Raw genomic sequence first — 144179 nt, 5'->3', positions numbered from 1 at the left:
AGAAGAAGAAGGAGAAGAAGAAGTAGTAGAAGAAGAAGAAGAAGGAGAAGAAGAAGGAGAAAGAGGAGAAGAAGAAGTAGAAGAAGGAGGAGGAGAAGAAGAAGAAGGAGGAGGAGGAGAAGGAGGAGAGGAGTAAAGAAGAAGTACTGTAGAATTAAGAGGAAGAGTAGGAGGGGGGATAAATGAAGAATAAGAGGAGATACAGAAGCTGAACTTCTGACACATTTTCCTGTTTGGCCTTTCTCTTAACCTGGTGCATTTACTTGACCCCTCATTTTGACCTGATTAAAATGAGTCTTTACAGGATTTATATTTTAAAGATATAATCCTATCTGTTCTAGGACAGGGAAATCCAAGATATAGACAGAACTGCAGGTCACATTTCCAGCCAAGTCCTGCCCGTAGTACTGTGTTTCTGTCGATTAATTTACTTATATCCTTTTGAGGCTGCATTTTAAAACTTTCCTTCCCATTTTTCAGCTATGTAAGTCATTCTGGATTTTTAGTAAGACTTAATTTATGCAGGGTTTGCCAAACAAATGACTTTGCAATTACTATGGCCTGTATTCTGAAGTCGGGTTTAACTTAGACTTAGGTTTAAAGTTGTGGTTTAAGTATGGGAAGCCAAAAGTGTCAAAATCTTTATTAAGTTGTAAGTTTCTTATGTTTACTTTGCTCTTCCCTGATGCATCAATGGTGAAGACAATCATCTATTTATACCTCCTAGACAACTATGAATGATTTGAGAGCCAAATGAGCTGAAATATGATATTGTTAGTGATTTATGTAACAATTGGCTGTCCATACTTAAACCACAACATTAATCCTGAGTTTAAGTTAAACCCGAGTTCAGAATACAGGCCTATATGTTTTATTTGCCTTCATGGGTACTATGGAAATCTTAGTTTTAATTTTATGTTGAGCTCCATTTTTATCACAATTTCCATAATGGCACGTTCATTGCAATTGATATTTCTTCATGACATGGGGCCCCTGAAAACCTAATCTTATAGAAACACTCGCTTTACTGTGAATAAATTTATGATACAAGGTAATAGTATTCTTTGGCCAGATGTTCATTTGTTCTAGCTGTTGGCATTAATATTCAAAGTGGCTCTGTTATCGCATCTTACATCGGCAACTTCCATGTAGGTGCGCCGGTATGATTTTATCATCATGCATGCAAGATGAAGGCGATAGCTTTCAGAGTTAAGATGCTGTACTGCCAAAAAGGAACTCAGAAAGGAACCTGAGGAAGATGTATTTTTAGGGTAGGCTTGGGAAGGAGGTTTAACTCAAGATATGCACCTTTACATGGACAGATATTTAAGGAGTATGTATGAATCTGTACACATCAAAGTGTATATGGAGTAAAGTGAGCGTTGTAAAAGAGAGAATGATCACTTGTCCCAAATGTAGTGCAGATGAAAACTATGGTATGAATTCAGATGTTGTATGGTCAGTACTATCATGAGATATTAACAAATTGGAATTGAGGGCATTCATGTATTTTACCCATTGGGAAGCTGCTCGCTATTGATGCAGTTAATAAGTTTGCTCACCAAATTTGATTCAATTTTTTGGTCATAACTTAGGAAAAGTCTCAACTACTTGTATGTCCTGTGCAGTCCTTTGTACGTGTAAGATTCTGCTACACAAAAGACCTTTTAAGTAGCAGTCTTTAAAAAAAAATGTGGAGCAAATTGCAATGCAATCCAATGAAAATTATATTCCCTGTTATGTCACAAATTCACAACTCCAACAATTCACTATATTCTTCTTGTGAATTTTCCATCAAACCTTCATTTTTTTTTCTCTAATATTTCTGATTTTATCTAAAAAGTTTATCATCAGGGTAATTATCTCCTTTAATATATGGGACAATTTTTTTCTGAAATGCTGCTTTTTACCAGTCCATTATCTTGTGTAGAGATATTTGTTTTTCTAGAGATACACTTTGAATGATTGTGCCATGCAGGGAGGGCTTATAAACTCAGTGAGGAAGAGGCTAATTCCAGAGATAACCAAATGTTCTTCTCATTTGGTACAATTTCTGCTACCGCAATTGAATTATCTTGGAAACATAGGGTAGACCGATATCTTAAAATAATCCTGTACCGCATATCTCTCTGCATGAACATGTTTGGTAATGAATGTCTGCCTGAGAATGCTGTGGGAATTGATTCTTGGGCGTGATGGTAGTGTAGTAGTGTCTGTGAATCGAATGGTTGATTGAGAGATTAAACTTCAGCGATAGTTATTTCTTTATTCAGCCATCATGGTGCAAGTACTATAGAAAGTATTTCTTGAGCTATGTAATGCCTTAACCCTATCTAGGCCGGGGGGGGGGGGGGTCTCGTAGGCCCCCCTCAACAATTTGCGCATTATTTTTGCCCTGCGAAATTTTTTGACCGCGCCGCTCCCTAACCTTTTACTTTTAAGTCTGGCGCAACTTTTGAGACCAATTTTGCATCACTCAGATTCGTGGTTCCGAAATTACGCAACATTATGTAAGTGCTTGTCAGACCAAAAATTGCTCAAAAACGTGATTTTGTGCACAAAGTCAATGCAAATTGTGTTTTCAACCAAAAATCATAAATGTATGATTATTTTTAGCTATGTTGGTCTAATTGTATTTATTTTATGCTTTTTATGATCTCAGAAGAGTCCCCACAAATTTCATTGAAAAAACAATGAAAAACGGCCATATGAACTCCCAAAATACCCCGGACTAGATAGGGTTAAGTGATTATTGATCAGAAACTTCACTTTTAACATTACTTAGTATTTTTTATTACTCTATTCATGTTTAAACCGGTTCAATTACAATTCCCCCCCTGGACAAAGGAGTTGTCATTCGCAATGTAAATAAGGTCCTCTCGGTCAGGACACTTATTTTGGGGACCACATCCAGGGGAGATACATTTTGCTACAAAAATAAATTCTAGAGGGGGGGGGGGCATTGTTATCCTTCTGGGGTAGTTGTGCTGTTATGATTTAAACAATATTTTCCAAATTTGTGTTTTCTTTTGTTTCATTAGAAAAGTCTTTCATTAGAATTAAAGTTTATTCCTTTATGCCACTCTGACTGGGGCAAGCATTTATTTTATATTTTTTTCAAATCATAGTAATACAAACTGTCTTTATATTCAACTTTCAGATGTTACTGTCAGATATTTTCTCAATTTGAACAAATTTGGGAAAATGAAAAGGATCCATATTCATGATATGAGTGATCTTTGGACTATCAACATTTTATGAGGGATGGGTCTTGAGTTTTTATTTAATAAAAAGTAGTCGAAAATCCTGGAAGTTAGATATTCATAGATTGGTCTACTTTCTATATCCGCCCTATATTGAATTAACTTTGTCTCGCTTTTAAGATTTTACATATCATTTTCACATTCTCTTACCTTTTCATAATCTCCACCTATATGTCTGGTGGTGCTCTAGCAGAATCTATTTTAGATCTTCATGTAGCATGAACATGACTCAGAAACTTCCGTGACTGTGTGGTGCTTTTTTATGAAAATAGCCGGCAACTGATCGATGACAGCGCCGAGTGACATATATGCCACTTCACATGGGAATTCTTTAAAGGAATATTATTCATGGTACTGGCAGAAAAATTATTAACTTAACCCTCAGTCACTGCTGTAATGAAAAAAAATTGAATGGGTTAGATATGGCTTATCGCATGAAATTTATATAAGGTTGCGAGCGAGTGAAGCGAGCAAGCAATTTCAACGATTTTTATCACAAAAATCAAATTTTGTGATCGATTTTGACGTGTTATTCAGAAAATGTCATATTTCACCAATTTTTTTCCCCCAATTTTTTTAACCTCAATGGTAACATCACTCAAGAGCCAATCAAATATTTTCATGAGAGTTTCTATTAGTTACTTTTTTGCAGCTGAAGCTAATATGCGAACTACATTTGAGTGGAATGTTCACTATTGTAGCATAGCAACGATACCATTGGTCAGTGGCTGATCTATTCAGGTGGACCACAATATTTTAGGGGACATTATTTGTAGTTTTTTTCACAATATTCATTCCCTGAAGACTATTGTGTCTAAACCGGCTGGATCCGCACCCGATTTGTGGCAGTTTTACATCAATGGTATAAGTTTTTAATGCATAGAACCTTGATTTTTACTAGCTTTCAGCGATGAAATTTTATGGTTAAGCATAACTGGTCTGTTTTGAAGCAGAGGAAAATCAGGGATGCATAGTTAAAGAGAAAGTTTTCAAGATGTTCTACATCACACTTGAATGAAAATTAAGCTGAATGATAGCAGGATGGTATTTCATAAAACTGTTCATGAGCTACACTTGACTTTACAAACAACTGAGTTATTGTGGGCTGTGAAAAGATGTAGCATCGAAAAGAAAATGACAAATAGCCTGCTTTAGACCTACAAAATTTTTTATGGTAAGCCAATAACATTTCCATTGGTTTTGATGGTTTGACTGTGCATTAACCCTTTGCGTGCTGATTCAACAATCCTAATAATTAGTTTTCTCCCCTACCTTCAAATTAGATATTAATAAGCTAATAAAAGGCAATAGTTGTTTGATAACATCTATATAATAATAATAAGTATCAATGGTGCAATATGGAAATCTTCAATTAAAGAAAATAACATGGAAACAAGTGTCATTATTATCCCCAAAAATTGACTCAATGTGCAGAGTTAATGATTACTTTTCTGTTATGAAATGGTAGAGCAAAGATCTAGACACGTTCCATTGGAAATGACAGGACGTACCTGGAAAGTAAGAGAGAGAGAGAGAGAAAGAGAGAGAGAGAGGGGAGATAGCAGGCTTAGCGGAGTGGTTTCATGGAGGTGGTTTTAGCGGGTGGATTCGGATTCGGCATCTTGCCAGGGCCAGGAGTCTTAACCACAGAAAATGGGAGGTTTTCTCAATGTATGCCAAGCATAATGGCAAATCAATTTTGAGGTTTAGTAGATGGGTATCTAGGATTGGTCCAGGGAGAGTTGGTGAGATACATGATAATCGGTCCGGGGGAAATGATGAGCGTGTCTCCGAGATGTAGTATCATCCCCTTTTCATATTAAAGTTGAAACTTGAAGCTTATGGTCGGTATTGCTGAATATTTCCAAACTTGGAAATATGTCATTGATATGTTATGTCAGAATTGATAACATGGATATTGTTTGTAGTCCTTTCGTGCCTGCTGATTTTTGCCAATATTCAAGTTGAAACTTAAGCTTTTCGGAAGGTATCGTTGAATGAAAATTGGAAAATGTCATGGATATTTTCTGTCAGAGTTGATAACTGTACATATTTTTCATACTCCTTTTTTGCCTACCTATTTGAAAAAAAAATGTTTGGGGCTATAAACATATCAAATGAGATTATTGTACTCTAAATTATATGGCAAACCTGAACGATTGATATTTGGACAGATATGAATATTGACATTTGCAAGGGGGGGGGGGGTTGTATTGACCATAGAGTTATGAAGATTGGAAAGCAATATGTAATCCCCTCATGAAATATTTTCTTTTAAAAACATTTTTTGTTCACACACATACTTTCTCTTTACTTTAAGAGAACACATGCATATTGAAAATAATGAGTCGTTCGGACAATACTTTTAATTTGTTCATTTTTTAATTAGTTTTCACTCTCTTTATCACATTCTTTGCATCAATATATACAATAAATTATATGATTGGAAATCTACAAAATGTGACAAGCAACTGATATCTCAATTGGTGTATATCATCAGACATATCCAGAAAAATAAAAAAAACTAATTCATATTATATTTTGATTTATCAAAACATTTCATAAAAGAGTAAACCTTTAAAGAGGTTAGCTGATGATCAAGAGTAAAATTTGTACTTTTACTTTTTAGTTTCAAAGAAATATGTTTTGAAGCCTGATTAGATCCATTTGCAAACAATTAAAAATGTTCATTTCCATATTGGTAATTTGATCATGAACATAACCTATTCCAAACTGACTGGTTATATATTATTTGAGATACGCAATGGTTTTGAATGTTCTGAAGTTTGTTGGACACTGCAGAATTATTATGCATCAAACAATGGAGCAACTACTTTCATTGCTTCGGACCCGGTCCTTTACTGATGTCATATTTTTCCTACTGCCCTGCAGCTGACAATATACCTGCATTTTCGGAGCAATACATAGCAAAGGTAGTATATAAAATGATAATCAGTTGCACATACATAATTTTGGCAAATTAGAAAGACTTCTGAACATTCTTTTGGAATATCTAACGTTTCTTAATACAAATATAATTTCATTATTAGTAGCCTACTCTTTGCACATTATCATTTAGCATTTCTATTGCACAAAAGCATGTAATAGCTACATGTACTTCATTCTCAACAATATGTTGGAGACTTGAGCCACTTGGCTGAATTGTAAATGTACATATTTACAATTTATACACTTAGGTAGAAAATGCTGTCATGTAAATTGTACTCTGTCATCACTATGATGTCATATTTCAGCTTGTCCTACTGAAACCTTGTTGGTCCAAGACCATGCTTAATCTTGAAAAGTTATGGATCTTCAGGCTATCAGCTGTAGGATTTAGTAGTTCTTGGTACTTCAGCTGCTAAAGATCCCCTTCAAGTAGGTACTGATGGGAATATGGTCTTTGAACCCCAATGGATTTCAAGAAGTTCCTTCATCAAATGTCCTGATCATTGCAGCATCCATCATGCTTTTTGTAAGAAGTGTGTTCTTGCCATGTCAAAGTCACTGGTCGCATCCTTGTCCCGGGCATTCTTGATGCGCATCATATGATTACTGACAGTCTTTGGGAGGGCACGAATGACACTTGATGGTGGATGGGTGGTTGTCTTTGCAGCTGTCATTGAGAATCCAGCCAGCTTTCGGGCCCCATACATGGAATGCTCGGTGTATTCAGAACTGGAGATGGAGTAGGAACGGGCATAGTAGCTCTGCTGCGTGGCATAGTCATTTGGCGTCCTTGCCGCTTTCTTAATGGCTTTCATGGCAATGTCATGTTCAGGTACTGTTGGCGGGATATCAATGATAAGAGGATCCGTAGCGGATGTGCTGTTTGCGTTGTTGGCATGGACGCATCGCTTTGCTACATGTGCCGTGGTGATGTCAGGTTTCCTGGCATGCTGCACAGGTATGACTGTCTTTTGGATCACTGCTTGTGTTCTTGGGCTCGGTGGAACCCTGTTGTTTGGGGACGCTATCTTTGGGAGCGCCCTTTCCTTGACAGGTGGCCCTGGCTTACTGTACTGATGTTCCTTCTTGGGAGAGTTGTTCCCTCCTGATAGGCGAGGTGTTAGTGGTGTCTTCGGATTCCCGTGGATTTCGCACATCTGTTGCTGGCGGACACGTCTGACCGTTGCTGCAGCACCGATGACTGCACGTCTTGTTTGCAGACACTTCCTCTGACAACACAACGCTAGTAACATGACCAGGATGAGAGCTACCACCACTCCACCAAGAATGATGGCCACCATTGTCACCGGGAGGCCGGTCTCGTTGAGTGACAGTGGTCTCGTTCTGACCTCCACGCACTGGTCCCGAAGCACGGCATTGGTCTGGGTGTGGTTGACTAGAATGGTGCTGACACAGACTGTGTACTGGGAATCTGGTTCCAGGTCCTGCAAAGACACAAGAAAATGCACCAAAGGTGTCATTAGGGCTCAGTGTATCTTGTGTTTTGATATTGTCTTGAAATAATTAAAAAGGGAACATGATTACAGGTAAACATTGCTGACTGGAAGACCCATTAGAAGTCAACAGCAATGATTTCCAATTATCCACTGGTTAATGTTCAAGATACCTTGATTGCTTCATGTGGTTTGTATTGATACAAATATTCATATTAAAACTAGTGTCCATACTATCAGAAATTTAATCTACTGATTTCTCAAGATAGGTGGTCCCTATCAAAAGGATCTCATTAGAGCTACCAATTTATTAGTAATCTCAGAACACAATACTACGAAGGTTTGCCTCACATGACTTCCAGACGTTTTTAGTTAATATCCTAAGCTTTAAGAACGAGCCAGTTATACTGGACTTAATCATTATCTTAGGATTGAAATCAATGTAGATTTATAAAATATATATACTTATTCTTTAATCTTATTAATTTTAATCCAACAATTATTATGAAGTACAGTACTTGTTGGCTCATTCTTAAGGATTGGGATAACAAAAGCAGTATGTCGGTCATGCGCTTGACCATGTGCACATAATCCTATTGCAGAATTCGTTTTTTGTTAAGATGTGTGATCAATCCATCTCTAGGATTAAGACAAAATCCCTGGAGTGCTTTAATCACCAACGATCTGTTTAGTTATAAAAACACAAAGATGAGGCCCCCATGGAAATCTCTTTTCATCTTCAAGAAGAAACGTTTCAGTTATTTTAAACTTGAGTGGAAATGATGAAGTGCATGACCGTGATTCACGGATCACATTACCGATTCTGACACTGGAGGGGATGGTGTCCATTATGAGACAGTTTGCAGTGATTGGTGGATAATGAGAATAAGTGATGCCAGAGGAAGCCAGTTAGGAAACCCAGAGAAAATGTGTTTGATCTTGGAAGCAGAAAGACTTAAATCCAAACTGGATGAACCATTAGGAGTTCACCTAGAGGTGTGGAGCTGTTGTTGGATAAGTCTGCAAACTTTGAAGTTTCAACCACAAACACCGGGGTTGAATTTCCTTCACAGATTGCCCTTGGTAGGGCATTTATCTGTATGTGCATTTGCCACTCTCCACCCAGGTTTTGATATTTTTAACGGGTAGGAAGTAATTCCTTGAATGCTTGAGCGCCTGAACAGGGTAGCCGTGCTAAAACTGTTATAACCTGCAGTGCTTAGAAAAATTGTTTTAAGCTTTATAAAACTGTTTCAACCAATTGCATTTCACTGGCAACCAAAAAATGTGGTTTCAACATTCTTTTTAAAAGGACTATCAGTTAGTTCCTATAGTCACCAGGATAATACATTGTTGTGTCTTCATTATTGCTGCCAAAAAACTAAAAGTTTAATGTGATGCAATACCTACAAAACATAATGGAGAATCCGGGCATCACACAACCAGTGTTCTCGCTACACCCATTTTCGTGGTGGTAGCTATTTCACGGCATAAGAAAGTTTTTTTTAGGCAGAGTTGGTGGTCTCAAAGTTAAAAGTGAAGGAAGATCAATGCAATGGCAATCTCGCAAATCTTTGAAAATAAACTAATGTTCATCAAATATAAGAATGTTTAATGCAAATTATGCAAATAAAATAAGATTAAAGATGGAAATGAATACGAGTGCAGTTCTTCTTTGCAAGGAGTTAGTTTTGGAACACTTTTCATTTGAAATTAACGGTGGACGGAAGCAGTGTTTTTTTTTCATGATGAGTTCTGGTCAGAAATCTTCTGTACCGTTTGCACCCGACCACTGCTGTCCATAGTTATAACACTGCACTCAACAATATGAACAATAAGAACTAACTGCTGATAGAAATATTCTCATACTGTATGACTTTTTAAATACATTCAATTTGATTTCAAACAGTCAGCCAGGTCATGTGTGAACCGACCTAATATGTTTCTGAGAGCTTCACATCCTCCTTGCTCTGAAAAGGGCAATGTTGAAACCTGTCATCAATTAACATGATAAGTTTCCATGGAAAATTTCCCCTCAGCCAATGAAATTTCAGTGGTTCCTGTAGCTTGTAACAAAACTATTGTAAATTGCTTGTATTTAGAATTTTGTGGAAATTGGCCCAATGCAATGATTATGATATAAGTAGTGGTTGAGTTTGAACTTGAATGGAATACAAGGGCAAGCTTCCCCAAAACATTATCATGGGATACAATGTGATGATCAAACATCCATGTGTTCATGATGAGGAAAAACTGAATACATGTGTGACTTTGATAGGCAACTTGACAAGTTTGAAGATACAATAAGGAAGAGGGATGCAAAGTAGTAATGACCTTTTCCTGGTGTACCATATGGTTTATGTAAATCAGTAATGAATAGACTTTCAGGGAACAGTGTTATTATCATTACAGTTATTGATATTGAGCATGTAGTTGGTTTTATTCAATTTCTTTGTGGATACGGACTATACGGTTCTCTATCTTCATTTCATTATTCATTCATTGACACATTCTTTATCATTTATTTATTCTATTCATTTATTATCATTTTCATTGAATTTGTATTCATATATCAACTATTTCTTAGTTTGTTATTTTCATAGTTTATAAAAAAAATAACTTGTATTTACTTTTTCATATCTCTCTAATCAGTTTGATGTTTGAAGTGTTTATTTTTATTGTATATTGTAATTATTTTTTTTTTCTTCAGAAAAATAATGATATGAGAACAATAGCTCCAGACATCCTCCATAGCAAATAATATTGTCTGGACCCTCATATTTTTATTTCCCAACACAATAACACTATCCCATGTGGCATTGTTTATAAGATCTATTGATAAAAAATCCTGTGCCAAAAATAACCAAACCATATGAATGATTTTGTAGTCCAACACATAGATTGCCCGTCCTGTGTTTATTTTAAGGAATGATCTCGCAGGGGACAAAGAAACAAAAGTTGTCCACACGTCATCTCGCCTGAAAATGACTTGTCCCGCGGAAGATTGAAAATGGCAACATTTCGCTGTGGGGTTCCGAAGAGGATGAGCTGTGTGGTCCCAAGCCGGCCTTTTTAGCGCTGTCAGAGGGTTCTATGTTCCGTTGTCATGGTAACGGGAAGTTGTTGCTCAGTCAGTTGCTACTGAACCTGTAACCTGTCTGCAAGCTTTAAAGGTCCCCTTTGTCATCTAATTGTCAAATTTGTTTTACCCTCCCGTGTTGTTGATTCTGACAAGGTTTTGAAAATGGTAACTCACATTTGTTGCAAATTGGTTAAGTCTTTTCTTGTTTGATAGAAAAAAAAGGAAAAAATGACCAAAAAAAGGGAAGAAAATTTGATAACCTGAACTACACATGCATGTATTTGTTACAAGTACTGAAAATGTTTAAAGGGATTTAGGCGCACATGCATGGGATTTGGAATATGCTCAGATGCTCGAGGCATTATGAAAGAAAAACTTGTTTAAACTTTCAAAACTTGATCACAATGTCATGAACTAGGAAAAAATTCTGAATTTAGGTTTAGTCAAGAGATCTTCTCTGCCTCTTTTAATAGAAGATCAAGATTTCTATGCGTGTGTATTATACAAGCAAATATCTCAAAGATTGATTCTATGTTTCATAAACTTTGTCTTCATATGTTCCCCCTTGTTATTTTTTCTTCCTTTATTAATAAACACACTCATTTTGGGGAGTTGGTTATATTTGCACTTCATTACTCTGTTGGTTTCACTTTCGGATCACCAATCTAGAGTATGAAGTGAAACACTTTTAGCGATGCAGGCGTGTATCCTCTCAAGGAAGTGCTCAACCGATTGACATTTACCAAATAAATCTGATCTTAGTCCCTTGTCCTTTGCATGCACTCGACCCTGTGAGAAATAGACCTACCCTTTTTTATCTCCAATGCTTTAAAGTGGATGCATTAAAAAAAAATTCAAATCATTTCACAAATTTTCACGTGCTTGCACGTTTTGCAAATTTACCCCAAAATATCATGGAAACAGTTTATTCATGAATTGCAGATTTGTAGTGATAAGAGTTCATTTCTAATATGAATGCCTCTTTTAGCTTCCACTGCCCTTTCACATTAGTCATTCATATTTCATATGCCTAGCAACAGATATGTTAAAAATAGTAGAGTAATATTTGAAAATAGATAGTGTTATGATAAGATTGATGGGTTGAATAACCCTCAGTTTTCCGAGCAGAATGTTTTTATTTTCCTCATAACACGTTCAAGTTCAAAGAGTCATCTTAAAGTGAACTTTTAATGAAGGATTCATGTTGATGACAACTGGAGATGCATTTTAGCCCACCCATGTGCACTTGCTATTTATGAAATGACTTGTAGCAAATGTTTGTGCTTATCGAATGTTGTATATCTGTTACCATGGAAACATTGAATTTCTCACAGAGCTTTGATTGATGATACCTTCTGATAAATATTTTTCCCCCACAGGAAAGTGTATTCTTTACTCTTTGAATTGGGATCCTACTTTCAGAAAGAATTTTTTCAAGATATTTTTTTATTCTAAATAAACAGCATGAATACCATCACCACTACCTTCATAAACATCTTAGCTATATACTATAAGCATTTTTTTATTTTCTTTTCCTATATTCTTTAATCCTGAGTAGGTTGTACGCTGTAGGTTGTTCCATGTTGTTCTGCAATGACATTTTAGAATTTTTCTGATAATATCTTTTGTTGTATCCCATTGCTATGCATTTTTGTATTCCGAACACACAAATGCCTTTTGAATATGCCTTTTGCAGAACTTCAAAATATCTCCTGCAATCTTCCAAAACTACTAATCAAATTTGCTAGGTAAATTATTCTTGATGTATGCCTTTGAACTGGAAGAAGCAATTAACAATTGACAGAATTCATCTCGCAAAGTGATTCATCCCTTTTTTCTGCGGATGGTCGTCTGGAATAAACGCTGACAAGCAAAATTAGATTGATAGATAAAAATAGAATGTCACGTTAATTTCATCCAAGGGTCGTATAAAAGCAAGAGGTCTGTGAGGAAACTTTGGAAACATTCGGGGATGTCGGTTTATGCCCCAGGGAATACCATTGACTTTCATGGATGTGGATATTTGCCCAAGAGAGTACTTGAGGACGCTATCATTTGCAAAATGCATATTTTGGTACAAGGGCAACAAATATAGATGAAGATGTTAAATATAGATGTTGCATCATACGTCAAAATTAATGCATATCCTGATTCATTATAGATTGACATTGGAGATAAATAAAATGAGATATTCAAATTTTCATAAAGAAGGCCAATATGTAAATCTTTTCATGAAGGTGGTGATCACAATGAAATGAATGAGTTTGGGCTCTTAATTTACTTTCAATGATTATAACTAGATGTTGTATGAAGGTTTGCATGGTGGCATGTACAGTTGCTGATGTGGTTTACGGTACACCATGTGGAGTGTTATAGAAACATTGGATAGAAGAAGAGAAGAAATGGATAGGCGAGAAAGTGGAGATTTGAGAGTAGAGTATTCTTTCTTGAAAGTAGTCCTGAAAAGTCAACCTGTCCGGAACGTCGAGTCTCTCTACTGCTCATCATCTCTACTCGCCGACTCAAGCCAGCATCTCCTCATCAGCTCTAATACTTAAGCTGTTCTCACTCAACATTCCTTTTGGTTACTGTCCTTTTCAGGACTACTTTCAAGAAAGAATACTCTCAGATCTCTACTTTGTCGCCTATCCATTTCCTCTCTTCTATCCACTGTTTCTATAACAGTCCACATGGTGTACCGTAAACCACATCAGCAATTAATGATAACTAATTATGCATGCAAATAATGATAAAAATCAATATTACTTTATCTAAAAATTTAAGCTAATCATGATATGTAATATAAAATTAAGATGCATCCAGGGTCCCATTACACAAGGTTTAGCAATTAATTGTATACTTGATTTTCACAATTGATCGTACATTGTAGTCAATGCAGTCAATCGTAGAAAAATGTTCTACGATCATTGCTAAGATTTGAGTTACGGGCCCCAGGTTCTCCAAAGTTAAGCATTGGATTTGATTACACCATGCCATAGGTAGCCATGAGAACATATATCTCTCAATCTAAAGAAGATGTAGACATAGCATGATGAAATAGTTCGGATATTGATTAAGTTACAATTTGCAATTTCTATGGACACTTCACTTGCTTCTGCATCCTTCTGGGTACCCATTTATCACCTGGGTGGAGAGTGGCAAATCACAGATTACTTCCTTGCCAAACGAGTCAGGATTCAATAATGGTGCATTAAACCATTTCCACTAAGACCAGTTAAATGAGTAATGAATACAAGAGCATTCTTTTAAATTCATTATGTTATTAGTACATGGATATGTATAGCCCATCCTTTACTAATACCATACACAATATCGGACAATTTGAGTCTGTGAAAACAATCTGTGTTCTGTTTCCAGATGACATCAAATTCTCAATTTCCATATAGCTGATTGAGACATTAAAGTAAATGCATTATGTATAACCAATATAGTGTTAACAATTTTCTTGAAAATGTCATGGATGACAAAGAATGACTGTGCAAAGAGGTACATTAAACAACCAAGGTGTTAATAGCAGTGTAGGGAAATGGGTTTATTTATATATTTATAAATATCATGATTTAATCCGGTATAATCCTTCTTTGACCCTTGGTATTTGATTGTCATCCCCTAGAACCCCATGTCTAGTGTTTGTTTTGCGGTGAGTTTGAGCTTGTGTCATTCACCGGGTATAAAACTGTAGCTGTGGTTTGGAATTATTTCCTTCCTTTCGCTCAACTGGCCCCCTCCTGGTCTATATCCATATAGGCCTTGAGTAAATACCTGATAGTGCTTATATGCTGTTGTATTGTGTTCCCTTTTTTATTATTATTATGCTGGTCAATTTCTTTGCAAGGTATTGCAATTCTGCAGGACTTGAATTTCAATATTTTTCAGGGCAATGCCACTTTAAAATATGAAAACGGTCACAGCAAATCTCCAAGGCCAAAAAGAGGAGCATTGAGGACAATCAATAGGCCTTCCACGGCCATGACCTTTGCTGACCTTGGATAAATTTAAGCTGTGATGCTCATTCCTGGCGTGAAGGCATCTGACTTTGCTTGTCATAGTTTCATTATTATGTTTCTTTATTTTTTTTTCTTCCCACAAATTATTGTTTATACCAAAGTTGATTCCCATTTAATTGAGTTTTGATTCAAAGGCATACAAACCGAAAGCCTTAATTCCTTAAAGGACAAGTCCACCCCAACAAAAACTTGATTTGAATAAAAAGAGAAAAAATCAACAAGCTTAACACTGAAAATTTCATCGAAATTGGATGTAAAATAAGAAAGTTATGGTATATTAAAGTTTCGCTTATTTTCAACAAAAATAGTTAAATGAACGAGCCAGTTACCTCCAAATGGGAGAGTTTATGACATCACTCACTCACTATTTCTTTTGTATTTTATTATATGAAATATTTTTATTTTCTTGTCATTGTCATGTGAAATGAAGTTTCATTCCTCCCTGAACACGTGGAATTCCATTATTTTAACATTTTGTGCTTCAGGCAAGGAGGTCCTAATCGTCAAATTAGTAAAAATTGAAATATTGTATAATTCAAACAATAAAAAACAAAAGAAATAGTGAGTGAGTGACATCATTGACTCTCTCATTTGGATGTAACTGGCTCGTTCATATAACTTTTTTGTTGAAAATAAGCGAAACTTTGAAATGTCATAACTTTCTTATTTTACATCCGATTTTGATGAAATTTTCAGCATTGTGCTTGTCTGATTTTTCTCTATTGATTCAAATCAACATTTTTCTGAGGTGGACTTGACCTTTAACAACTGATATCTGGCCAGGTTTCTGACCCATCATGCAACATTCTCAGTAGTGTAGTCGTATTGCCCCCCTGAATTATACAAAACCGTGTTGGTCACTTTACTCCCCCTTTATTAAAGTGTCCTTCTTCCATTTTAGATATATTTTTAACAGTTTGTTTTCAATTTTGGATTGTCATTCATTTGATAATCTTTCTGTTGTATGGCTTTGACATTTCATTTCAGCCATCTAACTGCATTCTGCATGTATTTCAAGAATGAAAATATGAAAAGGAAGTTTTGACATCTTACATTTAATTTCCATTCATAGGGAAATGAGAATTGCAACGTCACTCTGCCAAATTTGGAAGGACATAAGTACCTCGATCCTGGGCATGCCCAGCCAAAGATTTGCACTTCAATTTGTTATCCAATTTTCAAAGCCACCATAATCAGATTTGGATCCATGAGGGAAGAAGGGTGATTTCCGTCTACCTTTTGCAGAGTCCATCTGTCAGTGGTGCGCCAGAAATATGATACATGTGCCCGGGATTGTACTTCAGTGACAATAGGTCATTTTTAGATTGTACAGTAATCTAATTGAATGCAAGGGTCTTTGTGGAATGTGTGCATTGGACATGTCTACTTGGAATCCCCTTTCCATATCTTGGAAATAATACTGAAATGCTTTTGTAGCACACACAAGATGCCATTTCTTCCTCTTAGGTCACTACACAATTACTATCCAGTGGAGGGTCCCCTGCAGAAATTTAAGCGTGCCGCTTGCTAGTAACTAGCATGCGACTAGCAGGGCGCTCGCTTAATAAGCGAGTGCATGCTAGCGAACAGTCCCTGCTCGCTAAAAGATCGCTTAACTATTACTCTGCACGCATATCACACGCTTATTAAGCTAGCCGCATGCTAGTTACTAGCATGCCGCAAGCTTGCGCAAGCTAGTCGCACGCTTCCCGCAAGCTTGGAAATTTCTGTAGGGGGGTACAGGATGCCACTATGGTCAGGTTAAAAATAAGGTGCAGGGCCAGGTGGGTGTTTCATAAAGCTGTTCGTAAGATAAGAACGACTTTAAGAACGACTGGTGATCCTTTCTTTTGGTAAATGGTATACACCATAGGCGATGGTTTAGCGCGTAAGAAAGGATCACCAGTCGTTCTTAAAGTCACTCTTAACTTATGAACAGCTTTATGAAACGGCCCCCAGGTTGCATAAAAGTTACTATTATGGTCACTTTGCCATCCAATGGTAACTACCATGGTAACAATGCTAAGCAGCCAATCAGAATCAAGGATTCCATGAAAGATGCCAGTCGATGAAAAAGTTACCATAATTGTAACTTGTATTCAATAGGACCCAGATAAAGTTGACCCTACTCCATGCCACCCAATTGAATGTTAAATACATTTACAACCACTTGTCTGTACAAAGATTCTGTCCAGAAGAGATGGGACAAACATGAAAGGAGAGTAGTAGGAGAGAACTTACTGTTAATGTGAAATCAGCAACTGATGGATGAATGAATGGGCTGTAGAAAAAGGTATCAAATCCAAACTTGTTGTACTGCACGATAAATCCTGATATCTCCTCATCGATTGCGGGAGGCACCCTCCAAGAAATGGACGCCCTCGTCGTTGCAACGGTATCAATATTGATGTGCTGAGGAGGAGAGATGATGACCTCGCAACGTTCGCCGAGGTAGAGATGTCGGCACTCGCATTTGAATCCTGTATAAGGGTCGTTGGTGCATACACCTCTATTTTGGCATGGATTTTGAGCACAGGTCATGTAGGGCCTCGAAGGAGTGGGACCAGAATGTGGATGCCGAGGCATTGTCGGTCGTCTGTTAGGAGGGGTACCGGGCCGTCTGGGGGTTGTGACCCTTGGACGAATTGGGTCAATGACGACAGGTCCTTGTCCACGTCCAGGGGTGCTAACACCTGGTGTGGATGGCATGTTGGGGCGGTTGACACCAACATGAGGGGATCGTGGAGTTGCTGGTGGACGTGGTGTCTGAGGTGGGCGTTGTACAGGTGGTTGCACCGGTGGTCGCTGCACCGGTGGTTGCTGAACAGGTGGTCTGTTGACTGGTGGTCGTTGCACCGGTGGTTGCTGCACAGGCGGTCTGTTGACTGGTGGTTGTTGCACTGGAGGTTTAAAAGGGTTGATTGGTGCTCTTCCGGTGTTGCCTGTCCCTGTGTTGGGGTTGGTGCCTGGTACCACACCTGGTACCCCACCAGGTTGCACTCTTGCCCCCGGCTGACTCCCCACTCCTGGTCGGTTTGGTATCCAGGGGTTCCGTGGGGGCGCCTGAGGAGGAGGAGGAGGTGGAGGAGGATTCACTGGGTTGCCACGATTAGCAGGGTGCATTGGATCACCTGGCATAGGAAACCCTGGGAGTGGATAAAATCCGGGCATTCCTGGAACAGTAGGATACGTCATCCCCACTGATGCCCAAGGGTCCAGAGGGTCTATGGGTGGTTGTACGCCTTCAGACACAAACCCTCCATTAGGAGGAATGTCTCCTATGAACTGTGCAGCTACCTGTAAACAAAGGTGTGTCAAGGATACTGCCACAAGAACACTTGTCTCCATGGTTATGTACGTCTTGTACTAATACAGGCGGAACAATTTTTTTGAGGATGTGGATGTAGATCTGATGCTTCCGTTCAAATTGTTCCGAATCATTCAACAAAGAAGAATTCTTATCAAGATCACCTTCACTTTAAGCGAAGTCAATAAGTCATGGATGAATGCAGTGGGGTCCCTCACATCTGAATCATGGATGCAGGTACAGTCATCTAACTTCTGCAGCACTCCCAATTTAGCATGTACTCCTACCCCACTCTCGAGGAATCTTGATCATCTAACTTCCGCTCCTGAGTACTTCTCCAAGTCTGCCAAGGTACCTTAAACAGCTCAGCTAGAAAGACGGTACAGTTTGCACTGGCAACACCGCGATCTGATCCCAGTCTTTCACCAGACGTTTTCAAGCTCTCTCATCTTCCTAGCCGTAAATCCTTCAATGTCTCGTCTTGCTGGGGCTGTTTTCTCCCTCCCGGGATAAACCAAATCAAATTTCTGACTCAGACAAAGTTATAGTTCCACTGCGTTGATTCCTGATTGTCGCTCTTGTGCTTTCTCTTCCTTCCCTTGCACGGCAGCAGTCCTCCTATCGCAATCGTCGATCTTAGTCCCTGCTTGCTCGTCGAAAGTAGACGCTGCCTGCAAATGGTGTTTCCAATTAGAGGATAATCCAATTCTTTGTTGGGAGGTTTGGAAGTGGTGATAATGATCTTTAGTTGAACCTGTAAAGTGGATAGATAAAAATAGTGCATAAATTTCTTTGGATGCTTTGTGAAATTGAATTAGGTGTGAATTACAATTTAAGAATCGAACGTGTAACAGCACGTGAGAGAAGAAACTAAACTGCAGTCAACAGCTAATATTTCAAACTCGCTCTTAAATCTCAAATGATAGGATCATAGGCGGTGGAGCAGAGGAATATCTTTTGTGTTTGGGGGGGACGCGACGATAGATATGTATTGTTGCGTCCATTGATGGACCGTGACCTGGAGGAGACAAAGCATTGGAGGGGCACTGTATTGTTTGTGAACAATGCTGTGCCCCTCCAATGCTTTGTCTCCTTTGGTTCACGGTCTGCCACTGGCTCCGTCCCCCCCCCCCAAACACAAAAGAAAATCCTCTGCTCTGCCGCCAATGTATAGGATATCAATTTTCCAATGCAAGCCGAAACAAAACACCAATTAATGTTTCAAACTTTCAATAAAAAGATGGATTTCAAAATGATTTTTGGAAATACAATCAATTAAAGGTTTCTTGCAACATCCCCTGGTTTAAGAAATCATTTATCTGTGTTTGTTAACCCATTGCCTTTAGTAGCCAGGTAAATGCAATTATCATTTGCCTTATTGCGACATTAATGAATGACACTTCATTCAATAGTAATTTTTCTTTTATTGAACTTAATGTCTGGATTAGTGATCTCTTTATTGAGGCATTTAAAGACCTCCGCATAGCAATCATTAATTGGTGATATTATTTTTTTTACAACAATCACATTGTACGATTAAATAACAGTAGGCCACTACAAGGTGGACGTACAACACATACAGTGGTATTTATTATATATTTAATCAATATCTTATCATTTTATTCATCATTTATCAAATTATTAGTTTGGTTTTAATTCATTTATCATAGATTTAGTCACCATTCTAGCCTATAATGAAACAAACATGGTAAACCAAAAGAAAAATAATATTCCTTTCCATGCAGTCAGTTTTGGAAAAGCTGACTGATGTGGGATAAAGTACTGTAATGGAAATACAATTAATATTTTGCTTAATAAAATGAATCATAATTGCTCTCCAGAATTGTGAGATGAAATCAATCCTGCATTATTAAATTCAGTACCATTTTGAGGTTGGAAACTATTTCCCAATGGGTATTTACCACAGACTTTTTGGCAGTGATGGTTTGTACTCACGTGGCTTGCCAGAAACTCTGCTGAAGTTTGAAGACATCAATGATAATTTGTATTTCAAGTATGCAGTCTCAAGTTTCACTGCCCTTGTCTATATTATTTCAGTCACAGGGAGATACACATTTAAGTAGCTAAAGAAAGTTTTGGCAGTATCTCTAAAAATATTTGCTAATTCAGAGGAATTTTTAAATTAAATTTTTGCTTATATGAGGTCTATCTTTATGCAATATATTATGTTATATTTTTTTTTCAGTCAAATGTGTATAAATATATATTAAACTTTGTGTAACAAGATGAAAAAATTCCAAACTGAAAAAAAGGTGTGTAATGACGTTGAGGAAGTATTATTATTAAGGATTTAGTCATTCAGATCACTCTTTTTGTCATTACTGTTTTTGGAGTGTACTTCTTGATAGAGAATCAAACAAAAGATAGAATTGCTCTTACCTTAATTGAATTATTTCCTTTGTAACTGAATAGCTTTATCCTGTTTAATCTTCCTTCACAATGGGTAATTTAGTATCAATTTGAATTTTAAAAAAGAAATGAAGTTTTGCAATTCGATCAGCTCAGTTGAGAAGCTTTGGGATAAGTTGTGGGTACAGGTGCCAGTCCTTCGATCTTAAAACCAACGCAGTCACAGACTATCAGCTTGCTATTCTATGCGTACAGCTCATATCCCCTCCTCGAGATCTTGCGCCTTCACGGTATGCCTCCAACCGATCAAATGATCTCCCTGTCGCCTCGGCAAAGAACCTTACTTGACCCGCACCAGAGCTCCCCCTGCCTCTGCTTCCTGCCTATCGATACTCAACCCCCCTCCTGGAACATGGACAGACCGATCGTCTGCCCTGTCGGCGCATGCGTCACCATTGAAGGAAGTGCATCATTGGGTCGCTCCATGGTGTGTCTTTAGGGGAGGGTTGGCGTGTTCGAGGGGAGGGGATGTCATGTTTATTTAAAGGTGGGTGGAGTTGGGTAATGTTTTTATCGTGTCCACCTACGTGAGGATCATGTGGGAGGCTATAGGCGATGTCTTCTTGAGTGATGGGCCGAAGATAGTCCAGTGGCCTTGGAGGGGGTGAACTGTGATTGGTCAATAAAGGCTATTTTCGTTAATAGACACCTACTTGATATTTAATTTTACATTGATTTTTTCCCCTTTCCCCTCATTACCTACTTCATCCAGCTTTCTTTCTTAAAGGGCAAGTCCACCTTAACAAAAAGTTGATTTGAATAAAAAGAGGAAAAATCCAACAAGCATAATGCTGAAAATGTCATCAATATTGGATGTGAAATAAGAAAATGATGACATTTTAAAGTTTGCTTAATTAAAAAAAGACAGTTATATGCACATCCTGGTCAGTATGCAAGTGAGGAGACTGATGACGTCATCAACTCAATATTTGTTTTGTAGTTTATTATATGAAATAGGGAATATTCTTTTTTTCTCCTTATCGTCAAGTGAAACAACGATTAATTCTTCTCTGAAAAAGTGGAATGAACATTGTTTAATTTAAGTCAAGTTAGTCTTTATTGTTAAATCTAAAAAAATGAAATATTGTATAATTCAAACAATAAAAAAACACAAAGAAATAGAGAGTGAGGGACATCATCGACCATCTCATTTATTTGTGCATATCACTATTTTGTGAAAAATAAGCAAAACTTTCTTATTTTACATCCGATTTTGATGAAATTTTCAACGTTTTGCTGGTTTGATTTTTCTCTATTTATTCAAATCAACATTTTTCTGGGGTGGACTTGACCTTTAATGTAGTATTTACTTCCAATCCTGTTAAATATTTTTCATAAAATGTAAAGGATAATATGAATGAATCCCACTCATGTCTAAATGTGTCTTCAAACTTTGAAGACATATTTAGACATGAGTGGGATTCATTTTGGCCGTCTGCACTTTCATTCACCCTTGCGACGGTTTTGCTAATTAATCACCAGCTCATGAGATTAAATGTGGAACATGATAAGATATTTATGTACCATTTGCATTAATTGAATCGATTTCAATTCTCTGTTTACTTTCTCTCTTTCTCCGCTATCTCCGTTTCTCAATATTATTTTGCCATTGGCTTTCTTGATACTTTTGTCTATTTCTCTATATGTAGATGCCGGTACCATGTGCTTGAAATATCTTAATCCATTTTCAAATTAATACCAGAACCTGTCTTTGATGATTAGAGACTAAGCAAAGTTTAGAAAATAATACTCATGAGAAAAAAGCAAGATTTTGAAATTTCTTTCTTGTCATGGAATTCACATACATTGATTTGACACGAATTGATGATAGAAAATAATACTCTTTTAACAATACTTTTTTCAATTGGCAACTACTGCAGGTTTGGTACTAAACTGTCATTTTGTGTCACAACAAATTACTTGTAAAACATTTACAATGAATTTGCTCGTCACCCAAGCTATCTAGTCAGCAGGCATAGACCCTGATTGAAACTTTGATCAACAAGTGTGTCTCCACATAAAGACTAGCACATACAAAACTTGCTGCTTCAATTCTGGAGCAAGAGGGCCTTCAGTACACAAGGCATTAGTAGGCTGCACACTCAGACCCTTAACTCGATGGAAGAGTTTGCACTTCAGACTTCAAGCTATCAGTCCACATATTTGCATGACAACTCAACTTCACCATCAAAACTTGAGTCTTTCTAAGGAAATCAAATCTAGCATTTCAAACCTGGAATAATCGAAAGCGGAAGAACTGGCTCGCTTTCCTTGCCAGCATTTCTGCGATAAGACTTTCCTGAAGTCCTTTGTGTTTTCATGCGATATGGAATTGCCTTTTGTCTTCCTGAGAAGCATATTGGGTGCTGACTTTGACTTCCTGAGCTCAACAACCTGCTGCTTGCAAGAACCCTGCGGGCCTGTACAAAGTATATACAATTAAGAGAATCTGACAATTGTAGGTTTAAGCCATTGAGTCCTTGCTCTCCAATGTGAAATACAGTATGTGTAGTAAACCATATTGGATCATTGTGTCTACCTGGTCCAAAAGTCCAGCCACCAATCATTCCTACTAGTCCATTATTAAGATTTTCTTACAAATTGTGCAGTCGTATCTAATAGTATCCAAAATGTGCTTACTAGCAAGAAGCCTAAAACTTTAAAGGAAGAATAATTCTTAGTACACTTGTCTACATGACTGTATGATGCTTTAAAGGTTAAACCTCAAGTCAAAACAATATTTGAAAAGATGAAAAAATGTGATTTTCGCAAATTTCACCTCTCCTTTGTTTACATCTCTTTCCTAATTCTGCCAGTAGCCTTTCTATCACCCGTCAATGCAGGAAGCTTCCCATTCTAGTCCTTACGTTCTTCATTTATTATCTTAAAATATGATCTTTGATAGTGGTTTATTGATAAGCCAACAATGCTGCGATTGCTGAAATGAAAGAGTGGAGATAATAATGGCTTTATGATGATTGAAACGAACAGGATTATTGCCCCCTAGAGAATTGTGCCTGGAATTAGAAATGATGTCATTTCATGTACTCTGCATGTTGTGGGCAAGTAACAATATAAAAATAAACATTCTCTACTTCTACTTTTACATGCAAATTTGTCTGTCATTTTTTCATCAAAAATTTCACTTTTTGTGTCACTGTTAGTAGCTGTTTACATTTGGAGTGTTTCACCATGTTTCTTGGACATGTATCTTTCACTTGGTTATTTGTCATCGTGTTGTATTTTTCGTCGTTTCGAGTAAGTCGATGTAATTATGAACCGAGTACACCTACAATTCGATATGATCACCAGTTTATGCTTCACCTTGCCAACAAGCCGCTATCCAGGGTTCGACCAGCGAATATACCTGACTGGGTCCCGACAAGAGATCAACCCAATCAGGCGTCTTCACATCGTAGAGGTAAACGGGGAGGCGTCAGACAAAGGGTACGGATGAGGGGCCATCGTCCACCTTTACCAACGATCACCCTCAGTAATGTGAGATCGATTGTAAATAAGATGGACGAACTTCGTGCTAACGTCAGATATGATCACGAATATAGAAACTCTAGCTTGATTTGTGTAACAGAAACGTGGCTTAATAATGACATTCATTCCAACAATATTGATATAGCTGGTTTTGATGTAGAAAGGCTTGATCGTTCTTTTGAATTAACAAACAAAAAGAGAGGAGGTGGGATATGTGTATTTGTAAACAAACAGTGGTGCAACAACTATACTGTAAGATCGTCCACATGCTGTACTGATATTGAACTTTTGTCTCTCTCTTTTCGACCATTCTATCTCCCTCGAGAATTTCCACAAGTTCACGTTGTGTTGGTATATATCCCCCCTGATGCAAATAAAGTAACAGCTATTCAGATCATCGAAGATAAAGTGAGTGAACTTGAAACGCGATCCCCTGATTCCCCGGTTATTATTTTGGGAGACTTCAATCATTGTGAATTAGAGGATACCATGCCCCAATATCATCAGTTAGTTGATTTTGCTACACGGGGAAGAAATATTTTAGACAGATGTTACAGTTCGATACCAAATGCATACAAATCTCTTGTGAGACCGGGACTGGGAGCGTCCGATCATCACACCGTTCACATGTTACCAAAATACAAACAACGGATTAAGTCCAATCAGTGCGAAAAAAGGAACGTTCACGTTTGGAACAATACGTCAGTTGACTTACTGCAGACGGGATTTGATATTACGGATTGGGAACTGTTTTATGGTGCCTGCGACGACATACATGAACTCACAGATACAATTAACAATTATGTCATCTTCTGTGAGAATCTTCACATTCAGTCTAAATTGGTTACTATTTATCCGAACAATAAGCCTTGGTTCACGAAAGAAATGAAATTGATTTTGAAAGAAAGGAAAAGGGCATTTCATCTGAGGGACAGTGAACTTGTTAAAGACTTGACAAATAGGCTGAAACGGAAAATCAGTGAAGCAAAAAAAGATTATGGTGAAAAGCTCGAAGAAAACTTCCATACAAATAATCCCCGAGACGCGTGGAAATGTCTAGAGCACATGACAGATTATTCGAGTAGTCGGAAAGAAAACATGTTTGCAAATGAACCTAATCCACAACAAAGAGCTGACGAATTAAACGCATTCTTCGCCCGTTTCGAGAATGAAAACTTCCGTCATATCGCTGATGAACAAGTTGAACGGTTGCGCGCGTCGGATGACAACCCAATTGTCATTGAAGAGCACGAAGTTCGGAGACGTTTAAAGTTGATCAACCCGAGAAAAGCGACTGGGCCCGATGGTGTTAGTGGGCGTGTCCTACGGACATGCGCATCTGAACTCACTGCTCCGTACTGTATGTTATTTCAAAGGTCAATAAATGAGCATATCGTACCAAAATGCTGGAAAGCATCAGTCATTACACCAGTGCCTAAAAATAATCGTCCTAGGTTGAATAATGATTTTAGACCAGTAGCATTAAGTCCTGTTGTCATGAAATGTTTTGAAAGAATTATTTTGGAAAAAGTACTTGTATCAATCCGTCACAAAATTGATCTAAACCAATTTGCATATCAGTCTAAGAGGTCTGTCATAGATGCGGTACTCATGTTAACCCATTCACTCTACCAGCATTTAGATTCTGTTAGTTCTTATGCAAGGGCTACATTTGTGGATTTTTCCTCCGCATTTAATACCATCCAGCCATATAAGTTAATAGAAAAATTAAGCTTCTTGGATGTGAAACCGTCACTGGTTCTCTGGATCTATGACTTCTTACACGGTAGAACCCAGAGGGTTAAGGTTAATGATGTACTCTCCAACGTACTCACAACGAACACAGGGTCTCCTCAGGGGTGTGTTCTCTCACCTGTTCTCTATATATTATATACTAATGACTGTATTTCCAATATTCCGTCGGTTCGTATTTTGAAATATGCCGATGATACTGTCATTGTAGGCCTGATAAAAGAGAGTGAGTTAGAATATAGGGAGAGTATATCCTCTTTTGGTAGGTGGTGCACTGAAAACCATCTGGTGTTGAATTCTAACAAAACTAAAGAAATCATCTTTGACTTCAGGAAGAAGAAATCTTTTGATCCTGTAGAATTCCCTATTCACATCGATGGTCATCCAATTGAAATTGTCCATAGTTATAGGTATCTAGGCACTATTGTTGATGACAAACTTGATTGGTCCGAGCAGACTAAAACTACCACACTCAAGTGCAACCACAGATTGTTTTTTCTTCGGAAGATGAAACAATTTCATGTAAACGAGAAAATATTGTATTTGTTTTATACATCAGTTATTCAGAGTATCATCACCCATGACTGTGTTGCCTGGTATCACAGTGCCAGACAGAAGGATAAGGATAAATTGTATAGAGTCGTGAAACGGGCTAGTAGGATTACGAATTGTGTTGTGGATTTGGATAGGATATGTCAAGGAAAGGTAGTTGACAAAGCCCAAGCAATAGTCAGTGATCACTCCCATCCATTAAATAAGAAATACAAACTACTTCGTAGTGGAAGAAGGTGGGAATCAGTTAAGGCCAGAACGAGCCGTTACGGAAATTCTTTTATTCCTTTCTCAATTCGTCTTCTCAACCATTAAATAGAAAACAAGTCACCTTATTGCAGAATTACTCTTACCCTTCAATATTGCCATCTATTTCTCCTCTTTAATACAATACAAAACTGCAACAAATGTAAAGAGTAATGATAGTAGTACTAATAGTAATAATAGTAATGATAATAATGATAATAATAATAATAATAACTGCAACTATAATGATTACAATAAAAGTATCGACATCATGGTCAATGTAGAGTTGTGGATTTTTTATATGTGAATTATGCTTCAAGTAATAAATAAATAAATAAAATAAAATGACCCGATACTTTTACTTATTTAACAGTTTTAGAATGATGGTAATGATAATTACACCGAATATTCCTTCTTGTTGTTCGTATTTCAGCAATGATCTCGTTATACTCTTTTAATCGTCTTATGTATAAGAACGAATGTATTACGTGCATGCCAGTATTTTGTATTAATTTTGTCTCTCCGTGATTATGTATATTTGTAATTTGTATGTTTGCATGTAAACAAAATGAATTTCCATTAAGTTGGACAATAAAACATTATATATATTATATATAATATTGTTGGGAGGGCTGGGCCTCCCCCAAAAATTCCATGACAAAGAAAAAAATGACAAAAAATAGAAAAATTAAGTATAGGAAAGGACAAAGGTGCAGTTTGTTAATAACATTATATAATCTATCACAAAATTAGATTTTCATTCTAAAAAGGCCAATATTGCTTTCTCACTTTGCTTGCTCACAACTTTTCCGAAATTTTCCCGTATTATATCGTGCTCCTCAAAATTGTTGACTCACTATGCCACTGACTACTGCTTCTGCTATTGCTACACTTCTGATACTAGTACCACTACTTCAGTCCTATACTACTTCTTTTTCTACTACTGCTACTACTATTACAACTACTTGTACTACCGATACTACTACCACGTCTGGTACTACTTCTACTTCTACTACTACTACTACTACTACTACTACTACTACTACTACTACTACTATTTACTACTGCTACTACTACTAATACTACTACTACTTCTACTTCTACTATTACTACTACTACTACTACTTCTACCACTACTACCACGTCTACTACTACTTCTACTACTACTTCTACTACTACTATGACTATTACTACCATTACTACTACTACTTCTACCACTACTACCACGTCTACTACTACTTCTACTTCTACTACTACTATGACTATTACTACCATTACTACTACTACTACTACTTTTACTACTGTTGCTGCTACTACTGATAATAATGATAACAATACTGCTGCTGTGACTGCTGTTGCTGCTACTTCAACTGCTACATATTCACTTCGTTGACATACCCTGCACAAATGAATCCACCCTATGCACTGCTCTAACCAATTCTCTCCTTGTTTTGTCTAGAGACTTCACACTCTCTCATTGATAAAATCAAATTATCACACCAAGTCGTCTGACCACATTTAGCTATTCTTGACCGTTCTCCCTAAGGGTCACTTTAGGAAGTTTATGATTATACCAGGAACATGGACCTATTGTTAGCTTATTACTAATCATCTCGTCAATGAAATCTTTTGAATCAGAACTCCAAAAACCTCTTGCATTTCATTTCACCTCTCTACATGTTTTGTTGTCATTTCTTTTTAATTTCTGTTCCATTTTTTGATCTGTTCATCTATTCATATTACATCATGTGTTTGTTTGTAATATAGTATTTTATATTTTGGTATCAGGCATATTATTGATTTTTTTTAGAATTATTTCTTATATTAATTATTTATTTAATTTATTTTTATTTTAATTATGTAATTTGTTTTAATCTTGTGATTTTATAGTAGGCCCTTTAGAGTTGAGGAATGTCTATTTATGAACATTACTTATCATGCTTAATTAGTATGTTTTACACATATCCTTTGACAAAACTTATTGTCCATCTGATAACATATTCAAGTGTCATACAGGGACTTTCTATCTTCAGGAATATTAGGTTAATTATATCATCCTTTATTATCTTTATAACTGACAGGTATAGGCCCTAAATGGGAGCAGATAGACAATGTTCCTTTGCTTTGATCTTAGGAGGGAGTTATTCCATCTTTCCCCAACTGGACCCAAATAGGACAAAGTAGATTCTTGAATGGATGTTAAGTGATGTCCTATTTAGGAGCTGTATGTCATTGACGTTAATAACTGGCCAAGGCATTGCTAATTATATACAGAAAAAACTTTGAACAAGATACGTCACTCGTCACCAGAATGAACACATTAGCCAGTGACTCAATTCATGGTCTGCACGTCCTGCATGTATAGACCAATGCAATGTTTACTACGAGGGACTTTATGAATTAAATCTAGGGGTTTTCCCCAAGTTTTGAAAGTGGAAATGGGCTTATAACAGGCGAGGATACTGGAAATTAAAGGGGCAAAGCTTACCCCCATCTTCTTAACTAAAGGTCAGCCATGCTATATTTGTATTCAAAACTCCTGTGGGGGACTACCTTCAAATAGTGGCCACTTTGTATAACTTTTTTGACAGAGCTACCAAATTGCTGGATATTTATTTTGGTCTTATTACACTTTTCGTACTTGTACCTTTTTATTCGACATAACTTTCATGAAGAGAATATCGCCCAACTTGAAGCATTTTATTCAGATTAGGTTGTATCTTAACACTATGGGAATCCAGCCATGGCCATAAAATGTTGTGTTAGCCAGGAGAAAAATAGATTAAACAGAATGGTGAAAGTTTGAAAGAAATCAAACAAGCAATAAGAAAGTTATAGCTGCTTTAAAATTGAGATCACTAATACTATGTAGATTTCAAATTGGCAACTGAGTAAGTAAATTATGACAAGGGGCAAGGACAACTTTCTCATAGGCCATGTACTTTATCAGGGATTTGTGGTTTTCTCCTAAATACCCACTCCCCTGAGACAATGATCTAAATATAACACAGGTAGTATATTGTTTTATGTCCTCATGAAAGAAAAATATAATTTGAAATAAAACTTTTGGGAAAAATGACATTTTAGCCATAATATGTATTAGAGTACATAGAAGAGTAGTCCTTGCCTTACATCACTATGACATCCTATATGCAGCCAATTTGAAGTCTTTATGGGTATAGTGATTACCAATATTTACAACTTTTAAAAATTCATAACTTTCTTGTTGTTTGTCCAATATTGTTCAAACTTTCACCTATCAAATTGTCTGATTTTTCTTTTCCTCACAAAAACAAGTTTTTATTTGGGTTGGATTCCCCTTTAACACTATTTGCTTTCATATTAAGACTCCATCATGGTGTATTTTAACATCCAATGGTTTGGTCCTCCTAGAACACTGACTGGTATTGTTTTTTAACAAAACCATCATCTTTTCAGTGTATGTTAAAATTTTGAAATTACAACATAAGCTAAATAATGTTATCTAATGCTGATGTTGAAGTACTAATCAGTGGCGTACCTAGGATTTTCCAAGGGGGAAGCAAATTCGTCCACCAAAAATTTAGAAAATTTTGAAAAAAAGGTCTTCAACCAAAAATAAAGGATTTTGTACCAGAAAGAAATTTAACCCCCCCCCCAAAAAAAAAAGCTCTTCAACCAAAAATAAAGGATTTCGTACCAGAAAAATTTAACAAGCAAAAAAAAGGGTCTCCAGATTTCAAGTTCAAGGGAGCAGGCCACTTGTGGCTCATCAGGAATCAATTGTGACTCGGTGGGGGGCAGGGATACGTCCCTTGCATGGGTTGTGACTTGTCAGGGGGGCAGTCTGACCCCTCTACCCCCACCACCCCCCCCCCCTCCTAGGAATGCTAATGATACTAACCTTGTATACCTAACCTCAATATCTTGTGCTATTGCCAATGTGGTTCTATCAATAAATCTGTATTGCCAACTGGGCACCGTGTATGTAAATTACTACTAGTATTATAGTAAATTTGCCACATGCGATGGTAACTGCCATGGTTACAATGCTCAGTAGCCAATCAAAATCAAGAATTTGAAGGAGGTTACCAATTGTGGCAAAGTAACCACAATAGTTTCTTTTCTGCAACATAACTTTTGTAATATTTCTGTTGATATTTTGAAACAAACGCCTCTTTCATAGATCCTTTACGACTTCATCCTGCTGTGATGTAGATATAGCATCATTGTAATGCTTCACTCAAGATCCATCTCCTTGCTGCAGTCAGGAGGAGAATAATAACGTTGGAATTTTGCCTATTCTTTGCCTTCCACGACTTTTTGGGTCATGGACATAACTGAAAATTATGATCTCGGAAATCAAGGATTTATGATCAGATTCAGAGTGGCTTAATTCATACTTGTGCCTCAAAACCCAGGCTAAGACAAACTCTTGTTGTGCCCTTGTCAAGCACACAGTTGTTCACTCTCATCCACTCCTATAAGGGTACCTCACACTCCTCAGGTCAAAATAAGCTTGTATTTCTCCAGTTTATACTTCTCATGCTCTGGTATGACATAAATTGCCAAGCGTTCAAAACTATCATCAAATCAAGCAACAGATTTGAACTGTATTGCAGCCTTAGCCTTTGAATGTCGCTGCAATTGAGAGCAATATTGAATGGGCCTTTCTATATCCCCACATTTGAGAGGAACTGTTCCCATCCCCTCCCTCTTTGATATGGTCATTGGCTGGCTGTGAACTTGTATTAGATCCCATCAATCCGAAGCTTTCAGTATCTGGCTCCCCCAAACAGTAGCTTTTTGTACCTTATTCTACAGTAGCTATATACTTTCTTGTCACTGACTTTTTTTTTACATATTGATCATTTGAGCTTTGTCATCCTTGTCAGATGGCTTCAATGTGACCTTGCTGTATCCCTCTCCTGTTCTCTTCCTCTGGCTAAAATTAGACCGTGATGTCATCCCAAGACCATCCAAAGTAAAGCTCTTGCTCATTATAAGGCTCTGCAGATACGATTATCACAATGTTTTCAACTTTATTCGATTACAAGAGTATCTTACACTGAGAAAGCGTTCTTGTTTCCACTATCATAAAAAATTACCTGTTTTTGGTGGTAAGCTTTCGCTTCCTATATAGGCTGCAAGCTTCATCAGATCATCATCGTAGCTGTAGTAGCTGTTGTCTTTATGGCAGTATCTTACTCTGTATATTTCAAGGATTTGAATTAATCCTTATCGGCTGTGAATTGGGGCCAGTGAAACATTTTATTCATTTTGAATATTTTGGATTAAGTTTTAAATCTCAAAAGATTTACATTCAAATCTTATAGCTTTTTACTAGAATGTCCCACTTAAAAGGTTGAAATCTTTATCTACTATTCAACTGGTCCATATTCGCAGCTGATCTAGAATTACATGTATTTTAAATGCTTGAAATTTGGAGTGGCATACTTGATTTTCATGTTTGTTTTTGTCACTCCAAATAGAATGTCCCCCTTATTATCTCCATTTCTTCCAAGTAAGCATAAGTTGTTTCAATTTTATGGATCTCTTTCAAAGAGAAAACAAATGCTTGGTTTCACCAAACCTGTTGAAAATTCCCTTGTATACATGAATTGGTTTATATTCTTCATTTGTTAGACATGGAGTAATATTTCGAGAAATGTTTTCTATAACTGATAAAGTATAAAAATAATGTATTTATTGAGTATTCATAATAATTTAATGTCAATGTTAAAGAGTGCGATTGCTCTTTCAAAAGAATCTCAAGCAACAAAGAAGAACATTGCTGGCCTTCACCAAACCAGTTTAAGAATGTATTTGTTTACAAAATATTGCCTCATATTCTTCATTTTTCTGACATGGGAAAAATTCAGAATATTGTCTATGAATAGTGCAATATTAGTGTTAAAGAGTGATATTCCTCTCTCATGCATCTCTGAACAAAAACAGAAGAACATTGCTGGGCGTCACAAAACTAGTTCAAGACTTTATTTGTATACATTGCTTCATATTCTAAGAAAAGTTCCCAGGTTTGCCTTCCATGTAACAGGATAAAACCAGGTCACTACTGAGGCTAACCTATCACCCCTACGATCACCACACAGGAGCAAGCATCCGTGACGTTTAATTTTTACGAGTCAAAATTGTATTATGTCCTTCTGTAAGGCGATATTAGATATGAAAGGGGAAGTGTGAATTAAAGCATCTTACACTCTGATCAATTGAGTATATGAGAAGAAGAAGGGCATAACTCCATCAAAACAGTTAAATAGCTATGGAGTGAAATTTTGCGCATTTTGCTTTAAAGAAATACTTTTTTTGGTACTGCTAGTTGCTTTTGCTGGGGGAAAGAGGGGGAGGAGGGAGATGGATAAAACTTTTTATTGTTTTTTGTTTTCCTTTTAATTTCATATGGATTTTTAGGTGCCATACTCTGCTTCTTGTATCTGAAATCAACAATACTTTTAACAGGAACAAATGGTGCTCACATATTTTTTATTTCAAACTAAAAGAAAAGAAAATTACAAATATGTACATTTTTGCAGAACAATCTAGCTACCAATCAAAACAAAATATTTACTTCTAAGCCAAGCAGATATGATGCTAATCCATTCCTGGTTAAAACAATCACATGCTATGAATGGATGTCTTGGAGAAAAGTTTTTTTTTATCTTTATTATTTCATTATACATACACCATGTTGCACCTAAATAATTATTTAGGGGCAACATGGTGTGTTGTCGTCTTCAGGATAATCATGATGTCATCCAAACTTAATGTCTGATGACTCAAAATCTGTTTTGGTGGACTTTGGACCTTCTTCCTCCTAGCACCGTAAAGTGCTTGGAGTACCCATCAGTTGTCGGCGATCAAAGACGCATAGGGGCTAAGTCGCAGGAAGTTCAAACCCTGGCGAAGCCTGGACAATTGACGTAGGTTACCCTGCCCGTGATAGTGCATCTTGAGTCGCAGCGTATCGCCCCGGATTAAAGTCTCAAGAAAGATTGATATGAAAATAGCTCCATGACCGCTCCATTTGCGTAGGTGTGTGATTACATTGATCAGGCATCGGAGTTTGGGGTTTATTTTGACATACGAGTGACTCTCGACTTGACGTCTGGAGGATTTGAAGAAAGTTTGGAAGTGTCTTTGTCTTCTTGATCAGCTGGTGGTGATTGTTCCACCTGTCCATTGGCACAGATGGGTGACCTCTATGTGACCCTTTATTCTTACAGGTGTGAACTTGATCATGACCTGCGTCTTTGATATCGCTTGGTTATGACGAGTATTTACGTCATTTCAGTGCATTTCAATGAAGTGATCGTTGATTGCTCATTGATTTTATTGTGGGCTATATGATAGCACCATGGACACTGAACTTGAAATCACCCATTGTACGTAACTCTTTCATGTTGACAACCAAATAAATTCCATAAGTTGTTGCAGGCTGTAAAGTCCATGAAAAAGATATTGAGACCAGCTCTCTGAAAAAGCTCATATTTTGATTATGGCATAATTAATTAGCCTCTTAATTTTGCCTGAAGAAAATTCTCAACAGAAATATTTCTAAAATACAACTTTATCTGAGCTGCCCTTAAAGGACAAGTCCACCCCAACAAAAACTTGATTTGAATAAAAAGAGAAAAAATCAACAAGCATAACACTGAAAATTTCATCAAAATCGGATGTAAAATAAGAAAGTTATAGCATTTTAAAGTTTCGCTTATTTTCAACAAAATAGTTATATGAACGAGCCAGTTACATCCAAATGAGAGAGTTGATGACATCACTCACTATTTCTTTTGTATTTTATTATATGAAATATGAAATATTTTTATTTTCTCGTCATTGTCATGTGAAATGAAGTTTCATTCCTCCCTGAACAGGTGGAATTCCATTATTTTAACATTTTGTGCTTCAGGCAAGGAGGTCCTAATTGTCAAATTCGTAAAAATTGAAATATTGTATAATTCAAACAATAAAAAACAAAAGAAATAGTGAGTGAGTGACATCATCGACTCTCTCATTTGGATGTAACTGGCTCGTTCGTATAACTATTTTGTTGAAAATAAGCGAAACTTTGAAATGTCATAACTTTCTTATTTTACATCCGATTTTGATGAAATTTTCAGCATTGTGCTTGTCTGATTTTTCTCTATTGATTTACATCAACATTTTTCTGAGGTGGACTTGACCTTTAAACACAAAGCTTTAACAGTCCAATAATATACTGGTGAGGGGGGTTGATAGGCATAAAGTAATTAAGAAAATTGTAAATAATGTTAATGAATAATGATCCTTAACTCAGGGGTGTGAGAGTTCAGCTTTTAGCTGATTTCAGATTTTTTTTGGTTTTGATTTTCAGCTTAAAGGGGAATGAAACCTTTGGAACAAATAGGCTTGTGTAGAAAGAGAAAAATCAAAGAATAAGAATAAAGAAAGTTTGAGAAAAATTGGACAAATAATGAGAAAGTTATGAGCATTTTAATATTGCAATCACTAAAATTAAATGCTATGGAGATCCTCCCATTAGCAATGCGACAAGGATGTGTTATGTCACTGATGAACAACTTTCCCTTTGGTGGACTATAAAATACCCTCAAAATGTCTCTTTTTGCTTTTTCTTATGATGATACAAACTCTTTATCCATGATGTATTCTTAAAAATATGTATTACATGCCCTCATGTAGAAAGAACACATTATCTATGGATAGATGTGATAAAAGAGGCAATTCAAGTGAAATATATACTAAAGTAATGGGGAGAGTTGTTCACAAGTGACATCACACATCTTTGTCGCATTGCCAATTTGCTATCTCCATAGCATTAGTGATCGCAATATTCAAATGCTCATAACTTTCTCATTATTTGTCCGATTTTTCTCAAACTTTCGTTGAGCTGTTTCTTTGATTTTTCTGTTTTCACACAAGCTATCTTGTTCCAATGGTTTAATTCTCCTTTAATTTCAGCTTATTTTAGTTTTCCTCTACATAAACGGTTGGAGCTCTTTCTTTTTCAGCATTTTTTTCAACACCCTTCAACTTTTTTCAGATCTTTTAATTTGTGACCACTCGCACCCATGTTATCTATTGACCAAAATGAACAGTCTGGAATCTTTATCTAACTCTTTAATTATTGTTTTACATTTTCCATTGAGTTAAGGTCCCTCACCACTCATAGTCTGTCGTTGATTAATCATATAGTTATTATAATTTTACATCACTGCAGCATTCATGCTGAGTCAGACAGCAGAAGTAGTGCAATTTTACAACAGGCGGCAGTGACAAATTTCATCTTCATTGACTTGCCAAATTTTTGCATTTTTTCACTGCTATTCCTCCTAATCCTTCTGATACAGCTCTTATCCAGCCTTATCACAAATTATTTAGAAAATTCATTTGAAACTTATAATTGTGGAATTGAGCAATTGATTGTGATTGTTGGAATTATCGTTTTTATCTATTCGTAATAAGGAGGCAATGCCAAAGTGATAAGTCCCAATTCATTCAATCTTATTTGGGGGCATTTAGGGTCTGATGTGAGGTACAGTAGAGTGCCATTCCCATTAAAAAAACAGAGTTGATTTAATTTATTAACAAACTTCATTCATTTGGCATGAATATTTTGTTTTAAAATATACAATGATAACATAAACAAGCACATTCATAACCGTATGTCGTGTAAATCAGTAATACATTAATACATAGTTTTCCAATTATTATAAAGCTATACATCTATATAGAAAGAGAAATGACAAATTGAAATTTAACATAGAGAAGGTGTAGCATAATGCAATATACATAAGTTATCTAATTATCAAGTGCAAATCAGGAAATAAATAAATGTATAATGTTAGAGATATATCTTTGGCGATGGTGACTGAATACTTGACAATTAGGTTTTGATGAACAAAATATATTTTCTAGACTTTACAAAAAAATAACTTTAAAAATAATACGAACATTTTGTCACAAACTTTAAGGGTCACACTTAAAGGCATATTTATACACAATGTGATATTATTATTGTTTCTAGATTTATAATGTGACAGTTAAGTTATCAGTCATACATCATGCGCCAGTTTCACAAAGAATTACTCAATTTCACAAGAAGCATTTTGACGTCAAAACGTAGAGGAGGGATCATTAGTCACAGAGCCCTAACATACAGCTCATTCTTCATGTTCACATCAATTACCCTGTGAAGACGTATATTTATTAGATGCAATTTGGGTCGTCTTTTTTGGTGATGTTTGTTCCTCTGATGCATAATTCAATTTCTAGTATTCTGCTCCTTCATTCAATTATATTCTTATCAGTTCATATAGAGATTCAATGGCCCGTATTCTGAAGTCAGGTTTAACTTAGACCATAGTCTAACTCTGTGCTAAAATTATGGGAAGCCAAAAATATCAGAATTTTTTCTTAAAATTGTACATTTTTTTATGTTTACTGTGCTCTTTCCTGATTCTTTGATGGTTAAGACAATCACAGGCCTCGAAATAATCGACGGCCATCGACGTCGATGCCCCCATTACTGGCCGTCATGCCCTTCTTCTTTTTGCTAAAAGTTACGGCCACTAAAAATGTGCCCCTTTTGAAAGTCTGCACCTTTTTTTCTGAGCGAGGAAAACTTTTCTCCGATCTCAAAAAGTATTCAATACCTTAGCTTTACCAGCGACGTCCAGTGCATGTATGCAGTCTAGTCCGAAGCCGCGCCGAACGATGAGCTAGCTATACACAGCTGGCCGGCCGGCCGGCCGCTAGCGCGCTTTACATATGCTATGTAAGCTGCAGCATAAGAATGGACGAGCGCGAGCTCCGTATGTGTACTACACAAATGTCGCGCGCGCTGTACTGTCCTGGCGAGCGCGCACGATGCGTAAGTACAGTACTTTGAATGGGAGTGTTTCATAAAGCTGTTCGTCAGTTACGAACAACTTACGAACGACCGGTGATACTTTCTTGGGTGCTAATCAGATTCACATTTAATTACATGTAGCTCAAGAAGGTATCACCAGTCGTGCGTAAAGTCGTTCGTAACTTACGAACAGCTTTATGAAACACCCCCCCTCCCTCCGATATATCCGTACAAGTACATGTTTAGAATTGAGTGAGTAGCATGTAGCTGGTGCAATTTGATCGAAAGGCACGAGATGCGAGCAAAAAGATGTACAGCAATTACAAAATTTCTCCGAGTTGTGTTTTGATGTCGATCGTTGGAAGGTTAAATCTAAGCCACCCCCCACGCCGCGAAACTGTAACACCTACAAATAATTTATTACATGCCCCTTAAAAAGTGGCCTTGGTGCCCCTCTGTATGGCCTTGGTGCCCTCTGCTGCCTGGCCTCAGTGAAAAAGTGCCCCTCAAAAAAGTGGCCTTGCCCCCCCAAAGTCCTATTTCGAGGCCTGCAATCATCTATTCATACTTCCTAAACAATTATGAATGATTTGAGAGCCGAATGAGCTGATATATTGTATCTCTACTGTAAGTGATTTATGTAACAATTTGCTTTCCATACTTAACCACAAGGTTAAACCTGAGTTTAAGTTAAACCCGACTTCAGAATACAAGCCATTATGTCTGTGTTAAAAGGTGGGATATTACTAGTCTACAAATGTAGACCCACATCTGCAGTGTGTACCACAGCTGATTCAAGGAGTCTGCATAGCAGACTAGGTCTACTGAGGCTCACTTCGCTCGCCCTTTCAGGCTGGTTTGCGAATTTGCTTCGCAAACCAGTAGCAGATCCTACCTCACGAGCCATTCAGAGTCTGCATAGCAGACTAGGATATTACAATGATTTGTTTTCACACTGGCATATTAGGATGAATTTCCTAGGCAGAGGATTTCTTGGTCCCGTCTTACAAAGATTTGTGATTGATCCAATCAACTTCAACTATGGAAATCTATCAAATGAATGCCATAATTTTTCCTCCAGGAAATTTACAAAATGTCCTAAGTTGTAAACAAAGCGGAGCACATAAAAGAATGATGAGCGATGTCACAGAGCTGCCAAGTAGTACTGATTTTCAGTATTTAGTACTGAAAAGTGAGAAGAATACTGATAGTTTCATGTAAAATACTGATTTCTAAAGTTTCAGTTGTATGTGTGGTCCTATGGTATTTTTTTAAAATACTGATTTCCTCACCGAAATACTGATTTTCAGCTTTAAAAATTACTGAAATGTTCCTTTTCAGGTTAGCAGCTCTGCGATGAGCATGCATCATATCCAGAAAACATTTTGGACAAACATGCATTTTAGCTGTTTGCATTGCTGGCTTTCCATAGTTGTGGTGGATCTGATCAATTGCAGCTCTTTGTTAGACACGATCCTGGGGCCCGTTTCATAAAGGACTTGCAACTGTTGTAACTGCCATTATGGCAACTACCATGGAAACCCTGATTCTGATTGGCTGCTGAGCCCTGTTACCATTGCAGTTGCCGTTATGGCAAAGTTACAACAGCTGCAAGTCTTTTGTGAAGTGGGCCCCTATTATTCTTTGTTTTCAACTAAGTCTGAAAGAACCTACTGTAACTTTGGTTTGTAAAGTGGAGGCAAGTGTTCCATCTTACATCTTTGTCAAGAGAATACTTGCAGATTCTTTAAAGCTGTAAGAATTGACTTTTGAAGAGCATCCCATACACATCATTTGCATAATGAAAATGGTAATTTGTTTGCCCAAGACCATTTGCTCTCGTCCAAGAAATGAACAGAACTGAACTAGCCCTTCTCAAAGGCAGTTATTGACAAGATTTTCAAGTCAGATTAAAACCTCAGAAGCATCAATTTCAGTTTTCTGGATATCTGTATTTCATGGGTTCACACCAGTGATGGTGACTGTACATTATTTGTTTTATTTTTCCTTGCCGGCCATATCTGCTTACAGTGAAAAAGTGAAAACCAGCAATAGAATATTGAAACAATCAGAGACTAATGTGTGCTGTTTGACCTTCAATTAGAATGAATCAGCATGATTTGAAGTCCTATCCAAAGTCATATGAAGATACACCATATACCTCTTTTCTAATAATAGGTTTGTTTCCTGTGGTGAGGAAATAGCCATAAGATTTGGTCTGTATGGTCATTCACCTTTTATTAAACTTGACGTCATGCAAGGATAATCATTTTGTTGAAACTGTTAAGTTTATCCACCAAGCATAATGAGTAGAGGGAACATGAAACATCACAATAAAAATACAAAAATGTTTATAAATTCAGTATTTGATTCACCATCTGAATGGAGTACATGTATATCTATATAAAATAGATATCAGTCATAAAGAATGAAAATAAACAAAAGTGTACCCTGAATAGCTAATCTATCCACATTTAGCCTAGCTTTGCCTCATAGTCCCTCTTTATGAATCAGCAATTAATTCTTAACCAGGGATGACTTTGTTGACGTCTACAATGAGAGCGGTATGAAGGATCAAGTTCAATCCTTATCTCCGCCTTCCCCTTGGCGTAGCGATCGTCTTACAGGTGACTTCATCAGGGAATTGTTGCGATGATAGGTCCCTCGACCACAGGTGCATGGCGGTTTCTGATGGGTACGTCTTGTCCTTCTCCGAAAAAGGGAAGTACTTTCTATGCCCCTGGTTTGTCTTTGTAGAATGCATTTTAATTTGTGACCAGCCACCCCGAAGAAAATAAAAATTGCTTTTTTGCTGTTTTACACAGAACCTTCCCTGGCATCTTATTGTTGGTTTGGGGTGGCCTTTCACATCATGCACTTTTTGATGTTTGATTAATTTAAAAGGTGATCAAAAATGATCTCTTTGATGTTGGTTGAAGCCTTGTCAGTTTTGTCCAAGTATCTCTTTCCTGTCTTCAAGTCTTCATCTCTTAGAAAGGTTTCACTTTTTCAGATATGGCACTCTTGGTGCTCCATCATTGTTGCCCCCATCTATATCACCACCTCTATTAAGCTATTAAAGTATTTCAAGGAATGAATCTTGGAGGGATACCTATTGTTAGCTTCACCCGGGTAGAGTGTGGCAAATGAAGATCAGTGTCTTTCAAAAGGGAATAGCGCGATTACTGGATTTGTACATCTTACCCTGTTAAATGAATTCAAGAGAGTTGCCCACCAAAACATAATTTTATATAGCTGGAAAAAAATATGTGGGGGGGGGGGCTTGGGGGCAATTTCTCCCCCAAATTATCAACAGAGCCCTTGAAAATAAGGAGCCCCGATAGTGCTAAAGCTTATCCAATGTTGTGTTGGAAGCTCCTTGGTTGCAGATATACGTAAGTAGGTTGTGAAAAGTAGCCGGCAAAAAAAAAAAAAAAAATTGCCTGCTCTCCAGGGTTGCATAGGTTGTAATAGGTCCATGATAGGAGTGACCAATATTAGCCTACCCCTGTATTGTGATGTCATCAGTTTTTTTCGATAACATGTTTTGAAGCATCAATGTTACGAACTGGTTTGTGATGATGACACTTGGCTGAACTCCCACCAAAAGTGAGAACTATTAGACAATACGACCACAGAGGGGGCTTTATCAACACCGCATCACTGAACATTATAGAGAGCCACGACTCTCGGGACTTGGTAGGAGCTATCTTCCAGCCGTTGGTTGTTTCTTCTGCTTTATCTTAATTTCTGAGTTGTTTTAGGCGGGTAATCGGATGTTCCTCTGGACAAAGTTAGGATGTGAATGTGTGTTATCTTGGATGCCATGACCCTCTTTGAAAGTGGGGCTCGTACTTTGGGGTAGTTTCGCTTTTTCTGGAAGGTGTCGGATTTGACAGGTGAGGTGAGAAACTGGGCCGTCGGAGTGTTGTTTGCATTTCAGCTGGCAGGATTTAGGTAAGATGGAATAGTTGTCATGTTTGTGTTTTTTTTTCCTTTGAGGTTCGTTTGTTTTCAATGACGTACTTGCAAACTGTTGTAAATCAGCAATGACATAATGGCATGTTGATGAAGAGATTATGAATTTTCTTCAACTGCAGGTGGGAATGAAGATGAAAATGGTGATTAAATATTAATCTTCTCTCAGTAATAATGTTAAAGGTGATGTTCGTGCTGATGATGACGATGGTGAAAAAGATTTTTTAGAGTGATAGTTGTGTTGACAGTGCTGATGATGGTGATGATGATGATGGTGGTGATGATGATGATGGTGATGATGGTTATGATGATGATGATGGTGGTGGTGGTGATGATGGTGGTGGTGATGATGATGATGATGATGATGATGGTGATGATGATGATGATGGTGGTGGTGATGGTGGTGATGGTGGTGATGGTGGTGGTGGTGGTGGTGGTGATGATGATGATGATGTTGATGAAGATGATAACAATTGCAATGCAATGGTTATAATGATAATAGTGCAATGTAGTTTGGATTGATGATGTTAATTTTGATATGTGATAATGATGATGATGATGATGACAACGACTATGATGATGATGTTAATGACCATGATGATGAGGCTTAATATGTTGATGTTGGTGACGTATATTTTATGGCTCAGGCTACCCTCATAATCTTACAATAACATTTTCCATTCATTTTGATTTATTATTAAATGTTTTCTCTAATTATTTGGCAATCATTCCTTGCAAACTCCCAAATATATCTAACTGTATCCAAATTCGCATATAAACATACTATATTTGTACCGCTCCCTTTCCTTCCTGCCCCCCTTTTGAGGTGTGATCTTACCCCCATATGGATTCAATTAAATGCCTACTTATAATTTTAATTAGGGGGTGTGACAAATTTAGATAATTTCATCCCAGTGATTCAGAGAATGAGGGCCTGGATCAGGGGTATAATCAGGGATATGTAGCTAGGGTGTGCCAAAAATGAGGTTGAATAATCCCTTGTCTGCAGAAGGGGAGGTATGGGAGAGAGAGAGATAGGGAGAGGGGATGAGAAAACAGAGAGGGAGGGGGATGGAAGGAGCTAGATTCAAAGAGAGGGAGAGGCCTAAAGGAGAAGGGGGAGAGGGATGGAGAGACATCTGAGAGGGAGAGGGAGAGAGAAGGGGGTACATGTAGAGACAGAATGATGAGAGTATGAAAGGGAGAGGGGATGGAGATTGAGAGGAAGAGGAAGAGATGGAGAGAGAGAAGTGAAGAGAAGAGAAAGAGGGGAGAGGGAGGGAGGGGGAGCTATCATGGCCTCAGTATTTTTGTATGTTGAAAATAATTATCCTTGCCTATTAGGCTAAATATGCTTTGGCTATAATAAGCAAACTTCATAAAATCACTCTAACTTTTAGTTTAAAAGCCAAATTAAAATCGTTGCCTGAGATTTTTTTTCAATATTATATTCTGTATTAATCTTTGTTTTATTCATTTTCTTTTCCTTTCTGTAGGTTTTTGCATCAATTTACTTCTACATCGTCTTTTTCTTTGTTCATATGCTGACCTGCCTTGGACTCAGTGCACAAATCTACTTTATGGGCACCGTCAGAATTGGTAGGTATTCTATCAATTGTATGTACATTATACATTTCTTTTCAAGTTTAAGTTCAAGTGTATTTCTTTATCAACTCAATGATACAACATAGGAAATAATTACACAGATATAAAATGATAACCATACAAATCAATACAAATAAATATACATTGCAAGCAATATTACTGTACAAGAAAAGTGAGTGTTTATAGTAAACAGTAAATAAAATAAAATGATAATCATATTAACCAATAACAATATATACAATGGAAATAGAACAAACTAAACAATTCTTGATAAAACAATTTGCAAGGCTACCTTTATAACTCTTTTATTTACTTCAATAACTCCATACATCTACTTGATTTGCTAGTTCAGCCCTCTGGACTGCCATACCCGAAAAGAACTCCCAAGGATTTAAAAAGCGCGAGCGCGCCCTCTCCCGTTCAGGCTTACTACCCATGATCACCGCGCAATTAGCGTCCATCTTCCTCTTTTGCTTTTGGCAAGCCACCTGTCAAGACGTGCTCAGATAAGTCTCCTAAAGCTCAAATCTTTTTTGAGCTTTGGTATATTATTTTTGCTTATCTGTTGTGCATTTTCCCATTTGACTTCAATCTTTCCGTTTGTGTGTAAGATTGTGTTCAGAATTTACGCCTGGCGCGACTTTTTAGCGTGTTTTTGGTGACACTTAAATTGTTTTCCTAACGTTTGAGTTCTCGTCGCGCCGCATCGCTAGCGCGTTCGCGAGGCACCGGGCTTGGCCTGCCTACGTGGCAGCAAGCCTTCACCACCTGTCATGGTTATTGTTCTTCACGTTCAAAGTGTGGTGGCTTTTGGTGCCGTTTTTGAATTAAATTCTAGACAGCCTTTACACTTTGTTGTCGAGGGTGTTATTGTTATTTCTTTTTGCAGGTTGGGATCTCCAACTCTGTGCCTTCCTTGCTTTCTGGAATTGATTTATTAAGATTTTCGATTGATTATTGATTGATTAATTCTTCAATTCTCTTTCCTTTCTGTTCTGAATAAATTTCTTGATTGATATTTTATTCACAGGTGGATCTTAAAGCTCAATTCCTTTTCCTTCTGTTCTGAATAAATTTCTTGATTGATATTTTATTCACAGGCGGATCTTAAAGCTCAATTCCTTTTCCTTCTGTTCTGAATAAATTTCTTGATTGATATTTTATTCACAGGCGGATCTTAAAGCTCAATTCCTTTTCCTTTCTGTTCTGAATAAAATTCTTGATTAATATTTTATTCACAGACGCTTCGGGGATTGTTTAATTTGGCTTACGCAATTATACCTTGATTGATTGGTTATTCAATCCCCCCCAAAAAAAAAAAAAAAAAAAAAAATTTTTGTTCTTTACAGGTGGGGTCTCCTTCCTGTTAGAAATTTTTTTGGACCTTTCCCGGAATTGTTTTCTTCGTTCAATTCCCTCTTCCCTCCTAGTCTTATATATCTTTTACTTCGACAGGCGGGCTCTACGATTTCTTTTTGAGGATTTACTGTGTCGTTCTTCCTCTTGGAATCGTTACTAGAGACGTTCCTCCTTCCTCCTGTTCTGAATTTCTTTACCTTTCCACAGGAGGTTACATTTTTCCTCTTGGAAATTATCGTAAAATTTCTCTTATCTGGAATTGTTTGTCTCTCAATCCCCTTTCTTCCTGCTCTGAAATTCTTGTTTTTGTGTTTCTTCGCAGGTGGAAACTTCGTTCTCTTCTGAACTTGCATTCATTTTTGAATTTTTGTTTCGAATTTTTCCTTCGGGAACAAAAAAAAAAAAAAAAGAGAGAATATAGTAGGGGAACCTTGTAGGAGTTTCTTTTTTCAAAGTCTCCGACCTCCTTTCTATTTTCTTACAGGCAGATACCTAAACTATTCTTAGGTTCTTCTTCCTCCCTACCCCTCCCCTCTTGATTTGTTCTGTTTGCTCAAACAAATTCCTTATAGGAGGAGGGAAAGACCACTCCGGTCTCCACTTTTAATCTAAGCGAGATCTTTGTAAAAAAAAAAAAAAAAAAAAAATTCTTGTTTTTCTTTTTTCAGGGTAGAGAGAGGTATCGATGAATGGGACTAACACAGCCCCAGAGGACCTGGTGCCCTCCACGGGGACCGTCCCGATTGCAAGTTTACAGAAGTCGGCCGCCTCCAGGCGAGTAGGAGGGACGCCGCGGTGAGCGCCCGGCGGCGGTGAGTATGAGGGTGCGTCGATCAGCATTCCGAATTTGCGGTCGGATGCTAAGAGAAGGAAGGCCGAGACTGTGGTGCCACGGTCTCGGACAAAAAAAAAGTGGTAGCCAAGGCTTCCAAGCCTAAACTAGGTCCTGCCGCCGCAGCACCCATAGGGCTATGCGACCCACCGGCTACCGGGTCACCAGAAGTCCGGAGGGAGAGTGCGGTTCTCTCCCCCCGGCACAGGTCAGGATCTCTGCCGTATAAGTCGTCCTCCGTTGACAGCATCGGGAGAGATCGCCCAGCCCCTGACCGCGAGAGGCGTCACACATCAGACTGTGACCACAATCTGACCCCGTCAGATTCGGGTGAAGTTTCGTTGTTGGCGGCCGCCCTGCCAGGGGCGGCAAATCGTAAGAGATCACCCGTGCCTCTTGTGCCTTCTTCTGCTCCGGCCACGCCGGCGGAGCCCGCAAAATAAGAAGAAGAAGAAGAGGTCGAAGGAGAGGTCGGCCAGCCCTGTTGCCATGGGCGTTCCTCCTTCAGACCCTTGTATCGGTGGCCAGATGTTACAGTCATACATGTTATGCTGCTATATTCTGCTACCGCGAGAGGCGTCACACATCAGGCTGTGACCACAATCTGACCCCGTCAGATTCGGGTGAAGTTTCGTTGTCGGCGGCCGCCCTGCCAGGGGCGGCAAATCGTAAGAAATCACCCGTGCCTCTCATGCCTTCTTCTGCCCCGGCCACGCCGGCGGAGCCCGCAGAAAGAGAAGAAGAAGAAGAGGTCGAAGGAGAGGTTGGCCAGCCCTGCTGCCATGGGCGTTCCTCCTTCAGACCCTTGTGTCGGTGGTCAGATGTTACAGCTATTCATGCTGCTACATTCTGCTACCGCGAGAGGCGTCACACATCAGACTGTGACCACAATCTGACCCCGTCAGATTCGGGTGAAGTTTCGTTGTTGACGGCCGCCCTGCCAGGGGCGGCAAATCGTAAGAAATCACCCGTGCCTCTTGTGCCTTCTTCTGCCCCGGCCACGCCGGCGGAGGCCGCGAAGAAGAAGAGGTCGAAGGTGAGGTCGGCCAGCCCTGTTGCCATGGGCGTCCCTCCTTCAGACCCTTGTGTCGGTGGTCAGATGTCACAGCTATTCATGCTGCTACATTCTGCTTTCGAGTAGTGCGGGTTCACCCCACCCTCGACGTCTACTCACCCCGCTGATGCCCCTGAGCATCAAGCGAGACAAGTGGGCAATAACCACCAGACACCCGGGAAATCCTCGAGCGATTCTGTTAAATCGCCAGCCAGTGCACCGACTAACCGGGTGCCTCAAGATCGCGTGTGCTTTCCAGCATTTTCGTCGATCTCAGAGCACGTGTCCCAGCCGACACGCGGGGCCACCCCGGTGCTTACTGGACTCCCTTGTCTTCATGAGAGCCGGCCGAGAGGCCGTACGGCTCCTGCGGCTCTCGGAGCTCCTCCAGGGGAGGAAACTTGTCATGGGGACAACCTCCCGGTTCAGTCCATGGAGCGAGACTCCCTTTACGAGGAGTCTCTCGAAGGCGGCCAGTGCGAGGACAACCCCTATCCCGCGGCCGACCCTTCAGTAAGTGCTCAGGCGCTGCTTGACAAGTTTCTACCTCACATCTACCCTCCGAGCGGGGGTATTGATGAAGCAGGGGAGTCCTTATTTTTTTGCCCCGCCTCTTCAGGCGCTCCGAGCTCAATCGGCCGAATTGGGGCCTCGGAGAGTGACGGGGTCGCCCTAGACGAGGCGGCTCCTACGACGAGGAAGCCGCCAGCTCCGAGGGTGCAAACCCACCCCCGCTCTGCTGCTGCCCGGAAGCGCCAGGCTCCGGCACCGCCGTCTCGAAACTTTCAAGCCTCTCGAGGCTAGCGAGAAGGCAGAGGCAGGGGAAGGGGGGGGGGGGGCGAGTATTATGCAGGTACTCCCGAATTCGCCCTCTACGTCAAGCTCACATACGGCGACGACTCCTTCAGCGGTAACTCTCTCCATTCTTCCCCCTAAGCGGGCCCGTAGATTGGAGGTATGAATCTCTTACATACCGCATGCCACACTTCTCTCGTGAGAATGTTTGGCTGCTTTGAGAGGGCAACCTATCACGTCCGCGGACCGTCCGCCCAGGCGACGGGACCGTCGTTTTCTGGCCTGAACCTCACTTTCTATTCGAAAGTAAGGGTGCCCTGTCTTACTTAGCTCCTACCCTTGCAAGGCCAGAGTCAGGGCTAGTACAGACACCCGTTCTCCAGCGATCGCCGCTGAAGAGAGGGCGACTCTGATATGAGCACCATCACTGCTCAGCGGTATGTCTCACTATCTCATAGCTCTCCGTGCTTATGAGTATGTATATCGGATCTGAATGTCACGACGATTAAAAAGTCTCCTGTGCTTAATAACCGCTATGCCTTCACCACCCGGTGCATTATGGTTATGTTAACCTATTTGTCTCGTATTCGGGCGGCTCGTACGAGCCCTGCCCGAGCTGCCATCAACGGTCGTCCCCCCGGACACCGCCGGCAGCACCCGCACCGAATAAGTGGAAGGAATCAGCTTTTCATATGCTAGATATCCCTCCTGTTGACATTCACAGCTGTTCCCCGAGTCTTTCCCGGTTGGGTAAACATCATCTCGGAGGAAAGTAACCGCCGTACATCTCATGAGATTGTTGGCTATGTACTTGCGTTCAAGCTTGTTTAAAGCCCCAGGATTCTCTGTCGGCATTCCATGCCTACTTTCTGGGCACACCCACCGTACCGGGCCGGCGAGTTCACACCAAACGGTACACCGCCAGACCATCGGTCGAGCTCTGTCTATCTTATAGACTGCCCTCTATGTGGGTCAAACTTGCGGGCGTCTCCGCCGTTCCCTCCTTGTGCGGAGTGGTCTACGGTGGATGTCTTTACCGTACCCGCTTGTCGAATCGTCTTCTTACTTAGAAATTTTTTTTTTTTCACTCGGCACACTCGAGTCGCCTCGCATGCTGCTTTCATCCTCCTCCCATGCAATGCATGTGGCCAGGGTCACCGCGCGACCGAGGATGATGTAACCGTGGATGGATGTATGCTTATGCCTTACCAACCACGATCACTACGACCCGCCTTCTCTCGGGCCGACTGTGGATGAGTCTCTCCATGTAAGTGATTTACTTCACTGGAGTTCTTCTTTTAGAAACTTAGATTCTCATCCCCCGCTGCTTAGGGCGTCATTTTTGCCGCCCCCCGCAGCTTTTTGGAGCTCCTTATCTTACCGATATCGGACTGTTCCACGCTGCCGCAACCGGCGCCGGCGGTGCTTGCTCTTACGATCACCTGAGAAACAGGCCTTGTGACTGTTTTCATAAACAACTGGTTCTCACCGCAGACTGATGGAAATTTTGTGATTACTTCCTCAAGTCTCCTTCGCTTGTTTCTTCAAGCGAGGACTTCGACACTCTTAGCCAGTTTCCGTCCCTAACTTGATAGGACAGGGCCGTTGCTACCTCATTCGATTCCGTTGGGAATGTAACGGTTGAGGTATCATATCTGGCGATGTCTGTTCGTTTAGAGCATCTCTTGATGGTCGTTTACACGTAATATCGTGGCAGATTTTTTTTGCCAGCTCCCTCTGGCGTACACTTGCTGCTGCTAGGGATTCCCCCGCCCAGCGGACAGCCATCGCAGCCTAGCCTCACAGGCCCTCTCGGCGATGGTGGCTTGAGCCAAGCCACCTCTTCCACCGCGGGCACTGCACCCTCAGATGGGTGCTTCAACCAGTATGGGAGAAAGGGGATCCTGAGTTCTCTCTCGATCACTCGGTCTAACACGCTTTTGTCGTGATGTGTACCGCGCTGATTCCCTGACACGCCCGGTTGAGCTGTTTTGACCAGACTGCTCTACTCTACATAGGCAACAGGTCCGCGGCATTCCTTATTAACAGGATGGCACTCAGTCGCTTTCTCGACCCTTGACTGCCTTACGAGTGGTTTTCTTCTTAAATCCCTACTCTCCGTCATTCCTGGTCCCCTTCGGACCGCTAGTAACTTTTTGCCACAGCTCTCTATCAGAATTCTGCAGATTTTCTGCCCTCACGCATTTGAGACAGATATCAAATTCTGGGCGCTTTCTCCCACGCGGAGGCTTCTGAGATATCTCGCCTTCTCAGATTGTTCGATTGATCACTTACTGAGCCTTAAAAGCTTCAGTTTTCCGATCACGATTCTTGTTGAAATTTTCAACAAATTCTGATTCTTACGCTCTAGTCAGCAGGTGATGTTGTTCTCCTGACACTAGGCCGAGGGCCCATGATACTTAGTATTCCTGAGTATACAGGGCATTCCTCTCGAGGACATTTTGAGGGCCGCCTTTTGGCGCTCAACTAACTCCTTCACTCCTTTCTACTTGAAGGACATTCCGTCCAGCGAGGCGAGATTTGCTACTTCGGCGCTTAAAGCAGCTGCGGCTTTTTCCCCCTCTCCCTAAATTTCGTTGTTTTTGTTTTTTAAATTTTCTTAGGCTTACAATTGAAAACATGCCTCCCTACGGTTTGAGTCCGTGTTGGTCTAGCAAATCAAGTAGATGTATGGAGTTATTGAAGTAAATTATGAAAATACTTACCTGATTTTCTTATTTACGAGATAACTCATACATCTACTTGATACCCTCCCACCGACCCTCCGCCTTGCGTAGCAACATGTTTCAACGTATGGGCTTGCGAAAGTTGAGGAAGATGGACGCTAATTGCGCGGTGATCATGGGTAGTAAGCCTGAACGGGAGAGGGCGCGCTCGCGCTTTTTAAATCCTTGGGAGTTCTTTTCGGGTATGGCAGTCCAGAGGGCTGAACTAGCAAATCAAGTAGATGTATGAGTTATCTCGTAAATAAGAAAATCAGGTAAGTATTTTCATATTTTTGAATAGAATAAAGTTGAGTAAATGGAGAGATCCACTAAAAAGCAGGGCTTGTTGAGTGTGGATCCCTCAGAGAATCGATCAAAGATTTGTAGGTACAGGTATAAAACAAAAATGAGAATGAGATAAAAAAAAATTGAAACAAAAAAGTCCGAATAATCTGAATAAAAATCTACAGTCCAAAGACATATCCTCACTCTCAAAAAATCTATGCCGAAAGGTGCGTAGATTTTTTCTTTTCATAATTAGATCTTAATAACAGCATCACGGTTGAAATCAGTGCTAGCTTTTAAGAAAAGCTCAGTGTCAGTTATGTTTATTTCAAATGGCAACTGACTGTCAAAAGACTAGTTGATGGTAGATGCGAGCTCAGCTACAGAGCCTTTAGGAACCTGACTTGGATATGTTATGTTAACTATTCTTTTCGACTTGCGATTGCTAGTTGAGAGGTAGCCGCCTACAGCGAGCATATCCTTTGCATCAATGGACCCTGTAAAACAGAAGCAAAGTGTACCAGTCCAATGACATCAGCATTGACAATGCAAATTGGCGCATCAGCATGCTCATGAATAATTCATACATGCACATCTCCGCCAGAATCGGAAAGGCCTGAAGTCGCTCGATCGCACGTTCACCCACGTCTCGCCAACTCTCTTCTTCGACCGCTAGTCTCGTCTCAGCCGCTACTTGGCGAGGAATGAGTGCAAATAGTGTTATTTCTTTTGCAAATAGCAAGAAGTTCACTCTGTAGTTTTTTAAATAGCTCCTGCAAGGTGCGTGTGTGATTCTTCATTTAATTATCATGATTTTCACACTGATTCATTAACTTGAACCAGAGCCAAAACCCAATGACTGTGCTCTTGCACGAAATCTGGTCACATTTTATAAACAGATGGCCAGTTTCATTTACTAGTAATATTCTGATCTTTTCTGATTTTATCAATGTGAAATGGGTGCGCATTGGACGGAGTCACTGTTTCTCTTCACAGAGGAAGGAGGATTGCATTCATCCACAATCAGGAGGGTTTCGCCATACTACTTATCAGTAATATTTTGTTACAAGCTATTAAAATCCTTGCTTCTGATTGGCTGAGAGCAATGTATCATTGAAAAGATGCTTTGTGAAATGAACCCTGGCCCTTAAAACAAGCCAAGAACCTAGTGATTGCACATCTGCATGTAATTTAATCACACTACATCATAAATACCATCAGCCAAATGAATAGAGCTAACAACATTTGCCCTCAAACTTATCTACCCCCCCCCCCCATGTCTATAAGCCCATGGATGTATTTTTTTTGTTATCAATAAAAAATGTAATTTGGCATGGATAGGGGAAAATATCACCCCTCGAATTGAAAGTGTAATTAAAGTGTTTCAGTATGAGACATTTCATTTCATTTATTGATTCCACTTTTAAAACAAATATCATAATATACATAACAAATGTGTTAATAAACGTAGTGTATCAATGATAAAATTAAGTATCTAACATAAGTTTTTAAGCATAAGGTACACTACAAAATTTAAAAAAGTGAGGAGCCTAAATAAAAAGCAGAGTTTGTTGAAAATTAGGCTCCCAATGGGGAAAAAATATAAGTTGTTACTTTGAGCGAACAAATGTGGAAACGGAATACATATTTATTACATTATTCAGAATTGATGCTTGGATTATATTCTTGACGTGAAATGGGTCCAAACTCTGCATCAAAGGAAATTCCTCATAGTGTAGAGCGTTTCACATTGATACAACATGATGTTCATCCAAAGCCAAACACAACTAATTGTGCTTTAATTTGCACCAAATATGTGTGTATGACAACACAAGTGACACTAGTCCCACTTCCCATCAATTAACGGATGTGAACAGATCCCTATGGTGCGTGATTAACACTTAACATTTCATGAATGTTTCACATGTCAAGCTTTGAAATTGATTTGATATGGAGCCAAAAACAAGTGGTTTTGGTTATGATACTTTTTGCACGAAATGTGATTATGGTGAAACACATATGCCATCATTTTACCACACTCTCTGTCTCTGCACAAGTGTCAACGGGAATTTGCCACGTGGGATTTTAGATGTTGCAACTTGTTCCGATTGATCGTCTTGAAACAAGCGGTTTCAGTCTTAACAATTTCATCACTCTAGTATTTTAAACGATGAAATTCTGCATTGTGGGTTTGACCATAAATTTTTAAAACCTATCGCTGTTTTATATAATACGCCTATATATCATAAGTTTTTGTTCATGCTTGGTCATCACTCTGGAATTCCCCATCTAGACAGATATTTTATATCAAATCCCAGTCAATTTAAAGCATTTAAAGTAAAACTGAAGACTTATTTGATAGTGTTTTGTTTCTCTATTTTCACCTGTGCACCTTGAGAATTTTATTAAAATAGATTTGGCACCTTAGAAATCACATTTATTATAATTACCATGATCAATTTCTGTATTAAAAAGTATTGAAAATACAAAGAACGAGGTGATTATAATTATAACTCATCAATACAAAATCAACTGTTAACAATTGTTATCTATCATATTTGTATACAACTTTTAGTGGCAGAGGTTATTATTTTTTGAGAGTATGTATATGCAAAATACTTCAGGATATATTTTAGGATATCTTTTGTTTGCCTTAAGAAATTGGAGGCAGATGCGAGCTGAATTTTTGAACCCCAAGTCTCTATTATCTCGACTTTTGTTTTCAGTTTTATCCAGTTGCCGGAAGAGATTAAAAAGGTCACATGATGAAAGTCGCCTAACTTGTTGTCTGATCTGTCACTCATATGATAAAATTTAAAACATTTGCCCCAAGAAACAAGAAGAAAATAATTTTTCTTTTAAGCACTTATGTAGTAAAATATTAGGTACCGACAAGAAAAGGTCAATTATAGTTCATCAAACTTTTTTTAGGAGTAAGGTCTTTAGTTTTTCTGAAGTACACGTACTGTAGATAGAAAAAGGAAATACTTGAAATTTGCTTTCGTCTTTTGCTTTTTTAAACAACTTTTTGGGAGGGTGGGAGAGGGGACTATACTGCATGATTCTATTATGATTCCAATCGTTTGCATTTAATTGAGAAATAGACTATATCTTTGATTAGTTTTCCTCTAGTTAGTTCATTAATATGGGTTTGAATGTACCTTTCTAAATGGGATAATTCAAACCACTTATATAATTAAGAGCTATGATATCCTGATTTACATGTAACTGAATGCACTGAGTAATGATTTTTTTCTCAATTTTGTTTTTTTGTTTTTTTTTCCTTCAAGGGATGGGTAGGTTGGTTAATTTCATATTTTTTATGTATATTAATAGGGGAGGGGGATGGAATGATTGAAAAAAATAATTGCCCAACAAGTTTTATTTGAAGTTATTTTTTCATAACATTTTCTGTCATGTATATCAAGTTGATTTTAAACCAAAATGCTATAATTTACCCTTAAATAGAAATGAATTTAACCAAAATCATTCTAGAAAAACTCTCAACTTGCATTTTAAATTGGTCTTAGGACCTCAATAATTAAAAAACTTGGGGCTTCACCAGGACATTTGAAAGGGAGAAGGCTGGAGGTGAGAGGAGACAATCTCCCTGTGACTTTTTGTTTGCATTTGAAGAACTTGGGTAACAGATTTTTACTACCCAAATCTCTTGTTCTTATAATCTAATATCTTCCTTTTTCTTAGGCTTTGTTTATGCTTCCACTTTTCAGGCCATAATCAGCGTTTCCAAACGTGATTAGTCCAAAACACGGTTGCGTCCATGCTTACTTTCATTTAAACGCTGTTTCAAAACGCTGATCGTAAACTCACAAAAAGGTGCGTTTGTAAATGTCTTTTGACCAGAATCAGGCTTTCTGGGGAAGTATAAACAGAACCACGATCATAAACGTGTTTAGATGACGTCATTTGGTGCATGCTTCCGGTGAGATGAAAATCCGCGGGCAAATACAGTCGTATTGCTCCATGTTATCTCCACGTAATAACAATCGGGAAAAAAACTTTCGAAAAAAGGCGCGCCCAATTTTACCTCGCTTTACGATGCAAAGCCAGCTGGAGATCATGATTTGCTTTGAAAATGTAAGCATAAACAGCACTCCCAGAACCACGTTTACGATCGGCGTTTTGAATCGACGTTTGAAATCGCAGATTCTGTCCTCGCAATGGAAGCATAAACACACCCTTAGTCTTTTTATTCTTTCTATATCTTCCCCATTATTGAAAATCAGTGGGATTGGTTGTTTTCCCCCTTCTTGGATGAAAGTATATTGTTATGTTATCTAACTTTGCCATCCAATGCTTATTATTTGCATGGAATTGTTCGTTTTGATTGGCTATGGAGCATTGTTACATTAAGTATTCATTTTAAAATGATTTATATCATATGGCCCGTATTCTGAAGTCAGGTTTAACTCTGTGCTAAAATTGTTGGAAGCCAAAAGTGTCAAAAATTTTAGTAAGTTGTTTCTCATATTTACTGTGCTCTTTCCTGATTCATCGATGGTGAAGACGATCATCTATTTATACTTCCTAGACAATTATGAATGATTTGAGAGCCAAATGAGTTGAAATATGATATCTCTAGTCTCTACAGTCAAAGATTTATGTAACAATTGGCTATCCATACTTAAACCTTAACTTTAAACCTGAGTCAGACCCGAATTCAGAATATGGACCATTGGGCATAGAATGTGAACTTCAGAATATCTCAATCATAACCCCAAAATTCCGCTCTTCTTATTCCCCCTGTGAACATATTTGGTACAGCTGCTTCTTGTAAACAGCCATTTTAATACCAGCTTACATATCAAAGCATTTTCGTTGGAAAGTCTTTAATCTTTGTTAATTCAATCATCTATCATCTCAATGAGTTTGCGCATTGTAGGGCCCTCCTCACCTCCTCTAGAGCATTTTTAATTGAACAGTCATAATCAGATTTCTTGCAATAATAAAGTTATTCCGAATGAAGCATTTAATTGGTAGACAACTTGTACAGATGTAACTCGGGGGAGGGAAATAGTTTGTGATTTGTTGTGTAATAGTGACAAGTAGACTTATACCCCTTTCATAAACCCAATTATGCGGCTAATAGCAGCATAATTTGGTCGTAAAATCGGAGGAGGACCAGAGTTATTCGCATTATTTCGATGCTTCAATTATCTGCATAATAGCAGCATTGGGACCAGATTTTGACTTTATGAACACATTTCAAAAGTAATGCGGATAATTGCCATGGAGCGGTCACAAGGTCACCCTTTTCCAACGCAACCGCATCATGGCGATTATCCTCCTTTTTCAGAATGGGCGCTCGTAAAAATAGTGCGGATTATTTTCGGAGTTTATAAACGCAATTTTTATTGAATTATCCACATTACTCTTAGGCAGCTAATTGGAGGATAGGTTTATGAAAGGGGTATTAATAATTAACAATGAATAAGAAAATACATGTAGATACAAGAAGAATATCCTTGTATGCTTTAAGCCATGTAATCTAACTTAACTGAGGTGATAATGGAACATTCTAAAAGACCATGGACTTGGAGGTAATATGCTATATAAATATTCAATATTCTTCTTTTCTATCACCACTCCTGCAATGTTTCTATTAAAGGTGCTGAACAGATGATCAAACTAACCTTGTTCATGCATTTACTCAATTTCTATGAATTTTTTGGCAAGTTTATTGGGGGTGGGGGGGAGGAGGGTCAAAGTCTATTTTGAAGCAGCCATCCTGAGTATTGTGCTATGTCAGGAGAGGCGGCCAGTGTATGTCTCCAGACTAGACTGGTTGCCCCTAGACCTCAACCGGACACCAGGGGCTTTTCCTTGCCAGTATCTAGTTTCTGTCGGATAGAGATTAAACAACTGGTTTATGAAAGGTAGTTAGTATTTGGGAATGAGGAGTAGGAGGGGGGGGGGAGAGAAAAAGTATAAGAAGAAGAAAAAAGGAAAAGGCACAAGAACAATAATGAAGAGAGAAAACAAAAATGATTTAGAAATGTTAGAGTAGATGAATTAAGAAATGAATAATATGTTCAGAAAAGTAATATCATACAAATGGAAAGATTTGTAAAAATAAAATAAATATCAAGAAGAGGAAAAGGAAAAAGCCAAATAAAAAGATAAATAGAGTATAGAAAATATATTAGATCAGAATTATTTATTCCCTTTTTACAAAAATATCAGCTGAACCATCTGTAGATCTGATTGCTTTGAGGAATGCAACCAGAATGACTTCCTTTCCAAGGTTTCTAGAGGTTAAGATTCCGTCAGATTAAAGGCAATTAATAGGCCTCTGCTAATTAACCTGAGTGTCTGGGTGTCTTATCTGTGTACAATGTACATGTACGTGCCAAATCAAATTAGCTATCCTAAACTTCAGGTAATGTGCTGACAGATTGGGGGACTTGACAGATTTATTTGGGTGTTTTAATTAGTTTATGATCCGGTTTCAATCAATGATTTTTGTTTTCAGTGCAAGAGTTGTGAATCAATAGAAGATTGGACTCCTTTATAAGTTTGGCTGTTTCATAAGTGTTTGATACTCATGGGTTCAAAATAATGATACTTACCGTTGTCACTTGGTGAACAAAATGTTCCAATGTACAAATTAACAAATAAAACCTGTTTGAAATTTCATATCAGCTTTTGACTTATGCACATGATTTTGTAGACTCTGAAAGAACCTTTTCATAGCATTATAGATTCTATATTTTTTCTTAATCAATTTCAACCATTTTGGACACTTAATGTAAATGGCAGCAGAACTATTGAATATTGTGTTAGTCAGCATTTATATTGTCTAATAATATTTTTTAGTGATAGTAAAAAAATTATCAATGGTTGAGTGATTAAGGACTAACATGTTGACAGGAATCTAAGCAATTCGAAAGGAATTCAAAAAGTTAAAAAGAAACATACTTTTGGGAGTGGCACAGTATGATAGTATTCTCTCCTTTTTGAAAATGAAACGTGGCTTTACCCCTTTTGTATGTTAACGTGGCCCCTTGTAACTTTAAGCATGTTAACATTCTAAACATTCAACCAGCAGGTGCAGGACCTGTATGAAGGAACAGTTTACAATTTGTTTCATTTGTTGCTTAGCATTACGAGGTGAAGCCACTTTCAATTGCAGAGCTTGTGCAGGTAAAATAGCACATCGATGATTCAATGTTTTGGCAACCAACCGTAGGGGACCAGCTACAAGTCTTAAAGAGACCCGATGATTACCCGTTCCAATTATGCGAAACAGTTACTTCCGCAGTCACCTTCTCAATTTCCTGTTCCGATCTTCCGGTTGCATTATTGTTTTCTTGATTTTTGTGTCAGCTAAGTTTAGTCAGTGGTTTGGCAGAGTGTGCCTTGTTTTTAGTTCTCAAAGTGTGAAAAATACACTCCCACCTCTTGTTCTAAAGATCTATATCAAACCCTGCTGGACAGAATATATTGTCACAGTGTGTCCACAGTGTGAACACACTGTGACAATGTAATTCACACTGTTAAAATGCTCAAATTGAGCAGTGTGAAGATGATTTCACACTGTGGAGGCTTTTACATAGTGTGTTCACATATTGGACTATGGCCCCACTTAATGTAGCAGGGATGCTATTTGAATAAAATGTTTTCTTAGTATTCATGTATATTAAAGTCCATTCTACATATATTATTCTGACTGCATTTTTGGTACATCATGGCCTTAATTGTCACCACACATCATATCCATCCAACGAATGCCTCGCATACAAGTGCAGTCTATGGGAAGGGTATCCCCCCCCCCCCTCCCCCGGAAAATGCCTGTAAAAAGAAGAAAATGGAAAAAAATGAAAAGAAAAGTGAAGGGAGCAAAGCAGCTTTTAACTGTATTTTATTTTATTTTTTTTCCTTTCATTATGCCATTCCTATATTTTATGACATGGTCTGTCTTATAGGTGTGAGTGGACAATATCTGAATATGTATCATTCCTCTATTACTTTAACAATTCTTCAATATATTCATAGTTTGTAGTAGACAAGAGAGAGAATTGTAAAAGTAAACCATGCTTTCTTCATTTGTATTCCAATTTTTCTCCTTAACTGATGAGTTAACCCCACCGGTGAATTGCTGCCCACGCTCATGTCTACCTCAATTCCTAAAACAAGCATGTAACTGGGTTCTGTCGCAACCCACGCGCTGTGACTCAACCGCAAAGAAATCTCTGTCTACCAAAGGGCAACAGACAAGATCCTTCATGAACCTGGGACCTTGTGAATCTTTCAAGATGCCTTAGAATCCATTGGACCAGTTCCACGGAATCCCCCAGAAAGAATTCCCGGCTCGCCCGCTATCCCCCTTCCCCGAAAACAGGTTATGCAACATTAATGTCAGCGATGACACAATGCTTTGGGTTCGTGGGCGATGATGTTGGAGACAGTTCTTTACGAGCGCAGGAAGGGGTAGATTTCCGCCGTTTTTGTTGAGTTAACAGTAACTTTTGTGACAGTTCCTCCCAAAGCGTGGACTGTCATTGAATTCTGTGTAGGCTGCGGGAAGTGATGAGATGTCTTGTCATTAATACATGACTGGTTTTCATCCCTGACAGGATCAAGATGTTCTTTTATTTCTGGAATCTATTCTCCTTTTCATCCAAGAGTTTGACAGATTTGAGGATCTGCGGCCCGTCTTACAGGGAGTTGCGATTGATCCGGTCAATCGCAACTATGGAAAGCCAGGAAATTCAACATATAAAATGCCTTTTTGTTAAAAAAATTTCTTGATATGAATGTATATCCATAAGTTTATTAATTTCTTGACAATTTGGTGTGTTCTCCTTTGTTTACAAAAGACATTTTGCAAATTTCCTGTAGAGAAAAATGATGGCACTGATGGAGTTCATAGGGTTACAATTGATTTGATCAATCGTGATTCTTTGTAAGACATGGCCCTTAATTTATTTTGAATCCATGCAATTAAGAGTGTACAATGACTCGTTAACTTTTATATTGTGCCATTTATCATTTACAGTACAGCAACTCGCATTGCATTTGGCGTATCTCGGCTGTTCAAACCTTGTATCTAAAAAAAATCAAGGACAACTATTAAAGGAAAAGAGCCCTGTCATATTAAAGTAGGAACCTTCTTTCATCTAGAAAGATTTCTCTTTGTGAATTAGAAGACTATTTTCAGACAATATTAGGTTTCAACCATTGCAATATTTTAAAAATACAGCTTTTTACTGGACTACTCTCGAATTAGCCAAAAGTTCTTTGAGATACACGATTTTAACATCCAAGCGACGATAAGCAATATGACTTTGTGATTTCTTGCTGATTACCATTGGTAATATCTAAAGGTCATTAACCTATTGGAGTGTGAACCTATAACAATCATTTGAATGTCAATACATTTATTTTAGTCAACCATACAGTAGATGCCCTTTAGATAATAAAGAAGTGTTCAACCGTGCCAGAAAAATGACGAGGTTGAATAAGGTTCAGACGATGATGATGCAAAAATGTTTTTGATTTCCGTCTGCGATTCATTCTGAAATTTTGGCCTCGGGTGTCTGATGCTATCTCTAGATGAATAGTTTCCTGTAATTTGTACCCAGTAGCTATGTAAGAGAAGGATATGGATGGGACACTTTAGCCAATGCTAAGCAATGTTGTCTTTGATGCTTGAGGATGTGCAGATGCACGTTGCGCCCCAGCTGTTGCATCGGCTGAAGTGGTCATGGGAGGTCAGTTAAAGGAGTTCCTTAATTTTGATGTCGTTGTACTTTTGCGCAGCAGTATCTTTCTTTTCTCTTCCAGGGTTCGTTACTGGGAAGCTTGGCGACTAATTTTCACGGTTGTTTGTACTTTGTGGTCATTTTAATCGACTGAAAATTGGTTTTATGATTTAGTAGTAAGCCTTGTATTACATGTCCCTGATGTGCGTAAGGTTTTGTTATATAAAATAAATGTAAAGGAATCCCCACTCAGCTGAGCTCCCTTCCAAACAATGTGAAATATCTGAAAGAATCCACCGCTTTTACCTTTTCATTTCCCAGTAGTCTCCGCTTTCTTTTTATTGACGCTGCAGTCTTTTCTTAAGAAAAACTGCCAGGGAATTCTTTGATATGAAGAAAACACGTTCTAAAGCGAAACAGATGTGTAGAGCCAGTTGCTTCTCCCCAGTGACAGTTTGCTGTCTTGTGCACATCAGGGGAGCGTTTCATCAATATTTTTGTCTGACAAATTGTCAGATCTGACAATTTTCCTTGATTCGATTGGCTGAGAGGCACTGTTACTATGGTAACTGTCGGATAAAAGAGGACTTGTCGGATAAAACATCTGACAAGTCCTTTCATGAAACACTCTCCAGAAGTGACACTCTGCGCAACAGGATCAAATGGTTAAAAACAAAGACAACATTCTCCGCCTAGGCAAGAGAAACGATTTCTTAAAATTATAGTTTATTCATTTGATGCCTGTAGACAACTCAAGCTACCATTATTTAATATGACAATGATATTTCCCTTTTCTTTTCTTCTCTTTGTTTTTTGTTGTTTTCAGATGGTGGTGTTTTCAAAAGAACATTCCTAGTTTGCAAGTCAGATATATTCACATGTGCAAGGCCAACTCATCCGGTATGTAAATAAGACTAACTTTAATTTGTAATATTACAATGTATATGCATATCTAAGAAAAGAAGAAAAAATATTGTCATAAATACATTTGAATCTATGGTAATCTACATGTATATCTCTAATAGTTAAATGCATAACTTATGTGCTAGTCTATTGCCCAGATATAGTCGCCCAGAATTTTCTCACATAAGTTTGAATGAAGTGATGACTGGTACCAAATGAAAATGTGGTGTAAGTTAACCCAGTGTTGACCTAGGTTTAAGTTTTCCATTGTTATGATAATACCACCCAAGAAGAAAGATTGACGCAAAGGAGACACAAGATGAATTTCAAACTTAAAACGCTTTAGGAGAGTTCAATGCAACAAAAGTGAAAATAAAATACTTTTTGAGGAGTGGGAGAGAGAAGAATTGTACATTCAAGAATAACCAGACCCATGGCTCTTGATGACACATGCGCCAATGGAGTGTGTATCCGGTCTCGTCCGATATGTCATCAGCAAGAAAAGCCGTTGGGATGGATTTCCTTAATCTTGATGATATTTGCCTAGTTGAGCTGCCCAGGGGCGACATTTGATCCAAAACCCCTTAAGACACACTTCTTTTTATACCAGGAACCAGGGACCCTCTGGAAAATTTAGCTCCCCATTGCCCCCCCCCCCTCCCTCCTCTTCCCATGGGTCCTTTACACTTTCAATTAATATCTACACAGTCTGCATAAATCAAGATATTCTTATTGTTATTCGCTTTAGTTTGAACAATCTTGGTAAAAAGTGTTTCTTTTTTTTTCAATATTGTTGTAGACATTGTTCAAATTCTATTTCTATTTTCTTCTTTGTGGTTGAGTCTCTTGAGGTGTATCGAGACCCGCTCACTCCCTTACATTCTTTAGTCATGAAAGGTCCCCAGATCCAAATAATCTATCTGTGCTTTCTGTACTTCATTTGGAATTCAGATTTAGGTTTATACATTGTTTCTCCCCGACCCACTCCTCCACCCCAGGAATTTACTTCCTTCTAAGTCTTGTGCATCCTCCATAATAGCTATAATGTAATATTTTCACCCCACACCTCTTACTCTACTTGCTGCTACTTCTTATCTTTTCCCTCCTCCAACCATCCCATCATTCCTTATCACAACATCCTATTCCACCTCCTCTCTTTCAACCCCCCCCCCCTTTCCTTACCTTGTTTTTACTCCCTCTTTATCTCTTCTTGCTTCTGTTCTTTCTCATCTTCCTCTTCTGCTGTCTCCTCTCTTCATTCATCTTTTCCACTCCTACACATTCTCTTCTTTCTTATCTTCCTCCTCTGCCCCTCGGGGGGGGGGGGGGGGGGGGTGTACTTACATTTGGTTTGGATGGGGGTGTGCGGCTTAAGGTTCAAGACCCATACCCATATTAATGGGTCATTTTGGCTATAAAAAATTACCCATTATTAGGGATTTATTACAGGGGCGGATCCAGGATTTTTCAAAGGGGGGGGGGCACATTTTCCCTTGGAAAATTTGACAAGGAAAAAAAAAGGTTATCACCCAAAATGTAAGGTCATTTTGCATTTCGTATTTGCCCTTAAGACATTAGAGAAGAATATGGACCCATGTTTAAGGCCAGTTTCTAAAAATTGGGCCATGTTTAGGGATTTTCCATCATAAAACCATACCCCATGTTTAAGGATTTCTTCCAAAACGGCAACCTATTCCAGGGGCACATCTCTGTATGCCTTATTTCATGAGACCCCCCCCCCCCCGGGCCCCTCCTCCACCCCCCTCCTTCTCCTCCTTCCTTTCTTCCTCATCTTATTCCCCTCCACCAGTGTTTTCCTCATATCTTCCATCTCCCATTCACATCCCTGCCCCCCACCCTGTATCTCCTTCCTCGCCCCTTCCTTCCCACCTCAAACAACCCTAATATTCTCTATATTTCATTCAATCTTCACTACCTTCACTTTCCATAGAACCCCTCACTGTCTCCTTTCCGTCCTCCATCCCAATGCACTCTTTAAAACTTTGGTGGTCTTTCCGAACGTCTACCAGCTCTTAGTCACGGCCGGCCGGCCGGAACATAGTTGTTAAATATAGTCAAGTGATTCACTAGTCAGAGCACTTGACTTTGATTCAAATTCACCAGGGAATTTGGTTTTTGTCAGGAACATTTAAGCCAGAAACATTGTTTAAGATTTTTGCTTTACATTGGCATGAAAGTGATGCATGCAATTCAAATTTGTTCTTATTGAAGATCCCATGATGAATTATGATATACAAGTGGAAAATGAAACTATCTTGAGGTCCCGGAATAAATCACCTTCAGGGCCAGGCATTACAAATAGTTGGAATTGATTTTTTAATTGATTCAAATCAATCTGAAATTGTGGTCCACCTCATCTAAATTGTAATGTAGAGACTAGAGATGAGGAGTAATGTTGAGAATAATGGATGATGCAAATTTCACTCTTAAAAAAATCTCATTGACCATGTAGTCATTCAGGAACACAATGTCTTTTAAAGGTCCAGGGTTCAAATCCCACCGTAGCACTCATATCCTTTGGACAGGCCTTTATAATTGCCACTCTTCACCCTGGTGTAGTAAATGGTTACCCGTTAAGAAGGATTTCCTTGAATGCTGGGGCGCCCAATCAGGGTAGCCGTGCTAAAGCTGGGGTAATAGTTTGCAGCTCTTAAAAACATTTGTAGTAAGTGCTTTTTTAATGTTGCATATTATTAAGGTCATCACTACAAGAAATGTGTTTTACCAGAGATTTGGTAATCATTTCCTTGTATGAATCAGTTACATTGAATTGTATTTTCTTCCATCGTTTTATTTTACAGACCAGAATAGCTCTTCTTACTGTTGGAATCGTAGTCAATCTAGCATTGTAAGTTGATTGTTGATTTGTAGTTTACCTTTTAGTGATTGATGATGATGGTGATGATGATATTGATGATAATGAAGATGATGATGATGGTCATGATGATGATGATGATAATGGTTTTGCTGTTATTGAATTCATGGGTACAAGTGTATATCTACAGTGTGAGAATCAATTCATGCATGTGTGTGAATTTTATATGATCATATGGGATGTTGAGCTCTTTAGGTATCCTTTGATGTTACCTGAATATCGTCCTTTGTCATTTCTTTCAGGAGTATTCTAGGACTCGTGACCCAACCGATGGACTTTGCCTCCTATCTTCTTGCCATCATGATAGTTAACATGCTCCTATATCTTTCATTCTACTTTATTATGAAAGTAAGTAGCGAAAGATTTGCACTTTTATCTTTAATCCTTCAATCTTTATTTTTCCAAAGTCACCAAATGAGCTTCATTTTAGTATAGACTAATTTGATTTATGTGTTGTTTTTGTAGGGTAATTTCTAATGGGTGGGGGACCTTCAAGTGAATTTAATATAACATAATATGTGCTCTGACTAAACAATCAACACACTTGGCCCATATATTGTAGCATAAAAACTTGATTTGATGATGAAAATCCATCATTTTATGTGAATTTAATATATCATGTGTTCTCTGACAAAAAAAAATCAATGCACATGGATTATACATTGTAGCATAAAATGTTGATTTTATGATGAATATCCATTATATGTCGAGACCATATCAGCTAATATAGGCTTTCACTATAATTACTCTATTAATTTGTTAACCCAAGGTTTGTTGCTCTTTGAACTTTTTCCCACAGCTTATTTGTCGAGAGAAGATCCTCCTGGTTGTTATCATTCTTATAACACTGACGCTCTTTCTTTGGGCAGCAGCTCTTTATTTCTTCCAGATCAAGAACACTGGTTGGCAGGTAATGTGTTCCATCATACATGTATATCAACAAAGATTAAAGGGAAATGAAACCTACATGTATGAAACAAGTGGGTTTCTGTGGAAACAGAAAAATCAAAGAATAAGAACAAAGAAAGTTTGAGAAAAATCGGACAAATAATGAGAAAGTTATGAGCATTTGAATATTGCGATCACTAATCCTATGGAGATCCTCCCATTGGCAATGCTCTTTCTTATGGTGATACAAACTCTTTATCCATAATGAATTCTTTGAAAATCTGCATCACATGCGCCCCTCTTGAAAGAATACATGATCTATTAATAGATGTGATAAAAGAGGCAGTTTAAGTGAAATATATACCAAAGTAATAGAAGAGATGTTCACAAGTGACATCACACATCTTTGTCGCATTGCCAATGGGAGGATCTCCATAGCATTAGTGATCACAATTTTCAAATGCTCATAACTTTTTCATTATTTTGTCTGATTTCTCAAACTTTCATTGATCTGTTTCTTTGATTTTTCTGTTTTCACACAAGCTTTCTTGTTCCAAAGGTTTCATTTTCCTTTAAGCTTATCCAAATAAAGTGGGACAGATGACTTGTGTTCTTAGAATTATCTACATTTGCAGTAAATTGTATGTTCAATGGGTGATTCTGAAGATACATGTATAGAGGAGCCTTGTGTCCCTTGCGCCATTCCGCCTGGATACATCTCTGAGATATACTTTTCTCCATCAGCGACATCCTGAAGTCTACACTGACTTGATATTTACTTTACTATCTTCGGTGGATTTTAAAATGGTGATTTAGATCCTAATAATATGATTGACTGAAGTCTATCACATAACAAGTAATTTACTCTAGCTAACAGTAAACTACATGTATACTAATGACTATCTCGTACTGATGACTGGTTCCAGTGACCTGTCATGGTTCTGAGATGAGGATCCTTTATCAACAAGAAGGATCCACATAACTATCTTATAAACCATGGAATACACATCATTTTGCCAAGGCGTTAGAATAATTACACACACTTGTTGCATGTATAACCAGTACCTCAAATCATGGTTTGGTTTTTGTCCTTGAAATCCCAGTATTCGGCAGCTCAATCCAGGGAACTAAACGCTGACTGTACTATAATGGGGTTTTATGATGGACACGACACATGGCACTTCATCTCAGCGTTAGCTCTCTTCGTTTCATTCGTGGTGAGTATATTGTACAGCCACCCTGCTCCTTGCTTTAATCTGTTAACCCGCTGGAGACTGAGAACGCATATCTGCGGCTTGAGCCTATGAAAACTTGCGTTAGAGCAAAATCATTCAGTCTTCAATGGGTTAATCAGAGCTACCAAGTCTCACGCATTCTGCGTGAGACTCAAGCATTTTGGACTCTTGTTCATCCCCTCAAATTGCTGTCTCGCGCAACTATCACAGCCTATCCCCATATACATTGTACACGATGTCTGTGATCTCACTCAGATTCACAGAAAATCTCACGCATAGCTGGTCTTTGAACTTGGCATCTCTGGGTTAATATGTTGTTTTAGACCCAGTAAAAGGCACCAATTTGTAGCCATCCACTATGATCAGTTCCATCACTAGTCCCGGTGAAGAAATCAAGTGAACCAAATCATGGTTCATCTCAGCATTAGCTCTCTTTGTTTTGTTTGTTGAGTTTACAGTCATCCTACTTTTTGCTTTATTCTTTTAAAATGTTGTTTTAAACCAGTAAATTGCCCTTTTGTAGCAATCTTCAGTAGTTCCATCCATTAGTCCCTATGGAGAAATCTAAATGAAAAAATTATACATTTTTTGCCTGATTTTGATCAAAATGGTTCCAAGATTTCAAAAAATAAAATTGGCAAGCGACGAAGTAACCAAAGTTTTGCATGGCAACATAGTTGCAATTTGTACAGGGGTAGGGTGTGGATGTTCAAATTGCCCCCTCCCCCACCCCAAGTCAACTAGGGGTTAAAGTCAGAACTACTGTGAGGATGAAGATAATCTCCCTTACTCAAGTTCTATTATTCACTTCATCTTGAACTCTTTGATTGCTTTGTGTGTATTGTAAATAGAATGTGACTTGAGTCAAAGTTGCCAACTTTGACTCAAGTCACATTCTATTTACAATACACACAAAGTGTATAAAGTCTATTGTTCATACACACACACATACACAATCGTGATGTGTGCATCCCATTGTACTGTATACCCACAAAGCTTTTCTTTACAATATACCAATTAAAGGCTATTATGAGCTGAATTAGCAAACTCCCCTCTTTAAAGATAAATTTCCAGTTTTGGTAACGATCGCAAAATGACTTTTTACAGAATCTAATATAACCCAAGTGTCTGTTTGTATGAATAAAAAATATGTGCCAAAGGATTCTGGAAGAAATTGTGTAATTGCTGAGAAATAAGCAAAATAAGCGCGGATTCGGTCACTTCCGCCGGGTCTTTATTCCAGCAATAACAATACACTGTCCCACGTGTGCCTATCTGTGTTGGTGATCTTCAGTGTGAACATTTTTCAGCGTAGATTTCAAGATTTCACAAAGTTCAGTTTATGTAACTACCAGATCGAGATCCTCGATGATTTACAGACAATTAAGCCTTGTTTTACAGACTTTCTCATGAAATCGGTGTTTACTGCAACTACTGGAATTTCTCTTTAAGATCGCACCTTGAGATAAATGTTTATTTCATTCATAGGGTGTTCTTCTTCTTGATGATGATCTGGACCAGACGCCAAGAAACAAGATCCGGGTTTTCTAACTCCAACTACTAAAACCATAAAACCAAAGATGGGGAGCAGTTATGCAAACGTTATTAGTACATGGATTAGAATACTATGAATAGCCTGATATGCTGTAAAGGCCACCGCACACCTTGCGACTAGCCTTCATTCCGATTTTGCAACAAATCACATTTTGGTCATTGTCGACAAAGTAAATGAAAAGCATCTTTTTATTTGATTTAAAGATTAAATAACTGAGATCTGTTACAATTTTGGATGATTGCCAATCTTTTTCTTTTTTATTAAAGACCTAATTACTTTCAAACCGTAGCCAATATTATATTCGCTTTTATTCTTATAGGGATGATAGCATAGTCACAAATCTTAATATAGGTATTTGTACAATGATTTAGAACATTACACAGTAAGATATTCATTGTCTCAATATTAGCATCATATTCTACGAAGTTTTATTCCAATACGGGTTGCAGACTACATTTAATCGTAAGGTGTGCAGTGGCCTTTAGACACTTAGAAATGATATCGGTGTCTCCTTCGATCCTCCACCTACCAGAGTTACATATGCACCCTTAAGTGGAGAGAAGTGATACAGGCGAAAATTTATCATTTACTTTCCGGGGCTACTTTTTTAGCTCACCAGACTGAATAATGCTACTCTCTATTGGCTCATATTGGACCATTTGAAATTCCAGGGGCCCTGTTTTAGTTTTCAGGAGGGGGGGGGGGCAACTTGGGGCTGAAATAGCCCAGAGCCCCCTCCCTTTTTTTCCATGATGTGATGTAGACATTAGTGTGTGTATTGAACCTCTAAATGAGGTCTGATACAACAAACATCAGGTTTTCAAAATCACCTTCATGAATTAAGACTGATGTCATTCCAATACCCCCAAACCTCTTATCATGTAACCTTAATCAATTCCATTTGTTATGAAGTGTAAGAATTCCTGCAATTTTTAAGTTTAATGCCAATATGAATGTTCAAAGTCCATTTCTTTGACCTGTTACATATTATTTACGTCTTGCCATAACATTTTCAGCTGTGACTAGACAATTTTTTCAAAGATATATTGTAAGTAGGCTAATGTTTTGTTTGCTGTTCAGAATATGAACTTCACTTGTATGATCTCTTGCTAAAAAATGTGTTTAGATAATCATGAGGCAATTTGTATACTGTATAGTATTAATAGAAAAAAGAAACGTTTTCTAAGGTACATTGTGTTACAGATAGAACGTTATCTTTGCAAGTAAATGTTTTTTTTTGCTCTGAAATCTGTCTTAATAATTTAAATGTGGCAATTGTAGTATTTGGTACAAAAATTTTGTTTCTAAGATACATTGTTCAATGTATATTGTGTTGGAAGTGAAGTAAATGATACATCATGTTAAAAAATATTAGTTGATTATAATAATCTCGAAAACCTTACATGGTGAAAATGTTTTGATGATCTTTAATTATAAGGCAATTGGCATACATGTTTAGCTACTTAATAAAATACCGTTATGTGTATTTTACATTTAAGAATATATCCATGGTGATGAAGGTTTTATTTTATTCAAAAACATGTGCTCAACTCTAATAAAATCTGAATAAGCTTCATACTTGGAAATATGTTTTGATAATCTTTGATAATTACTTGGATAGTATTTAATTTAGTAAACATTTTTTTCCCTAGAGTGATACACAGTCATATATGTATTCTTACAAAAATGGTTATACCAATATGAATTTTATTGTGGATAGTACATGTGCTCGAATGCATCTTTTTTTTTTAATTGTGAATACTGTTAGTGTAAAAATGATAATTGTGAAGTATTCTCTTTCGATATGCAGTAATTAGGCCCTTTAGAGATCTTATTTACTTGAAAATGTTGATTTAATTTTTTTGTGTGTTCTTTTGATTTTAACACTAGGTGACAAACGATCATTGCTTTGTCTTTTCGCTTGTGTTGATGTTGAAAGGTCAATATCAATGTCATAAACTATAAGTACATGTATCTTTCTTGATTTGATATACATTTATGCACAGCATGCATTTGATATCACATAATTCTTCCACATGTTCAGTACTCTATCACTTTATATGTATATGAGATTGTTATGTATGATGATTTATATCTATTTGTATCACTTCTATTGTACAGAGCAAAAGAGCAGTGTTTTGTGAATGGTCTATGTGGTTTTATGGTGTCTAGTCATATTTGGCCAAGAGAGGGAGCTATTCAATATCCAAGTCATTACCATATATGTTTTGAGTCTAGTCAACTCCTAGAAGTGGTAACTGTTGGTTGTGAAAAAGGCATGATTTTTTAATTCATAGTAGAACAGAATGAGCAAAGTAGGCCTACATCACAGTTAATTAAAAGCCATATTTGAGCCCTTATGGATTGCTTATTTGTTCAATCCACTGGGTAAGTTCAGGTCCAGAGTTGGTGTTAAGTGTTCAAAGCAAAGCCCAAGCTTCAAGCATCTGAGTTTGGTGTTGGTTCTGGTGTTAGTTTGAGAAACGCAGGTTAGATTGCCTTCCAAACTCTAGCCTCTAACACCTAATCGGTGCTAGTGTAAGAACAGAGTTAAATTGGCTTCCATAGCAGTCAGTCGGCAAGCCCTGAAAAAGTAGCTTCTTTTATCCAAGTGATATTCATGACTATAGGGTTTTTGCATTATTAATGAGCTTGGTGCGAACCAAAACACCTCTTTTTATTCTGCCATTGCTGCTCTAAATATTAACTAAATTTCATGTTTTTGGTATCTTTGTTAAGAAGAAGAATCATTCTTTCAGGTCATGTGTATGGAATTTTTTATAAATGTTGTAATATAGGGAAAACTTTTGATATAAAACATGAAACAAAATGATTTTTTTCATGCAACAAATGTTGTTGATTTCACACTTGATTTCTGTTTGAGTACAAATGATTTTTAGATCATAATAAAGCTGAAGATCTACGCTTTAATATGATATAATTTGTATAAGATGTATCTTAGATGGGTCAGCAGCCAGCTTTTCATGGGCCAAGTACATTTAGCAGCTCAAAAACAAGAATACTGCACTCTGATTGGTCACAGAGACCACACACCCACGCAAATTCCAATGTTCCCCACACTGGGCCTCTGCAAGGTCACACTCACCATGTGGTAATCTCTTCAAATAACCCGCGCCTGTTGTTGTGAAAACATTATTCAGCCAATCAGAACTCTGGATTTTATGTTACTCAGAAATTTTAGAAATCTCGTCTTGCATCTTGATGGAAAAAGCTGGCTGCTGACCCATCTAAAAGATGCCACATATCAAGAGTGACATTGTAAAAAAGTATAGAGTTTGAGCTTTCTGATGATATAAATAATGTTGGTACCTAAAACACAAAATGTTGCACAATTTGCAAGTGAAAACAGAGGAAGAAAATTCTGTTTGATGCATCTTTTCTGGTAAAAAAATCACTTATTTATCAAAATATTTTATTCAAAAGAAATAACCAATATGAAAGAGTAACATTTACTCTTCCCAATGGTACAAAAATAATCAATTTTACTCCAGGAGAAAGTGGTTAAATTCTTTGAGAAAGAAAGTCTCACAATTCACGAGATTTTGCAGGGACATGAATTCAGCCACGAGAGGACTTGGATAAATCTTGCCCATTTGCTCATTAACACAGGGGCTTGCCGACTGACTGATAGCTCCAGCCGCCAACACCTATATAATCAGAGTTTACAATAATGATCCAAATCACATCATCGATAAGCTCAACACCAAGTGAGATTTGTGTTGAGACCAACCCTATTTTCATTTTAGTGCTGATTTGAATAGTGGTCAAACACCAAAAAAGAGACACCAAATACTGTTAAGCGAACTTGAAATTACCCAACATAGAAGACAATATCTCATGAAAGTTGGGAGCTCTGATAGTTTATGTAGAATGCCTGTTTTCATTGTCCAAGCAAAACTAGAACAATCTTTCAAAGTGTTGCAATCGATCCAATCATTCACAACTATGGAAATTATGTATTCAGTGTCAATTTTTTTTGTAATGGGCGTCTACACAGTCCCTTTGTAAAGAAAGAGGAGCAAACATACCAAGCATACAGAATTGTGCATGCTGGATAATGTCACTTGCTTTCCACAACTGTTTACATTAATTGGATCAATAACAAATCATTTTTCTTGCGATCATTTGATCACAATATATGGAAGCGGGAAGTGTGGAAGCGCCGTGGTGTAGTGGTTCTGACTCTCGCCTTGTAATCAGAGGGTCGTGTGTTCGAATCCCACCATGGCCTAGCCCCCTTCGTCGAGGCGTCAATCCACACATTGTCACTCTCACCAAGGTGCTAATTGGGTACCGATAGGAAACAACCGTCATTGTGGTTGGTTAAGCAAGTCATGAACTGCTATGAATCCAGTGACCGGGTAATAACAATTGTGAAGCGCTTTGAACAGTCGTAGATTGGTAAAGTGCTATATAAATGCCAATTATTATTATTAAATGTTGCACACAATCGCAAATTCGCAATGGTTGTAAGCATTCGCACCACCAATCGTGGAAGAGGCTTTATAACATACAATGTAAAAGCTAACCATCAATGTTGGAGATGGGTTTTTATGATTGTTTGCAAATAACAATGTATGATCAGTCATAAAACGTGACATTTTGTTGATACCGCTTGCTTCAGCAAACAGTACCCAAGTGATTAAAGCTACCATCACACCAATGAAGCAGACTCCGGACCGATCAAAGCTACGATGTCATCTTGAACGGCATACAATCGGTTGGTTTGGAGTCGATTTCGTTGGTGGGACTGTTGCCTTGGAGAGGGATTATAAAATAAGGACATAACACACACTTTGTTCTGGAATGAAAGAACAATTTATTTAGCATAGAATCTCATTTTCCTGTATGGACGGAGTCTGTACAATTTGGTAGATAAATATCAATCTATAAATTTCAAGGTTTCTGAAAATGGAGAAGATATTAAGGCAGTATAGGCATATAGAGTGAGTGAACAATGGATACATTCTATAAATTTTCTTTCTTGCATAAGAATACTTGAAGTACAAACGCATATTGGTGTAAGTAAATGATATTTTTCTGCAATATTGTATGTACATTCTCTTTGTATATCTTTATACACTTATGTGACTATGATAATAAATTACAGTATATAAATTGTCAAAATAAAATAGTCTTCTTTCTTGCAATATTATTTGTGTGCAAAATACATGGAGCAGGAAATTTTCATTACATAAAACTGGAAATTATTGAGCCTGGTATGACCATATTAGGAGAGTATCATCAAGCGAAAATATTAGTGTTCATAACATTTTTTCAAAATACCTTATAAGTGATTTTAAATTGATTTTGACAAATTGTGGGAATTATTTCAAGGCATCATATTACCTTGAGACTACGCTCATTAGGTAATGGTATACCTCTATAGTGCTAACAGAGACCTTGTCCCAATGCCCTATATGAAAGCGGAATATCATCTAGTGTCATCCAGCGAATAAATACATTATGCCACTCTGGCTCTAGTTCACTCTGATAATATGGTTGAGTGCTACCAATCAGACCCTTTAATAAATTATTTTCTAAAACATTGTTTTATAGAAAATTGGAAAACAAGCCAAAGTAGCAATAACATAGCAATAATAATATAGGATTTGTATAGCGCACTTATCCACGGCGTATCCACCTTGCTAGGTGCTCCTATATAACCCCGGCCAAGCTAAACATGTAAGAAACTAGATGAAAAGCTAGAGGTTGGTTTTCACAATGTCTAGGGTTCCACTGCACATAGCTTACTTGAACAATCGTATTATGATTGATTGCATTGACCACAATGTGCAATAAATCTTGAAAAACAAAAACGTATGACCATTAACTAGTCTTTGTGTGACCAAACAGAAGCCTGTTGCATAAAACTTTTTACCTGAGAAAACTCTGGTAAAAACTGAAAACTAAGGTTAGTCTGATTTCCGCCACTGACTTTAGCACAGGCCAAAAACTCCGGTAAAAACAACCTCAGTTTTCTCAGGTAAAATGTTTTATGCAACGGGCCCCAGGTGAGAATTTAAAACTTCTTGTAATATGTAGTAACTTCCTCGAGAACAAATGGACAATGTTATCACTTCATGGATACTATCCAATATTTCTAACATTCTATACTTAGGAATATACACGCAACTCTTGGTTCTGCTACGGTCACAAATACCTTTATGAACGCCGTACAAACTCTTTTTTATACATACATGTCGCAATATGAAACCATTTGTATAGTAATTGTAAAGGTATTTATGACCGTAGTTGTTGGATCGGACGACTTTCCCTGGTTTTGATAGACTGATAAAAACGGAAGAGCATTTCACCAATATTTTTTGTCCGTCACTAAAGTAACTGGCAGATAAAATGGGACTTGTTTGATAAAACGTCCACCAATTCCTTTCATCAAACGTTTCTCTCGGGAGAGTTTCATCAATGTTTTTGTGTGACAAGATGTCCAATCCGACAACTTTCCAGAAGTTTGATTGGCTGACAAGCACTGTAACTATGGTTACCATCGAATAAAAACGAACTTGTCAGTTATGACGGTGAAACCTCCCCTGATGTCTGACTGATATTGGTAACTGTCGGACGAAACAAAAATTTTCAGATAAAACATCTAACGGGTCCTTTTTCTGAGAAAGTGACTACTTTGAGTTAATACATAGTATTGATTCAAAGCACAAAGATGATATCACCTCTTTGCTGACTATCGACCTGAACAGGTGTTTGCATGGCCAGAGGTCGGGTAGGGGTACTGCATCACCTAGTTGTTGACCGTTGACCTCACGCCATGTGGTGTCTGTGGAGCTGGGGGCTGGGTAGGGGGTAGAATGTGACCCCCTTTCCTTGAAAGCAGACCAATCTCTTCCTTCAGTGCCTCAATCTCTTGGGCTTGGAGCTACAAAGGACAGACAAGTATAACTTTATCACCATTGAGAATAAAAATCGATTACATGACAGGTTATTTCAATATTGGGCAGTCCCTAGCCAACCAACACTACAACTCAAACAAAAATACACAATTGAAACGCCATTAATACGGTTGTTACGGCTAATTCTATCAAATTATATGAAGTGTTTATGTATTAATAAACCATATTTGTGTGTCAATGTTGAATACACCCATTTAGGTGATGAAGGTAATACATTTGCAGGTGTTTCTTGTTGATCTGTTCCAGGAAATCTCCAAAAAGTTTCCCCAACACTTTGATTTCTCCCCAAAGAAATGTTGGCCTTTCAGATGAAAGGCAAATGACTTGTCCGCTTGCCATATTCAATAGCACACTGATATGGGGAAGGGGGGGTCTAAAAATTAACCGACTTTCATGACATTGATAACCATGTGATTGAACTTGCTTGGTGGTCTTGGATATTACCGTATCATCTCTTTCTAAAAATACCCCGAACTCCACGTAGCATCAACTACCATCAACAAAAACAACAAAATATCTCTCTTCCTCTCTCAAAATGTCACATTCCATGATCCTTTCTGCAAATTCATGTAGCGATGATGTGATAAGAACATTTGGCGGTAGGACTTGATATGACTGATTTGAGAATACTGCACATATTCCTGGCCTATCGGATTCTATTTTTGGAGCAGCTGAAAGACGGCACCTCCAGAAGACTTGGCTCCACTTTTAAAGGCTGGCGTTTCCAGAGATTTATTTTCTAATAAATCTGTGTATGAATCATATTCCTTCTTTCAATGTCTATTGCTCATATCTTATTTAAGGTGAGGTTTTCATTACCAATGAGTCAACATTTGCCCCAACTAAAACTATTCCTGTCTTCACTTCTCTACAAAGGGTTAAGTTTGGGAATAATCTGTGAAAAGGTTTCGATTCAGAATAGTTGTAGGAATAGGGATAACAATTTATGTAGGATTGAAGTTTGGTTAATAATCTATTTTTTGCTATGTTCGCAGACTTTGACTGGAGCAATCTCCACTAGACCAGAGCATAATGTCTCGGAACCACCCTTCTGGCAAAACTAACATTTTTTCTTTACAGTACCCAATCTCAATTGAATTTCAATCAAATTTATTCTAATTATTCTAGAAGAGTACAGTTTAGGGAAAACGGGGATATTGAGTGTGCAATCATCGCATCACTCGATCAGGCAACAAGGCGCACACCACAGATCTTCATCGTCGCATCGTTTCCTTTATCTCTTGATGATCCAAGCAGGATAATGGGTGGATTTGAAAAGATTTCAACCCGCTTAGTCCCATCTGTTTACTGAAATGTGAGCTTTGGGACTAAGCCGGTGCTAAATTTAGTGTTTCCCCAAGTAGTAGGGCATGGCACAGGGTTATTGCTTTTGTGTATGTGTGCCAGGAAAGATGTTTTATTATTGGGGAAGTATTAAATCTTGCTTGTCATGTCTGATTGGGGAGTGAATGGTACATGGAGCTTCGTAAAATGAAGAAAGACTTCATACACACACAGGAAGTTTGGATTGAAGTGCATCTTGAAAGCACCATGTATGAAGATTTTTTCTCTCTCTACTCCCGGGGCACTCGGTATATAATGCGTGGTGGGTATGTGCCATGGAGGGGACCCACATTTTCAAAAATATTTGTAGTTCCAAAGCCCAGTCCGAGGACCTTCCTTTTTACAGTAAGCCCGCTCCAAGGCCTGTTTTTTTGTCTCGCCCGTGGCACATACATACCACTTTTTAGATCGAGTAACCCCCCCCCCCTCCCCCCTCTGTCTCTACTATCATTTTTGTTGAATTCTTATTTGAATGAAGACACTTACCTGCACAAGTTGTATCAAACGTTTCCTCTCTACCACATCGGCTTTCCGGCTGCCCTGGAATTCATTGCCCTATGGGAATAAAATAATGTGACAGAATGTCAGAGAGTTGCCCATAAACTTTAATCAATACATCACAATGGTACAGGCAGATAGGACTTAATTGTGTGTTAACATGCATCTAACTTATTTCATAGAGGCAGGCCATGAAGAAAGCACTATGTCCCACCGACAACAGCGTGTGACACCAGCACCAGTCCGACAGTCCAAGACCGATAAAAATTGCTGTCGGGCCAGTGACTTTTCAGAAATAGCCAGATTTACTGGTCCGAAATCACAAAAGATAAAGAAATAATCACTGAGTTACAAACCTACAACGATTCTTGCTTACAACCAAATAAAAACTAAATACTCTATAATTGATGGTCCAGGTTTGTGTTTCATAAAGCTGTTTGTAAGTTAAGAGTGACTTTACGAAGACTGGATACTCTTTCTTAAGAACTAAATCAACATGCAACAATACAGTATCATCTAACACAAAAAAGTGCCACCAGTCGTTCGCAAAGTTGGTCGTAATCTACAAACAACATTATGAAACACCCGTCAGGTTTAGTAATATAACTGTTATGACTAATCTTGGGCTGATTGATTGTGCATTATCAATCATTAAAACTAGCCCTAAGATCAATCACCAAGCCTCATGTAAAAGGGCCACAAGAATTTCTCTCATTTTTCTGTTGAAGACTGAGCCCCCACCCCCCATATAAATATATGTTGGGTCTATGGAATATAGCATATCTCTCAGTCAATGGGAAAATATCTTAGAAGTCAGAAAAAATCTGAAATTAAACAAAACACATCATGAAGAGCTCATGAGAAAAATTAGTAAAGTTAAAAACAGTGTCAAAGTTAAACTCTGTTATGTAACTCGTTGAAAAGTAAAAATATAACTACTGTATCATAAATGAGGTTGAATAAAATACCATTTTAAGAGGCCATAAATTGTTTTTGCACGAAAGCGTAAATATTGTGTCTAATCCAGAAGTTTGTATAATCTGCTCTACTGGTACTGCAGAAACAATGTACAAGCCGATGAGAATTACAGAATTTAATGGTCAATTGGTCAAACAAAAACATAGAAAATTAAGATTTAAAGGGAGGGGAAGGGGCAAGAAAAGGTAAGTTGGGAGGGCAATGGTGTGCATAGAAGGAACAGACTTTCTAAAAAAAAAGTGCAATTAGTAACATCCCGTAACAGGATAATATTGTCATTCTACATCATATACACAACCTACTTCATTCCTTCATATATCATGAGTGTATGTGGATGTCACCTATCACCCTTAACACTCCTGTCTCGTTCATAAATTCCAGATTATTGATGACTTCCTATTTTTAGAAACATTTCCAATCTTCCCCACGGTAACATTGCCGCCTCAAGGTCATATTCACCTACATACATGTAGGAAACAAACTTCATTGGTTTTGACCCCAAACAGAACGACTAATCTTACCCCTGTATATATTCGTTGTTAAGCAATGATTACTTCTTTATACCACCGACTTATGCCCCGCGTCAATGAATATCATCCTTGGCGACTATATATGGCAGAGGCATTTAAAAAAATATATATTGGGATGTGCTGGGAAGTCATTTTGAATCATTAGCATATAATCTTCTCTTCCTTCTTAGAAAGTTTGGGGTATTGGGTTCATGTGTATAAAGTTGTTTCAAGGAGGAAAGGGCACATGAACTTTACAAAAAAGCCGTTCCTGAAAAGATTGTTAATTGACTCACATTTCTTAGTTAGAACATTTAAGTTGATTTTAATGAAGCACAAGCTGAATATATTCAAATAAAAGCTGCACTGTAAAAATTAATGTTTATTTATTCTTTTTAAATTATTGTTTTTCCTCACAGAACAAACAAAACAGAATAATTTATGAAAAGAAATCATGGAATGTTTTGACAGGATTCGAAAGCCAATCAAAGTCAAGGCTTGCATGGTAATTACCATGATGAATATTTATCATATAAAGAGGTCCCTGAGCAATTATTGCATGTACATACATGCCTGTGCAAAGGAAAAGGGGATCAATTTTAATCAAATCATATTAAAAGTGAATAATTGGAAATTCAAGGGAGTTAGAAAAATATTAAGAACAGACATACAGTGAACTTGTGAGGGTTTAGTATGCTTAAGATAAAAACAAGATTTAAAAATATCAAATTTGAGAATTACCGATTTCTGCCCAGTCTGATTTAGCATTAATTAAACAAATTGATTAAAACAAAATAATATTGAAAATGAAATAAACATCATAAATATCAAAATCAAAATAAGAAAAGGAATGAAATGAAACAAGAAAAGCGAATGTTGAACTTGCTGAAATTGAATAAGATTTTTCTAGATGCAGTACATGTAAGCCACATTGGATAATTGGCAAAATGGTATCCAGTTACATCACAAAAAGTACCATAATTTCAAAAGTAACACTTTTTTCATGTCGTAAAACCTGGGACCCGTTGCATAAAACTTTTCACCTGAGAAAACTCAGGTTGTTTATTCTGGAGTTTTTGCCCTGTGTTAAAGTCAATGGCAGAAATCGGACTAACCTTAGTTTTCAGTTTTTACCAGAGTTTTCTCAGGTAAAAAGTTTTATGCAACAGGCCTCTGTTGGTACATTCAAAGTTATCCACCAGTTATTACCATTATCTTTTAAATTTGTGCAAATATTGGACAGGTGTAGTTCTACCTTTTATAGTTGAATATTAATACTTTTCTTCAGATCAATACCAAACAAGAGATGTTGTTCTGCAAGAATGTACAGCACATTTCAAAAGAAATAAATATAGTGATGCTACTTTGATTGCATACTATTTGCATATTAAATGAAGATATATACATGAACTTAACAATTTGTGCAATTCCTAGTACATGCATGCAAGTTGCGACCATGTTGTGACATCTCTCCTTTGTGAGTCAATATCGCATTAAACAGATGATTACATACACATACATAGGCACGTATAGACAGAAATTTACAAGTAGTTTGGTATGAAATACAACTGCCTTTACGGTTCAATAGCTTACATTATTTTGTACAGAAATGAAACTTTTCATGAAATTTTGGAAGACAATTCAAGACTCAATGTGCAAATTTGCCAAAGCAAAACTTACAGTACAGAGAACAATTTAATGGTGCTAGCCAAAAGCAAAAGGGATACAATGCAGACTTTACTGAAACACTGACAGCTATGCCAATGTGTATTACTGTGCTTGCTACATGTGTTTCTATTACAATCAATTCTAAATCCACAATAAGACGTTTCATTGTTCCTTCAATTTTCCCCTCTCCCTCCTCCTCTTCCTTTTCCTCTCCTTCTTCTCCTCCTCCTTCTATTTCTTCTTTTTCTCCTCCTTCTTCTTCTATTTCTTCTTTCCTTCTTCTTTTTCTTCTTCTTCATCATCTCCTCCTCCTTCTTCTTCTTCCTTTTCCTCTCCTTCTCCTTCTTCTTCTATTTCTTCTTCTATTTCTCCTCCTCCTCCTCCTTCTTCTTCTGTCTTCTTCTTTTTCATCTTCAGTCTTCTTTTTTTTTTCTTCTTCTTCTTCTTCTTCTTCCCGATTCTCCTCCTCTAGAGCATATTCTTTCCTTTCTTAGAATGTCACCCATTAATTTTTCCATATGAAATTTACACAGGTAAAATAAAACACTGAACTAAATGATACTCAAGAATAAATCATAAAAACGATGAACAAATAAAATGCAGAAACTGAACAACACTGAAATTCAGACCGTTCAACTTGAGCAACGGTACTAAAAGCAAAATAATTAAAGTAAAATACTTTGCAACAAGTAAAGCAACACAGCTAAACACATTGTATAATGAACAATGCAAGTCTTTCATTCATCTTAACATATCTTACCTTCTCGCTAGGCACATCTAAGTCATACTTATTCTAATTACAGAGAGAAATAAAGATTATTTCTTCAATAAATCATAGTATACTCTTTTTAACACATGAGGGAGTTCTACAAATATTAGGACTTTGGAAACAAACTAAGTTGTAATTAGCCCATATCAATCGTTTTATTAATTAACTGTAATTGGGCAATAATTCAGAATAACATCTAATAAAATTATTCACAGTTTATCAGCAATGTGAATACATGTATCTGGACAACCTGATAGAAATATAACAAAATGCCACTTCTAACTAACAGCCCTGACATATTAGTACCCTAGCGCCTGCCAAGCAGTTTCTCTTATTTTTACTTGGTTAGTAATCTGCAAATGTACTGATATTTACTATACTGTCAAAAGCCAAATGAATAGGGAGCATTTGCCCATGCTGGATAGATAATTAACCCCCATAGGAATAATTTAATGGCTGCTTTTCAGTGGTGGCTGCAAAATACAGTTTTACATGTACTCACCAGACTAGTTTGGCGGGCATCTAGTTCTTTCTCTAGGTCTTTATTCTCTCCTACCAGGAGCGTGAGCTGCCGGAGACGTTCCGTGTTATCCTTGGTTAGCTCTGTTATGCGCTTCTTCTTGGCAAGGATTTTTTTCTGAAGAGAAAAAGGGGTGGTGAAGAATTTGGTTTAATCAATTCAAACTCAGAGACACAACTGTTAAGTTTTTGATAGATCAGTGTCAATACATTGCAAAAGTTTCACGTTGCTAATAAAATGTCAGTAACTTCAATAATAAAGGCATATTAACGTGTAGATAAATATGTTCAAACTGCATGATTGTCATCGTCGTCGATATTATCATCAATATCAACATCACCACCACTAGCATCAGCATCACCATCATTATCAACACTGCCATTATCATCACTATCATCATTACATCAACCATCTATATTATCATAATCATCATCATCACTACCATTTCCAGTATCATCATCACTACCACATCATCACCAGGCAACCACCATCATACTTGACCACCAGTATCAACACCATAATCATCATCAATACCATCAATCAATGTCAGCACCATCATGATAACCATCTTCACCACTACCACCCATCAAATTCACAACAGCATAGTCATTTACGATATCTTTAACTTGGACACCAACTGACCTCCCACTTCTGCATCTCCTGTGCATTCTCTCCCTCGTTGATCCTGATCTTCTCTTTGAGTTCCTCCACGTTCCGATTCACGCCCACCGTCTCCATCTTATCCAGGTCGACGATGCGGCCAAACTTGAGCCTCATCATGTCGTTAGACTTCTCCTCCAGCTCATCGATGCGTGCCTCCATCAGCTTGCGATCCTTGATCAACTGGACATGCTTTTGGCGATGCTCCCTAGAGAAGATGATAGTCAAGATCCCATAAGATCACACATAGTTTGATACCATTATACATGTAAGTAACATGTAGACTTTCACTAAGTTAAAGGGAACTGCCCCCCCCCCCTCAAAAAAATAATGATAATGAATATTGGTTTGGGAGCAAAGAGAAAATAAAAAGCCTAATGCAGAAAATCACATTGAAATTGGATGTAATATGTAAAAAAATACATTTCAAAGTTTCCCTTATTTTCAAGAAAAAGATATATGCAGAATAGCAAGATTGCAAATGGGAACACTTATGATGTCTTTTTTCTCTGTTTTTTTTTTCTTTCTTTTTGGGAGGGGTATTTGTTGTATGAATTAAATTTTCTTAAGATTAGACAACAAGGGCCCTCTCTATTGAATCACAATGGGTTATGACGCAGGGAGGGATCTAACTTTGTTTCACATCGTAAGATTATTTGATCTCTCTGATTCGTTTCTTCTCCCTACCGAATTCTATACTGTAAAAACTCACTTGTAATGTCGTCGCTGGGCGCTCTTCTCTTCCTTCAATTCCCTGATCCGTTGTTGCAGTCTCCTGATGGCTTGGTTGGTGAATACCAGACACTGGCTTAGGTCTTGGGGAACAGAGCCGTTGACCACATGCTCAACCTGGTGAAGCCTTAGGGTCACTATCACATCAAGCTCATTCAGCTTCTGTTGTTTCTCAAGCTATAAAGTAAAGTAAAATATAGTATCATTTAATCAATGTTCATGAACTGTTCACAAAGAAAATTCTACAATTAACTTTCAGAGGCTAGAAGGGTTGTCATAGCCGAGTTATTGGGAATGCTTGATACATGTAGGTGAATACTACATGTACATTGGGTAAGGATCTGCAGAACTCAATCATTGATTAGACTATGCTCAACATGGGGCAAAGTTTATGAATTAGTAAGTGATTTTCACCATTTGTTATAAGCTAGCGAAATCCTAACAAGTACATGTAGCTGACTGGCTCAGGGCGTAAATGTTAGTAAGAATTACCGACACCATGCTCCATGATATACTCCACTAATGAAGTCTCAGGGGTCACAACCTCACCTGGATCTGTTCAATTTCCGCTGCTGCTGTCTTAAAACCATTATCTATGATCTCTTGATCGGCGCATAGCAAATGTCTATGAAAATCATTTACTAGTTTTTATAAACTACTATAATTATTGCATCTGATTGGTTGAGAGCAAAATTGTCACCAACTTTTTGTTTCCTAAAAGACTCACTGGATGAGAGCCTCAGGGGTCCATAAACTCACCTGGAACTGTTCAAGGTCAGCTTCTGCTGTCTTGAGACCATTCTCGATGATCTTCTGTTTCTTGGTGAAGGCATCGGTCTCTTTCTTCAGGGCTTCAGCTGTCTTCTTCTCCTCAGCCATCAGCTCCTCAATGTCTAGGCGCTTCTCACGGAGAGCACAGGTATTATCAAACAGTGCCTGAGGATAAATAGAAACAAAATAGGCATGCATAAATTGATTTATCTTCTTTTCCATTGCGTCAAGAAATTACAGTCACCATTGATTAACAATTTCGACATCATTATCTTCATCATTAACTAAGCATCACAATCATCATTAGGCCTGAAACGATCTGGAACACCAGACAAGATAGAACATTGCAGGAATTTTATCTCATCGGATGGTTTCCGGCATTGTTTTTCCAACTCAAATGTCATCTGCATCATTCATGCTAATAAATTCTATCTGAGAGTAAGCTTTTTAAATTCTTTCTCTTTTAGCTTTATCTAACAATATTGACATTCAAATATCAATCTTTTAATCAATAAAATTCAACTTTGGTGATGAGATCGGCATGATGCAGTTTTATATTTTTTTACCAAGGCACATCTGTGTCTTTGACATCTTCCATAAATGGTGGTCACAACACCACAGCTGGTGCAAGAAATCTAATGAAGTCTTTTGTGATCTGACTTGTGCGTTCAGAATTGCAAAGCGCATACTGTGGCAACAGATAGTGCAAGGAACGATGACCATGACCATCATCATCATCATTAATCAATTAGTCTTACCTGATCACAGCCAGGAGGACAGACTGAATCATCCAGCTGCTCTTCTCCTGATTCGTCATCATCGCTTGACCAGTCAGACTCATCATCAGAACTCTCATCACTCTCCTCATCAGACTCTGTAGATATGACATTTTGAAATCAATTCAGGGGACCGTAATACAAAGGTTAGCGATTGATCAGAAGCTTGATTCTCACGATTGATTGTACATTGTAGTCAATGGAATCAATTGTAGAAAAATGTTATACGATCATTGCTAAGTTTTGTGTTACGGGCACCAGGTTTAGTAACATGTCTATAACTAGATGCAGTCAAAATTTATGTCTCAACCATTATCAGACCAAGATCATAAAACACAACTAACTTCTACAATTTCAAATAGTGACATCAATGACCCCTGATCTCATGATCGATAACCAAATTGTCATTCATGTATGCATACTTCGGCAAAGTTTGAAGTTAATGCAATAAATTGATTTTTAGTTATCTACATTATAAGGGGGATGTTTCACAAAGATTAAATACAACTTAGAGTTGCACTTAAATGCCAACAAGTACATGATATGCAGTGCATTACCTTATTGATCAGTATACAAAAAGCGAATAGGCATGAGTGCGATGGTGCGAGATTTCGCATGAGGTGAAAGAAGATGCTCTATTCATTGAGGCGTTAGCCGAGTTGCATAGAGCTTCTCTTTCTTTCACCGAATGCGAAATCTCGCACCATCGCACGAATAAGAATATTCGCTATTTGTGTTGTACAACGCCTCATAATTTAGCGAAAATATTAAAAAACAAGAGTTTATCCCTGTAGTAGTCTATGAAACAGGAGCAAAAATACTGAAAGCCAAAAGCAAAATCACACAAGCGCACAAGACCTAGGGCAGCATTGCGCATTTAGCAGCAGGCTTATACGCGTATTGCACCTTTATTTTTACTGAGCGCAATGAATTAAATTGTATTGTGACGTCACCTACATTTTGGATGGTACGTCTTCTGTGCAACGGTACAAATGTTTGATATATTTAGCCTCCCATTTGCTCGCGTACATCAAGCTAAGTAGGCGTTGTACAATACGCAGGAGTGTGCATCCATCCTCTTCATAGCATGACTTGACAAATGCAGTCATGCCAATTATACCACAAGCAACTAGGCATTTCAAGTGCAACTTTTAAGTAATACTTCAATCTTTGTGAAACACCCCTAAGGAGCACAAATACTGAAGTTTATTGCCAGTTCGGAGAAAACTTAATACATTCTGTTAAACTCCATCTGGGGTCCGTTGCAGAAAGAGTTGCAATCAATCGCAACTCTAAAAATCATGCGCAACTTGATTTTCAACCAATCAATAGCGCGCATTTGGGACTTGTGATTGATTTGTTGGCTTGCGTTTAAACGCAACTCTTTCTGCAACGGGCCACTGATTGGCTGAGGGTAAATTATTAAAATACCAGTGACATACCTCCTTCTGTCTTGGTTTTTTTCTTGGCCCTCTTGATCTTCTTCTTGAAGACTTTGGTCAAGAATTCCTGGAACTTGTTATTCTCTCCTAGAGATGACTGGAAGGTGGCATAGAGGGCCTTCTCTTTCTCACTCAGCTTCTCAATGTCCTTCCGTTTCCCATCAAGCTTCATCTGACATTCAACCACCTTTACAGGAATGAGTAAATATGTATCGAGGTAAATACAAATATTTCATTTTTCATTTATTGGTTTCTGCAACACTTTTTCATAAACACATGAGCAATGAAAATACAATAATAACATACGTATAACTGACAAGCAAAACATTGAACATAATTGCATTTTCTATTAATATATATATCGATTGTTAGAAGGTTGCAGGGGTTACCACTATAAGCTTAGCTTGACTGCATGGCAGCCCCAATATCACTGAATACAGACAATTAAGTAGTTTCAATTGCTTCCTTCCATTTAAGTATATTGCTGTACTTAAGTTTTAATTTGTTCTGAAAAATATGAAACTTTTTTTTCAGTTTTTCCCCATGATAAACTATATCATGATCTCCCTGAACAGGTAGGATTACAATTGCTTATCCTTTTTTAATTCCATGAAGCACTTCCTTATACTGTAGTTTTTTCACAAACAAAAATATTCTATTATTCACACAAGTACATTGCACATAGAAAAAAAATGGGTCATCATTGGCTTCTAATATGTATACATGTATGAATATTGTGAAAAAAAATGTCATAACATTGTTTTTTACATCCAATTTTGATGAAATTTTCAGAATTAGGCTTATCTGATTTTACAAATCCCATACTTATGGGGTAAACTTAGCCTTCAAAGAACAGACACTGCAAAAACAACATCACACAATAAAATTGTCAAAACTATTCCATGCAAGTAATGCATTGAGAGTAAGCATACCTTTGCCTGCATATCTGAGCGTTCCTTGATCTTAACATCAACCTTGGCTGCAAGGACGTTCTCTCGTTTCTCAAACTCCTTCAGGAGTTGCAACTCTTCAAATAGAGTCACCCGCCTAGAATAGAAAGGAACACACAGAAACTTTATCTCAAAACCTTGGAATTATTGGATTACAGTCTAAGGTACATTCAATGAGCAAGTTTATGAATGCTACATGCACCATTTAAAATCCCTGTCATCATCATCATCACCAACACCACCATCATCATCATCATCATCACCAACACCACCATCATCATCATCATCATCACCATCATCATCATCACCATCATCACCACCATCACCATCATCATCATCATCACCACCATCATCACCACCACCATCATCATCATCATCATCACCATCATCATCACCATCATCATCATCATCATCATCACCATCATCATCATCATCATCACCATCATCATCACCATCATCATCATCATCATCATCATCATCATCACTCATCATCAATATCATCATCATCAATCATCATCATCATCATCACTATCACTATATCCATGATATTACCATTATCAACAGTAGGATAAGAAAAAAATTGATCAGAACAAAAATTGATGAGAAAAACTTTACCTCAGATCTGCATTCTTCAGGTCCACATCCTGGTTGAACTTCTCATGGCGGAGGAGACGAAGCTCGGCGTCAAAGTTGGTAACCAGCTCCTCGACGCGTCCCAACAGCTGATCCTGCCTGTAAAGCATGTCTATCAAATGGACTTCCTTCAGCTGGTATTCCAGTGGGGAGAGAAGAGAAGGATCGGACGGGATAGGAGTCACCAGATTGGTTCCACTGCGGTACGACATGGCAGACTCGAACGCATCGGGTTGGGGCCTTTTGTTTCGGCCTTCTATAATGGCAAAAAGAAAAAAACAAAGAGAATACATTTATGTTCTTGTACAGAGTGTTGAAGTAATGATGTCACATTTCGTTTTGCATTTGATTGAATTTATTTCATATCTCAGAGGAGCATGAAGAAAACATCAAAAGCCTAAATTTGTTTGGAATCATTTAAAAAGGCCTTAAGATATGATCACAAGAATTTTCAGCCCCACTATTCAAAGTCAATGTCTTACTGGCACAGCTATAAATTTCTCCAAGCAAGCAAATAATTACTATTCGCACTGTTTTTTGCTAGTTCAGCACATAGACCATCTGTTCCATCAAAATTCCGATGTCATCTAATTGCTCAGAAATTGTAATAAACTGAAGGTGAATATAAACATCATAAAAATGTCAGCTCATACAGGGTAAACAAGACATTATTACTCATCAAGGGTAACTTAAAATATTTCAGTGAGTTTGAGAGCTAACCTGTGTTGGGGCGTTACCCCCTCCCATGCCTCCAAAGCCCCCTCCGAATCCTCCTCCGTCGCCCCCGGTGATCTTGGCAAGCTCCTTAGCCTTCATCTCCTCTCGGAACTTCATCAAGGAATCGCGGGTATACTCATACTTCCTGAAATAACAAAGGTAATGTGAAAGTGTTATTGCATGCAAAATAAATCACTTAAAACATGAATCGAACCAATGCCCCTCAGATTGAAAGACAAGGCTAAACCACTACACCACAACACCCCCACTCATAAAATATACAGAATATATGAGAATAGAAGTTGTCAGATCAGAAACGTTTCGATTTTTTATTCACCTTGACGCATAGGTCTTTTACTGTAACTACCAGTAAGTGTCGGATCAAACAGACTTTGTCGATTGACTCTGACTGTCATTTACTAATACATAAAACACAATTATTTGATTTGAGACATTATAATGTTCAGCTTTGCATACATGTAGATATGTGAAAGAATGTATTTGACTCCACATTTCAATGTGCAAACTGTTTCTAATAAATTCCAAATCTATCATTTTATCTAATGTTTGTGACATGTATCCTCTACAGAGTAATTAAGAAATTGGTGATGGTGTTGTGTATGTGTGTGTAGGGTATTAAAAAGTGAAGATCTTTGAAATGCAGAACACATTCATGTATATGAATAAACATTAATATCTCACAACAAATAATGAATAATTCAATACAAAGGAAAAAATGAAACTATATAGCTAAGAATCTCAGTAGCCCCTGTGAATCTATAAGAGGGTGATAATGCTTGAGAAATATGGAAAAGTAAATAATGCATTTTGACAATGTGTGATTACATTTCAGAAAACATACATAGAAATACATCCTAGGACAATGTGCAACTAATACTACTAAATCATGTCGATTTATTGTCCTTTATGATGGACTAACAAAATGCTAACAGCAGTGCTGGTAGGTGTTTTATAAAAATGTTCGTAAGTTAAGAGTGACTTTAAGAACAGCTGGTGAACCATTCTAAACTCTAAATAATCACCAATGAACATTTAATGTTCAATACCATTTACCTCAAGAAAGGATCACCAGTCGTTCTTAAAGTCACTCTTACAATCAGTTTTATGAAACGGCCTCCTGGTACAAAATTTTATTGCCACTCAGCTATACATGTACACCATGCTATTTCTCATAACTAAAGAGTTTCACATCAATTTCGCACAGCCGCTCATAAAGATTAACATGTAAACCAATGTCTTCCTGACCACACTGATATATATTTCAAATATATGTGTTGACAATAAAAAAAACCCAGTCATTATGTACATAATCCTGAATAACATGTACAATGTAAAATAGCTTGGGTCTATTCCTACATCTAGATGAACTCATAAAATATGGAGTGTAGTGTATGCTGCACAGATATATTAAAGTGACATGCTTAGGATATATATTGTATATGGGGACATGGATGTACATGAATAATCATGTTTAATGTGATATACCCTGTTTTAGGTGGACTCTTGAGGAAAATTTCCTTGAATTTAACCTTTTGATTAAATTCAAGGAGAGTTTCGCGAGAGCAGTCTAATTTCCTTAAGGAAGAAAGAAGAAATTGGAAAATTACTTAAGAATAGTTCAAAATAAATTGGGCATTTTCATTCTTTAAACTGTAAAGTTTTTCAATGTTAAGACAGGATCAATATTGCTTAAACTAGACGGAAATGAAATTATTCTCTAAACATGTTTTAAAAACAAGATTCAATTACATCACCTATATTTTGCCTATAGTATAAACACTACAGTAAATTTTTTTTTTGGTTTTTGAACAAGAAACGATTGTAGAATTAAAAGATATACAAGAATGGGATAGGGCATTAATTCTATCAGCGGAAATCAGGCATATAAAATTACTTTTATTTCGTTTATACTTTATGTTCTTTTGAAAATTATTATCTCCAAATAATGGATTACTCAATTTAATCATTTAATTTCGAATACTTTATACAATGATTACGGCAATTTCATTTGGATTGAAATAAAAAAAAAAGGTTTTTAACTAGATAAAAATATTTTATCACATCTCTGCACATGCTGAGATTGGGCACATTATTAACTCTCCTATTAAAATAATCCAAAAAATAAAAAAAAATAGATATCAAAATTTATACTAAAAAAAGGGGAAAAAATATCACAAAACCTTACTTGAGCTGGGAGCAATATGTCCTACACTTACTTTTCTGGGACCTCAAATGGGTGGAGAACTGGTAGCTCTGGGACCAGTTTCTTCTGATCATCCTTGAGACTAGACTGGATATCCTCCAACTCCTCCAGGATCTTCTTAATCTCCTGGATCATGGAGACCTTCTTGTCACGGAGCCGGATCACCCGTCGATTGATCTGCATCTTATAGGTGTGGATCTGGAGGAGGGAGACAGAGAGAGAGAGAACGTCTTTTGATTCCATTCTCTTGAGCTTAATTTTCTTGCTCAAGGTTTTGTTCATGAATTTGATATTTAAAGTCATTGTATTATCAGAACAAATTGTCAAATTGTGCAGTGCCATGGCCGAGTGGTTAAAGGCGTCTGACTAGAAACATGAAAGTCAAGGGTTTGATTCCTAGCCACGGAACTTATGCCAATGAGCAAGGCATTTAATCGACAATGCTCTTTTATCCTACATTCAAATAAATGAAAATGCAACAATGTTCTATCTGCATCTAATGGGTGTAGATCTGGACAACATAGAGTGTGTGAAAGAGAACTAGGATTTGAACATATGACTCTGATTGAAAGGCGAAGGTCAGTACCACTAAAACTCTGAGCTGACTCTAGTTAAGAGTTCTATTAGAGTTGCGAAATGATTTACGTTTCGTGAAGTAAAGAACCATTATAATGTATCAAAATGTATCAAAAAGTCTCTTCAAATTTCAAGAAAAATCAATAGGCCTACATACCAGTTCTTCTAGAGTGAGAAGCTGATTGCGTTTCTTGAGGGCATTCATGCGAAGGTGTTCAGGGACGACATAGTCTTTGGCCGTCTTGAGCTTGAAGTCTCCCATGTGGTCCTGAGCCTCCTTGATGGCTAAGACATCAGCCGGATCTTCGTAGTCTTCAGGAGGCTTGCTCTTATTCAGCTCATTCCACTGCAAGGAAAGCAAGATTATTTTGTTTAAGACATGATTCCAACATGGACTACAGGTGTTTGAGGCAAAATTCACATTAAAAAAAAAGTCCATGTGAAGTAGAATAAACTTAAAAGTCAAATGGTCTCAAGGTGGTTCAAAATTTATTTTGAAAAATTCATCTAAGAAATTGTAACTGTCGAAAGGTATTGACATTGGGATAGCTTTTCACCAAATTGATTGATAAAACCACCCAGGGCCTTGCCACTGAAAGCAACTAACAAAATGTGAAAACCTGAAATGCTAATTTTAATGGTTGAAAATAAAATAGTCTTCAATATTTTGAGCTGTGTTTGATTACAAGCAAGTCTGGCACAGGCCCCTGATTATCGCCATTGGGCGTGACAAAGGTCAAAACGGAAGATACACTTCTGCTGCATCAAAGACTTCCCAGATTTCACAAATATCGTTGCACGCACCAAGAACCGTCCTCTCTACGCACATACAGTGCGCTATCGCGCCTCGCGATTTCACCACGAACCGTCCTCTCTGTTACGATGCCCACTGTGGCGTAAATAATTCACTTCAAGAAAATATAAAGATACGGGATGAAACTTTGAAACCTGAACTATCGAATGAAGACACCAGTAAATAATTTGCTCTTCTTGTAGGTGCACTTATTGCTGGTATTAAAAAAGCTTTTCTTTAAATGCGTTTTCTGCAAAACTAACTTTCGCATCAAAGTGCACAGAGAGGACGGTTCGTGGTGCGTGCGACGATATGTATTCATAGTAATGTTATTAAGCCAACCCTGATCTTACCTGCTTGGCCCTGGCCATCCTCTTCTGCTTGACCTTTTCAGCCTTCTGAAGGGCTTTGTTGACCTTCTCACCTAGTCTACCGGTCAGCACTGTGGCCTTCTTGGTCTGGGTACCAGGGACAGTCCCAGAATCGATTTCAGTTTCGCTGACCTTAGCTTGACCTGATAGTAAGATTATGATAAATGGTGAATAAGTGAGAAGAATTGGGAGGCCTCATGGTTGCTGGTCTATTCAAAGTTTGTATCTCAAAATTGAAAAAAAAAAGATCTGGAAAAAAATGCTAGAATTAAAAAAACAAATTTCAGACAATATTACAATGCCGCTATTGCTATTTTCACAAAATAAAGTTTTTTCTTAGCTATCCTGAAAACTTAAAATTTTAGATCAAGGCTTCAGTAGTCCAGTGAATTTCAAATATAAAAAATAAAGATTGTACAAAATTTCTTATTGTAAACTGAGTTCCTAAAATATTTAGTTACTTTTTTTCAAAATAAGCTCTTTTCATAAGTAAAACTTAACAGCTGCACAATCAACACATCATCACTCCACCATTATCATCTTCATCATCTTTATTGTCGTCCTCATCATCAATCAATATCATTATCACCATCATCATCACCATTAACCTACCAGGAATCAGCTGATCTCTTGTCGGGTCCCTGGAGAGGGTTTTCTCTGAGACCATAGTCGCCTTTCGACTCCACTCCTCCTTCTGCAGGAGGAAGTCCTTGCTGAGCTCCGCTGTCCGATAGGTAGCAACCTGATGGGATGACCTGACTGCTACCACCACGATGCGCTCACACTCTAGTTCATCCTTGAATCTGTAAGGAGACAAAATGGATCATGAAATACATGCATACATAGAGATAGAGAGAGGGAGAGTGGAGTAACTGCTGACTGCAAATAGTAGTAAAAGTAGGTTTAGTTCTTGCTTTTGATTGAATCCTTATGTAACAACACAAAATTGATAACAAAGCATACGCTGTAGATTTTGATTCCAAAACTTGATGAATGTTTTGCTAGTACCCCCAGGAACAACTTGCAACTCCATCAAGTAGAATGCACATTTAGTTAAGTGTTTTCTATGATTTATACTGTATATCATATTGTCTTCACAAACAAATGTGCTCATCAATTTTTTGTTATTAAGAGATTTGGTTAAATCATTTCTATGAAGTATTATGATATTAATGGGTTTTCTTAGTTGAGACTGATCAGATCAATCACAACTCTTCATAAAATAGAACCAAGAGCCCCGTCTTACAAAGAGTCACGATTGATCCGATCAATCTAAACTATATGGAAGTCCAACAATGCCATTAACTTTTTCTCAAGGAAATTTGCACAATGTCGACTGTAAGAAAATAAAAGCACACTGGATTCTTAAGAAATTAATGAATGTATGACTTTACATATCTAAAAATATTTTGAACAAGCATGCAGGTTAGATGTTGATGTTGCTGGCTTTCAATAGTTGTGGCTGATCGGATCAATCGTAACTCTTTGTTTGACAGAACCCAAATTTCAACCAGGAGTCAAATCAAACCGGTGTCAATCAACTTTACCTCTTTCTGAGTTTCTCCAGCCCAACGCGATGTTTATCAGCCTCCCAAGCAAGCTCTTTCCTCACTAGATCAATCTTCTCGGCCGTCTGTCTCTCAAGCTCTCGCCTTATACCAGGATCCATCTCAAATTCCTGCAAAATATTAAGGAACGATATAATACAAATAATGCACAGTTATCAGTGTGTTAGTAGCAATGCAGTGCACACAAGGGTATTTATAATGTACATGTACTTCAAGCATAAGGCACCAGTGCCCATTGCTATTGCATAGCATTGTGAACACCAAAGATGCCAGCATATCCGATTACAATTTACATCACAAATTCAAACCTGTGATTTTATTTTGTAAATTGGGTCAGTAGTATGAAATGTCGTGGAAAATGAATTGAACTCTCCCAGATTTCATCATTCTGAGAAGATGAAATTCTACATCATAAATGTTTGATTATTCAATGTTAATCATTAGTCAGTCCACTTGTCCACAGTTGTGAAAACCATTAAGAAAAAGAGTAGGGGGAACAACTGTGTAGTGTTTCACCTGCACTTTCCCAATCAGTTATATCAGGAGGAGTGACCTGCGGGTCACAGTGATTTAGTTCGCCTTTTGCCTCCCAGGCACCGGTGACGCAAAACAAATAAGTTCCCCATAATTTTCATTGTTTCTATGATTACTCTCCAATAGAGTGAAAACCAACGGCCTATCATTACCTTTCTCTCAAGCTGGAGATGGGAGGGCAGTTCATGATTTCTCTCAAGGAGTTTCTTGAACTGTCTTCGAAGTTTGGCGATGGTCTTTCTCGCTTCAAGCTTCTTCTCTTCGGCAATCTTCATCCTCTTGTCCTGTTCGGCCTTCTGCTTCTCCAGTTCAATACTGTAATGCTCCTTGTTTTCAATGTCAAGCACTCTACGCTCCTCGTCCTCTTTCTATTTGACAACAGAGATGTAATAAGATGTTCAGAATTCAATTGTTGAAGATAATTCTTCAAACCAAATCAGGCAAATTTATACTCCACTCTTGTCATATCAGGGTTCTGGGGAGCGTTTGATCAATATTTTTGTCCGACAAGTTGTCAGATCTGACAACTTTCCTGGATTCTCATTGGTTGAGAAGCGCTGTTGCTATAGTAACTGTCGGATTAAACAGGACATGTCGGATAAAACGTCTGACAAGTCCTTTCATGAAATGCTCCCCAGATGTCCAAAGACTAGGAATACATTTGAATCAAACTCAAAATGCAATCAATACAAACTTCTCATTTCTTAACTTCTCAATGGGAGATTGATCAAATTGAGTTTAATTTGAGACTATTGCAAATCTTTGTACGATGGGTTTCATATGGCATCCCCCCCATCAACTCAAAGCCTATTGCTGGCTCAATTGTATAAAGATAAATATTTTTTTTTTAAATGAAGTTAACAAATATTAATCATTTAGATGCAGCAATCTTGCAAATAACACCTACAGAGTAAAAAGGCAAGCAGATTTGTAGTTTCTCATATAGGTTCTTCATGTGTCACAATCAGAGCAATTACTATTAATGCAATTTGCAAAGATTACATTAAAAAGTCTTCCCCCTTTAATTCAAGAAAGGTAGTAAATCATTGCACTTCTTGCAAGGGAGGTCATTATGAATAATCAAATATATTTACCCTGGCAGAAGGAATCTTGGCTCTAGCAACTGCCTTGGCCTCCTCAATCTTCTCATCACTCATCATCTCAAAGATGAAGAGATTACCGTCACCTCCGCTGGACACCACAAACTTATCATCAAAGCTGGTCCTGATGGTGCTGACGCGACCATAGTTATTGTCGTGGACGTTGAGCATCCAGTAAGGACCAAGTTTGCTCAGGTCAGCCTGGGAGGAGGTGAAAGGTCGTTTCTCTGCGTTCTTGGCGGTGTCATCCTGGAGGACGGACTGGATGCGGATGACACCATCTTCCATACCCATCAGGGCATGGGTGCCTTCAGAACTAAGAGTAGATAGAAGAATGCAAAGTAGGATCAAAGACTAAGAGTCATTCTTGCTTTTCAAAAGAAACAATTTCTATGTTTCTCTTTGTATATATCATGAAACAATAAATTTTCAGTTCATTTTGTTCTAAGTAATGTTATTATTTTTGAATTATTTGTCATGTATTGTAGTGACTCATTTTTATAAGCAATGCTTTTCCAGTATCTCTAGATTTTGTTACTTTGTGAATCTTTTATCTTGCTTTGTTTATTCCTTTAATTGTTGAATAAATGAATGAAATACATATACGAATTGAAATGAAAATGTATAAACTAAAATTTATTGCCACAACTACCTTTGAGCTTATATCTTCACACTTTTGCATAATTTATATTTCATCAAGACGACATAAGCTGTCATCTGAGGCCAGCGATGCTTTGACTTAAATACACAAGTAGAATGGGAATAAAAATATTTCATGTATGGATGTTCAACTCTATCATCCATGACATACTTGTATACAATCTAGTGGTAAAGAAAGCAAATGGGTGGGGTAAATGAAGAAAACAAGATGAATGGACTGGTCCTTACTTGAAGTTGATGCATGTTATAGGGATATCATCACTGCCAGGGACAGGTATAGCTCTCTTGGCTTCATTGATAGCATTCTCTCTGCTGTCCTTGATCAATGCAGTCTTCTCCTCCTCATTGTAGAACTTACATTCATACAGATATCCTGCATCAAAAGCTCCCTAGAAATAAAAAGAAAAAAATATGTACATCAATGCAAGGGAGTAATTTACAACTATATATTAACTCTTTGCCGATTTGTTTGACTGGAGTGCCATGCCAAGGACTGCTAACTTCCACAATGCACATAGAAATCAGTAAGTCTCTTGTACACGGTGCATGTGCATACACAATATGCAAGAGTGATGTGTGCATCCAATTGCACAGTTTCCACACAAAAACTTTTCTTTACAATAAACCAATCAAAATTTATTGGACTTCATGCCGACACCCCCGTAAGGCTGCACCCTAAAATTGATTTATATGAAATTCTATTTTTTTTAATTCCTGCATCACCAAAAACTGGGTAGTTCAGTATTTTTGTTTATACTCACCATGGAAACCCAGAAAGTATCTGGATCATTTGGAGCATACATTCCAAAGAGGATAGGGCTTGGTTCTTCAGGGATGTACAATGGCTTTGGCTCCTCCTCCTCTTTCTCTTCTAAACAAAGGATAGAATAAAAATTTAATTTTTCTCCAATAACTGAATTCAAATAAGTTTGAATTGAAATAATATTTGTAGGGGGGTACTTGTGTGTGTATGTGTTTTTTTAGACAGGAACTATTCTACAGTAGTTATGTGTAAGAAAAATAAAACTCAAGGGCCCATATTCTGAAGTCGGGTTTCAGTTAAACTCAGGTTTAAAGTTGTGGTTTAAGTATGGGAAGCCAAACGTATCAATTTTTTATTAAGTTGTATGTTTCTTATGTTTACTGTGCTCTTTCCTGATTAATCGATGGTGAAGCCAATAATTTTTTTTTAGACTTCCTAGACAATTATGAATGATTTAAAAGCCAAACGAGCTGAAGTATGATGTCTCTACTGTTAGTGATTTATGTGACAATTGGCTCGCCATACTTAAACCACAACTTTAAACCCGAGTCTAAATTAAACCCGACTTCAGAATACGGGCCAATGTCTATTCAACACTTTGGTTCATCTTTCTCTTCTAAACAAAGGAAAACAAAGGAGAGAAACAAAGTTTGTCTCAAATAACTGAATTCAAATAATATTTGTAGGGGGGGTTGTGTGTATATTTTTTTGGACAGGAACTATTCTACAGTAGTTATGTGTAAGAAAATAAAAAATTCAAGGTCTATTGAGCACTTTGGTAACGAGTCCATAATACAAAGTATAGTGTCTTTTAACATACCAATCATACTTAAAGTTATTGTACATAATTGTCGAGTTTTCATGGAAACTTGAGTATTGCCTTCTGAGATCTTTAGTGCTCCCTATAAGTTATATTAGACAGCTACCAACAATTTATATCCTGAAATTTTATATTAAAATTCCATGGCTGAAAAAAGTTGAACAGTTCTAAATATTGATATTAGTCTGAAAGTGGCAACCCGGTATTTTGATTAGGGGAAATTCATCCAAAAAAAAAGTTCTTTTATATCTTCGACATCCCAGCTGTTTTAGGCCACACACATTCATATAAAATCTTGTAATGCATGATGATAATGATGCGCACTTTCGATAGATTTACCAACACTTAAAACAGGCTTTAGTCTATGAAAATATTTACAGGATAATCTATCTTTACCTTCTTCTTCCTCCTCCTCTTCCTCATCTTCAAGTCCTCGTTCTCGGCGGATACGTCGCTGTCTCTCCTTCTCCTTCTGCCGCTCCTCTTCTTCAATTCTCTTCCTTTCCTCTTCCTCTTCTCTCTATCAATTTGAAAAGGTAAAAGTTGATGATGCATTGTATGGTTTACTCCTTTATTTAATAATTTGGGAAGATTAACTTTTTGATGCATAATCAGCATTTAATCTTCCTTTACTTATCAACTTGGAAAATAAATTATTTAAGACCTTAATTTGAATTACTAACATGCACCTGTCTTTACAACAGACAACCTATATGCAAATAACAATAGCTGAAATTAATGACTTCAGCATTGCTTAATCAATCAGACTTCATTACAAATTAACAAAATTGTAGGTCTTGGAAAAAACTATGAGAAGAATGACTTCTTAACCCATTTGAGAGTGAGCCGACATATTGAGATCTATGGAACATGTGTCATGGCATAATTATCCTGCAGGATAAGCTTAGAAAACAAGTGGAATGCCTCTGGCCGTCTCACCTGCATCACGCGGTTCAATATAGCAGCAGTGCTGACTTTGAATACTACTCTAACTCGCACAAGATGTTCAGTAATACATGGTTACTCTTATGTCCACTTTTTATGAACTAGACCAATAAACTTACAGAGATATGATGGTTATTCAACAAAAAAACCCAACATGGCCAAAGTTCACTGACCTTACATGACCTTTGACCTTGATCATGTGACCTGAAACTTGCACAGGATGTTCAGTGATACTTGATTACTCTTATGTACAAGTTTCATGAATCAGATCCATAAACTTTCAAAGTTATGATGGTAATTCAACAGATACATCCAATTCGGAGAAAGTTCATTGACCTTTGACCTTGGTCATGTGACCTGAAATGCGCACAGGATGTTCAGTGATACTTGATTACTCTAATGTCCAAGTTTAATGAACTAGACCAATAAACTTTCAAAGTTATGATGGTAATTCAACAGACACCCCCGATTCGGCCAAAGTTCATTGACCCTAAATGACCTTTGACCTTAATCATTAGACCTGAAACTTGCACAAAATGTTCAGTGATGCTTGATTACTATTATGTCTAAGTTTCATGAATCAGATCCATAAACTTTCAAAGAAATGATGGGAATTCAACAGATATCCCCAATTCGGCCAAAGTTCATTGACCCTAAATGACCTTTGACCTTGGTCATGTGATGTGAAACTCATGCAGGATGTTTAGTGATACTTGATTAACCTTATGTCCAAGTTTCATGAACTAGGTCCATATATTTTCTAAGTTATGATGACATTTCAAAAACTTAACCTCAGGTTAAGATTTCGATGTTGATTCCTCCAACATGGTCTAAGTTCATTGACCCTAAATGACCTTTGACCTTGGTCATGTGACATGAAACTCTAATAGGATGTTCAGTAATACTTGATTAACCTTATGGCCAAGTTTTATTAACTAGGTCCATATACTTTCTAAGTTATGACGTCATTTCAAAAACTTAACCTCGGGTTAAGATTTGATGTTGACGCCACCGTCGCCGTCGGAAAAGCGGCGCCTATAGTCTCACTCTGCTTCGCAGGTGAGACAAAAACAGATTCCAAATTGTAGGAGCCACAACTGAGAAGTCTGCCACGGTGTTAATCAGTGGACGGATACGTACCCTGAGTCTTGACTTGATGCTGTTGAAGGTGAAGGATCTGACCTCAAGGCCGGTAATGTTGAAGGTCTTAGAGGTGTCGTAGGAACCTGGCTCTGGGGCAGTGACCTCCATCACTTGGCCATTCTTACAGAACACCAACAGTGTGTTCTTTTCCTGAAAAAGTCAAAGATCAAAGGACATGGAATAAAGGGAAAGATTCTACAGATGTTTCAAAGTGATATTGAAGAATTTGAGGGTGTTCCATATTATTGGCTTAATGACCTCCATCATTGGCCATTCTTAAAGAAAACCTACAGAGTGTTCACCCCCGAGGTCAAGATCAAATGTCATGAATTACAAGAGATAATTTATTGTGGAAGTGCCGTGGTGTAGCGGTTCTGACTCACGCCTTGTAATCAGAGGGTCGTGTAAACGAATCCCACCATGGCCTAGCGCCCTTTGGCAAGGCGTCAATCCACACTTTGCCACTCTCACCCGGGTGCTAATTGGGTACCGGTAGGAAACAACCGTCATTGTGGTTGGTTTAGCAAGTTTGCGCCTAACAGGCTGCTTGGAATGCTATGGATCCAGTGACCGGGTAATAATAATTGTGAAGCGCTTTGAACAGTCGTAGATTGATAAAGCGCTATATAAATGCCAATTATTATTATTATTATGATAATGTAATGGATAGACATAGAGGGTCAGTATATGATGTTGATGGATTCCTAGGTGTGGTAGGTGTCTTGCCTAACCTCTGACGGAGAAAAAGCTTTGCATTGTTTGGTTCCTCATTTCTTATCTTTATGTCTCCTTCTTATAATCATGCCAAGGATTATGGGCACTAATTAGGTATTGCGACCTTGGTTCACTTAATTTGAATTTTCTTTTGTTGACATTTGATTCACTGATTGTTTTGATATATGAGAACTAAAACCTATAAACTATGAACACTATCATATTTAACTCTTCGCTATTTTTGCGCCTCAAGCACTCAACAGAGTGGACTTGGTGCTTTACACGTCACATTATTATTATATTTGATCTTGAACTTACTAATTTACATGGATATCAAGATTGAAAATGATCTGAAAGATGTTAAAGGTATACTTACAAAGTTACCAGGAGCCCATGTAAGGTGGGCTACTGGTCCAGGGGTCTCAATGTATCCTACAGGGTTGAAGGTATCACTAACAGACATGAAGAATACTGTTCCATCAGCTCCCTACGCGGGAATCAATTAATAATAGAAAAGTGCATTATCATACAAGAATGAAAATAAGAATATGAATAAAAATATGTTTAACTTAGGTGATCTGGCTCAGTGGAATAGTATCCACACCTTGAATCACAAGGCCTGGTTTCAAATCCCACCACAGCACTCCCATCCATTTGTTAAATGGATACCAGGGTGCTGTTTCATGAAGCTGTTCGTGAGTTAAGCGCGACTTTAAGAACGACCGGCGAAACTTTCTTACACGCTTAACCATTGCTAATGAATATACCATTTTGCACAAGAAAGGATCACTAGTCATTCTGAAAGCCGCTCTTAACTTACAAATGGCTTTGTGAAACAGCGCCCCAGGCAGTATAAAGCCATTTGTAAAGTTATGCACAACTCTACACATGACGTTCTTATAAGTGATTAGTCAGCTACATATTACTTATCATTACACACAAGATAGGATCACCGATTGTGTGTTAAGTCATGCATAACTTAATAATAACAGCTTTATGAAACTGCTTCCGGGTAGGAAGGAATCCCTGAATGCTAGAGCACCTGATTATTGTAGCAGTGCTCAAGACTAGAAAGTAATATTAATCACTACCACACATTGTATTACGGTATGTGCTACTAATTTCTCCTGAAGATGGCAAGAACATACTTGTCCAAATTTTGAGTTGGGTGGTCCTTTTCAGGACTTAAGAAGGGCCACAAAAGAATATATTGTGTATTGTGAAGCCTCCCTACAGATTCATTACAATAATAATATATTTACCCAGAGTAGCCACTTCAGTTTCGAGAACTGTTCTACCAGTGGCCCCTTCTATTATTATTATTACCCCTTTTATCATTTTATTATTATTTATTCTTCGCTATGGGAACATTCAGAAGTAAATACTGCTATTAATACATGTTGCAGATTATCGCTATCATTATTATGACCATCTACACTATGAAAATGAAGTGCTTACCCCAGAAGCAAGCAGTTCTCCCTTATTGTCCAGAGCCATAGCAGTAACTGCCTTGGTGTGAGGCTTGAAGGCCTGCTTGAGGATCAGCTGAGCTTGAGGGTGCTGATGGCCCTTCTTATGGTGGTCTTGATGGTCCTGTCTAGCGATGACCAACACTCTGACCACACCGTCGCTGAATCCGGCCAGGACGGATGCCCCCTTAGGGTCAATCTGTAAATAACGAGCGAATTTTATGTTTGAGAGTCACAGGAAATAGGCACATGCTTGGAACTGGTCAGTAAACTGGTGGGTGTTTCATAAAACTGCTCGTAAAGTTACGTGCAACTTTACAAACGACTGGAACATGTTCTAATGTCCCAACTGAATGACATAGGGATGTATCACATAGCACAAGAAGGGGCCATCAGTCGTGCGTATCTTACTAACAGATTTATGAAACATCCATCAGGTATAATTGAAGTCCCTCTGGTCTATGGTTGTTAAAAGAATTGGCTGACTGTGCAATCAGTCAATTTGAAATATTATCAAACCAAGATGAAACATGTAAGTACACACATGTATAAGAACCAGAAAACCCTGAGATCCACCATTATGAAATGAAAAGCTATAAGAACGACGCAATCCATGCTTTTATAATATTGTGTCTTCGAGTCAATAAAAACATGTATGATGATAGACGTTTCTGATCACATTTTTAGCACTAAATAACAATCTTCTGATGCATTTTTTTTCTAAGCTTCATTTTTGTAACACATCACACTTTAAGTGTAAAGTGGGACCTGGTTGCTTATATATTCAAAAAGTCAAATCAATGTTACTCTATGCCTTTGAATAATAAACATATATACATACTACAATCTACATTCATGACAAGCCACCATGTCAAAATATATATATCTTCAGTATTTTTCCTATAAGACTACAGTTCAACTTACAATTTGAGGCAGCCATAGCAGGGCGGTTGATCCAGCGTTGAAATTGGAGTGGCACAGAGGCATCTTGGACACATTGTCATACACACGAACGGTTGCTACATGACAGAAAGATAATGATAAAGTAATTACATAACTACGAGAACGACCTTGTCCATGACAGTTCATTTGGAGTTACTCAAGAAAATCAAAATCATTTGTGTGATTATCAAAGTTAGGACATTTCAAACTTTTGTATTACAGCAGTCAAACAGCTCTATGCAGTTCTTGATGAATGTGCACCAAGCGGATTTCACTTCTCCATTCAATATTTTACATGGTATTATAATAAACTAAGATTCATTCAACATTTGTCCTCAAAGAAATTAACGCAGTCATGGGTGATTATAGCAGGGGTGATATGATGTTGTGTGATCAGGAAAGCAATGTCTGATATCATTCATAATAATAATAATATGGTACTTAGTTGATATTCATGATCTCTATGCGCATATATAGAATTGTATACGTGACTAAATCAGCCATAGGGCCAGCAACCTGTGTTTTTGATAAAAAATTTGGATGGACATACCATCATGTGCAGTGGAAGCGATGAGCTGGGAGACTGGTGATGTTGCTATGTCAGTGATCTCTCCTGCATGGTAAGAGAAGAGCTTCTCAGGATCTTTGGTGGTGTGAGAGAACGACAGGTCAAGCTTCCAGATCCCACCATTGGCATCCTGTACAAGAGAAAAGAATTAAAAAATCATGAAGATATCAATGGTTTTCATACTGAAATTACTTTCAGTCAAAGAGATTTTGGATATAATCTGCAATATTTTTTTCTTGTCCCTTAATTACTGATAAGAAATTCCAAGTATAAAAAAATGCTGGGTGTCTTCTTTGCCCTGGCTGGCACCTGCTCCAAAAGACTTTCAACAAGGTACCGTAATCAGTCTGAAATATGTTTGGAAACAAATTGAGCAAGAGATGGAGACTTACCTGACCGTACCAGAGACTCTGTACCTCAGGGTCAACAGACTTGACCATGGACATGAGATGGACATCATTGCCAACCTTGAGCTCATTCATTGGATCCATCTCAAAGACACCAGACTCATCCATGGAATCCGCTGTGTCAATCGATTCAAAATCCCATACCTAGAGAAAAACAAATGGCACTTTACAATTAGTGAGGGTCAAATAACTTTAGAAGTGGAACACAATATTTTCAACTTGAAGCAGTGAACAATGATTTCATGAGAAAGTTTGTAAACCAAGAATATTTTTTACTATATTATCTTGGGTGTAGATCTGGTACAAACTGAAGTTTGTGAAATCCTGAAATCTAATCTGAATATCTATCACACTGTAGATTACCAACAAAGATAAGTACATGTGGGACAGTGTGATTTATCATCGCTTGGAAAAAATACTCAACATTTGACTAGAATCCCATGCTTATTTTGCTTATATCAGCAGTTACACACTTTCTTCCAGAATCCTTTGGCACATATTAAATGCAAAACAGACACTTGGGTGGCCATTTCATTGGATTCTGTTCGAACCCATTTTGAAATAATTACCACAACTGGCATTTATCTTAAAACAAAATTTCTATCCACAGCTTTATGAAACCATAGAATGAATAACCGGACTTACCCTGATGAATCCATCAGCACCAATGGTGATGAGCTCCCCTTCATCCATCACAAACTGTTCAATCGGCCCCACATGACAGGGCTTCTTGCCCTTACGACTAATCTGAACCTTGATCAGACCGCCATCCCATAGGAGCATGTTGCCCCAGTCTGTCCCAGAGAGCACCTTGCCGTCGGGTAGCTCCACGTAGCCCCTGATGTCAGAGATCTCTGTACGACCAAACTTGCCCAGTTGTCCCTGCAGCTTGAGTCCGGTGAAGGTGTGGGCCATCTTCCAGAATCTGTGGGAATACGTTGAGTAAAATGCGTGACAATAATAATGAACTATCCAGCAAAGGTTTACATTCACATAATGAATAGTAGTGGATCATACCATTCTGTTTGGTGAACCAAATCCAGGTTATGTTGCTCTCAGCAGGAACGATAGAAACATAAAGAACAGATTTTAACTGGTATGGATCTAATAAATTTCACTATTCATGTTGAAATGTTCACATGATATTATTTTTTAGAACTAGAATGATCAAAATTAATTTATGGGTTGTCAGTTAATTTGGGAGCAGGATTTCTCAAGATTCTTCCTTCAATACATCAGCCTTTATCATCCATTAGGCACAGGCCCTATTCGCCCTACATCCAAATATGTTGGAAAGCAATATCGCCATCTCACGGCGAGGCTGGAAACAATTGTGGTAGTATGTAAGAACTATCTAATTCCTGGGAGAATTGATACACTCATCTCTCACCTGATGTGTCCTGTGCCGCTGGTCGTCAGCTGTCCCTCGTTCTCCGGGGAGAATGTCACCCTGAAGATATCCTGAGAGAAAGCCTTTGATCTCAACTGGATCTTCTCCTGCTGCCAGTCCCACAGGGTCAGCATGAAGTCAGGACTGCAACCCACTGAGGCCAGGAGATTCCCTGCAGGGTTGAAGTCCACAAAGGCGTAGCCCTTCTCGGTCCCACCCCTTAGGATGCGGTAGAGCTTGAGGGAAGGGTACTCGTAGACGATGATGTTGGGCATCTCCCCCTTTTCTGCGACCACAAAGTACTTGAGGCTTGGGTGTACCTATCAGAAAGATTAACAACAAAATCATTTGGTATATTGTGCACAAGTAACCTCTCGTACAAATCAATTGCATGGTGATTTGCTAAACTTTGTGTTACATTGAGGTCCTGAATGATAAATACTATTGAAAAAGGAATAGATGAGTATTTAAACTCCTCTGTCAAAATTAAACTTTTGAGGGCATCTCAGAAAAAGGTATATTTAAGTGGTATTATGCAGGAGACTGCCTTCTTTTGCCTTGAAAAGTTGCTACATAAGAGGAAACTGTTTTCTAACAAAACGAGGTAGCCGTACATGTAATTCTGAAATAAAGCCTTTCTGAAATTTTATTCTATCTCACATGTTACTTACCGTTATGGCACCAACACCACCACCACTAGTTGTCCTGACATATCGCTGTTCTTTGGTCACCAGGTTCAAGATCTGGACTATGTTACCAGCAGCAAACAGGACTGTGTTGGCATCCAGCATGTACAAATTGGACAACTTCTTGCAGTCATATCCAAATGAGTGACTGGTGAGAAGAGACTAATAGTCAAGGAAGGTATCATTAAACTGTATAGGTTTCAATTAAAACCAGTTTTCATGTACCCCCTCCCCCCATATAACAATCCAAATGTAATTTTTTTTTAATGTAGAATTTTTCACCATGTAAAATAATGTTCCCATCGAAAAAAAAGAGTGAACCCCCAACAAAAAATAAATAAATAAATAAAATGAAATAAGAAATAATTGTTGAAGCAGAGTCCTCAAATGGCATAATAAATCATCATCTAATGAAGTAGAACATGACTTGCAATAAAGTAATTCATAATTTTGTTTTGAAACAGAAGAAAAAAACAATAATTAACAAAAAAAATCTTTGAAAGGATACAATAATTTGAGCATGTCATCTGGCAGACCAGAATCCTCAGCAATAACTGGCTTGGAGCTGTGTTCTTCATAGTTGTAATAGAAATCAGTTGGGATACGATTCTCATCCTCTTCTTCTTTCTCTCCCTCTACCCCACCCCCATCAGCCTGCGTCTCCCCACCCTCTGTCTGCTCCTGAGGCGGTGCATCCTGGGGCTGTTGTGCCCCATCCCCACTGTCTGCTTGAGGCTCTTGAGTCTGGGAAGGTGCTAATGGGGGCTCTGCTGTCGGTGTCTCCTGGGGTGCCTCCCCCTGTGTCTCAACCTGTCCCTCGCCCTGTGTCTCTTGGGTTGTGTCACCCTGTGTCTCTTGGGTTGCATCACCCTGTGTCTCTTGAGTTGCGTCACCCTGTGTTTCCTTGGGTGTGTTGCCCTCTGCTGTTCCTTCTGCAGCAGGGGCATCACCAACCTCCGCTGCACTTTGTTCACCTTCTTTGGCCACTTGCTGGGTGTCTTCTGCGCCCTGGCTGGCATCTGCTACAAAATTAATGACATATTCATCCATTATGATTATTCTGATCCATATCTTTTATACCTCACACATTAAACACATTGGCCCGTATTCTGAACTCAGGTTTAAATTAAACCCTGGTTTACTTAAGAATAGCGGACTGGAGCACAAATCACAAACAGTACATTTATTAACTCATTTGACACTCAAATTGTTCATAATTGTCTGGGAATGATAACTGAAGTATTATGAAGTATTATTCTTCATTATAAAAGCAAATCAAAACAAAATCATAAACATAACAAATATAGAATATAGACAGAGATCTTGAATTTTTGTCTTCCCATAATTTTAGCAAAGAGTTAGACTGTGGTCTAAGTTAAACCTGACTTCAGAATACAGGCCATTGAATACACTGAACATGTATCTCTAACATAGTGGGAATCAATTGGCACTGTCTCCATGTTAGTTTAGATTTCTATTTGTTTTGTTTTGTTTTTCTTGCAGGGAGGTACACCCCTTCATTTTAGTTTTAGAACTGATTCCAGTGTAATACTAATTGTCCTTCAAAAAGAAATTAGTCTCCCACTGGTTGTTACAAAATATCAGAAAACAGGCATACAACATCAACACAATACGTACAGAAAACTTAGTGTTTGGAATGGACAATTATCTTACTAAGAATGCCATTTTTGTGTAGTTTTAAGCTATTTCAAACTTATTTGTTAAAATTAAAGCATTTATTGAGATAAGAAGCTGATCATTTAGCATCATCTCTACAGGAAGCAACGCTAGACAATATGCTGGTCAGACAAAAATTCAGACACATTGACTTTGCATACTTTGAATGTATTTCTGTTCACACATGTATGATTAATGTCCAGCCTGGCTTTCCATGACATCGAACTGGAGTTATGACGTTTTCATGTAACAGGACCAAGGATTCCAAAATACACATTCTGCCATCAAAAATAAACTTTGACTATAGAAAATAAAGGCCTATCAAGCCTTTCAAGACAGGAAGTGAATATATTAGACATACCTTCTGGGGCCTGACCATCCTCAGGCGCATTATCTACCCCAAGAGAATCGTCCCCGTCCCCTTCTTGCTCTGCCTTCTGCTCCCCCGTCCCCTCCGTCTCCTGGGGGGCATCATCTGATGCAGGGGGATCTGCCCCACCCTCCTCCTGACTCACTTCAGCGGTTTCTGCAATTCCATCAGCAGCTGTAATGAAAGGATAACAATCTTGAATCCTGACATAGAATTAAGACATCATTTTATAACTATGATGCATAAGAAGAGCATGAAATGCACATATCATACATTTCTTTCCTATAATGTATGAAGGGAACAAAGATCAAGATTGGGCAATCAATATAATGTAATCAATATCAAAGATATTACAAGGGGAACATCAGACACTTTGTTGATTTTTTGAAACGCTCGATTAATGCTCATGGGGCAGGGTGCCAGCTAGCGTTGATTAAAAGTAAATCTTCGCACATTAGCATGCTGCTGTGTATAAAACATATGGGAAAAATGAGAGAGGGGATTTGGGAGAGGGCACAAGTTTGGCGCACGGAAAAAATTCCATACTTTGTTACCCCAAAACCTCTAAAATATATTCATTTCTAATTTTAGAAGAAAAAAAAATCTTTAAATGTATAAATCATCTATTCCTCCACCCCTCCACCATTTCCTGCATATGTTTTGTATACAACCAAAAGTGGTGATACGTGAAGGCTGGTGAAGATTTACTTACTTAACGATGTGGGGTGCTCTTCCCGAGCATTTCATTGCGCACTCTATGTACTGTACAATGCAATCTTCCCCTTGTAGTACCTTTGTCAATAGGTAGATCTAAATCACACAAGTTCAAATAACAAAACAGGTTTACATAATTTACATTAACAGAATCAGGGCATTGGTACTGCATTTCTACCTCCTGGGCCGGCATTTCACCCACTGTAAACAGGCTTAAACAGGGTACTAGTAAATAATAATTTGAAAATGTACCTTGTTCTGTTGTGTCTTCTTGTGCAGCGTCATTACTTGATTCTTGCTCAGCATTAGTCTCTTCCTGCTGATCATCATTTGCAGCAGGATCTGTGACAAAACACAAAGTTGATTTTGGGTCGATTTAGGTGATTGATGCATGCTCAATATCAATAATAAATGAGTTTTGAACATGATCATGCATGTATATATTTTTTTCTATTAATTGGAAATCTTTTGAAAATATATTAGGTGATAAAATTTGTTGACTTGATGTATTCCTGATATATATAATGGTACTGCTAATTATAAAACAAAAATGTTCATGTCGAAGTGAATGAAGTTAATAAATTCAAATTGAAATTAATATGGTAATCTTTTTTGAGGATTCAGCGCATAGTTCTGCATCGCAGTGTGTTTTGCTTGTACACTTTCGATTCGATTACTATTTATTTTTCTTTGTTATTAATTGTTAAACAATTATTTATTTTATTGTTCATTGTTCACTTAATGTTTATAAGTAAGATCAAGATCTATACCTACAATGTATATACTAACTTTCAACTGTCCATCAAATTCAATAGCTTAAGGATTAAGTTTATCAAATTTGAACAGAATTGGTACAATGTACTTACAATCATCCTTTTCATAATTTTCAATATCTTGATAATAAATAACTCACTTGAATATAAGTTTTTTTTAATATTCAATGCATTGCTGTTGGAGATTTAACATTATAACTCACCAGAAAATTATTCATTTCACATGGCTGTGGCGCTGTCACAGTCAATCCCATCACCGCAGCACACGCAACACATGCCAAGCACAGTCAATCACCGCAACACACACCGATCACATCAACATGCATTATCACTCACCAATAATTCCCGCTGAAATATAAATTAGGTCCTTAAAATTGCGTTCATCTGCGCAAGATTTCCAAACACGCGATAGATTTGTTCAGATTAAGGAAGCGGGATCCCCGAAAATGCACAAAAAAATGAAGAAATCTCTGATTTTTCTGAGTTTGCAAACTTTATTTTCTCGCTAACTTAGGATCATATCTCCAAGATTACCAATAAAAAACAAAAGCAAATTCATTTTCTTAATCGCAGTTTTCGCCAATATCGGACTTGGAAATTGTTTGGGGTCATTGCGAGAGCGATCAAAGAGCAGATGAGAGCAAATCGCTTGTCACTCCTATGTATTTTTTTTATTTTCAGCTGCCATAAAAAAAAATAGTAAATATCAAGAAATAAAAAAAGGGTGCGGGCACAGACGAGAAACATCATTTTTTGATATTTTTTAGCCAATTTTTTAAAATAGTAAATAGTAAAGTATTCCATGCGTCGGCCAAAACAGATGCACGCGAGTCAACTACATGTACTTTCTTTTTTTTACTTGGCCAAGCCCAAACATTGGTGCAAATATCATTATTATTGAGCATGTTCTATTTGCAGAGGGGAAAATTAGTTGTGTATGATGGGGGGACCTAAAGCTACGCACTTTGTTTTCAAACGATAAAAACTATGCCGATTTTGATATTTCAACGAATTATCTCTGACTAATTTGTTGCAAACATTCTAAAGATCATAAACCAAGAAGAAAATATCGCAAAACTCACTAATACAAAAATACTGCCGTGTTTTCCGAACACCTCTTGGTTTCGTCGCCCGATGTAGAAGCGGTCCTAAAGCTACGCACTCGATTTATCATGCAAAAAAATAGTAGGATGGGGGGTCTGGTGTCCGGACACTTTATATTTTTGAAGCCTTCTTTTTTGTCTTTTGGAATACACTAGAAATATGAATTCAATAGTTGTAATCATGTTCTATTTTGTTCTTTACAATATATCCTAACATTTTGTACTAAAATCTATGAAACTTCACTTGTAAATTTTTCCAAATGACTTTCTAAAATTGATTGTCCGGACACACAACCTGCCCGGACACACAACAATTGGGTATATTTCCTGTGCCTCAATTTCTAAAATATATTCAAATTATTATAGGATAAAATGAAATTAAAGCGAATATAACTCCAAAATTCCAAGCAGTTATTGGTTACTCTGCATTTAGACTCAGAGATTTACTGCAGGCTGCAGCCTCTGTAGAAAAAATTGAATAGGAATCATTCATCACTCTGCAGTCACAGACACAGTTCCACATAGTCCTACAGAGTGCGCATTTGCCATTAAAGGGGAAGTTCACCCTGACAAAAAGTTTATTGTAAAAATAGCAGAAAAAATAATAAAAAATATTGCCGAAGGTTTGAGAAAAATTCATCAAATAATTAAAAAGTTATTAGAATTTCAATTATTTGATTTGTGACGTCATATGCGAGCAGCATTCCTACATAGCGAATAGTAAAAAATCAATGAAATGTCATTTTCTCAGAAAATTGAAAATGGTTTTCACTGTAACTTTTGTATGGTAGGGGGTCCTAAAGCTGCGCGGGTCCTAAAGCTACGCACCACTCATCGCGCATGCAGTTTTTAATGGCAAATGCGCACTTTGTGTGGAATTGTGACTGCAGAGTGACGAACGATTCCTATTCAATTTTTTCTACAGAGGCTGCAGTAAATCTCTAAATGCAGAGAACACCCACAACTGTTTTGAATTTTTGAGCTATATTCTCTTTAATTTCATATTATCCTATAATAGTATGAACATATTTTAGAAATTGAGGCACCGGAAATTCTATTTTTCTGCATGATAAATCGAGTGCGTAGCTTTAGGACCCCTTCTAACATCGGGCGGCGAATTCAAGAGGTGTTCGGAAAACACGGCGGGATTTTCGTATTAGTGAGTTTTGTGATATTTTGTTCTTGCTTAATGATCTTTAGAATATTTGCCACAAGTTAGCGACAGATAATTTGTTCAAATATTAAAATTGGCATAGTTTCTATCGTTTGTAAACAAAGTGCGTAGCTTTAGGTCCCCCCATCATATATCAATAGACAAATCATTTCACACCCGATCATGAAAAGAAAACAAAATTAGGTCATCAGGAACCATACAAAATTTGAAATTCATACATTTTATATTACATAACACATGGGGCAGCTGCTCGTTTATGACATCACAAATCCAAAATTTTGAACTCTAATAACTTTCTTACTCTTTAACTTTCTTTCCTCAAACCTTCACCAATATTTTTTACTATTTTTTCTGCTATTTTTACAACAAAGTTTTCTTCAGGGTGAACTTCCCCTTTAAAAGGCGCGATGAGTGGTGCGTAGCTTTGGGACCCACGCAGCTTTAGTACCCCATAACATAACTTTATGCCTACGGTAAATTAAACTTCACCACACCACAGACATCATGTTCGACAAAAAAAAAGAGAAAAATTAATTGTCAAATGCATGTCAACACTAACAGTCACAGTCCACAGAGTGACAGACAAAAAAAAAACAGGAGCAATCTGCGTGATCTGACACAAAGAAAGGTAGGTTCTTGATTGTATCTATGTACTTATTTGATAAATTAGCATTTGTTACTTTATTGTCAGCTCAAATAATTTTCCAGACTACAGAGGCCATCATCATTCGAGATTGCACTTTTGCAGATGCAATGCAGTGGCAGCGCAGCGGTGCGACCGCACAGCTCTTACGCCGCAACTCCGGGCACACGAGCTGTCAGCATCACGTATCACTCGAGTCGAAAAAAGAGCAAGAAAACCTAGACCGGATTGACAATTCTAAGGTTCTTACAGCAAGATTGCCTCACTACAAAAAGTTACAGAGCAAATACAATTACAGACCGATTCATCATCATCCAATATCAATCAAAGAAACCCACAAAATATAAAAAAATGTGATATAAAACGATAAAAATAACCACTATTTACCTGCGTTCACCTGTTGCTCGTCTTCCATTTTTGAGTTACCCGTTGCCAAGGTTGCCAGTGCGCAGGCGCACCAAAATGCTACAATGTTTGCTGCCCTCTTGAGTTTTGAAAGGTAATAAAGTGAAAAAATGCTGATCGGAGTGTTTTCCTCTTCTTTTTTCTTTTTTCTTTTTTTCAATGTTGTGGACGGTTTTTTAACAGAGCCATATTTATAAACTGCTTGTACACGAATTAAGAGCAGTTGCCACATCTAAAGAAAATAAAAATAGTATTCTCTTTCAAAATCAGATTCATAAATTATTATGATCAATAAGTGACGTTATTTATTTTTCTGCATCATTCGAGTTTTTTTTTTCGAGTTTCATCCGGCAAGTTGTCAGATCTGACAACTTTCCTTGATTTTATTGGCTGAGAAGCATCCTCACTCGGATAACAAAGAAACGTTTCATGACAGGCATTGTCGGACGTTTTATCCGACAAGTATAGACCCTCGTATATTACAGTCAATGTGGTAACAGTGCCTCTAAGCCAATCATAATCGAGGAAAGATGCCAGATCTGACAACTTGTCGGACAAAAATGTTGATGAAAAGCTACCTTGATTTATAATGAAAAGTAATTCAATGTGTATAAATCAAATAAAGGTAAATTGAGGATGAAATATGATTTTAAAGCATAGGTTGGTTAAAATTGTAAATAGGTCTAAAACCAGTTTTGGTCGGTGAATATGTGCCCGGTCAATACAAAGTTGTCAAAATTAACAAACAATAAACAAACAAAACAAATCTCATTTTAATCAATATTGATCAATCAAACAACATTTGGATGCGACACAATATCTCCCAAAGCATCAATACGGCTAATTGCAGATTCTAAATCCATTACTGCTGGAAACTTTCAATCAAGGTGATTTAAAGACATAGGGCCTATAGTATCTTAGATAAAAAAAAATAATGTCCATTCAATTCAATTCAATTTATTTATTGTCATTTAATCGCTAGAAACACAAACCGATTCCCATAGAGCAAATTAGACCTATAAAGGGGGTGGTTATACTCGGGGTTCAATTCCCCCTTAATTATTTTGATACTCAACACCCCCCGTAATGTTTTTTTTAGAGACTTTCTTTTTTTTTGCTTGTCAATTTGTGATCAAGACCCCCTTTTTTTTGCTTATCATTTTTTGGGGTAGGAAACGACCTAAAATTGGTGGTGAAGACCATTTTTAAACATTTCATTTCGGGCTTGAAACTTGACCCCCCCCCCCAAAAAAAAAAGAAATCCTGCGTACGCTACTGCCCAACGTCCGAAAGACAGCGGCACCCCTAATCAGGGGCGTCGATCCATTTTTCAGATTGGGGGGGGGGGGGCCGGGGCAAAATCATTAACGTTCCAAAGGCGCTGGATCGTACAAGACACCCACACTTACACACACACCCTCACGCACCCTCACACACACACAAACACACACACACACACACACACACACACACACACACACATATATATATATATATATATATATATATATATATATATATATATATATATATATATATATATATATATATATGACTCATGAGACACAGACACGTATCTCACCAACAAATTAATGCGAGCGCGAAGCGCGAGCTGATTTTTTTTAGTATACTGACAGGAAAAGCGTGCCTGTTTAGAACTGTTTGTAGTAACTCATGAGGAGGATACATATCTCACCACACAGATAGTACGAGTGCATGCCGAGAGTGAGCTAAAAATTCTTTATATTCTGACCTGAAAGCTTGATATTCTAAGCATTTTTTGTACCAATGATTAAGATTGGTATCTAAAAGAAGAATAGATGCGAGCGCGAAGCGCGAGCTGAAAATTTTGAATTTTCGATCTGAAAAAAATGACAATTTAATGGACGTTTTTGATAAAGAACAAGATATATATCCAAGAAAGGATTATTGTAAATCGAAGCAGTTCTTTTGAGGCCTTAAAGTGAAAATGGGACATTTGCATTCACCTATTTGATCATGAAAAGTATTGGTTTTTGCTACAGAAAAGCGGGCATTTTGAGCGCGATTTTAAATAAAGAACGAGTTGTGTATCTCAGTCTCGCTTGCTGAACACTACAATTTTTTTTTTTTGCCATATCCGGAATTATTGGGGGGGGGGGGGCAAAATGAAATGTTTGCCCCCCCCCAATATTTTCATTGGTGGGGCGATCGCCCCCCCCCCTGCCCCCCAGGATCGACGCATTCACGCCAACGAGAGCGACTCCAAACCGGCCAATGATGTGTCATGGTTACGGCCTCGTTTGTCGGTCTGGCTGATTTTGCTGTTTGACTGTATATTTAGTAGAGCGGGATGAACATGAAAAAAGGTTCTTCAACAATTAGAGCAGCCTGACCAGGTACATTTTATCCTCGCTAATGGATAGCATTGACGATAAGGGAAGAACATTGTTGCCTTGCGTGTCACGTAATAGGCTATCCACCCATTAACATCATTCATGTCATTAGATATAATATTGTTTTTGAAAGTGCCCCCATTCCACGTATACGACCAATTATTGGTAATAGAAAACTGGCCTTGGTAATTGCGTTTCAATTTATTGCTATTTTTATCAATTCCATTATGTTCAAGAAGCGTAAACCTTGCTGTTCCATTTACTAAGGCCGTGTTGGGCTGGTCGAACATGATGAAAATTGCTATGGTTACGGATCGGGCCAATACCGTGTAATGAGCCGACAGCGGACCCGTTACTAATCAAGACGTAGGCCATACTTTACTAATATAAAATAAGAATCACAGCAAAAAGCTCGTTAGATCGTGACTTCTATTATAATATGTTAAAAATTGGGTTTAATTTTGCTTTTAATATATCTTGCCAGCATCGGAAAACAAGAAATATAAAACCAATCGTTTTATCATCATGAATTCATGTTTTTTTTTTTTTTTTTTTTTAGTAATATTGCTTCTTACTTGCTCTTCGTTCGCAATATTGAGCAGTATTATGGAGGGTTTAAATAAAGTTATCTTTGTACGATCTCTATATGCGAAATTAAATATTTCAATTCTTAATAATCCTTATCCGACCACGACCAGTTAGTCCTGTATATTTAAGAGAACACTGATTACCCATTAGCCGCAGATTTCAAGATGCAAATTACCAAGGTAATAAAGCAAGTTGATGCTTTCAAGGATTGATGAGTCATTCACGTCCAAGATTAATTATAACCTTTACCAAGGAAGTATAGCGAGGATATTTTATTTAAAAGTGGACTCGAAACAGACTCAAACCGAACAGTGAAAGGGCCGCGGAACAAGGAGCTGAGGCCCCCTTCCCTTTTTTGAAACCTTTTACAAAAAACGTAAAAATTGCATCTGCTTGTGACTTTTTGCATGTTCAGTTCCAAACTTATGGCTCAGTCCCACCCCCTACTTTCATAACCGTTCCACGGCCACTGCGATGATATGTCATTTACATTGCCTTTAATATTGATTGATTCATTCATTCATTTATTTCAGTATTTATTTATTTATTCATTTATTTATTTATTTATTTATCTATTTTTTATTTATTTATTCATTCATTTATCTACTTATTTATTTATTCCTTAATATTTTATTTATCTATTTGTTGGTTTATTTCTTTATCATTTTGTTATTCTATTTTCAAATAATATTATCTCTATTAACTTGTTTATAATATATTAATTTTGCATTCATTCATTCAATCTATCTATCTATTTATTTATCTTTCTATCTACCTACCTATACCTACCTACCTACGAATCTATTTTGATAAGGCCTGATAACGATAAAACCAATAAAAGAACGAAAAAGAGCATCAGTTTTTTACGTATGTTCAAGCATTTAACATGTTTAAAGCATTTCATTAGGCATGTTAGGGGCACTCATTACTCCATAGACCCCCTCCTCCCGCATGTCCCGCCCATGTTAGTCGCTACGCCATTATAGTACGGAAAGGCCTCGACACCCTTTAGCGATATACGCGAGGATTATCTTTCCCCGATACATTATTCATAACTACATGCTCATAATATTCTTGTACGATGTGATGATGGGGACTTTCAACGGAGCAGCCCTAGAACAAATTAAACACGAGAGATTGTTGATGGGATTGTATGAGAAGAAAGGAAGATGGATGAGAAGAGATCGAGAGTGCAAGAGAGAGAGGGGGGGGGGGGGGGGTAGGAGGCTTGTAGGGAGTGATAGAGAGGTAGGGTGAGGGAGAGGGGGGAGAAATGGGGGGGGGGTAAGATTGAAAGAGGGTGGGGAAAAAGTGGGGGGTCATGTTAAATAGACGAAAGCAATGAAAGTGGTAGGAATTGAGAAGAGCATAATTATAACAACAATAATCATAAAGAAAAAAATGTGTAGACATAGGAAAATAATACGATGGATGAAAGGGGGTGGGGTGAGGTGCTGGGGAGATGGGAAAGTGGGTGGGAGAGAGAGAGGAGGTGGGAATGCGTGAGAATGACAGAGGCAAAATAGAAGATAGGGAATGGGAATGATAGAAGTCAACAGACTGAGAAAATGAGATAGGGGAAATAAGTGTGTGTGTGTGTGAGAGGGAGAGAGAGAGAGAGAGAGGGAGAGAGAAAGAGAGATATAAAAGAGAGAGAGGGGGATGATTATACAGAAAGAGGGGAAGGGTGAGTGGTTTGCAGGGATCGCCGAGCAGTTGTTATGGGGGGGGGGGGCTACCTTTGCTAAAACTTAAAACAAGTTGGTAATTATTACGTGTTTATCAAGTTCATTGAAAAGAGAGGGGCTGAAGCTACCGCCCCCCCCCCCCTCCCGGTGCCATCAGCCCAAAAGCCCCTGGATTGAAGAGGGAGCATTTGTGAGAGAGTGACCAACAAAATGTCGAGAAAGAGGGGAGAGAGAGGAGATAGGGAAAAGAGAAGGAAAGCTAAAGAGAGAGAGAGAAAGAGACACAGACAAACGGCAAGGATCAGGGATATGGAGGGAGGGGGGGGGGGTTGTAACCTTTGATGCATTCCTAAGTAATAGCATTTGAGTCATCCCACCAGTAGATTTGATCAGTTAGGTTGGAGAAAATATCAAAGGAACGACGTAAACATGGTAATGAACTGCCACAACCCGGAACTAAAATACTCACATCAGATGATACAAGCCTCACCTTGGGTGAGGCAGCCTTCCTGGATGCATCTGTCTGAGTGAGTATTTTGGATTTCACATTTATTCTAATATCATGCATTTTACATAAAGGTATGTCATTAACATTTCATGTCCTTGTTAATACGTTCTATCTGAAAGGTTTTCGAGATGCATCTTTTGATTTGGTAAACTAGTGGATGCCTCTGTATCTTAACGCATCCAGTGTGTGGGATTGCTCGAAATTGGGTGTTATACAGATGCGTCAGGCGTCGAATTGTGTCATTATATTGTGTATTTTTCAGTTGATTTTGATGGAAATATCATATTGGCTGTTTAATGTATACGTTAGTTAGTTTAGTTTACTCCAACGATGTTGTAGGACTAAGCCTGTTCATCGATCAAAGTAGAAATGTCTATTGCTGCTCTCCTTCAGACAAAATTAGATGTGCTACTAATGTTGGCATGGAGGAGTGGCAGGGGTATCGTAGACAGTGAAATTAAATTCAATGGAAACACTTAAGAATCGAAAATCATTCAGAGTCATAGGCAATTTTCTGTCAGTGTTTATCCAGTCTGTTCTTAAATGCAATCACTAAACAAGCAGTAACTACATCTTCTGGGAGACTGTTACACACATCTATCACTCTGTTAGCAAAGAAAAACTAATGCACATCAAGACGCGAATATCTGTTGTCTAGCTTTAAGGAATGACCACGTGTTTTACCACCACGTATCCGAATCGTATTAATTTAGTATCTATATTTGCCTATAGACCTACTTTAAAAAATGTTAAAGAAAAATGAAAGATATGTTTTTCTTTTATGAATCCGTCTTCGTAATAAAAAATGTATATAGATGTATTTTCGCATTTTATATTAATATGCAATGATACATCGTCTGTGTCTATTTAGTATTACACATTTCGTTGATTTCCTTTCATTAATAATATTTGATACTTGATTATTCAACTATCAGGGTCTATACAGCACACTTGAGTAGACCGTTCGTTTTATCTAAATTATTTATAATTCTTTTTGTTATAGAGTTACTAACATATTATTATTCCCTTGATCGTTTTTCGGAATATGAATATTTTGGAATTCACACAACTTTTAAGCTCTTAAAAAGGTATACAATAAAACAAAAACAAACAAAAAATAAACAAAAATACACAAGGAAACACAAAGGCGAATAATGATTACGTGTTGATACGGGTCTAATTATGCGTTATAACCCTATTGAATGAGTTGTCAGCTATGCAAACCTGTGACTCACTCGTCATGCTCGTTATGTTACAGTCACGCCAACAAAACAGAATTCATTTCGATGGACGGTATGCGATTCAAAATAACTTAATAGTTGTGATCGTCTTCAGTCCATTTTGCTGTTTTAAACAAAATATGAACACGTTACGTGACACTGGCAGCTGGTTAAAGGTGAAGTCCACCCCAGAAAAATTTTGATTTGAATAAATAGTGAAAACTCAAACAAGCATTATGCATCAAAATCGGATGTAAAAGAAGAAAGTTATGAAATTTTCAAGTTTTGCTTATTTTTCACAAAACAGTGATATGTACAACTTAGTGATAGTGATATGCAAATTAGACAGTCGATGATGCCCCTCACTCACTATTTCTTTTGTTTTTTATTGTTTGAATTATACAATATTTCATTTTTTTTACAGATTTGACAATAAGGACCAACTTGACTGAACCATAGCATGTTGTATAAAACAATTTTAATTCCACATGTTCAGGGAGGAAATAATAGCTGTTCCACTTGACAATGAGGATAATATTAGAATATTTCATATTTCATATAATAAAATACAAAAAGAAACAGTGAGTGGATGACGTCATCGGTCTCCTCATCTGCATACCGACCAGGATTTGAATATAACTGTATTGTGAAAATAAGCAAAACTTTAGAATCCAATGTCATAACTTTCTTATTTTACATCCGATTTCGATGAAATTTTCAGTGTTATGCTTGTTGGATTTTTCTCTTTTTATTCGAAGAAACGTTTTGATGGGGTGGACTTATCCTCTAAATCTTGTGCTCTGGATACATAATTGCGACAATGTCCAAGAATATACAATTTTGTCGCCTCGTTTAACACTTAAGTAATTAATAAATTATACAGGGAAAAATTACTCGAGTGGTTCTCTTCTTAACAAAAAAACTGGGGAAGAGCCCGGAAAGAAAAGAAACAATACAAATGCAATTTTGGCCTCCCCTACCATGCCTACCCTGCTTACATCTGCAGAATTAGAAATAAACTTCGTAAAACCGGACTTTATAATACGGGCCACTGTTTTTTTTTTCTTTTTCTAGCAAGGAGTGACCTGTTAACCTGTTGGGTGGCTGTACCTCGATAACGCATACTTTTTCTATCTTAACCTCACAGATCCTGACTGTTCACCACGATGGCTAGCAAGGTTGAAGGTGAGAAGTTACAGGGTTTGGTGTGTCCTTTGTGCCTTGATGTCTTCGAGAACGCAACCATCCTCACCTGCGGTCATACCTTCTGCAAAGAGTGCCTGGAGGCTTACGACGAGCAGAGCCATGAACTTAGTTACATAGTCTGCCCGGTTTGCAGGGACAGGACTGAACTTGGTCAAGACCGGGTGGCAGGCCTAACCCCAAACTTTTCCGTCAAGGGACTCGTGGACAAGATCAATGTTGAAGATGGCCGTCGCAGGCCGGTCTATTGTTCTTTGCACAACGCACTCTACAAGGATATCTTTTGTGAGGATTGTGCAGAGTTTATTTGCCTTTCTTGTTACATCCATAGCCACAAAGAACACGTCATCAAGAAGAAAGAAGAGTTGGAACGGAATCTGAAGGAGAGGCGAAACACTCTTATTCGCAGGAAGGCTAGGAGATTCCTGCTGGAGAGGTCTTTGAGCAGTGCTGAGGAGGAAGGAAATGATGCAAACCAACACCTGAGTGGCTTGGAGAAAGAAATTAGGGATGCCTTTGTTAAGAAACTAATGAAGCTTCAGGAGCAGGAAGGTGTGCTTCTGAAGATGGTGAAGGAAATGCGGAAGGCCCAGGAAGAGACGGTAGCAGGAAGTGCATGGTTTAGTCCAGCGGACGATACGCTTATTGCACTTGGTCACATTGAGCTTGGAGAGGATTCATCAGTAGAGGAAAAGCAGGAGGTCGGATCTGCTTCCCCGGTGAGATGCAACGATACAGATGCACTGCAAACGAGCGCCCTCATTGATGATTCAATGAAAATAGTGAGAGAGATTGAGTTACCCAAGGGATTGGCTGGTATGTCGGCACTATCCAAGGATGCCGTGGTTGTCGGGTATGGATGGAACGCCAAGGGTTCCGATTGCTTCTCAGTCTGCGGAAACCAGATACCCCATCTCAAGAGCGATGCTGGAAACGTCTACGACATCGCTATGCTTGCTGATGGCAGGACCGTCGTCTCTCGCGACGTGGACGTGTGCCTTACGTTTGACCGAAAAGGCAGACAGATCCGAGGGCTTAAGTACGTCTGCAACAAGGCAGGACTTTGCCCTATGATATGCAGCGACCAAGAGGACAACATCTATGCAGTGAACAGATCATCCGAGATCAATATCTTCCAAGGAAGCAAGGGGACACCCAGGAGGGTCGTCCACACCGGAAGCATCAAGCCTTCTCAGATCTGCGTCACCAGCACCGGCATCATGATCACCTGTACCTGCATTATGACACCTAGCACTGTCACCGTCTTCGACCGGGATGGTCATGTCGGTAGCTCCATCACGGCTAGTGATGATACAGAGTATCTTCTAGCCGCAGTCGATAGTCAAGATAGTGTCTTGGTAGCGAGGGTCAGGGTAGGTTCGGATACCATCTGCTTGACCAGGTATACCCTGGATGGCACGAGACTCACCGAACAGGTGTGTTTCAAACCTCTCCAGCTTCATGCCCGGTGCCAGTCCTTTTGGTCATACATGGTGAGTCTCACTCCAAACATGCTGGCCTTCAAAAGCAAAAGGCGGTTGTATTTCATTGAGATTGTGGCCTGAAAAAGTGATCAATATCCTTTTTAAAATATGTAGGTCTATCATGTCTATAGCTTACTTTTAGGGACAAGTTCACTTTTCCTAAGGCCACACTTTTAACATGTTTAAATTAAAGCACAAATGGGACAATCAAAAAATTAAGGTTTACACATATAGGCCAATGAGATGGTCATCAAGGTCAGTTATCAAGTCATCAAGTATCTGTTGACCAAAGAGTTGACCAAAATGACTTCGTTGGCTTGGACTAAGTCTGTTTCTTGTCATAGCCTATGGAATATACAGTACTTTGTTCTTTTTTCTTTTTCTGTTAACACTATTTCGAATTTCCTCTGATAATCCAAAGTGTATGTAAGGAATTTATGTTACCAATCCACACCCTGATATGTTCTCACTATTAGGCATTATAATTATATACATGGTCGTAAGAAGGATTTTTTAACTCCCAAATTACAGAAAGAGTTACTTATTCATCTGGTGAAAAAGCAAATTGAACGAACTGATTACACGTGTTTTTAAAATCTATATTGAAGGACCTGAAATTTGCTAACATTTGAAATAGACATGATAAAGGGTAAATTAGAAAACCATCCTGGAGATGCCCCTCCCTCGCGTACAGCTTTGACTCTCTTCTGTTTTTCAGAGAATCTATTGTGAAAATATCGTATCTTTATAATCATGATAATCATTGAATATTGAAAGTTTCGTCAACATTTTGAGTTCCCTTCATCTTTGAGTAAGAAGGTATATAATTATGCTTTATCGTATCAGGAAATGTTTTCTGAGGGACATCTCTTCCAGAGGACAGAGCCATTGGAGGGAGGGGGGGGGGGTGGTGTCCTCCAGGGGATACATCCTATTACCTCATAGAACATATTAAATTTGCGATAGCAAAGAATGAAAAGAAATATCAAAGAACTGTCATATATATTTAAGATAGTGTCTAACTGTAAACGGCAGAGTTTATGCGCTTGCAAGTGAAAATTATGCGAGGAAATTATTCCTCCTCGTTCATCTGATCTCTCTCTATTTGAGGCACGAGGTTGGGTTGGTTACCATTGAAATACAGATATAATGTTAGCATTCCCAACGGAAAATATCTGCAGTATTACATGATGGCGAGATGCACAAGAAGATTGTGTTATCGAACGTAGGCACACAGTAAAGCGCATTGGATGTTACCTTATTCAAATGCATCATGGTTGATTTCAATTTCCTAGCACGTATGACTAAATCAAATACCGATTTTACTTCACATGTTAGGTGCTCCCTTATATCATGAATAAATGATACAGGGAGTGAGGGGAATGAAGGGAGGTATGGGCATGATGGGAGAGGAATCAGTGGCGCAATGAGCCAACAATTTCGAGGGGGGGGGGGCTAGATGTGGCGTATAGGGCAAATGAAACAAACAAAAGTTGCGAGCGAACGAGGCAGGCAATTAAATTTCTTACAATTTAAAAAAAAATCAAATTTTGCCATAGATTTTGACATAATATTCAGAAAGTAATATCATAGTTCGCCCTTCTATTCTTCCTTTTCTTTGCTTTTCATCTTTTCCTTTGTCGTGATCTTATTTTATTTATTTAATCTATTTGTTTATATAATTCATTAACTCATTTATTTTTTATTTATTCATTTATTTATTTATCTATCTTATTTATGTATAGATTAGTTTATTTATTCATTCACTTTATTTATTTACTTCTTCATTTCTCATCTATTTTTTTTTTTTTGGGGGGGGGCGCTCCCAACCCCCCCACCCGTTACCATTAATTTTGTACGCCACTGGGAGGAATAGGCAAACAAGGAGAAAGGAGACCGAGAGATGTGAGAGAGTTGAGGAGAGAGGGAGAGATGGGAGGGGTGATTATGATGACGCGCCCCCAATTTAATCCGAGACTGTTGCACAATATGGAATGTTTTATTGATACTATTGATAAGAACTAAAAAAAATCGACATGCTATGTTTACTAAAATACTATAAGTGACATAATTATATCTATTGATGCAACATTCTTAAATTTAATATATCTCTTTGAGAATAATTAATGGACGTAGGTGGCTTCAACACATTATCAGAGTAATCAATTTTTATTTTTCAATGATTACTCTCACTGATATCATGTCAATAAACAGATTATTATTGTTCTACACATTGTGCACATTGTATTTACGCCCTCTTCGTTAATTGGTGATAATTGTCAATTGTGTAGTGTAACTCGTATCTTGACATCAAGCACAAAATAATGTAAATGTACGGCAAATAATAAGTTTTTGACCATTTTCAATATAGTGCCTGTATTATTAAACTATAAATCATTAAATATTGTGATTCCCATGGTCATCAAACAAGGTATTGTGGGCGGGTCTTGGTGTAGTGGTTCTGACTCTCGCCTTTCAAACAGAGGGCCGTGAGTTCGAATTCTAGCCATGGCGTGTTTTTCTTCAGCAACAAATGTATCCAAACCATGCTGCACTCGACCCAGGTGAGGTAAATGGGTACCGGTAGGAAGTAATTCCTCAAAAAGCTGTGCGCACCAGAATCGGTTGACTAGCTTAGCCGGGTAATATAGGAGCGCCTTGAGCACCTAGCAAGGTGGATACGTGCGCTATACAAATCATATATTATTATTATTAGGCTATTATTATTAAGGTATATTGTGCATTGCTTGAAAAAAAAACCAAAAGTCAGTGATAGTGAGCGTGCAGCAAAGAAAGTGTTGTATTTCGCTTTCTACACATAACGCGGTAATTATTATAAAATGTCATCGGAATGTCGAGTCGCGTGCCAACCTCAAATTGTCAGTTTCACAAATAACAAAACAAGATATATTAAAAAAATTAGAAATAAAATACTATATTGTTCTTCTTCGGTTGGTTTGAGTGGCGATTAGTCATATTTGATTGCTGTCATCATTGACTTCATTTAAAGATTTCTCACTTCTCCTCACATGATAATATTATTACCAATTATTTTCATCTTTATCGTTTATCATTTGCATTATTTCAATGTGGAAAATAAAACAAATTTCAAAATGAAGTTAGTTGTTATAATTATTTTGTTTAATTTGGCATGCCAAATATCTCACCAAAAACAAACCACTTCAGCCCAGTTCCAAACTAGTTGCGCTTTAATACCCTGCCCCTTCAAGATACAATCATATACCAGTCAGCACGGTATTATTATATTATTCATACAGTATATCATATTATTAATTCCACATCCATTTTTGGTATCCTTGAGTACACAGACTACGTTGCCAAGGGTAGAGGGCTTCCCGTTTCGCCACACTAGATAGACCAACGCGTTGCTTTTGCACATATAGATTCCTTTTGAAATATTGTTGTTGTTTTTTGTAGAAATTAAAGAAATTATAGGACCTGAATTTCCTTTAATCCACATAGATGCTTAAGGATATCGAAACTACTATTCCATTACAAGCAGTTATTAATACATAATCACACACTGCTTAATAATTATATTTTATCGTTTTGATCATTTGTCACTTTCAGGTTCGTCATGTTTGATATATTTATGAGATTTACTGCTGCGATTTGTATTTTTTTAACACAAATTTTGTGTATATTTTGATGATTTCAATAAAGTCTTCGCTATATCACCGCATTTTGGTTTTATATATCTGCTTTGTTATTATGTGTCATGTTTGCTAATATAGATGAACTTGTAGTATGATGTTTATGAATAGAAACATTTTTTTTTTTGGGGGGGGGGTGTAATACACTGTGGTGTCATTTTTTCTAAGGGACTACAAGAGATGCAAATTAATATTAACAACTTCACAGAAAATAACATCATTCTGTTTTCAAGCAACAGGGTTTAGGTATAAAAGGGGGGGGGGAGAAGGAAGCAATGAAGAAAGAAAGAAAGAACGAAATAAAAAAAGTCAAGAGAGAGAGAGAGAGAAAGAGAGAAGGGAAATGAATAAAAAGAAGAAAGATCATGCAGGGGAATAAAAGATTGAAATAAGAAAGGGAAAAATAACGAAATGAAAAAGCAATAAATAGAGAGGACTCACGAAATAATGAAAAAAGAATACAAAAAAGAAAGAAGAAAGGAAGAAAGAGAGCAGAGAAAAGAATGGAAGAAAAAACCCTTAGAGCCAGATGAAAGAAAAAATAAAGACTGAAACACATAGGAAATAAAGAATAACAGATGAAAGAAAGAAAAAAAGATCCCACCATAATCCATAAAAACTCTCTGGCTTCTACCAGGGAGTCAGTTACGCCCCCCATGGGGTGCAAACGCCCTCTACGTCATTGCGATTAAAGGTCAATTCATATCATTGGAAAGGTCTTTACTTCTTTTTTAAACTTAAAAGTTTGCTATAGGAGTGTCAAACATATTTGCAATTATTCAGTTATTAATTTGCATAAAAGAAAGATGTCTTTTCAATGGAACAATTAGTCCTCATTGCTTAATGTCAGGTAGGCGTGTAATTGGTAAATTTTTATCGTATTAATTTCTTATCAACATACACAATCATGATAAGGTAATCCTAGTTTGGACCCACTGCACTTAGGGATACACCCTGTAAAACCTGTGGTGTTAAAACTGACACCAATTGGTGTTAATAGAGGACCACTCCCTGAGGTGTTAAAATAACACCCTAGAGATTGAACATAACACCAAAGAGTGTAAATGTAACAACCACAGGTGTTGTAATAACACATGTAAATGTAAAACTAACACCACCAATTTAACAACGGTGTAAAATAACCGGTGTGGTTCTCTATGTACACCGGTTAACACCACAGTTTTTGCTGTGCAGAGAGGATGTAAAACGGAGAAAAAATATTGCCATCCGTTGGATAACATTATCATACTATGGTTGGCTATCGTGGTCATAATTCGCATAATAGATATATATCCCACGTATCCCAGTTGACCAATAACGAGCCAAAATAGATAGATACGTATCCTTGTAGTCGGGCATACGTATCCAAAATAGTATGATACGTATCATGACGTGTTAACGATACGTAGGGGAAAGCGGGGTAAGTTGTGAAACTTTTTGCATTTTGCATGTTAGAATTGATATGATCAATAATATTGTAGAAATAAGTACGTTGTCTTTAAATTTGATTCTTGGGAAATATTTTTCACCTATATATAATTGTCTACCCCCACTTAATGTGACCTTTGAAAAAACAGATGTCAAATGGCTCAACTTGCCCCATATATGGGGTAAGTTGTGCCCCCCCCCCCCCGGTGTAAATTGAGTCACAAAAGCTATGTACAAAATCTATGCGGGAAGAACCAGCATGTCATTTTTTTTAATGTAAAGTCTTTTCACAAGTTTGCTAATTCGCTGTAAATACTAACGCCCTCTAAAAGAACTGTCATGTGAATTTGCCCCTTTCTGCCTGCATATCAATGGCTTTTTAAGGTTTGTTTTTATTTCTTATTACTATGGCTCAACTTGCCCCGTGTTGGTTGGCTCAACTTACCGCATTCCGAACTTCATGCAATATTTTCACATCCACACATTTTGTATGCATGCATCTTGTAAAAGACCATGGCAAGAATGAGAATCTATACCTGGACTAACAATATTGTTCTTATTTCTGTGTGTGTAAAAAGCAATGATCTATATATTTCACACCCTTTTTTACTGTTTTGGCTGAAATTCGGATTTTTCACTCTAAAAAAGTTGTTTCAAAGTTGAAAACAATGTGGTGGGGTTAAGGGTTATGTAATGGGTCATCAATACATGACACCACCATAATGTCGGACCATAGCTCTATGGTCGGACTCATTCATTATTAGCCTGTGGGTGGTGGCTCAACTTACCCCTATGCTCAACTTACCCCCCCCCCCTTCCCCTATACAATAGTATACTTGCGTTCTAGATACGTATCCAATGTATGGGAGAGGCATCCCTTTAGTTTGGGATACCTATCTTTTTGGTATAGTGATACGTATTCCTTTGTTGTCCAATTTCCTTTGAATATTAAATCTGCCCCTAATGGAATCAACCTTTCAGAGAGGAAAATGGTCGAGTGTTCAGACATATGAACCACGCTTTCAATAACCTCATTTTCATCAAATCTGGATAGGTCGACCAAATGCAATTTTCTTAAAATTTCATCTGTAGGTCACAAATAACTGGTAACTCACCCGTGTGCAATGAATCAAAAGTTTACATACACCCATGGAATTCCAGCAGTGATTTTTTTTCGCTTGCCAAACAGGCGTAAAATTTACTATATCTTCAGAAATATGAAGACTACCATGACGAATTTGGTATCAAATTAAAGAGCATATGAAGCCCTTTTAGATGATTGGGATGGGGTCGGGATCAAATTATATTTCAGGTGGAATTTTCTTTGAAGAACAAAAATTAATATTCGTGTCAAATGTATTCTGTCATAATTGTTTGTTATTATACTTTCAAAAATTGTTTTATAGAAATATATTAAAGTCAAATCTATGATTTATATTACATTTTTTATCATGATAAATCACCTCTTAACCCCCCCCCCCATAAAAGAAAAGAAAAGAAATTTGATGTTTGTGTTGAGAGGAAACTAGTACAAATATACAAATTTTTGTCAAGCTTTTCTTTTGAATATGAAAGAAAATTGGGGAAAATGACATCTAAATATTTTGTTAGCCTCTGATGACAAAGCAATGTGAGAAAGGGACATGACATACTCATTTGTTTGTATTTGATTCGTCATGATAGCACAAATACTTTATGATGTTTGGCAAATGTCAGCTTTTCTTTGAATTTACTGGGCGTTTGTAAACTTCTGACCTCAACTACATAAAACCATGTGATTGTTACCTTTAGTGAGTTCCCAACAAGACATCTCTCTAGTTTAATAATACGCCAAGACATGCATGATAGTGACAACTAATATCATCAATATTCTAAGTAGTTTGCTTTTAGAGTGCATTATGAAGTCAGCAAGGCAAGAATGGCAGCCGATATTCCATGGGGAAATTGTCCACAATCAGGTTTTGCCCTCCATTAAAAAGTCAAGAAGGCAATTAAAAACCATTTTACAACAGCCTTGCCAGTGACAGTTGCCCCTCTGCGAGCCTCGTCCCAGAAGATAGCTCTTCGGCACGGTTAGCGATTTCAGTCATAAATAGAACGCGCGCAATGGATCATCAATGTCTTCTGCAATGAAAAGGGTCAAGTACGGTATGCTTAGTTTCAATAAATGTTGTTTTTCGGGTCGCGAGTAGAGTTGGGAATACCAATCGCACTAGAGCGACTGTTCGTTTGACAATTGGAAGATGAAAATAGTGTTGGAGATGATTTGAGATCGAAGCATTCTCCAGGGCAAACAAAGTATAGATGGACAGGCCTACATAAATAAATTTTAGATTGAATATTAATACAAACAACGAACATTGTGTACGAATTCATGGATGAATAACGTCAAATCATGTATTCACAATCAAGCAAATAATCATATTGAGAAAACGTCAGAAAATTGAAAAAATATAGCTGAATCGATTACGCAATACAGATAATGAGTCCGAGGATGATTATTAATTTTCTGAGACTGCGTAAGAAATATACTATCTTCAAATTTTTGTTATCCCCATTTTTTTAAAATATATTTTCGAAATTTCAATTACATCATCATTTTGATCGCACTAAATTGGGAAGTTTCATTTTTGATTAATTTGCCTTTACCGTAAATGTTTTCACTTCTTGCTTTCATCTCGCTAAGAATAGTCTGGTTATCCCACTTGATACGAAACAAAATTAATGCAGCTGTATCGCCCTCTGTAGACCATATAGTGAAACTTTTTTTTTTGCTTTTTATTCAAAACAAGACACCCTGATATGACTAAATTTCGTGAGTAGTAGAGTCAATATAAGAAAAGGAACAGGAGCATTAGCGGAAAGAGAAGAAGGCAATGAGGAAAACCAGCAGAAGGAAGAGAATGGAGAGAACCAGAAGAAGAAGAGGAGGAGGAAGAAGAAGAAGGAGTAGAAGAAGAAAAAAAGAAGCAAGAGGAGGAGGAGAAGAAGAAAAAGAAGGAGAAGAACTAGGAGGAGGAAGAAGGAGAAGAAGATAAAGAAGAAAAAGTATATAGAAGAAGGAGAAAAAAAAGAAGAAAGAAGAATAAGAACCAGGAGGAAGAAGAGCAGTAAGAAAAAATAGGAAAAAAATAAAGATGAGGAAGAGGAGGGGGTAATGGAGGAGTAAGGAATGCTATCATTCTCTTTACACGTTTATACATTTTTTTTTACAACTGCATTAGAACTAGTTGATATAAAAGCCCATTCCAATTTTACAGATCGGTAGGTTTTAAGGGTTCGAATTGAAAATTCAGCAATTGACAAGAGCTCTTATTTTCGCCAAGAAAGAAAAAAATAGCCTCCGATTTCTGGAGAGGTGTTTGAGGGGAAGAGGAAGTGCTGTATGATTATGGTCTTGAAGTTATAATTCAATTCAAATTCAATTTATTCTTGATAGTAATAAAAACATCATCAAATTGTACATTCGTATAAAGAAATATCAATGCAAGAAAAGGAGGACAACAAAAAGTTTACACTTGAAAATAATAAGCCTCTAAAAAATATCATTGCAAGAAAAGGAGGATAACAAAAAGTTTACACTTGAAAATAAGAAGCCTCTAAAGAATACAATAATTAATATATGTACACATCAGATGAAGGGGGGGGGCGAAATATGCTCATTCACACACAGCCACACACACCCATCGAGGAACATCGTCATCATCACTAACAAAAGCACACCCGAAACATCCATTATCGTGGTTCATTCATTAACAAAAATAATACATGTATAAATGAAGTGAGTTTGAATTCAAATTATAATGATCTTTTTGAGTTTGCATTTAAACGAAGAAGAAAGAAGGGAGAAGTTGAGAAAGAAACAATATGATATAAAATCATGGTAATCTTCAAATGTTCAATGTATTCTTTTTTCTATATCTAAATTACCAATCCAATTCACCTTCACTTGATAAGGTTTAGTAGATCTTACACATGATAAAATAGCCCCTGTACTGCCTGGATGAACAAACAAGAAAAAATGAATATTAATAAATGAACATAGATATGTTTCGGAAAATGATACAAATCGTGATTTCTGTGGCTTTATATGTATTAATTTTCACCTATTTATACAATTCATTATCATGTACGTAGATTTATTCATTCGATACCTACATGTATGACTATAGATACATTCGCAATTCCGAAGCTTCGTTATTCCGAAGGTTCGGATATTCCGAACGTTCGTTAATCCGAAAACGAAATAAGGTTCGTTGTTCCGAAGGTTCGTTAGTCCGAAAACGAAATAAGGTTCGTAATTCCGAAGGTTCGTTAATCCGAAAACGAAATGAGGTTCGTATAAATTCCGAAGGTTCGTTAGTTCGAAAATGTAATGATTAACGAACCTTATTTCGTTTTCGGATTAACGAACCTTCGGAACAACGAACCTTATTTCGTTTTCGGACTAACGAACCTTCGGAACAACGAACCTTATTTCGTTTTCGGATTAACGATCCTTCGGAACATCGATCCTTATTTCGTTTTCGGATTATCTAACCTTTAAAGTTCGGATTAACGAACCCTTTTACGTTTTCGGATTAACGAACATCGAGGTATAGGCAATTTACGTGTTTCGAAATTACGAACCTTCGGAATTACGAAGTGTAACCTGACTACCCTTTTGCTTCTATTTATTTGATCCCCTGCTCTCTCACACTCTCTACTCAGAACCCGCCTTTTCTTCTGACTCTCACTCACTCTCGTTCTTCCACTCCCTATTTATTTTTCTTCTGTCAAGTGCGTCTTCCTTTGATAATTTTTGATATTATAATGATATGTATTTTGAATTTGATAGAAGCCACATATTGTATAAACATCGTTACTCAGAAATTCTCTTAATAATCTTATGTATTTCAATCATTATACAGTACTCTGTAAATCATTTTCTATCTGCTTGCTTGAGACTTCGATGAATAAAATACCATTATTAGTATTATTATATTTTATAAATGGCTTTAGCATGTCTAATCGTATCCTTCAGTAAAAAAGAAACCAAAAAACAAAACAAAAACAAACAAACTAAAAAAACCTTTATGAACACACAGAATACAAATAAGCAGATTATACCGTCTAACGTCTAATCAAATGAAACGGATTGGATATAATGTTACCTCCAAAACGATAATGTTGAATAAGAATTACCATCTAAATTACCGCTTGAAGTATTCAGTATTCATGTCACATTTGATGGTGATTACCTACTAGACAATTTGCCTTTAAATTGGTTTTCCTTCGTATGGCATAATCTTGGAAACATAATGGAAAATGTTCATTGCTCTGAATATTATGCTACTTTAAAAAAAATTGTTACTGTAAGTTAGCATGTTCCATTGACCTTTTCTATTTCAGTGAAAATAAAACAAAACAATTGGCAAATAATCAATAGACTATACAAATAACATTGATTTACACAGTGAAATTGCTATGAACCTTACATTGTAGCTGTTTACCGATTTAAATAAACCCTGCAGCTCATTGAGAATTAAATACTTAAAATAAACTCTGTTGATCAAGAATTTTTTAACTTTTAAAACTATTTAATCGGATACTGTAAGACCCATAGTAAGGAGCGTTGGAAAAACAAACAACGTTTTTTTCCTGTGAATAAAAAAAAAACATGTCAAGTATACCAATGAAATCAACCAAGTTTAATTTCTTACGTTTTAGATAAAAAAATACTTTTTGATAGATTTTGACATAATATTCAGAAAATGGTATCAGATTTCACCATTTTCCTTTCTTTCAATGTTTACTTGGTCGTGAGAGATTTTTTGGGGTCCAAAGAGAAAGCACCCCCAATCTAATTGTTAAAACGAATGGGGGTTTCCATCAGATATGTTAGTTGCATACCAATAAATAAATAAAAACAGGGGAAAGTATCACCGTATTAGCGTTATCCGATAAACAATGCTACTTTTCACTGATCCATGTCGTCCCAAATGATATATAACATTCCGTCGAAAACGAAACCTTTAATTTGAAAACATTGTAACGCCTAATTTGTATTGGATACAAGCATATAGGTAATGATGCATTTTTTATTAGCATGGTGAACGTCGCTAAATTCAAATATTCATATATTTCCATGGCAACCGGGCAGTTAGTTTTTGCAAACGAGGGTAAGTAACTTCCATTGGATCATAAGATCAACTTTGAGATAGAAAAGGCAGATAAGAGCAATCTCCCTGACGTCTTGAATCCCTGAACCGAGTTTATTCCACCATACTTTCTTCAGAAAAACATGCAGTATAAGGATGGTGAATTACAAAAACAAAATTGAGAATGTTATATACTCCCGGTTTACCTTATGACCTTACCGTTCTTCTTTAAGACTTAAAAAAAAATGTTTAAACACAGATTAAAAAAATAATACCAGTGTTCTACTTTTTAACGGATGGGTATTTAACGTTGAGCATTGCTGTTTAAAGGACAAGTCCACCCCAACAAAAAGTTAATTTGAAAAAAAGGAGAAAAATCCAACAAGCAAAACACTGAAAATTTCATCAAAATCGGATGTAAAATAAGAAAGTTATGACATTTTAAAGTTTCGCTTAAATTCACAAAACAATTCTATGCACATCCTGGTCGGTGTGCAAATTTGCAGACTGATGACGTCACCCACTCACTATTTCTTTTGTATTTTATCATATGAAATATTCTAATTTTCTCCTCCTTGTCAAGTGCAACAAACTTTTATTTCTCCCTGAACATGTGGAATTACCATTATTTTAAACAGTTTATGTTTAAGTTAAGTTGATCCTTATTTTCAAATCTGTAAAAATTGAAATATTGTATTATTCAAACGATGAAAAACAAAAGAAATAGTGAGTAATGGACGTCATCGACTCTCTCATTTGCATATCGCTGAGTTGTGCATTTAACTGTTTTGTGAAAAATAAGCGAAACTTAAAAAAGTCATAACTTTCTTATTTCACATCCGAGTTCGATGAAATTTGCAGCGTTATGTTTGCTTGATTTTTCTCTATCGATTCAAATCAACAATTTTTTGGGGGGTGGACTTGACCTTTAAATTGTTAACGTTTTGCTTACAACAGTAAATTATAAACAATTAGTTAATGTAAGTCGGGTTTTACACTGCGTGTTTGCTGAGTATGTTCTTTATTTCGTTTTGGAATAGTAAAAAAATATATATAGAATTAAAACACGGGGGAAAATATGCTTGTCCCAAATTAAAATGAAAGATTCTGTGTATATAATTGGAATTCTTGAAATGATATTCTAGTGCCATTGTGTCTATACGTTTATCGTAATCAGGGGAGCGTTTCATTAAAGGACTAGTCGGACGTTTTATCCGACAAGTCCCATTTTATCCGACAGTTACCATAGTAACGGTGCCTCACAGCCAATCAGAGTCAGAGAAAGATGTCAGATCTGACAACTTGTCGGAAAAAATGTTGATGAAACGCTCCCCAGTAAGGGCAAATGTATTCACATTATATTGGAAGACTGTTCTGTGAATGTTTGCACCCGCTAAATGGGTAAACATAGTTTCATGGATCCCTTGTAGCAGTCCCAAATACAAATCTCATATTACATCATTTTGATTTACAGAAGATAGTTTAACTCAGATAACAGATACGTCTCTTTGTTTTCGCTGCCCGCGACCCTCGTGGACACACACACACGAAGATAAGATATACATGCTTTTATGCTGTTCTATTTTTTCAGAGGAGAAAAACACAATATTGTTTCTGGTAACGGTGTATTCCGATTACAATGTGCGCGAGACTGACAATAGATATACACGATCAATGCTATGGAGTCAATTTTGTTTTATTTCATTTTTTGGTCTTTATTCATAATTCATATAAAAACGAAATAACATAATACATAGGGGAAAATACATAGTTTTGGACTACAAAAAAAATGCTGATTGATAAACTTTGGCAGGATTAACAATGAAATCAATATGGTCATGATGACAGACTGCTGAACATTAATTAAATACACCAAGAAAGCCCCCAAAAGACTCAATTAATGCAACGGCTTTACATATATATATATTTTTTCTCCACAATTCACAGTTAAAACTTAACATTAGACCATTCCTGATATGTTCAGAAAAAAGCTTGTCATAATGACACATTCACTGTAAAACAAATATTGGGTAAAAGTTTTACCACCAAACTGTAAAAACTGTGGTGTTAAAACTGACACCAATTGGTGTTAATAGAGGACCACACCCTGAGGTGTTAAAATTACACCCTACAGATTGAACATAACACCAAAGAGTGTAAATGTAACAACCAAAGGTGTTGTAATAACAGGTGTGGTCCTCTATGTACACCGGTTAACACCAAAGTTTTTGCTGTGCATGAGGTTCATCATGTGTCCAGCCAATTTTGGGCAGTATTCTACCCAATGCGGGAAGCATATTGTCCAGTAAGGTTAGAAATTGAGCAGCAATTACTTTAGAATGGGCAAACTGATTTTCATCACACTGAATAAAAAAATGCCCCCCAAAGAAATGCCCTATGTAAGTTGGACACATAATTTCCCTCACAGAACATTTTTACCCAATAATTGTTTAAAATGTTAATTGTACAAAAGAACAACACAAAAAATAAAGACTATTAGGTTCGTTATACTTCAAAACATGCAGCTGCCAAATGGGAGATTTTTTTTGTAACGAATACACGTGGTCGTTATATATCGTCGGAACAACTCCCGTTGCAGAAAGAGTTGCAATCAATCGCAACTCAACAAATCATGCGTAACTTGATTTTCAAGCAATCGATAGCGCGCATTTGGGACTTGCGATTGATTATTTTTACTTGCGTTTAAACGCAACTCTTTCTGCAACGGACCCATGAAAAAGGGATTACCATGAGGAGTATACACCAAAATGAAGTTCAAGATGAGTCAATTTATATATTCAATGGGTCTCTTGCTTTCCATTAATACCATACCTGCTTTTACCATGCATACATCCAAATTTGGGTAAAAAGCAAACCAATATTTTGATAAAATGTAGAGTAATACAAAATACGGCGTAACATACAATATACCCAATCACAACCTTAAAATATGTCTGAAATGTACACTAAAAACCACGCCCACTTTATCTCGAATTACATGTAGGTAAGGTTTGCAGGCTATAAGTAATGAGATAATGTGCTCAAGACGAATCTTCAATAGGGAGGGCAGGGTACCATTTTTATGTGTATAGAAGGGACCAGAGGCTATGACGTCACGATATATTTATAACTCTATAACTGTCATAACTCCATAATGGGATTCAGATAATAGACGGGTTCGTTTCCATGAAACACTCTTCAGAATGGCCTCACTGAAAAACAAGAACGGACACAACATAACTCCCAGTTCTATTACAGCATAACTACAGCCCGCAGGCAATGAACGTTTCAAGAAAACGGGCCCCTGGTAATTTGATTGTGTTACAACATTATTAAGCCTAAGTCACACCGACTCCAAACCGAACGATGGTGCGTAACTGGAAACCACATTTGGATTTGGTCGGTCTGGAATCAGCTTCACCAAATGTGGCTGAATTACGTCTGGCTTTAAAGGCCATCGCACACCTTACGACCACTCGCGATCCGAATCGCATTTTGCTCATTTTCTGAAAATGTGAATGGAACATTTCATTTTATTTGAGGTTGAAATTAATTGAAAGAATACTAATATAACCATTTTGAAAGATTGCAAGCCTTTATTTTAGAGTAAAGGCCAAATATTTATTTACAATATTTATACTATGCGACTATTATTATTTTGTTATAATCATGTATAACCTTTGTAAACATTGTATATATGTATTTTGTAATTCTGATATTGACGTGAATGCAGAAATAAATAAAATAAAATCCTAGCCAATCGCACGACTGATATGACGTCATTACGACTAGATATTAAATTCGCTTTTATTCTAACATGTCTAATAAGGATGATAGCATAGTCAAAGATTTGAACATAGGAATCCGTGCGATGATTTAGAACATTACACAGTATGATATTCCAAGTCTCAATATTAACATCGAATTCTACTACATTTTATTCTGAAATCGGGTCGCAGACCAATCTTAAGGTGTGCGGTCGCCATGAGAGGTACCAGAGGCTTGGCACAATCCCTTCTCTCAAGTCAACAGTCAAGGTGCTTACATTGTATCATGTTACAAAGTAATAATGTAATACACCGAGTCACACTTTATGTACCTGGCTTGAGACGGCTGTCTGTGAAAACAAAACCATTAGCTGCCAATTAGCATATCATACACACAATCTCCGTCCATTTAGTGTGATCGGAGTTGTTACGAACTAAAGACTTAATGGACCTAGTCTAGGAGCCAGGGGGCTTTATTCAGAATTTTTGGTGGGGAAGGTTTGAGAAGCTTATCCGGGGGTAAAATTGTGCGCTGATTCCAAAAATGCCACTCTTATTGACCGTACTCACGCCATTTTGGTCATTTTGGCCAAATTTTGGCCAAAAATGACCATTTTGACCACTCTTTGGAAAATGGTCCCTTAACAGACTGCTTTTGTAGCCTCATGCAATTAAAAGGGTCTATCTTAAGTAAAAATGCACGCAGATTCCAGATAAAGTACTTTCATTTGCCAAATCACAATAGCAGTGGTCATTTTGGCCATAATTTGGCCAAAAATGACAATTTTCATGATTTTTTTGGCCGAAATGTGTTACAAATATTGATCAGAGCTTCGACTGGATGTTCTTGGAAATCTACATTTATTTTCAAAATGTGCGCTGGATCATAACCATCAACCTCATGTAATTTATTCCGTCAGTTTTGACCTATGAGGGTCATTTTGGGTACTTTAAACATAACTGACCATTCGCGCAATTTGCATTATTAACTGTTCAAATAGGCAGGAAATTGAGGTCTTCAGCATGTTTTTTCTTCTTCCCTTATAAAATGAGAATGCATTTAAATGTCCTTCATGTGTAAAGTTTTATGCTGATTCCAAATATATCAGTCTAAATGACCCTATTTAACAGTTTAAGGTCATTTTGGCCACTTATGACCCTTAAAATGACCAATGACATCAGTTCAATTTATCCAAAAATACTGTGAATGTTACCAGAATCGTTACAAGGGCATACTGTGACACCTAACATTGGTGTATTAATCCTTGAAATTGAACATCTCAAAAGTATTTTGACCTCATGCAATTTATTCCATCAGTTTTGACCCATGAGGGTTACTTGGCGTACTTTAGCCACAACTGACCATTCACGCAGTTTTGCATATAATAAACTGCACATAGACAGGAATTTCAGGGCTTCAGCGTGTTTTATCTTCTTCCCTAATAAAATGAGAATGCATTTAAATGTCCTTCAAGTGTAAAATTTTATGCTGATTCCAAATATATCATTCATAATAACCCTATTTAATAGCTTGTGGTAATTTTGACCACTTATGGCCCTCAAAATGGCCAATGACAGTTCATTTTACCCCCAAATACTTCGAACGTTACCAGAACCATTACAAGGTGTGCTGCGACACCTAACATTGGTGTGTTAATCCTTTAAATTGAACATCTCACAAAGTATTTTGACCTTATGTAATTTATTCCATCAGTTTTGACCTATGAGGGTCATTTGGGGTACTTTATACATAACTAACCCTTTACGAAGTTTTGTGTAATAAAGTGCACAAAATTATACATGAAGGCAGGAATTTGAGGTCTCATAGCGTGTTTTATCTTCTTCCCAATATAAAATGCAAATGCGTTCAAAAATCCATCTTGTGTAGAATTTTATGCAGATTCCAAATATATCAGTCTTATTGACCCTATTCAATAGCTTATGGTTATTTTGGCCACTTATGGCCCTTAAAATGACCAATGACATCAGATCATTTTACCCCCAAATACTTCGAACGTTACCAGAATCGTTACAAGGGCAGGGGCGGATCCAGCTTTCGCCAATAGGGGGGGCCGAAAAATATTTTGATCAACATTTTTCTCGATTGGCCGCTACAATCTGGCTTTTTTTGTTGGTTTTTCACGGGGTAGTCCTAACTAAAGACTGAAGTTTTAAGTATATGTTAGTTTTTATTGCTATAATCAATATTAGGTATCCCATGTGGTCTTAATATATAATGCGAGCGCGAAGCGCGAGCTAAAAATCTTTGATATTTTATGTCCTTAGAACTGAAGATTCAGAGCAGTTTTTATAATTATGAACAAAGATAAGTATCCAACTAAACAATGCGAGCGCGAAGCGCGAGCCGAAATTTTATCATATAACAACGTGAAAAGTGACTCAATTTGGACTGTTTTTAGTGATTATTAGAGAGGATAAAAGTATCACCAAATAAATAATGAGAGTGCGAAGCGCGAGCTCAAAATTTCTGATATTCCGACCTGAAAAAAATGAACAGTCTAAGCGCGTTTTTATTTAAATAAACAAGCTGTGCGTCTCAAACAATTAAATGCGAGCGCGAAGCATGAGCTTAATTTTTTGATATACTGACATGATAAAGGAGCATTTTGACAAATTTTGGTAAGAATTTTCAAAGAGCATAGGTATCTCACAAATTAAACAATGCGAGCGCACAGCGCGAGCCGAACATTTTGATACACATGAACAATTTGTGTAAATCAAACAAAATAATAAATGCTTGATGTGCTAGATAATTGTTTGCAAATTGATATCAGAACTGGATATATTGTATATATATTGGTTATATTATTAGTGTCATTTAACCCTCTTGAATGGGATTCATTACACAGGCAATGCGAGCGCAAAGCGCGAGCGAAAATTTTTATATAAAGTCTATTTTCCAATTCTTCCCCTCACCTTTTTTTTGGTTCCTTTCGGGGTCGGGCCGGTCGTTACGAGGCTGTAAATTACACATCATGGGTAAAATACATCTTTCTTACCTTTCTTTCTGTTTTTTCGTAGTTTATATCAAGGTAAAGAGTAAACTTTTTTCTGCAGGTTGTCAAAAAATAGGGGGGGCCGGGGCCGGCTCGGCCCCCTCCTGGATCCGCGCCTGAATGGTGTGTTGCGACACTTAACATTGGGGTGTGTTAATCCTTTAAATTGAACATCTCAAAATTATTTTGACCTCATTCCATCAGTTTTGACCTATGAGGGTCTATTTGGGTACTTTAGACATAACTGACCATTCGCACATAGGCAGGATTTTGAGGTCTTCAGTGTGTTTTATCTTCTTCCCTTATAAAATGGGAATACATCTAAATGTCCATCTTGTATAGAATATTTTCATTTTCATGATTTTAGGCACATTAACCGTTTTGTAATTCATGGAAACGAATTCAAGAATGATGTTAGATAAGACATATTACAAAAACTTTCTGCACCAGATTAATACAATGATTTAGAATATATCAGTCTTAATGACTACTTAGTGGTCAATTTGGTCCCTATAATTAGCAATGACAATTACATGTATCAAAAGTATTCCAATGTTCTTTCTCTATATTTTTGTAAGATTTGTTGTATCAATCATAATCAATGACAAATTATTTAATTCAATATGATATTACTAATAGTACATAATCAAAATGTGACCACTTTGGCCACTTTGACCGTTTATCCAATGTGTGAATTTTGAAATAAACATGACTTAGCAGCAATTGTAGGTCTATGAACATGATGAAATGCGTTCAATCCTTTTTCATGGGAAATATTAAAGGCTCACCTTGAGTAAAAATTGTGCCAAATATCATGTGACTGTCTACTGTGGCCCCTTTGATCACTGTATGTTCCTAAATAGCCAGAATTATTTTCCTTCTTTAAAGTCAAATTGTACTGAGAATCATTACAAAATAGGTCACAGTGAAGTTCACAAAGAGTTTTGACTATCATTCATTTTTACAATCTTTGTTTTTTCTTGTACAGTGATTCACAAAGCTCACATTGGCATGATTGGTGAGCAGCAAACTTACCCTTAATTCTTCTGAAGACGTACTGGGTAATAAGATACATTCTCTATATGAAATTATTCTCTGTGCCGAATTTTGGTCACTCTAACAATTTAGGGCAAGTTTTTCACTTTCAACTTTACCAACCATGGCAATGTGAGGTTTGTGAAACATTACACAAAATGGCAAAGGTAATAAAAATGCACCATGGTTAAATCTATTCGTGAAATCCACTTTTACCAATAGCTTTGTAATGACGCACCTTTGAGTTCAGGATTAGTGCCTTCCTCTAGATCTAGAATAGAGTTATCTTTATAATTTAAATAAAAAAAGAGGGAATGATGTTATGGCTACTCAATGACCACACAATGACCAAATGGTGAGGTATTTGGCACATTTTTTTTTACTCAAGGTGAGCTTTTAATATTTCCAATCGAAAGGGATTGAACGCATTTCCACAATTGCTCCTGTCATGTTTATTTACAAAAGTCATACATGCGATAGATAGTCAAAATGGCCAAATTGGTTTCAAAATTTTGATAATGTGCTATTAGTCATATCATATTGAAATCAATAATTGATATAATACATCTTATTAATAATACGGAGCGACAACAACATTTGAATCCTCTTTGATACATGCAAATGTGATTGGTCATTATCGGGACCAAAAGCGACCAAAATGACCACTAGCTCATAAATGGTCATTAAGACTAATATATTTGGAATCATTAATCTACATTAATCTAGAAAATTGTCGTAAAATAACATGTAAATGATGCTAAAGTGTCTCATTCCTGAATTTACTGCCCCATATATGTGAGGTTTCCATAAACATTTACTGTGTGGTCAAGGTGGCTAAAATCATGTAAATGACCACAGTGCCATGGTCAAACAACCTTATGTATGCACGATGTAAAGGATTTTATCACAATTATCGACACTCTTCACCGATTATTGGTAGCTCATGCTGCATGATACTGACCAGCATTTGAGCCCTTTTTGACTCATCAAAGCATGCAAGGTCTCTCTCTTAGCTGATCTCTCCACTAATTGGAGATTCCTAGGGTCCATGGTCACTGGTCAATATTGAGGGAAACGTGGTCAAAATGACCACAGGGTCCAATAGTTATGGTCTGTGTGGAATAATTTCATTGATTTCCACCAAGAAGCTTTCAAACTTCCCCATTTAACAATAATTGATGCTAATATTAACGCAATCCAAAATTTCTCCTCACCATGTTCGATATCACCTGAATTAACATACACAATGAGCAGGGCTGGCCGGGGGGTCAAGGTGGCCAAAATGACCAAGGTAGTCAACTTTGGGGATGCTCAATTTTAAGGATTCATTCACCAGTGTTGGGTATTACAGCACACCCTTGTTATTCTGTTCACATTCGAAGTATTTCTGGATAAATTGAACTGATGTTATTGGCCATTTTAAGGGCCATAAGTGGCCAAAATAACCTAAAGCTGTTAAATATGGTCATTAAGACTGATATATTTGGAATCAGCATCACATTTTACATAAGATGAACTTTTGAATGCATTTCCATTTTATATGGGAAGAAAATAAACACGCTGAAGACCTGAAATTCCTGTCTATGTGCAGTTTATTATATGCAAAACTGCGTGAATGGTCAGTTGTGGCTAAAGTACGCCAAGTAACCCTCATAGGTCAAAACTGATGGAATAAATTGCATGAGGTCAAAATACTTTTGAGATGTTCAATTTCAAGGATTAATACACCAATGTTAGGTGTCACAGTATGCCCTTGTAACGATTCTGGTAACATTCAAAGTATTTTGGATAAATTGAACTGATGTCATTGGTCATTTTGAGGGTCATAAGTTTCCAAAATGACCTTAAACTGTTAAATAGGGTCATTTAGACTGATATATTTGGAATCAGCATAAAATTTTACACATGAAGGACATTTAAATGCATTCTCATTTTATAAGGGAAGAAGAAAAAACATGCTGAAGACCTCAATTTCCTGCCTATTTGAACAGTTAATAATGCAAATTGTGCGAATGGTCAGTTATGTCTAAAGTACCCAAAATGACCCTCATAGGTCAAAACTGACGGAATAAATTACATGAGGTTGATGGTTATGATCCAGCGCACATTTTGAAAATAAATGTGGATTTCTAAAAACATCCAGTCGAAGCTCTGATCAATATTTGTAACACATTTCGGCCAAAAAAATCATGAAAATTGTCATTTTTGGCCAAATTATGGCCAAAATGACCACTGCTATTGTGATTTGGCAAATGAAAGCACTTTATCTGGAATCTGCGTGCATTTTTACTTAAGATAGACCCTTTTAATTGCATGAGGCTACAAAAGCAGTCTGTTAAGGGACCATTTTCCAAAGAGTGGTCTAAATGGTCATTTTTGGCCAAAATTTGGCCAAAATGACCAAAATGGCGTGAGTACGGTCAATAAGAGTGGCATTTTTGGAATCAGCGCACAATTTTACCCCGGATAAGCTTGTCAAACCTTCCCCACCAAAAATTCTGAATAAAGCCCCCTGGCTCCTAGACTAACCGTATTCTGCATGAAGTCAGGTTTAACTTAGACCATGGTCTAACTCTGTGCTAAAGTTATGGGAAGCCAAATGTGTCAATATTTTTTTTTATTAAGTTGTACGTTTCTTACGCTTACCGTGATATTTCCTGATTCGTCGCTGGTACAGACAATCATCTATTCATACTTCATAGAAAATTATGAATGATTTGACAGCCAATTGACCTGAAATATGATATCTTTACTGCTAGTGATTTATGTAACTATTGGCTATCCATACTCAAACCACAACTCTAAACCTTGGTTGAAGTTACACCCTACTTCAGAATACGAGCCAATGAGTCCATATTCTGAAGTCGGGTTTAAGTTAAACTCAAGTTGAAGTTGTGGTTTTAAGTATGGCAAATTGTTACATAAATCATAAACAGTAGAGATATCATATTTCAGCTACTTTGGCTCTCAAATCATTCATAATTGTCTAGGAAGTGTAAATCGGTGATTGTCTTCCCCATCGATGAATCAGGAAAGAGCAGAGTAAACATAAGAAATGTACAACCTAATTAAAATTTGATACTTTTGGCTTCCCATACTTAACCACAACCCTTAACCTGGGTTAAAGTTAAACCCGACAAGATTCAGAATACGAGCCAATGAGCCCATGGGTATTTTCGTCTGTTCACCCCATCTAGACGCCTATCGATGGTCATCGCCGGTGATAATTATGGATAATTACTATTATTATTATCTGTTTGGCGTCACCTGTGCCTGGGAGGCGAAAAGCGAGGTCTCTCCTCCCGATATCACGGATTGGGGGGGGGGGGAATGCAGGTGGACCAATACACCGGGATTTCCCCCTACTCTTATCCGAATAGTGCAGTGGGTTCTTAACGAGCAAAGGTGGTGACTCTCCTCTACAGGGGGCCTCCATTTAACGTCCTATCCGAGGGACGGAGTGTTTTCCATTGTAACATAGCCTGCATCTATTATATTATATATCGGTCATATAAGCATGGGAAATTAACATAGACTGGTGTTAGTACTTGATGATTCTGTAACACATCCACGAACATTTAATTTAACCCGTACATTTTATATTTGCCTAATTAAAATTTGATACTTTTGGCTTCCCATACTTAACCACAACCCTTAACCTGGGTTAAAGTTAAACCCGACAAGTTTCAGAATACGAGCCAATGAGTCCATGGGTATTTTCGTCTGTTCACCCCATCTCGACCCAGATCGATGGTCATTGCCGGTGATAATTATGGATAATTACTATCATTATTATCTGTTTGGCGTCACCTGTGCCTGGGAGGCGAAAAGTGAACTGAATCACTATGACCCGCAGGTCTCTCCTCCCGATATAACGGATGGGGGGGGGGAATGCAGGTGGACCACTACACCGGGGTTTCCCCTTACTCTTATCCGAATAGTGCAGTGGGTTCTTAACGTGCAAAGGTGGTGACTCTCCTCTACACGGGGCCTCCATTTAACGTCCTATCCGAGGGACGGAGTGTTTTCCATTGTAACATAGCCTGCATCTATTATACTATATATCGGTCATATAAGCATGGGAAATTAACATAGACTGGTGTTAGTACTTGGTGATTCAGTAACACATCCACGAACATTTAATTTAACCCGTACATTTTATATTTGCCACTTTTTTGTTGTTGAACAAAACAATACAAACTGAAAAAAATAAAACAAATGGATTCTCCATACATGAAAGATATGACTCTTCTTCGCAACGAGGAAAGCACACATAATCAGCAGCCGTACATCAAAAATTGTTGGAATCATTCCGAAATGCCTGAAAAATATATATGCTAATGTTTTGTGCGACAAAATCTATGAATGT

The 144179-nt window shown here is 37.5% G+C and overlaps 4 protein-coding genes across 4 annotated transcripts; 2 read left to right on the top strand and 2 right to left on the bottom strand.

Moving 5' to 3' along the window:
* Window positions 1–5514: 5514 nt before the first annotated feature.
* On the bottom strand, window positions 5515–18917 carry LOC121420480. The gene is made up of 2 exons (XM_041615130.1): window positions 17018–18917; window positions 5515–7657 (listed from the first exon to the last, which is right to left on the bottom strand). Exons 1-2 carry the CDS (start codon window positions 18122–18124, stop codon window positions 6728–6730), a joined length of 2037 nt encoding a protein of 678 aa, XP_041471064.1. The 5' UTR covers window positions 18125–18917; the 3' UTR covers window positions 5515–6727.
* Window positions 18918–42880: 23963 nt separating this feature from the next.
* On the top strand, window positions 42881–69800 carry LOC121420479 (SID1 transmembrane family member 1-like). Its single transcript, XM_041615129.1, has 7 exons — window positions 42881–42978; window positions 60587–60660; window positions 63486–63532; window positions 63802–63907; window positions 64359–64469; window positions 65551–65664; window positions 67171–69800. The coding sequence occupies exons 1-7, from the start codon at window positions 42921–42923 to the stop codon at window positions 67231–67233; spliced, it is 573 nt and encodes a 190-aa protein (XP_041471063.1). The 5' UTR covers window positions 42881–42920; the 3' UTR covers window positions 67234–69800.
* A 3719-nt stretch (window positions 69801–73519) lies between these two features.
* Window positions 73520–116902, bottom strand: LOC121419719 (cilia- and flagella-associated protein 44-like). The gene is given in 37 exon segments (XM_041614177.1): window positions 73520–74150; window positions 76015–76083; window positions 78255–78269; window positions 80453–80587; window positions 81113–81338; window positions 81843–82039; window positions 82622–82798; window positions 83392–83507; window positions 84852–85038; window positions 85784–85898; window positions 86417–86657; window positions 86660–86690; window positions 87155–87296; window positions 89389–89573; window positions 90109–90297; window positions 91098–91258; window positions 91728–91918; window positions 92663–92793; window positions 93370–93585; window positions 94312–94633; window positions 95206–95366; window positions 95739–95848; window positions 96957–97080; window positions 98646–98798; window positions 99739–99849; window positions 100821–101030; window positions 101756–101850; window positions 102324–102471; window positions 102734–102892; window positions 103394–103673; window positions 104139–104458; window positions 104810–104972; window positions 105333–105846; window positions 106863–107045; window positions 107838–107927; window positions 111666–111762; window positions 116825–116902. Coding segments are annotated over 37 exon segments (6177 nt in total). The 3' UTR covers window positions 73520–74015.
* Window positions 116903–119206: 2304 nt separating this feature from the next.
* On the top strand, window positions 119207–120894 carry LOC121420867 (tripartite motif-containing protein 15-like). Its single transcript, XM_041615483.1, has one exon. The coding sequence runs from the start codon at window positions 119229–119231 to the stop codon at window positions 120828–120830; it is 1602 nt and encodes a 533-aa protein (XP_041471417.1). The 5' UTR covers window positions 119207–119228; the 3' UTR covers window positions 120831–120894.
* The last annotated feature ends 23285 nt before the right edge of the window (window positions 120895–144179 follow it).

This window comes from Lytechinus variegatus, chromosome 8 (assembly GCF_018143015.1).
Source record: "Lytechinus variegatus isolate NC3 chromosome 8, Lvar_3.0, whole genome shotgun sequence".
NCBI lineage: Eukaryota > Metazoa > Echinodermata > Echinoidea > Temnopleuroida > Toxopneustidae > Lytechinus > Lytechinus variegatus.
Note: the sequence above shows the minus strand (reverse complement) of the source record. Positions and strands in the feature narration are given on the sequence as shown.

What these genes read in the sequence shown, in the direction of transcription:
- LOC121420480 (XM_041615130.1), bottom strand. Translation starts at nt 18,124, where the DNA reads ATGGAGACAAGTGTTCTTGTGGCAGTATCCTTGACACACCTTTGTTTA. An exon ending in TTGCTGATTTCACATTAACA is followed by an intron (nt 7,658 to 17,017) that starts GTAAGTTCTCTC and finishes GTGTCTTTGCAG; the next exon opens with GACCTGGAACCAGATTCCCA.
- LOC121420479 (XM_041615129.1), top strand. Translation starts at nt 42,921, where the DNA reads ATGCTGACCTGCCTTGGACTCAGTGCACAAATCTACTTTATGGGCACC. An exon ending in TATGGGCACCGTCAGAATTG is followed by an intron (nt 42,979 to 60,586) that starts GTAGGTATTCTA and finishes TGTTGTTTTCAG; the next exon opens with ATGGTGGTGTTTTCAAAAGA. An exon ending in GTGCAAGGCCAACTCATCCG is followed by an intron (nt 60,661 to 63,485) that starts GTATGTAAATAA and finishes TTTATTTTACAG; the next exon opens with ACCAGAATAGCTCTTCTTAC.
- LOC121420867 (XM_041615483.1), top strand. Translation starts at nt 119,229, where the DNA reads ATGGCTAGCAAGGTTGAAGGTGAGAAGTTACAGGGTTTGGTGTGTCCT.